General features: G+C 40.8%; 1 protein-coding gene across 3 annotated transcripts; it reads right to left on the bottom strand.

Moving 5' to 3' along the window:
• Window positions 1-23,789: 23,789 nt before the first annotated feature.
• On the bottom strand, window positions 23,790-74,554 carry BBX (BBX high mobility group box domain containing). Of its 3 annotated transcripts, XM_075194909.1 has the most exons (16): window positions 74,481-74,554; window positions 74,074-74,235; window positions 67,951-68,193; window positions 61,421-61,616; window positions 50,577-50,686; window positions 49,011-49,091; window positions 48,263-48,343; window positions 47,795-47,875; window positions 47,215-47,295; window positions 41,736-42,537; window positions 40,141-40,270; window positions 37,812-37,960; window positions 35,547-35,636; window positions 33,164-33,355; window positions 31,456-31,645; window positions 23,790-29,446 (listed from the first exon to the last, which is right to left on the bottom strand). In XM_075194909.1, the coding sequence occupies exons 2-16, from the start codon at window positions 74,224-74,226 to the stop codon at window positions 29,362-29,364; spliced, it is 2,664 nt and encodes an 887-aa protein (XP_075051010.1). In that variant the 5' UTR covers window positions 74,227-74,235; window positions 74,481-74,554; the 3' UTR covers window positions 23,790-29,361. The 3 variants fall into 3 exon arrangements, with proteins under 3 accessions (XP_075051010.1, XP_075051009.1, XP_075051011.1); XM_075194908.1 differs by lacking the exon at window positions 74,481-74,554 and having other exon boundaries at window positions 74,074-74,467; XM_075194910.1 differs by lacking the exons at window positions 49,011-49,091; window positions 74,481-74,554 and having other exon boundaries at window positions 74,074-74,467.
• Window positions 74,555-138,634: the final 64,080 nt, after the last annotated feature.

The following is a 138,634-nucleotide window of genomic DNA, read 5'->3' as shown; positions in this document are numbered from 1 at the left end:
CCAAACAGCAATTCAGTGCCAGTACCCCCTCTCAGCTACTGACACCAACATGCCTCTCAGACAAATACAAAAGTGGAAGCTGCTCAAATCAATTTATAGGCCATAACAGGTGCTTGAAAGGGTGGGGTTATCCTGCAAGGAACATACACACAACATTTTTTCCCCCAGCACACTGCTATAGCCAGCAACAGATCTGCCATTTCTACTGTAGATAAAAATGCAAAAGTCTTTGTTGCACACATTTGCAAATGTATGTTTAAGCCATCCGCCACGCCAAGGCGCTTTTGCTAATAGGATGGTCCTACTCTAAACAATGAGAGTCCCATATATTTGGGCCATACATATGTGTTTTTAAATTGAGAGCCAACTTACCAAAGAGGTACCCCAGAAGCCCCCAAACAGCAATTCAGTGCCAGTACCCCCTCTCAGCTACTGACACCAACATGCCTCTCAGACAAATACAAAAGTGGAAGCTGCTCAAATCAATTTATAGGCCATAACAGGTGCTTGAAAGGGTGGGGTTATCCTGCAAGGAACATGCACACAACATTTTTTCCCCCAGCACACTGCTATAGCCAGCAACAAATCTGCCATTTCTACTGTAGATAAAAATGCAAAAGTCTTTGTTGCACACATTTGCAAATGTATGTTTAAGCCATCCGCCACGCCAAGGCGCTTTTGCTAATAGGATGGTCCTACTCTAAACAATGAGAGTCCCATATATTTGGGCCATACATATGTGTTTTTAAATTGAGAGCCAACTTACCAAAGAGGTACCCCAGAAGCCTCCAAACAGCAATTCAGTGCCAGTACCCCCTCTCAGCTACTGACACCAACATGCCTCTCAGACAAATACAAAAGTGGAAGCTGCTCAAATCAATTTATAGGCCATAACAGGTGCTTGAAAGGGTGGGGTTATCCTGCAAGGAACATACACACAACATTTTTTCCCCCAGCACACTGCTATAGCCAGCAACAAATCTGCCATTTCTACTGTAGATAAAAATGCAAAAGTCTTTGTTGCATACATTTGCAAATGTATGTTTAAGCCATCCGCCACGCCAAGGCGCTTTTGCTAATAGGATGGTCCTACTCTAAACAATGAGAGTCCCATATATTTGGGCCATACTTTTGTATTACTCTGTGCAATGATCTTATATGGACCAATAAACTTACTTCCCAACTTAGCAGATGGTACCTTCATCCTTAAATGTCTAGTTGACAACCATACTTCATCACCAATATTAAAAGTTGGAGCAGCCCTTCGTGATCTGTCAGCATTACGTTTATATCTTTCTTGAGCAGTTTTCAATGTCTCTTTTAATAATTCAAGATTACTTTGCATAAGAATCAGTCTATCTTACACAGCAGGAATTTGAGAGTCACAAGGTAGATTGGGACAAATATTTGGATGATATCCTAGATTAGCATAGAAAGGGCTAAATCTTGTAGATGAATGTTGAGAATTATTGTATGCAAACTCAGCCATGGGGAGGATATCAACCCAATCATCCTGTAGGTGACAAATATAACATCTGAGGTATTGCTCAAGTGTTTGGTTTGTTCGCTCTGTTTGTCCATTTGACTGTGGATGAAATGCAGTGGACAAGTTCACCACAATGCCAAGGGATTTGCAAAACTGTTTCCAAAATCGTGATGTAAATTGAACGCCTCGGTCTGACACCACATCATTAGGAACGCCATGCAAACGAAAAGCTTCTTTTATAAGTAAGTTGGCTGTTTCTTTTGCTGTAGGAGTACCCTGGCAGGGTATAAAGTGAGCCATCTTTGTCAGTCTCTCAATTACCACAAAGATCGTGGTCATATTCTTAGATCTCGGAAGTTCTACAATAAAGTCCATGAAAATGGAATCCCATGGACGTGTAGGTATTGGCAAAGGTTGTAGTAGTCCAAAAGAAGAAGCACAAGGAGTCTTAAATCTGGCACACGTTGTACAAGAGGATACATATTTTGCTACATCTTCCTTATAGTTGGGCCACCAGAATGAACGGCTTAACAGTTCTTGAGTTTTCTGAAGTCCTTTATGGCCTGCTAATTTAGAGTCATGGAATAGTTGCATGACCTTTAACCGTGCTTTTTCTGGAACGTATAGTTGATGTGCCATATGCCAGACTCTGTTGTCATAAGGTAATGTAACATTTTTTGGAGGATTCATGAGGGTAGAATCCGTATCATATCCATTCTTGATCTCTGTTAATAACTCAGTTGTACAAATAACCCCCAAAAAATTTGAATCAGGAATTATTGTTTGAACAGGCTTTACCTGTTGAGGATTCTCCGCATAGGCTCTTGAGAGGGCATCAGCTTTTCCATTCTTTGATCCAGGTCTATAGGAAATTAGGTAATCAAAACGGCTTAAAAAGAGAGCCCATCGAACTTGTCGGGGACAGGGTTGGACTGGCCCAGCGGGCTACCGGTAAAATCACCGGTAGGCCCGGATACCTTACGGCCACACCCCATTTTCCAAGTGGGTGGAGCTGCCCCTGGGGACCTGTTGTCCGCACTAGGCAGCCTGCTGTCCTCCCCGGCGTCACCGCTACTTCAAATGTGATCCCAGCTGCGATCATGTGACCCACCCCCTCCCCCTGTCAGCTGACTGCCTGGAGCATCAGAAGGAGAGAGGCTGCCGGGAGCATCGAGGAGCAGGGAGGCTGCTAAAATCAACTTATTGTAAGTAGCTTCCAGCCACTTGTATGTTTGTTTGTTTGTATGTATGTATGTCTCTGTCTGTCTGTCTATATGTGTGTGTGTGTGTGTGTATATTATATACATACACACACACACACACATTATTAATGTTTTTACACAATAATTTTGTATTGCCATTTGTTTATAATAACAATAAATGATAGTGATTAAAAGGAAATACATTGTTAATTAAAGTTGAACTGGTGATTCACAGGCATTATTTGTTGCAACGCTGGCAAAAAAAAATGATTAAGCACCCCCTATCATAGGTAACCAGCACTTTTAAATGTAAATGTAAAGATTGAGATTTAAACACACTCAGAAACTGTCATATAATAAACCTGTTCCTTGGGCTAACAAATCTGCTGTAATAGAAGGTTCAGCTTTGAAATAAACATCTAGAAATGCAAATAGAGAATATGCAATATGTTTCACTTGTAAATTTACAAGTACCTTACATGAATCTGCACATTGAGATTTTTTATAGTAAATAATATATATATATGAATTGGGCGGCACTATTGCAGGCATAATTTGAATTGGGGACACTATAGCGTGGCATTTGTGAATTTTTGGTACTACTGTGTGGCATAACATGGCACTCCTGTGTGGCATAATATTGTTTGGGGGCACTCCTGTGTGGCATAGGGGGGCTGATTATACTAAACTATAGGGAGGAGGGCTGCACAGAAAACACTATAGGGAGGGGGTGATGGGACCTTTAATTTAATGCTAAGGTGTTTTGGGTCTATAATTGAATGTGGGGCTGAGTGTGTGGGGGAGTGCTATCTATTAAATGTGAATATTATTTAATGCTGGGAATGGTTGTGGGAAATGGATGTATTAAATGTAAATGCTATTAATTTATTGCAGGCGCTGTTTGGAGGGAGGGTATCAGGGTTATTTATTAAATGTGAATACTATTTTATGTTGGGGCTGGAGGAAGGCCTATGTATTAATTGTGGGTCCTATTTATTTAATGCCGGGGCTGGTTGGAATTTTCTAAATGTACCAATTATTTTTTCCAAATAGGGCCCTCAACATTCCAGGATCCAGACAAGCCACAACTAAAGAAACCAGCAGCCACAGGTGGTAAAAGTCACAAGAACAGGTAGGACAGTCTGTCAAATGATCTAAATCTAGTACAGGCTTGGCTAACCTGTGGTACTCCAGGTGTTGTGAAACCCAGCATACCCTTCCAGCAATAAGCTGCTATATATTGGCAAAGCTTGTAGTTTCACAACACCTGGAGTGCCACAGGTTAGCCAATTGTGGTCTAGTGGGACAATCCTGATTTTTGGTGACTGTTCTGCCCAATCTAAGGGGCAGGTCAAGACTGTGTATTCTTTATACACACACTGCATTCTTTATATATTGCACTAAGGTGCTAGCTGTCCTTCGTGGACTGACCACTCCCCCTCTAGTGTCTGGCCCGCCTCTATGATCACTGACCACACCCCCTTTGGTGGGCCCCTAGTGTTGCATTCCCCGGTGGGCCTGTCATGCCCCAGTCCGACACTGGTCGGGGAGATAATCTTTTTACTGATTTAAGGAATTCCAAATTCCGATGATCGGTGAGGACCAGGGCCGGATTTACCGCTAGGCAACCTAGGCACCTGCCTAGGGCCTAGCGGCTCTCGGGGGGGAACAGCTGGGGGGGACAGGAGCAATTAAAAAAAAAAATATGCAATCGTGCTCGGACCGCAGGATTTTCGGCAAATCCGCCGACAATTGAATATGCCCCATAATGTCCAGATTTACCACAATACAAACAGAGATTTTCTTGTCGTCGTTGATCTCTTCTTTCAATAGAAATCTGTTTACGAATGGTATCTATTTGCATTGGCTCAGACTCCTCAATTTGTTGTGTTGCAGGAGTTCCAGAGTAATTTGATATTGCTGGTTCTGGATAATTAGGAGGAGTCCACATGGAGCCCCATCTATCTTGTTTCCTCTTCATTTGACGAGCATCAATACGAATACAATGTTTAACAAAGGCTTCAAATTCAGTGGGTGCATCAGCTCTAGATAATTCATCTTTAATGAACTCAGATAACCCCTTTCGATAAACAGACAGCTTAGTTGCCGAATTCCAATCTGTGTCCAAGATCCATCTTCGGAAATCAGAGGTGTATTCAGCCACTGAACATCTTCCCTGACGCATTTTTAATAAAACTGACTCAGCAGTAGCACTTCAATTTGGGTCATCAAATATCTGATCCATTGCATCCATAAAATTAGAAAGATTTTGTAATGTTGGACTTTTTGCTTCTATCAAAGGAGAAGCCCATGCCAAGGCATCATCTTTCAACAATAAAAGAATACAACGTACTTTTTCTACATCACTCAAAAAGCAAGTAGGATGTAAATCAAAATGCATATTACATTGATTAATAAAACCTCTGTATTTTTTACGATCACCTGAGAATCGAGCCAGAGGTAGTGGGAGTGTGGGCTGATGTACTGCAGCTGAAGGTGCTACAGCATTAACTTCTTGAAGCTGCATCTGTAGTTCTGTAATAACTCCATTTTGTAGTGCTATTTGATCTTTGAGTTCATGAACATTTATTTGCAACTCAGTTACCGGTTGGTTTTGCAGTTGAAAATTATTTGTACACTGGGTCTCAAGTTCTTGAAATTTTGCATGAAATTCCTGTAGTTGTCTTGAAGCAGAATGCATGTGGAAACTCAGATCTGAAAGTCGCTGTAAAGCAGATGGTTCTGGCCCGGCGGGGTTTTTGGCACGAGTATCCTGTCACACTTCTGGTATCACAAACAGAGCCCAATAGCCAGGTATTTCTGAATTCAACAGGATTTATTTTGGTATATAAATAAATCTCCAGTGTCCAACAAATAAAGTCCAAAGTCACAAGAGGATAAAGGTCTGGTGGAAGCATCAAGTACTTGTAGTCCAAATCACAAGGAAGCAAGGTTCTGTAGAAGCATCTGGTTCAGATACAAACACAATACTTGTGCAAAGGCTTCATAACAGGAAGTGCCTTTTCTAGGCCCAAACAGGAAAAGGGATCCAAGATGGAATCTTCATGAGACAGTCCCGGGCCATCTTGGATAAGAGCTATTGTAAGGGCAAGTTCATAAAAGAGATCCAAGATGGAAACTTCATGAGGCAATCACAGCCATCTTGAATGAGGGCAAATCTAAGGGCAAGTACATAACACGCACCTTTGTTCATTTGGAGCCCCAGATCAAAGAAATAAAATATCTATTAATATTACACTTTAAACTGGAGATACACCTGGGAATGCTTTTGTGTGTAGAGAAACTTGGCTGAACTATCATTCTTATCAAATTAATCCTGCTCATCACCATGAGGAGGAGGTTTCCGCTAGGAGGGACTCCTATATTCAAGGATTTCCATGATGGCCAGAGGCGAACGCAGGATTTAGAAGGGGGGGTTTCCGCCCCCCCGGGGAAAAAAAAAATAGAGAGAGAGAGAGAGCTGCTGCGCCATTTCAGCGAGTCTGAATTCTACAGCAGCCGCGGTGCTGTCAAGAAGCATCCGCGGCAGTGCTGTATTATACTACAATGCAGCACTGCCGCGGACGCTTCTTTGACAGCGCCGCGGCTGCTGTGGAGTACCGTTGGTTCCCGGAGGGGAGGGATTTTTGGGGAACCAGAAACCCCCCCTGCGTGCGCCACTGATGGCATCAATATTACGTTTAACATAATCAGAAGGATTCTCAGTCACCCAAATATTTGAACTTAGTAGACCATAAGAGGGAGTGGCAGGTAGTGAAATCCTGAGGTAGTGACCAGGATAAGGGGAATACCATGGATTTGCTCATTTATTTTAAGACCTGAGAATTTGCCAAACCAGTCAACTGTTTCAAGGAGGCATACAACAAACAAGTATGGGTCTTCTAAGAGAACCAGCAGGTCATCTGCCTATAGTGCTATACTGTCCACAGCCTTTCCCATTCCGAGTCCCCTAATATAAAGGGTGTGCACAGATAAGGCAAGCCAGGGGCCCTATGGCCAATGCAAAAATGGCAGGAGACAAGAGGCAGCCCTATTGAGTTCCTCTCCCAAGACCAAACATGGAAGTTCTATAGCCATTGGCACAGATCCTGGCAGCTGTCGCAGAATATAGCAACTGCACCAAGCAAAGAAACCCAGTTCCTATGCCAAAGCTGGACATGACATGCCATAGGTACTCCCATGCAATGGAGGTAAAGGCCATCAAAAGACACAACCAACGCCCTCTCCCCTGCCATGCGGGCCACCTGAAGATGTGTATACAGCCATCTAACATTGAAAAGAGTGGACTAACCTTGTTATGTCTAACAGAAAGGATTTTCGCTAACATCTTAGTATCAGTGGTGATTAAGGAAATGGGGCGATAGGAGTCTGGACAAAGAGCATCTTTACCATGCTTAAGGATGTGAATGACAAGGGCTTCTGACATAGAGAGAGGGAGTGACCCATGCTCAAACAAATGGGAATAGGTCTCCAAGAGCTTAGGCACAAATAATTTTCTGTATTTGTATACACTTCTATGGGAATGCCATCTATGACCAAGGCTTTTTTGTTCGAGAATGATGAAATGGCAGCATCTATCTTCTCCACCATAATAGCAGAATCCAACAATGCAACAGAATCCAGTGACAGCTGGGCAACTGAATTAGTCTGCCAGCTGGGAAGGAATGTAAGAGGCTTGCGTGATGCACAATTGTTTATAATAATCAAAAAACACCCAAGAAATGTTTTCACCTACATAGTGTTTACTATTACTGGTATCTAGGTTGACAGGGATTGTCCTAGTGGAAAGTTCATTTCTGGCTAAACATGCCTAATAGCTACCCCACATGTTAGCCTGGAAGTATTGATTATGTTTGAAAAATAGGAATGTTTGGGCATTCTTATCAAATAAATGATTGGACCACTTTGACTTGGCATGAAGCCGCTTTAATCTATCATCTTTTGAATGGGAGGCAATGTACAGTTATGGCCAAAAGTTTTGAGAATGACACATATATTATTTTTCACAAAGTCTGCTGCTTCAGTTTTTATGACGGCAATTTGCATATACTCCACAATGTTATGAAGAGTGATCAGATGAATTACAATTAATTTCAAAGTCCCTCTTTGCCCTCTTTGACAATTAACTTTATCCCAAAAACAACATTTCCACTGCATTTCAGCCATGCCACAAAAGGACCAGCTGACATCAGGTTAGTGATTTTCTTGTTAACACAGGTGAGCGTGTTGGCGAGGACGAGGTTGAAGATCACTCTGTCATGCTGATTGAGTTAGAATAACTGACTGGAAGCTTTAAAAGGAGAGTGGTGCTTAAAATCATTGTTCTTCCTTTGTTAACCATGGTTATCTGCAAGGAAACATTTGCAGTCATCATTGCTTTGCACAAAAAGGGCTTCACAGGCAAGAATATTGCAGCTAGTAAGATTGCACCTATTAAAGTAATTTTGTCGTTTTCAACTAAGCATTGCATAGGTGATTGTATTGTGTTTCTAACGCACAAAGTGATTTATTTTAGCACATGTAAATAGTCAACAATTCAATACATTATTATATTATGATACAGTACAGTACAGTACAGCCAATACCAAAAGATAAATACATACCGCTTGCGCTACGCTGCGCTAACCACGGGCCCAGTGGACAGTAATTCACCCTTTGAATACTGTGATCAGTGAAGACTGAGGCTGGTGGGGGTGCAGCTATGATTATATATACAGTACAGTGTTACAGAGTGAACAATAGAGATGTAGCTTGTTTCTATAGGTCCAGACGTTGGGTGGGTCCATGGTAAACAGGTCATAGGCTGATTCAATCTATGGAATCCAAAGCTGGGGGTCGTCTCTCCAGAAGATGTGAGCATTTCATAGCCAGCATCATACAAAGGTTTATTCCTTAATATCAATAACTAAAGTATGCAATGTGCGATCTCTTCGCCGCCGGGTTTTAATATGATACTAGACATGCCACCTTTCCTATTATCTGAACCATATATATCACTGAAGTGCACATATAATCAATTATATAAACTAATAATAAACCAAATACTATCTGCTCATAAATTACTGTGTAATGGATCCAATATGAATATGAATTACATAAATTACTAAGTGTTGTAATGTGAGTGTGTACGTGCGTATTTTACCATGCGATTGCCGTATGCCACGTGTAGCGTGGAATACTGAGTGCAATCGGCTAATAAAACAATATCAACCAATATACTTTCGTTCATCCAATTATACGACTTCGACACACCTAAATCAACCAGTTATCTATTGATCATCAAAAACTTGAAGAAGAGAAGTTCAATAGTTGTGAAGAAAGCTTTAGGCAGCCCAAGAGCATCCAGCAAGCACCAGGACTGTCTCCTAAAGTTGATTCAGCGGCGGGATTGGGACACTACCAGTGCAGAGCTTGCTCAGGAATGGCAGCAGGCAGGTGTGCATCTGCACGCACAGTGAGGCAAAGACTTTTGGAGGATGGCCTGGTGTCAAGAAGGCCAGCAAAGAAGCCACTTCTCTCCAGGAAAAACATCAGGGACAAACTGATATTCTGCAAAAAGTACAGGGATTGGACTGCTGAGGACTGGGGGTAAAGTCATTTTCTCTGATGAATCCCCTTTCAGATTTTTTTTGGGCATCTGGAAAAATGCTTGCCCAGAGAAGGCAAGGTGAGCACTACCATCAGTTCTGTGTCATGCCAACAGTAAAGCATCCTGAGACCATTCATGTGTGGGTTCTAGTGAAGTGAACCACTCTTGGCTCCAGCTGAAGTGCCTAGTGGCCCCTGGGTCCATATACCAGCAGTCCTTCTTGTGGCGGTCTGCAAAATACAATGGCGACTCATTTAGTTCGGGACTCTTCTTCTGTGAACTACTCGAATCCTTCAGCCTGTATACAGAGGCATTTTCACATACGAGGTACATGTACTTGGGCTTTTTGGACTTGGTACCTTTCGTGAACAAAGCAGAACACTCAGCATTTGTCTTAACAGGAATTCCTACTTGGAACTGCAGCAGCTTGGACCTCATCATTTCTGTCGTCATATTCGTATCATTTGGCTCTAATGCTATCACCAAGAAATCGAACTCTGCATCAGATTTTACAGCATTGTCATTGCAACTTCCTCATCATCCACTTGTGCTCCCACAGATGTCAATTGCTGGGCTATTGACAGCATTTTGTCAATGTACTCATTCATGTCCTTGCAGGTGTAGTACCTATTATCGGTACGGACTACCTCGACACAGAACTGAATGACATGAGGATTCTGAATGAAGACTATACCGACCTGTGACCATCGCCGCCTTAAGGCAAGTCGCGTTTCCTGATGACGTCATTTTCTCAAGCTGGCAAGACAGGGAGTCGTGATGTGAAGTCTTCTGCATTCCGGTAAGTAGCTTTTTTCACAGGTCAGTGTAGTCTTCATTCGGAATCCTCATGTCGATCTGTTCTGTGTCGGGAAACTGACTAACACCGGTCCTTGCAGCCATTTAACTTTGTCCCATAGAGTGTACGCTTCAAGTTTATTCTCCTCATCAGACCTTTGTCCTCATACACCATTTGCAGGGCTGTTCACATATCTTGTGCTGACACTTTCCCATTGATGATGGAATACACATGCTGTTCCACAGCCAAGCCGATGGTCCCCATGGCTCTATCCACTTCATCAGCGTGTGGACCTGCTCCTGGATCAACTGTTAACTTCCACAAACTTTTCAGCTTGAGATGCATTTCCATGGTGAATTTCCATGTTGCATAATTCTCATTTAGTTTTGCAAAGCTCATACTGGCCCATGTACCGTGCTTTATTTCCTTGGATTAAAAAACAAAAGACTTTTCTGAAGAATAGCTGTGTATATCTGCTACCATTCTTTCATTTAGCGTTTTTATCCAACGCGTGGTAATGGGCCCATAACCTATTGCCAGACCCTTTTGATGTCAGAAAGGTGTCAGCAGTGTTGGATAAGGATGTTAGTCCACACAGCATTAAACTTAACTAAGTTATTGTTTTTGTTTGAGATATAACAGTGATGCAGGTACACCCAGTATTAATGGCAGCAGCAGTTGTAACAGTTATAGAATGTAGACAGGGTCATTGGGTCATACAGCAGGATTATAGGGTCATACAGCAGCAGGATGCTGATGTCCTTAATCACCTCCCCCACACCAGCCAGCACTAAAGGCCTAACAGAATCAGTGTGAGAGAGAGACAGAATACAGAATGCACTTCTATCCAACAAGCGGGTCCGTGGACTGCTGCTACAATGGCTAAAGTACTTCAAGATAGATTGTTAGTGAAATAGGACAGATTTGAGGGAGAAATTACCTCACAGTGTGGATGTGGGATAGAGAGGTTAGGGGGAATATACCACATTATCTAAGGAAATAGCAGTATGACTGAGTGACACAGGATCTGTGTGAGTGAACCATGAGACTAGGAGCATATAGGAAGCAAACATGTGAAGTGAGTGATGTTACTGCTGCAAAGGAGGGTTGAGCAAGGCTGAGAGAACAATAGCAAGGAAGTTTCAGAACCCATACTTAATGTTAACCCCGTAGTAGAATTGTATGTTGCGACTGAGAGTGAACCAGATGCAGTGACAGTGCAGAGTGAGTGATGTTATCACCACAGAGGAGGGGTGAGTGAAACACTGCTAAGAGAGAATGGATGTGCGCTGAGGTACCACTTTAAAATGAGTGCCTGCTTATCATAACCAAGTCACCTCTTTAAGTACTGTGCAGGAGGAGTAAGGAGAAGTATGATCTGTAAGTGAAAGCTGTCAACCAAATAACAACTGTGCAGCAGGAGACAGGAGATGTATACAATTAATTTATTATCTGCAAATCAAATATGGTGCTGGAGGACAAGGATTGTAAATAAAGAATTTCTATTTTGCAATATAGAGACAGTCTAGTGCCCAACTTACTGTGACATTCATATACATAGTACAGACCATAATTTTCTTCTCGGACAGTATAGAATGATAATTTTACCTTTAATAAACAGAACATAAATTACCCAGACATAGCTCTTGTTAGCATTGGATCTGGACTACCTATCTCCCTTAGCTTGTGGCCTTCTGCCTTTCATACCTCCCAACTTTTTCAGCATGGGAATTGGGATCAAGTAATTGTGCTGCCGCAAAGTGATAAGAAGGGGGCCTGGGCACATGATGATGGGGTGTACCACTTCTCCTCCAGGCATGTCCAGTGCTCCTGAAGTGCTGGGCTGCACCCAGCCCCTTTCCTCTCCACTAAAACTAACTTTAAATGTTGCACACACCTGTCACTGGTATGCACAACATTGACGATGCATTTGTCAGTGGGACTAGTAGTAGTCTAGTTTACAAGTCCTTCCCCTCTCCCCACTTGTGTTATCCCTGCTTCACTCTAGTCTGATTACCTAGTTGCATCTATTCTGTTTATACTCTCATTTGACTCCATTAACCCTCGCTTGTCTTTTTCAGTTTGACACTTTGAAATATCTGTGCCCACTCCAGACTCTTGACACTCGCCTTTCTGACTATTCTCCGGTTGTCTGTCCCTTCCATTGGTTACTATAGCCTCATCATGTCTATAAGTTATAAGACTCCACTGCAAAAGACCCCTAGGTCTATTTACGTTGGTTCCTGTTCTGGGATTCCATTCTCCTATAGTTCCTGATCAACTATCCCCTGCTGATCATTACACTTAAAGTTATTATGAATTCACATAACATTTTGCTCAGATTCATTTTATTCTCTGTAAATCAGTGTTTTCCATGTTGATACAGTTGCTGTACTTGTGTTTGTACGCCACCTTCTGGTTTATAATTTTAACAGTAGGAGCAGTGTATAAAATGATAAATTTAACAAAAAAAAGTAACTACCAGGAGACTTGGAAAAATCTGTTCTAGTGCTCACGTGCCCATTGTAAGTGCTTTTGACGGTGGACAGGGGTTAGCATGGGCTGTGACACCTTTCTATCATAGCCAGCATTAACTTTTTCAGCAATTTGTGTTGCAGTAGCTCTTCTGTGGAATTAGCCTTCGCTCCACACGCACATCAATGAGCCTTGGGCACCCATGACGCTGGTTCACCGGTTGTTCTTACATGGACTACTTTTGGTAGGTAGTAACCACTACATACCGGAAACACCCCACAAGACCTGCCACTTTGGAGATGCTCTGATGCAGTTGTCTAGCCATCACGATTTGGCCTGGTCAAAGTCACTCAGATCCTTACGCTTGCCCATTTTTCCAGCTTCCAACACATCAACTTCAAGAACTGACTGTTCCCTTGCTACCTAATCCCACACCTTGACAGGTGCCATTGTAACGAAATAATCAATGTTATTCACTTTACTTGCAGTGGTTTTAATCTTGTGGCTGATCAATGTAGTATTATTATTATTATTATTATTGTAGATTTGTAAGGTGCCACAGTGCTCCACAGCGCCAAACAGTAGGGAAAAGAGTACATACATAAAACATAGACGTACAAGGTAGACAAAATAAATGCATACATGAAAACAAGAGCAATGAAGGATACTGCTCATTAGAGAGCTTACATTCTAAATGAAAGAGTGCACAGCTGAAACAAGAGGAGCAAACATGGTTCAGATTGAAGATTGGAAGCGTTGTGAGAGTTCATTAGTGGGAATAGTGTTATCAGAGATAAGGTCACCTTTAAGATAGAGATAGGTTTTCAAAGAGCATCTACAGATTTGAAGACTGTGGGAAAGTCTGATTGAGCGTGGTAGGGAATTCCATAAGTGGGGAATAGCACGGGAGAAATCTTGTAGGCCGGTGTGAGAACTGGTTACCAGAGACGAGATGCAGGTCAGAGGTCGATCTAAGAGATGTATGCAGGGGTAGTGTTGTTGAGGTCTTTGTAGATTATTGTAATTTGAATTTGATTCTAGAGGACACAGGGAGCCAGTGTAAGGATTTGCAAAGTGGTGCAGCAGATATAAAGCAGCGAGAGAGAAAGATCAGTCTTGCAGCAACATTTAAGATGGATTGAAGTGTGGATACATGGGTATGGGGAATGGCAGATAGCAGGAAGTTGCAGTAGTGAATATGGGAGATAAGCATGGATAACAGTTTGGGTAGCATATTTAGTAAGAAAAGGGCGTATTCTGGCAATGTTGTTAAGGTGGAATTGACAGGAGAGTGTAAAGCGAAAAGTGGAGTCAATTGTGAAACCAAGGCAGTGGGTTTGGGAGACTAAGAAAATTGTGGTATTTTTTACAGTGAGGAAGATATGAGGGCAGGTGGTGACTCTGGCAGGAGGGAAGATAATAAGCTCTGTTTTGGACATGTTGAGCTTTAGGTAGCATTGAGACATTCATGTGGAGATAGCAGAAAGACAGTTGGTTACACGAGATAGTACAGAAGGAGAGACGTCAGGGGAAGATATATAGATTTGGGTGACATCAGCGGTATTGGAGGCTGAATGAGCGAATTAGTGCCCCAAGAGAAGAGTTGTATAATGAAAAACGTAAAGTGCTAAGAACAGAGCCTTGTGAGACCCCAACAGATCGTGGGAGTAGACGGGAGGATGTGCCAGAGCTAGAAACACTAAAGGAGCAGTTCAGGATGTGAACCAAGAAAGAACTGTGTCATAAAGACCGATGAAGTGAAGGGCATGTAGGAGAAGAGGGTGATCAACAGTGTCAAAAACAGCAGAGAGGTCCAGAAGAATGAGTATGGAGAAATGACCCCGAGACTTTGCAGTAAGTAGATCATTGATCACTTTTGTGAGAGCAGTTTCAGTGGAAGTTTGGGGGCGGAATCCTGATTGCAGAGAGTCAAGAATGGAGAGGAGAGAATGTGAGACAGGCATTTGTACAGTAATCGCTCAAGTAGTCTGGGGGCAAAAGGTAGAAGAGAAATAGGGTGGTAGGTGAAGAGAGAGGCTGGATCGAGAGATGGTTTCTTTAGTATTGGTGAGATGTTTAAAGTAGGATGGAATTGTGCCAGTGGTGAGAGACCGGTTGAAGAGGTGTGATAGAGGTGGGCCTACAGTGGAGGAGAGGGAGCGGAGAAGTTAAGAGGGAATGGGGTCGAGGGTACAAGTTGTAGGGCGAGATGAAGAGATGAGTGCAGAGACTTTGTCTTCAATTACTGAAGTGAATTAATTAAGGGTGGATTGGGGAGTATAGGTAAAAGTGGGTATATTGGGTTGAATTTGGAATGAAGAAAATATCTTATCAAATGGGGTCTGTTTTGTCTTTGAAATAGGTGGCAAAATCATTGGCTGTGAGGGAGGAAGGTGGAGGAGGTGCAGGTGAGCAGAGAAGGGAGTTGAAGGTTGCAAAGAGGCGACATGGGTTAGAATACAGAGTAAATTTATAGTGGAGAAGATCAGGATACGAATGAGGTTTCACCCCAGTGGCGCTCTGCAGTGCAGGAGCACTTTTGTGCTCCTGCTCCTGTTTGGTGTGCCATGGTTGGCGTTTGGATCATTGGAGACTATATGCAGTAGGTGGAGCTGTATTATCTAGGGCTGAAGTTAGAGTTTTGCTATAGAAAGAGCCAGCCTAATTAGGACAGAAAAGAGAAAAAAGAAAACAGAAAACCAGAGCTGAAGGGGGCTCAATATACTGAAATAAAATAAAGTTAGTGAAAGGTAAAGACAATAATCCAATTTGATTTAATAAAACAGAACATAAAAAATACAAAACTCAGAGAAAATAGTTGTTTTAGTGAAAATGAGAAGTGGATTGGGTTAAGAGTACTTAGGTTTCATTGTGTACGTGTGGATTTGGGTGCAGGGGGGGGCATGATGTAATGTGAGGCTATTAAACATACATATATTACATATACACTTATCAGAATTTGTGCTTCATATACTGCAGAACTTAAGAGTAATTAAATTAGGTCTTTAGAAGGTTATCTGTGTACATAAGTGTCACGAATGCTCAGCATGTCTCAGATACAGCAATCTGAAACAGCTGGCTGTGACTGGAGTTACATTAGTCACTTACCAATGAATACACATTTTCTGCCACCACAAAGGATTTACTATGGAGTCCTTACGTTCACCAAAACCACTTATTAATCTTACACACTTTGATAGGTTAAATACAATATACACAGTCATACATAAATATGAAGGATAATGGTCTGTAATAATAGTGAAATCCCATCCATACTGGTAGGACTGTAGGTTTTGAAGTGCCCATACAATGGCTAGGCACTCTCGTTCAATTGTAGCAGCATAAGCCACCTCTCGGGGGAGTAGTTTCCTACTTAGGAACATGATAGGGTGTTCCTCCACTGCGCTGAGGACGGCTCCTAATCCATAATTAGACGTGTCGGTCTGTACTATAAACCTCCGTTTGAAATCTGGGCCCAGTCCCCTGTAGCACAGGGGACTGGGCCAGAGCTGTAATTCACAATCCTCTGGTCCAAATAACCACGTGATAATTTCATTTTTGTTAAGTCCGTCAGATGTTTGGCTATGATGTTATAATGGGGTACGAAGTAATATCCCATCGTACCCACGAAATAAATGACCTGCTTTTTCATTGTAGGGGTTGGCCACAGCGATAGCCTCAACCTTGCTTGGCTCTGGGCGGAGGATACCTCCCCCTACACGGTGCCCCAAGTACTGTAGTTCACGCATGCCAAGCTGGCACTTCTCTTGCTTGATAGTCAGACCTGCCCCATTGATTCACCCTAACATGCAATTCAGATGGATCTGGTGCTTCTCCCAGGTCTGGCTGAACACCGCAATGTCATCCAGGTAGGCAACTGCATGTCCCGCCTGGCCCTCTAGCAGGTCATTGACCAGGCGCTGGAAGGACGCAGGAGCATTTTTTCATTCCAAAGGGGATGCCCAAAAACTCAAACAGTGTGATAAATGCGGACCGCTCACAGGCCTCAGGTGACAATGGGACCTGCTAGTACCATCTACTGAGATCCATGATGGTGATGTAGCGTGCCTGGGCAAGCTGATCTAGTAGTTCATCTATCCTAGGGTGAGCATCAAACATTGTGACATCATTCAACCTCCTTTAGTCTACACAGAACCAGGTGCCCCCATATTTCTTTTGGACCAGTACCACTGGGGCAGCCCAAGAACTGTGAGACTTTTGAATTACCCCTAGCTGCAACATCTCATAAATTTCCATTTTAATGGCTTCCAGCACTTCTAGGGAAGTACAATATGCTGTCTGTCTGAGGGGGATCTGGTTGCATATGTTTACATGATGTGTGACCAAGTATGTTTTTCTAGGTTCCCCTGTGAAACGGGACCAATAGGGCCGTACCATGTCAGCTACCTGTTCTAGCTGATAGTCAGACAGCTCTTCACTGCATTGGGCGTCTGCTAGGGGACCGACCCCCCCCCCCCCTCTTTAGCAGAAGCTACTAAACCCACCAAGGGGTCAGGTTCCTGAGGACTCTCAGGCAAGCTACACACAGCTAATACACAAGCTTTCCTTATCTCAGGAAAGGGGGTCTGTAAAGGGACAGGGTTAGAATGCAACACAACAATTCACCATATTGTCATCAGACACATCTATCATTGCAGGAGCTGGAGGAAGGGGGGTTAGAGAGACTGATTCAGGGTCAGTGTTACTTTCTGGCAGCCCCTTCCCTCCCACTCAAGGGTCAATTCTGAGGACCTGACGGCCTGCACTGCTTGCTGGCATGCCAACACTGACACTTCAGACAGTTTACACATTTTCCCTGTCACATCCTGGGTACCTGGTAACAAACACGGGTACTCTCAGCATTCTAACACAGTAACATGGCTAGCATTCACATAATTACACACTGCAGGTTCAATAGAACAAAACCTTTTCCCTGTCACATCCTGATACTTGGGGAAAAACGTGGGTACTCTCAGCTGAGTCCACATCATCATCAGTGGAGCCATACTGAGACAGTATCCTACATAAATCAGTCCCAAGTAACACATTTGCAGGAACATTGTCACCTGTCCCTACCTCATGACAAGAGGTCAGTGGAAAAAAAGGTTTAGATTCTACCACAGTAACACGTGTGACATTCACACCATTACACATCTCCAAATTATTAGAAGTTTCCAAATTATCCCTGATTACATCAGGATCTTCGCATAAATCCACATAATTGCAAGAGTAAATACTGGCACCTATCTGCTTCTCACCCTCACATTTCTCTATCACATTACATTAGACATTACAGAATGCAAAATGATCACAGGTCATTTTAGGTTCTTCGCAGAGTGACATTTTTTTTCTCTTGTTCATCTTCAAGACAGGATTGGCTGACCCTCCCCCTCACTGCTGATAAACTGGGATCAGTGTGTTGCTCTGCTTTGAAAGTGTCACTTCTGAGCTGGTCAGTGTGGCAGACAGAAGGAGGTTGCCTTTTCTCACTCAGGTCACTATTTGAGTCTGCAGCAAATATGGAGGGAGGGGAATTACTTTCTAGAGAGCTTCCCTCTGCATTTGCAGGGGTTAATGCACAGCTTATCTGTGCTGGTCTTTGGGTCACTACTGCGAAGACATTGGATACATTTTCACACTTCGGGTCACCTTCAGAACTGGGCAGATGTAAGTGAAAAATAACAATTATACATAATCATCACAAGAATAATCCATTTTGTTGAAAGAAACCATATGAATTTTATGACACCCTACTGTACAATTCAATTAAGGCAGAACAGTTAATGAGCATATATTTTTGGCGCATCAAAAACCCTATCTCTGGAGCTATCATGGAGATTGAGAAAAGTCGGTATAAATATGCTGTATCTATTGGGATGTAGTTGAAAAGTCGACAGTGAAAATATCTAGTCATAAGGTCAATAGTTATAAGGTCAACAGTCATACACACATGTTCAAAAGGCCAACACCGTTAAAATGTTGACATGTAAAACGTGTACAGGGTTGTAAAGTGGACAGTCAAAATGTCGACAACAATCACTAGATTTAAAATGGTGATTCATGAAAAAAACCAATACAAAAACGGCTTTATTTCAAGTACAGATAAATCCCCATGTTATAAAGATATATGATTTCTGCCACTAAGAGCCCATTTTGCAGGGGGCAGGATAGCAGACCGGACAAAGACCTGGAGACTGAAGCAGGAAAAAGTAAATCGATGAAGTAGTGAGGTAGCGGTCATTGGCAGAGCGTGGTGGGGGGGCAATTATAGAGGAGGTTGGTGAAGTATGGGGGGGAATTGAGAGATTTGAATTTGGTGGGCGAGTTTAAATTTAATTCTGTAGGCCAAAGGGAGCCATTATAGCGACTAGCAGAAAGTTACAGCAGAGATAGAGGGGCGGGAAAGAAAAATAACACAGGCTGCAGCATTTAGGATAGACGTAAGAGGGGCAAGGTAAGTCAGGTAGGCCAGAGAAAGGGATGTTACAGAAAGCAAGGCGAGAGATTACAAGTGAATGAATAAGAGTTTTGCTGGCTTCCGTGGTGAGAAAAAACGGAATTTTGGATATACTCTGGAGGATTTTGAAAGGGACAGAATGTGAGGTTTTAAGAGTAGGAGGAATCGAGGATAACCCCAACAAATCGGACTTGAGGGACAGAAAAGAGGGTATTATTATTAACAGAAGGAGAGAGGGGAGGTGAAAAAGTCCTGTCAGGGGGAAGACAATTAGTTTAGTCTTGGAATTATGAGTGTAAGAAACTGCTGGAACATCCACGATGAGAAGGCTGAGAGACAGCAGGAGAAACAAGACATAAGGGAAGGTGAGAGGCCAGGGGATGAAAGGTAGATGTGGGTATTATCAACATAGTTGTGGTGCTGGAGGCCAAATGACCAGATGAGGTAAGTGAGGAGGTGTAGCGGGAGAAGAGCAGGGTGCCCAGAATGGATCCTTGGGGAACTCCGACAGCTAATGGAAGAGGGGGGTTGTGGAGTCATGTGTAGAGACTGAAAAGTTGGTGAAGTAAGAGGAAAACCAGGACAAGACAGTGTTTGAGTCCTAAGGATTTGAGAGTTTGCAAAAGGAGGGAGTAGTCGAAGGCAGCAGAGAGGTCGCAAAGGATAAGAATGGAGACGTGTCCTTTAGATTTAGCAAAGAGAAGGTTATTAGTGATCTTAGCGAGGGCAGTTTTGGTGGAGTGGAGGGAGTGAAAACCGGACTGGAGTAGGTCAAGGAGTGAGTGAGAAGAAAGAAGAGTAGTGAGACAGTTATATAAAACCCATTCAAGGAGTTTGCAGGCAAAAGGAAGTAGGGAAATAGGCCGATTATTAGAGAGAGGCAGGGTCAAGGTATGTTTTGTTGTACAGGGGAGACAAGAGAATGTTTAAAGGATTAGGGGAAGGTTTCTGAGAAGAGGGATAGATTGAGGAGGTGGGAACAGGCCTCAAGAGAGGGAGCGGAGGGTATGGGTTGGGGTTATGTGGGCAGTTGGAGGGGGTGAGGAGAAGTGAAGGATGCAGACTTCATCTGCAGATACTGGAGTGAAGGAACAGAAGCAGGGTGGGCTAGGAAGTGGGGGTGATAGTGTGGAGAAAGGGATGGAGATAGCATTCACAGAGGAAGGTGGGACAAAGTTGGTAGGAAGGTTGAAGAGGGTGAGGCAAGCAGGGACTGATGGGAGGAGATGTCATAAAATATTGATTTGATTTTGGAGATAAAGTGAGTAGCAAAGTCAATAGAGAGCTATGAGGGAAGTAGTAGTGGGGGAGGGGAGAGGAGGGAGTTGAATGTAGCAAAAATGCGATGGGTGTTGGGAGGAAATGAGAACTTTAAAGAAGGATTATATAAAAAATGATAGGGCATTACTGTAAGAGGCAAGTATGAACTTGAAGTGAAAGAGGCTAACATGAGAGAGGGACTTTCTCTAGAACCGTTCTGCATTTTTGAAGATAGCGGTTAAGTTTGGGGTGCCATGGTTGAGGCGGCGATCGACAAAACTTGATGGTGATAGCCTGGGCAACAGAGTCAAGTGCAGTGGTAAATGTGTGATTATAGAAGGAAACTGCCTCATTGGGTCAAGAAAGAGTGGTGATGGGGGAATTGAGTGAGACCAAGTAGGAGAAATGTGTTAGGATCAATGGTGCCAAGATTATGCCTGGTAAGAGTAACTTTAGGGGCTGAGGAAAGGGAGTGGTGGAAAAATGCTAAAAGCGAATAAATGGTGGTCAGAGAGGGGATGGTGAATTGTTGAGGTCAGAGACAGTACCGAGGTGTGAGATAAGATAAAGTAGTGAGGGAGAGGAGGTCCATTGAGAGAGAAAAAGGGAGGAGAGGGAGTGAAGTTTGGAAGCAGCAGGGTCTGAGGGATTGTCTATAGGGACACTAGGGATATTAAAGTCCCCCAAGATGAGGTCGGGAAGGTCAGAGGAGAGAAAGTGAGGGAGCCAGGTGACGAAGTGATCAAGGAATTGAGAGGTGGGACCAGGAAGACGGTGGATAACGGCAAAACGGAAGTGGCTGGGTGGAAGAGGTGGATGGAGTGTACCTCAACGGAGGAGAAAGAGAGAGGGGGTTCAGGGGGAAAAAACCCAGAAAGAGCAGTAAAGAAGTATACCAGCACCATCACCTTGCCGGTCTCTGGGTCTGGGTGTGTGGGACAAGAACAAGCACCTGAAAGAGAGAGTATCAGGAGAGCTAGTGTCTTCAGGGGAGAGCCAGATTTCAGTGATGGCTATAAGGTTGAAAGATCTAAAGATAAAGAGATCATGGATAGAGGCCAATTTGTTACAGACTGACCTGGCATTCCAGAGACCAAAGGATAGAGTAAGAGATGGAAGAGGAGATGATGATGAGGTTGCAGGACTGCAAGGGTGTGTACGATTTTGAGCAAGGGGCACGACAGGGATAGAGGGTTGAAATTGGATGAGAAACAGAATAAGGAGGGGACCTATCAGTGGGAGGAGTTGCAAGATAAGGAAGAAGTGATGCAAGGGAATACATTTTCAGGTGGGGGGGGGGGTAGGTTAGAACAGAAGAAAGCAGAGAGAAGAGCAGCAAACGGGACTAAACGGAAAGGGGGGGGTGAAGGGGAAATGGAAGAAAGGGAAATATGGGGGAGGGGGAGTGATTCAAATCAGGGGCAGAGGAGAGGAGAGGAGGGGAGGAGAGGAGAGGAGAAGAGGAGAGGGATAGAGAGTAGTATAAGAAGGGAGAGAGGAGAGGGGAGAATATAGGAAGGCTGGACAAGGGAAAAAGAGGGAAAAGGTCAGAAGAGAGAGGACTAATTCTTAATGCTAGAGATAAGCATAAAATATACAATTGAAAGTATAACATACCACCGTATACAATCACATTTCAACCACTGTTCCCTGGCTAGCTCTTGGTTGATGACATACATGACAAGAACCCACATGGATTTTACAGCAACAGCTCTTAAAAATGTAAACACAGGTGTAGTGCAACAGATTTCACAGTAAGTTGGGTGCCATAACATCTCTATCACAAAATAAAACTCGCTATTTTCACTCCTCTTCCCTCCAGCACAATTCTTGGGTTGCAAACAATGAAGAACATATATACTGCTCCTTGACTCCACCAGCACAATTCTTAAAGTGGTAACAAATGTGTTTAAGAAAAGTCTTCTGTTAGCTCCTCCTCATTATGTTACTTCTAAACCTTGGCCTGAAAGGTGCACAGTGCAGTACATGAAACTTACAGCAGTATACAATACACAGACAGTGGGGACAAATATACTGCATTTGCACTATTGAGATGGTTTATAAGTGCATTTTGATATTATTTACTATAAAAGTACCATTTAACAGAGGCTTAGAGCAATGTTCTCTCGCTTATAATATATATATATATATATATATACACACACACACACACACACACATACATATAAATACACACACACGTATACATTCACACATATAGTTTTCACATATACCTATTATGATATTGTTCAAATATAAGTAATGCACTAAGACAATACTAACGTTAACACTGTTAAATAAAAATACTGAAATTAACCCTTTTTTCACTAGTTCCTTTCTTATTCTAACACTGCTATTCTTTATGTTGTTTTTAATTTCCAACAATTCTACCTATTTTCCCATTCTGCTTATTATTAAAGACATTTTATATTAGTCATTCTATCATCCAATAATTCAAGCATTAGTTATTATTATTATAATTTATTTGTTAGACGCCACAAGGTATCCGCAGCGCCGCACACAGTACTAACAGTAGAGTTATATCAGTCAGACAAAAGTGAATAGGTAATTTTTACAGTTTATCAGTGTATTTTTTATGAGTGCTTGGCTTGAGGAAAGCCAGGGCATTTTTCATTCCAATTTTGTAGATTTTACATATCAAGTTAAGGAAAACCTTGAGTCTGTATCAAGCATTGCAGATAATAGATCTCATACTTGAATGTATACACAGGAATATTTAAAAACCAACAACACTAACCAAACAAAAAAACCCTTTCAGATTCCCTTGTCTGTTTACTCCCACCATTTATTTGAATGTAATTGAGGTCATGTGTGAAGCACAAAACTGCCACTCCCCAGTGCGAAAGCAGCTGTGCACCTAGAGTTGCTCCACCCAGATATTTAAAGTAGATGATGGCCAGGGGCAGCAGTTTGCACGTAACGAGTTGGAACAAGTGAAGGCCTTCCTACCGAACTACAGAGTCAGTGCATCGATGTGCCCCATTTTAAGGAGTGCAGTAAGATTATTGCAATGAGGCAAAGTGATTCATTTCCACTCTACAAAATGACTAGTTTTGCAGCAGCTGATTGTCTTGTTCTATTCTTTTACTGGGGCTCTGTAAGCACTTCCATGTTGCCATAATGGCATCCCTGATGTGACCTAAGGCGTGTTATATATGGAGAGTATATTTTATTGAAGAGAGTGGTACTAAAGTCGTAGCACAGTGTACCTCTTCTGGATTTTCTTACTATCCACACACCTGGGCACACCTGTATGAGAGCAGGGGGTAGATGTGCACCTTGAAGTGTGCCAAGTGAACCACCCTGGTTACATCCGTGCAACTCCAAAATGAGAATGGATGCAAGACAGAGGCAAGCGTATCCGATAGGCTAATTTACACCTCTCAAGGTGCATATCTGATAGATGACTCTGATCTTTCTCAAATAGAAAAGTGTTTCAGTCAGAATTTTGTATTCAATAGATGAAAACATAAAAAAACAAGTGAAACCAGACTCTAGAAACATTTAATAGAAGGTTCTCAAAGCAGTCAGAAGTCAAATATAAGTAAAAGAGGTAGCTGGATTACATAAAGTTCGTAACTAGTCAGAAGAGTACAGTAAAGTAAATAGGAAGAGAAAAAAAAAACACATATGCAATCTTCATTTGTGAACCAAATATATTGTTATTAGTTGCATAATTAAGAAAAGTGTTGTTGGTTGGACTGACAATAATCTGTAGTTCCAGCGTAGTGGCTGAAAGTTTGGTGTGAAAGAGAAGTGACAACTGCTGTTTGAAATGGACATACATTTGAAGCGTTGTGTTCTGCTTAAATAATATAACTACTTTGTTTATTAGAAATACTATTAAATTATCTAAATTTAAAAAGCTGAGTCACATTTTGAGTTGTGATTAACTGAAATAAAGTAACCATATAAGTTTCTTCTACCCAGTAGTTTCTTGGAGATTGGCCATTTATTATTAGCTAGCATTTGCTACAGTGAGAAACAAGCCCTTAACTGTTTGTCTAAAATGACTTATTTATATCTTCTTATATTCCCTGAAAGTGTTTTAAGGCAGACCTGTCACTAGGTCCTATGATGTTAATTTTTGCCTTATTACGTAAAGTCTAGGGTCTTGATCGCCTGGGAGAGAGCATTTTAATAGGCGCACTATGCTTTTCCTGGGCAGCCTGCACAGTACAAGATGTTAGGTATGCAGGAAGCCAGCCTGGAAGCATACAAAGTGCAGATGACTCAAAAAGCAACTTGAGCTGTCAGAATGGAGGGCTCCTTCTAGGGCCTCCTTCCTCTATATCTCGCAGCTTCCAGTTGTACCTCAGTCGCAATTACAAGAGCATGCTCTTACTGTACTTGGCCTACACTTTCCCAGCCCTATTTTTCCCTGTTCCTTCTCTCTAAACGTAAGAATTCGTAAGTGTAAGATGTGACATAATTTGCATATGGACGTATGTATATGCATTTTGGTGCACATGATCAGTATGGAAATTTTAAGCAAAAAAACCCCCCAAAAAACAGATGTTATGTCCAACTCTACATGAGCACCAATATAGAAGAGTGCAAAAGCTGCACAAAGCAACAATTCCCTCTGCAAGGTTAACATACTTCCCACCATGAGTACATAAAATCAAGCATTATATAATAAAATATAATAGATTTTACCACAACATACATAGAACCAACCCAAATAAAACAAGTTGCAGGTTTGTTATACAGTTATTTAGACATTTTATTACCAGCTCAAATATTTTACGTTTTAAGAAATCTACACAGAGCTTGACTGGGAACAAAATAAGATCATCACAGCTGTAAAAAACATTAGTTAATTGTTATTTAATAAATATAAATTCAATTTTGGAGCATAGCATTGGGATGGGTACATTGTCAAAACACAAAATGTTTAATTGCAGCAAATAAGTTGAATGCGTTTGGTCTCGTAAATGGAATTAGAACCTACTTTTGGATTAGAACCTGATTCTACAAATCTTTTGGGAATCTCTGGAACACTGTGTTTTATGGCACAACCCACTGCACAAAACATTACAAAGTTAAAAGCAAACATAATAAGCAGAACATTATTGGAACACTGTATATTTTATAAAAATCTATGCTGCCATTTCTTGTATTCTTTTTACTTAATCACAAGGTTCTAACAGTACAGCTTATTTACAGGTTCAAATCCAGAAATGAAAGATGACTGCAACATGTATGCGCAGAAAAAAATATGTTTTTAACTTGTTAAAGCAAACTAAGGTAATATCACAACAATGCAGATAGGTTTTCTATTTTGGTTTTCAAAGATTTATAAGGTGCAAACATTTCCCAAGAGACATTTTAATTACAGTTCTTGATGACATTGCTGTGAAGATGATCATATGAACATTATGGCATAATTGTGGTTTCTGTACACCTGCCTGGTGTATTTCAGTTCCTACAGAGCAAGGACTTCGTACCCAGGATGAGAAGACACTAAGATGATGCCTTGGTGCTTTGTGGGTAGATGAGAGGTGCAAGGGAGTCTCAGTAATGGGAATCCTACAGTCCCAGGCCAGCTCTGGGTCAAAGTGTGAAACTGGGATATGCTCTGTGTGTATAAACATACAAAGCAGGAAATGTTGGTGTGAAATGTTATGAATTTGTGCTAATAATTGTTACCTGATTATACCAATGCTTTGCCTAACAGATTCAGTGCATTAGCAAATAGAACTACTGAAAATCACTTATTCAAAGCCATCAATGGCAAATATCTCAAAAACTAACTAAAGCTTTGCAGGATTTCTGCTACTCTTAGTGCCTAGCAGCTTAAAAATTAAGCATTATCTACAAAAGTTTCAGAAACAGTCACTACACTACTCTAAGGGAAAGCCACTTAGGTTTAGTAACTCAATAATTCACATATAAAAGAAGGATCAGTTTATTTCCTTTTAAAAAGGTACCATAGTCATAGAGAAATATCTAAGAGCAGTATTGAAATATTATCTGGGACAATCCGACAAAAATAGATATATCTACGGAAATTCTGGAAAGGAATACACTTGTACCATTGTTAAGGTGCATGGCCAGACAATAATTGTACACTAATAGAATATGGGCTTTGAGCCAATTAGAATTCAAGAAGTGCCAAACCTCAAATAGTGACACACTCATCTAACACGTAGTGCTAAATATTAGTGTGGGTGCTATGTGGTTTTCAAATTTTCTTACGTTTTAGCGCAAATAATAGTTTCCCCCCAAAATAGCCTTTTTTAAAAAAAAAAAAAAAAAAAAGAAATAAAATCTATATCTCCGCACTATTGCATCAGCTGGAAGAATACTGGCTGACGAAAATATTTACACAAGTATAACCAGTTACAACACTTTTAAATAGTTTGTCTAAATATAGGTATCTGGTAGATAATAGACCAAGTGTATATACACTGTATAACTTATACGACAACCTGCTTTCACTGTATTCATTAACTTCAACATTTGAAATGTCAGCTTATAGCAGTGACATTCTTCCTTATAAATGACAAGTCATAAATGCTAAGTGATTACAGAATTTCACTTATCACATCTCACTTTATGAACATTCCAAATGTGTATACTTGAGGTTCCACTAAAAACAGATGAAAGAAGAGAACAACATTTTACAAAAGAGAAACAAGAGTTTAACAATCAGTTTGTGGAATATAGTGGCAGGACCAAAAGGCCCAGTATAACAAGGATTATTTTTTTCTGACCTTATGACTTAAAGCTAATTATGTAATTATTACAAAAAAAGGCAGAGCTATTTATTGCTGCAATAGTACCCCAAATTCTATGGATGAGATTCATGAAATGATGGTAGAACTAAGACAAGACAAGACAACACTCCATTTAAACCAGTAAACAGATCAGTACAAAGGCTTTTGCTACATCATATGTAGCCAGTGGTAAAATATAAATTCAATTAGTTCTTCATAACTTTATCTAGAGTATAGGTAAGATAATTTTAACATTGTGGATTAATCATTTTATACCTAGATTTCCAAAATGTAAATTTATCTCAATGTTACATGCATATTTTGCGCCAAGCACAGTATAAATAAGTAATCACCATCCTTCATAGAATGGTTTTCTATTTTATAACCTATGCAGAGGAACCATTAAGGTTAGGGTGAGGTGGGCCAAAGTGGTCTGGAAATCTCTCCATTGTAACAAAAAATACAGTAAATGTCTTCATTAAATGGAAGGTATTCACATGTTATAAAAGTATAGCCTCACAAAGCCCTGAAAATAAATAAATTAATCTCATTAATCCGTGTGGGTATCAATAATCTATACATCCCAAAACAATTGGTTTCTAGCATAGACACTACCAGATAAGTAAATACGTATATCCAACCTACATACAGCTGCTTGAGCTCATCAACTCATCAAAGTGCATTGCTCACACCAGTACAAGTTGCTCAGATCAACCAAATAAGTCATTATTCCTTAACCTGCACTGACTGGAGCTAATAATCTTGAAGCAGCCACATCTGAGTAACATGATGTGAATACCTTATGTTCTAAGGCGGACTTTTACAGTATATTCTAACCTAAAATTAAAATGATTGTGTGATTATTTACTTATAAAAATAGCCTTCTACAAAGTAAGCCATATAAAAAATGAATAATGTAAATGGGAGCAAACAAAATTACAAAATCAAATATTGACCTCCTTATGAATTTTGACGTGGGCGCACGCGCAGTGCTAGTGCATAGTTAATGTTTTGTTTCCCTGGAGTAACCGAGAGAGTAACTATTCCTGATCTGGATGCATCAGTCAATAAACTTAAAAACAGTTTCAATCAACAGCATTGCTGTTTTAAAAAGATGGCAGCTATGTAACGTCACATCCTAAATACCTGTAAATAATGACAATCAAATTATTGGCTAACTCTATTGTAGCGTTAACAAGAACGTGTCAGTTTTAATATGTTTCTAAACAAAAGATTTCAAGTGAAACTGTAGCTTAAAGTGCTCCTATGTAAAACAGTATTTGGCAATATCCATATATAAACATATATATAACTTTTTCCATGATATTAAAACGTGGGAGTATGATTTGGATTTCTTCAGCACTTTGACATATGTTTACAGGTAGAGGTGTGCTTATCAGTCTGCTCAATTACATACTGTGCAATGAAAAAAATAATGTTTGTTTTTTTTTTCTGTTAAAACATGGAAACTTTTACATCTATAACGGTGGTGGTATAAATTGCTCTTTCACATAGGAACACTTTATATTTATTTTTAAATAAAAAAAAAATAAAAAATTTTTTTTTACCATATCGATAGAGCTAATCTAGATCTATTAAGGCTTACGACTGGGTAAAACATGCATATCAGAAACTGTTTGTTATAACAGAGAACCATTATTTCATCTGCTGTCTGTACAATAACATTCCTCCTTGAGTTGAAGTGTAGTAGTCAGTGGCATTTAGAACGCCTGTGTTTATGGCACTTGGCATGCTGCTTAGGGTATCAAGCAGGATCTGTATTCTATGAAAATTATGGAAGTGCAGAAGACAAGGGTGGTGGAGGAAAAGACACACAATAACCCTAACAATGGTACACCTGAGCCTACAATTTCGGTCTTCCAGGAACATCTTTTAAACTCAGTTTCAATATAAATGTAAGCATAAACTATTTTATAAACCATTTTTGGAACGTAAATCTTAATTTATAAAAAGGATATCTATTAACTAGTGCAGTGCATCAGTATTTTTTCTTTTATAATAATCATAATATGAAACTAGCATCACACTCTGCTTCAAAGAGCTTTTCTATTGAGACACAGTACAGATGGCATCTTCTTTCACGCTTCATCCCAATTTTAGCCTCAGTACAAAACGTGATTATCATGCCATATCTTTCCATTAGTAGGCCAAGAACAAGTCGAGCTCTAAAAGGACAAAGCCCAAGCTTTTAGCTTCAAGTGAAACTAATTTTTGCCCACATAATCCTTTATTTCAAGGATAAATTTTGCCTTGCTACGTAAAGCTCAAGGCTTAGATTTAAATATGTAGTTAAAGGTCATAAAGTGAATCTTCATTGGTCAGCGCAGGAAATGAGCACAGCTGCCTGGGGCACTTCTTTCTTCTGGCCATCTCTTGAATGGGAGGACCTAGGACTCCTGGAGAAACAAAACATGTTTTGTATTCTTATTTTTAATAGACAAGAGATATTTTCTCTCACTGTGCAATATATATATATATATATATATATATATATATATATATATATATATATATATATTCATACATACATACACACACACACACACATATATATATATACATACATACATACATACACAAAACACACACACGGTCTCTCTCTATACCCATTTTTTATTTTTTCATGTTCAGTGGCCGCTTTATTAGGTGCACATTTTTAGCACTGGATAGAACCCTCCTGTGTCAGAGCCATCAAGGAGCTGGGAACATTCCTTAGAGATTCTGGCCCATGTTGACCTGATAACATCATGAAGTTGCTGCAAATCTCCTGTTCCGTCACATCCCAAAGGTGCTCCATTGGATAAGGATCTGATGACTGTGGAGGCCATTGCAGTACACTGAACTCAACTCAGTCATGTTGGTAGAACTAGCCTGAGATGATATGCTTTGTGACACAGTGCATTATTCTGCTGGAAGAAGCCATTTGAAGTTGCTTATACTGTGGCCATAAAGGGATGCACATGTGAGCAATAATATTCCGGTAGTCTGTTTAAAGTATAATCAATTAGTATTAAGGGGCCTAATATGTGCCAATAAAACATTCCGGATACAATTACACTACCAGCACCAGCCTGCACCATTGCATTGATGGATTAAAATTCAGACCCTACCCATCTGTAAATCAAAGCAGAAATCGAGAATCGTCAGACCAGTCAATGTTTTTCCAATCTTCAACTGTCCAGTTTTGGTGAGCCTGTGCCCACAGTATCCTGAGTTTCCATTTCTTAGCTGACAGGAGTGGAACTTAGTGGTCTTCTGCTGTTGTAGCCCATACACTTCAAGGTTCGATGTTCTGTGTGTTTTTTTGTTTTGGGCACTATTATTTGTAAACTCTGGAGACTGTAGTACGTGAAAATCCAGGGAGCTCAGCAAACCACCCGTCTGGCACCAACAATCATTCCACGGTCAAAGTAATTTAGGTCACATTTCTGCCCTGTTTTGCTGTTTGGTCTGACAACAACTAAAGCTCTTGACCATGTATGCATGCTCGTGTGAATTGAGTGGCTGCCACACGATTGGCTGATTAGATATATTCATTAATAAGCAGGTGTACCTAATAAAATGGCCATTGAGTGTACATACAAATAAATAAATAAATACAAACATACTTGCCCAAGTACAGGAACAATGCTAAGCAATCCAGCACAACACTATTTATATCTATCTATCTATATATATATATATATACACACACACACACACACACACACACACATACTTTTGCACTTTTCTGAACTTGTAAGTTATAGTGGATGTACCCAAGTAGCGTAGAGCGGCCTTTCATAACTTGTTATATAAATGAAACTGCAAATCACAGCAAATGCTTACCAAGTACCCTTGTGTCTGTCACGGTATACCAATTATCTCCTAAAATGTATCCATTTATTCAAAGCTCCCACTATTGTACACAAATGTGCAGAAGACAGCCCCTTTTGTCTTTATTTTAAAACTCTTCTAATTTGTGTTAGTATAAGTTTAATTCTTCATTAATACATTGAACTGTTAATTTAAGATACATATGAAAAAAGGTGGATACCCTAGCTAAACTGCTTGAATGAATGTGATTATCTGGAAGGCTCAGAGGCAGTCGAGTAGGACGCCACCTTATTGGATGTGAATGTCATGTATTGGTTCATATCCACTCATTTGATGCCATCCTCTGCCAGACAGACCAAGCTGCTGCTGAGCCTTTCAGTCTATTGCCATGAATAATGCACTAATGGACTGTCCATCCCATTTAACAGACAGAAGTACTCCTTGAATCTGGATACAAGGGTGCATGTTCCAGAATTTGAGAAACCTTGATTTACACAAAACAAAGATAAAAAGGCAGCTCAGCATTCTACAAGCCCATAATAAATAAGCATTCTTTTTAGCTGTGTTAATCTGTAAAGACATATCTAACCTGTGAACATTTTCCATTGCTGCTACCTCGGCCAGAGCAGCCAGACTAAAAAAAGCAGACACAGCCGGCATGTCTTGGGTAATACTGCAATTCTGATCAACGCCAGATTCTTCAGAGATTGTTAGTTCTGCTCTGCAAGTTCCCTCCATACCGCAGCTGTTCTGATAACTATTTGGGGGAATGTTTCCATCTGTAAAGAAACAAAAAAGACACATAAGATTTCATTGTGTACCTATCATTATAGAGCTTCAACATACTGTGCAAGACATATTTAAACGTTGATATTGATGTACACATTAGAAAGATTTGCAAATCTAGGATTTTATTTATCATTTTGTTATTTTGTGACTCCTCCTTAAAATTATAAAAGGATTTAAGTACTATAGGGTGTTTCCACCTTTAGATGACTTCAGTTTATTGCCTTCTACATGCTCTCTCCTGTGATTTCAGCTGCACTTTTCAGCAATATATTTACATCATGAGTCAGAGTAGTTTCTTTCATTGCTATTAGCTGCATATGGATATAACTTTATTCAATGCAAAAACCAGAAGAACTGGGTTGTATCTCAGGGCAAAATAAACAAGTCTGCCAAATGATATTAAAGTAAAAATTAGAAGGCGGCATGCACATGCCAATAAATTAAAGTCATGTAGAAGTGCCCACTTAAAAGGCGAGCACTAGAATTGGTGACAAAAATCTACAACCCACAATAAATCAGAAAATATGTTAAAGAATATGTATTTTAATTCTAGTTCACGGACACAGCATATTAAAATGAACTTCTCTTTTCCAACATTTGTTTTCAATATCTGAAAGTAGTTCTTTCTGCAAGAAAAGCTGGGCACATCCACAATCACTACGATCCTTGTGTATGAGAGCTGAGCAACAGGAACACTGACCAATTTGGTTACTTTGGTAGATGCCCAAACTAAATGAGATCTGGCCATTTGGTACACTGAGCATCCAGATCACTTCTCTAGGCCCACTATTATGGTGAGAAGATGACCACACACTGGCTGATTTACCAAATATCTTGATGACCCTACTGCTTTTATTATTATTAATTATATAGCGCAAATTATATTGTATAGCGCTGTACAGAGAATATGAAGTCCTTTAATCCGATCCCTACCCCACTGGAGAACACACAGTCTAGGGTCCATTTGACCGTCAATTAATCTACCAGCATGTTTTGTGTGGAAGGAAACCCACGCAAACACGGGGAGAACATATAAACTCAGAACAAACAGGGCCCTGATAAAATTATCAATTGGAATTGCAGTAATTTTTTGTCCATACGTACAGCAATATTGGACCAACTGTGATATCACAGTGTGTGTGTCCAGCATTAAATGGCATGCTATGATATAGAAAGGTTTAGATTACTTATTAGTTCTTTTTTCCCAACCTGTGAGTACAATATTTGCAACACAGAGCAGCAGCAAACTTTCATGCCAACTTGAATAATGTGCACATTATTTGCTTAATTCTACAGACGAAAAAGTCTAGTCCAGGATCTTCAAAAACTTACATTTGGAGTACATTATAATCTGGATCTTCAAAATGTCAACATGTAATATCTACACAGGTAAGGTACAATTCCTCTATTTTCGGATTGTGTTAGAAATTTTCTTTTTACTACAGTAATTTTGGATGTGACAGATATTTTAAAACTTTTTTTTTTTTTAAAGTAAACTTCATTCTTACCTAAAAGCTGACCTACTGAAAGAGGCTGACAATCCATAGATCTAACTAGGTGCGTAATTTTAGTTTTTCTTGCTTTTCTCTTCTGACTTCCAACCAAAGGTTCATGAATCGCTGTAGGTTCTGGAATGTGAGGTACAGAACTGGAGCCGTCCCTCGGTGAACTATCACTTGTGGTGTTGTCTTCTATTATGGCTAGAAGACAACATATAATCCGCATTATCCTCTATAAAATATAAGTGACAGTAATATATGGATAATGCACAATTTACTGTAAAATACAAGGAGATTAAAAGCCACAGAGGAGATTTGAGACCATATAAAAGCACAAAGCTGCAAGACGAGGAAACTCCGTGATGACTTCTAATATACTTTTTATTTTACGATAAGGAGGTAAATGATTCCTTATCATAGTGGCTTGTGTAAAGTGATCCTCATAGCCCGTTGTGTTTTACCTGCACTGATAGTTATGCATTCCATTATAGAAGACTTCCAAAAGGAATCATGTGATGCAAGTGGCCATTCAACACAGTACCAAGTCTGGTCCAGCACTTCTATTTACTGCTTTCTTAGAAGCTATTAACGTCACTCCTTGTAGCTAGGCCTTCCTTCCTTATAAATCACATTAGGGGGTATGTTTACCACCATAACGTTATTTAAACTAAGTATAGAACGTAACTTCATTTAGTAACCTGTTACTGAAAGATTTTCTGTCTTTCTTCATGAAAAGGTTTGACAAATTGTATGTGGGCTGTTTGGTGTCAGATGATGTTCAGTGTAAACAAAGGTGAAGCTATGCATTCGGTGTGAATCCTAAATAATGTATACACAGCAATTCCTTTATGGTGAGGGACCTATGAGATATAGCGGACCACAGAACATCCAACATCATACCCAATAGTACATTCAAAGATAAGATGTATTAAGAAAAATCCTCTCTCTATATAATACACCAAGTTCTGTTAATATATGTATAAACTCAATTAAATAATATCTATATAAATAGGTGAGTTGATGTCATGAAAAGCGTTCATTAGGAATATTTGTGCATTATAAGGAATATTTGAGCACTATAAGGAATAACACACACCCTACTGTAAATTATTATGGATTTTAGACATAACCTCTGATTTCTGTGAACTGTATAAAAGCTCTTTACCTTCAGCCTCTTGCTTTCATATAGTCACATTGGTAATCATAATTACACTTATATACTGGATAGTGCACTATATACTGCAAATAATTTGTATAAATATTTAAGTATATCTCTTTTCAGATGTTTTCATTATCAGAAATCCACAGAGGACAAAAGGATAAAAATGCCTTTGTCTTAAAGAGGCTCCCCACAAAATTACACGGGCGTCTCTCCTGCATGTTAGTACTATTAGAACCAAGTGCACTGGATCTTGTAGAGGCAAATGTATTAGCTTATGTTGAATCTGTTAGAGATGGCAAAAGGACAGATCCATCAGGTTCTTATATTAAAAATAAGAATAGAAAAAAAAAAAAAAAAGATTTGAAAAATATATATATATGTGTATAAAAAATATATACAGTTTGCATTCAGAGTCTTATAATGCAAACAAATGTAAAAGAAACTACAAAGTATAGGTATTGTTATACTCCTAGAAATGTTACAAAAAGCAGAATCTTGAAAAAATAACTTGACAATAACAATGGTGGGAATTTGATGTTATTTGCCAATATATAATGGGACTATGCGGATACCACAAAATGCAGCAATGCAATGTATGGAACTCCAGCAAACGACTAAGGGCCTGATTTTGAGTTAGGAAAGCAAAGAAAAGGAGCAAATTTGCACGTTGGCAGTACCATGTAGCATTAGGGGGGGGAGGTAAATCAAGTCTTTGGGGCATATTCAATTCCGATCCCGATCCGCGGGATCTCGCCGAAACGGCCGCGAACCTAATCCGCGGTACCGCAATAACGTGGATTTTCATTCGCAGCCCATAGGGCTGCGTACGAAAATCCGCGTTATTGCGGTACCGTATTACCGGCAGTACTGCGCATTTTCCCCGGTAACGCGCGTTACCGCGGATCGGATCTGAATATGCCCCCTTGTGTGTTACATGAAAAAACAACCAGTATTTTCCTTGCATGCAAAAATATAAGTGAATTTATACTCCTTGCATTGTAACATGTTTTTTCCAGGTGTAAATATGCTTCTTGTTTTTGCTCTTCTCCTAACTCAAAATCAGGCCCTGAGTGAGTAACTATTCTAAAAAAAAAAAAAAAAAGTAGCATTCCCAGTAAAAAACAAACATCCGGTTTAACAATCAACAATGAGATTTTTTTTTTATAACTAAAAAATTACAGATATAAAAAGTGTAACATTGACTGTAAATTTCATTAGAAATTGAAATACCTTTATCGGATATGCTTTGCTTTTCCTTTTTAGTTTTGTATTTGCTTACAATTTTGTGAAACAGGTTCTTCTTCTGTGACTGTAAAGGACCTGTCATAAGATAACAGAAGATCACATATTAATCACAAATATTTTACCATCCTCTCTTTAATGGAAAGGAGCCAGGTATGACTTATGTTTCACCACCAATACTAATACAGGTATTTTGGTTTTGTGTGCCCTTATTTTGAATTAATAATACAAACTATAAACTTAAAAGGAGCTAAGCACCATAAATAATGCATATTAAAACACATTATTACATTTTGACATAAATCATAGAGGTAATATAATTGTGAGATTTTGTAAAAAACAAAAACAAAAAAACAAACAGTATAACAAACTTACAGAGAAATTGTCCTAATTGGGAAAAAAAAAAAAAAAAAAAGCAAAAGCGTTGTTTTCATAGTGTCTGGTACATTATATGTACAAGAGAAATAAAATTAGTGTGCTGTGCTGTTTCCCCAGCACTGCACGAGATATAGCAGGACAGAGGACCACCCAACACACCCTCCCTCTACCCTGATCAATGCCTGAGTCAAGATGGCGGCGACTAGCTGGGAATTTATAGGATCCGAGTATCGCGAGATCTGACAGCGGGATTATGACTCAGAGCCTCGGTTTCAGTTTTGCAATTGGCGGGAATACCCGGATCTGTCTCGGATCCGGCTCGGATCGGCAACGTTCGGGTGGCCTCGGATTTCAGATATCCGAGCCCGCTCATCTCTAAAAATTAGCGATTTTTTTATGCTCCCTCAGCCCAAGAGGCAATATAGAGCATTGGCCTGCCTTCTGAGCTATGCTATTATAATTATAAATTATAAAGCTATTATAATTCCCTTTCCTCAAGTGTGCTCGTGGTGCTGTGTAGCTGAAGGAAGGCCGGTGTGAACATAGTGCACACAGTACAAACTGCGTAGTGGAACTAGTCCACCAAAATCTTGTGTTGTAGAGCCTAATAAGGGCAAACCACCATGGTCAAGTACACATAGGTAGAAACCATCTTTTTTTGAAAACAAGGTAACGCCTTGTCCCTATGGGACATGAGATACAGAGACTGGTGCGACAGATCCTGCAGCTGCGACAACAGGTAGGAGAAAGATATCTTCCCGATATACTATATATACACACTAATAAAACCCTAACCTAACTAATAAACTACTTAATGTACATGTGTATAAAAATAAAATAGAATAAGATATTTAATATCATATTTTATTTATATTATATGAATATCTAGTATTATTATTATAAAATCAATATATAAATCAAAAGTTTGGATCCAGAATATGTATTATGTGCATTGTAAAACACATACACTCAAAATTAAATTAGAAAGGTCCAATAAACCCTCTAGAAATCACATTATGTACATAATCTTCAGCCAAAAGTCTATGTCAAAATAATGCGATTTATTTTAGGAAAACTGCTCACAGAAAAATCTGCATTATTGAAAAGAATCATAACAATCACAGATAACTAAACTTGAAATGCTCAACCTTGCATCTATATTTTGTATTCTGCTGAGCTATTGTTCTTGTGAACATCATCATCCACCCAAATATTTTCAGCTCTGAAAACCTCTTAAAACATTTAATATACAGATGTAGACTGTGTCAAATTGCCTTCTAGATCTGGGGGATTTAGATAACATTTCTCATGCAGCCACTTTAAGGAAACACATCACATTATGTCAAGTCTGTTTACCAAAGAACAATATTGACATTCTCCGCAATAGATTTTTGTGCCACCACATAGCAGATCAGAAAATTATATGTGAACCACACCCGCAAACACTCACCCATGTACTGTGCTTTGTGAATTAAGTTACTATGTTTGCATCCTAGATTCAGTTAATGAATCAGTAATGTCTGATGTCTGAGTGGAGGTAACCATCAGTCATTTGCTAATTATTTATTAATCGGTAGCATCTATAGTTCAATGTAAACGGTGTTTCTCACTGCAACCTCATAAATTTACAATGACTTAACGGGAAACCATGTGGTTAGCCATGGTATTGCAAGTTAAACGAATACATGGTTAGTTGTTTAAAAGTTAAGGCAACTCCTTTAGAAATCATACTTTATGGGCTATGCAATGGTGGCAGAATCACCCAGCTTTAAAAGATAATTTGGGAGTGCTTTTGGCCCTTCAATATATGCATCAGCAAATTATATAAAAAAACAAGCAAACACTATAATGAACACAATAATGATGGGTCTCTACTTTTGTTTGCTTTCTGTTGCTCAGCTTGTCCATTGCTCATCTTTCTTTTCTTTCTCTGAAGTGAAGCGTTTTTCCGGTCAAATGTAACTGGACTGTACTGAGGAAGGCTATTGAATTTCTTCTCAAATTCTTCTTCCAGCTTTGCCAAGCTGCAATCCAAAAACAGACAAAAATAATATTAACAAAATATTAAATTCCTTATGGCTATAGCTGCAGAATTGCAAGTGACTAAAAAAAATGGTAGAGCTGCCACGGATTCTGAATAAGGAGATTGCAGCCTGGGGAGCCGCCCCAGTCTCCACTTACATTGAAGTGGAGCGACACAGAGATCTTCCCGAAACCATCCCGGGAAAGACGAGGCAAGTCCCTTAGAAAAAAGAATAAACACACCTCTCTACACTAAGACCTGCCTTGTTCATCTGGAGAGACAGGAAAAAGACACGAGGGAAGGAGGAGCCATGTTGTATACCTCAGGAGTCGTTTCCTTTTACGGTCTCTGTTCAGCTAAGCAAGGAGTTAATCCATTTTGAGGGTTGCCAGGGAGCCAGAGGAGGGAAAAGTTACTTTTTATAGCAAAATGAATGTTAGGGAATTCTATTCTATTCATAGTAATATTAATTAGCTCTTAACTCTAGAGTTATATGTTGTGTGTAAGGACAAAGGGAAGTAATCACTGTGGATCTGAGCAATGTTTATGGATTAATCATTAATACGACTGATACAGCATCCTTGTACTAATTCACCCATCCTCTTACAAACATTGCTATACAGACAGATGTTTAAAGGAATTCTAACTGTTGATGCCAGGGAACCTATTCAACTTAATTTTACATTATCCAAACTATTCAGGGTAGAGAATCTGAACATATTCTACAAAGTGATTGCAAGACTCTGCTCAATGTGAATTTGTGAAATGGAACTGCTCAATGTGGTTGTGTATGCAACAATACAATGCAAAATTCCCCATTTATGGATCATATATACCTAGCACGTGTCAGGATCTATTATGTAGTCTATGTCCAAATTGGAAGCAGAGTACATTTACAGATTGAAAACTTTGGCACCATTAGGACTTAAGACTTTGATATAAAGATGCTTTTATACATATTTACATTTTAATTTTTAATAGTTTAAAAGAAAAATATCATTTTATTTTATTACAATCTGGCTTTTTAATTGTATTTATGCACACTAACCTAATATGATAGAGGAGAATTATAACTCTTTTTTCAACTGTTTTAGTATAGCAATTAAGCAATTTTAAAGTTTTTGGAAATATCAATAAAGTTGTTTGAATTTTAAAACTATAAAAAGGAGGCAAAAGATAGATGACATCTATCCTTGACAAAGTCCAAAAGGATGAAACGCGTCGGGTACAGGCTACACTGAGGGCGATTTTTGACCCATTCAGGCTTCCGTACGAACAGGAAGTAGTTTGTGATCCACCTGTGTTCCAGAAACCTCCGGACAGAGGAGGACGCACCGAGTGAACGAACACTCAGGGAAAGTATAGGGTAAGAATTCCTTCGTTTCCACTGCCGAGTGCCTAGCACCTTACAAAAACACTCTCACATCAAAGTAGCATAAACATGTTTCAATTGTGTGTCTTTTGGTTTATTATTTATGTGTGCATAGATCAAACAATACTGATATAGTGTCCCATGCGCTTATTATTTGAAACTACTTGGTGTATAGAATACACTTTTTTAATTCAAGCAGCAGGGATACACTTAAAGGAGAAGCACAGATATTTTAAGTTATACATAATAGACTCATTACTGGGCACAAAAATAACTAAAAACAAATCATTAAACCATGGGACGGTCCCTGAAAATTAGCAGCAGCTGGCTAATGTGGTTATTATAGTCATAGTAACATAGTTGATGAGGTTGATAAAAAGACACCAGTCCATCAAGTTCAACCTATTTTGGATCTCCTGCGATCCTGCACTTATATTTGAAATTGATCCAGAGTAAGCAACCGCCAATCTGTTTCATTTGTGAAAATGCCCCAGACCCAATATTGAAGTCCTATTTTTACCCTATATCCACTACTATCCTTCATTTTAATTAACGGTCGTATCCCTGGATACACTTTTCCGCTAAAAACTTGTCTAACCCTTAAACATATCTATTGAATCTGCCATCACAACTTTCCCTAGTCAGATGAGGCAAGATATCCAAAAGCACAATACATTCTAAAGAGTATGCATCCCTGCCCAGCGAACTGTAATTGTAATCGTCTGTGTTTGTCAGTAAAGCTTTCAAATAAGTTATACTAAGGTTAAGGGTTTTTTATTTGTTAACTAAAACATCTGCAGTTCATGTACCCAACAGTTCCTTCCTCCTTCGGTTTTATTTTCTTCAGTTTCTTATTTCCACTTTGATTAAAGGCCCAATTGTCATCATTCCAACAGCCCTCATGATCAGATGAGCCACCTTTCCCTGGATTTCTTTTACCTAAAAATCAATGAAATTGAAAAGTGATTAAAACTTAACCTATATATTCACAGCATATTATTTATATCATCTATATTCCAGAAGACGACTTCAATGCCGATACTATAGGACATCTATATATATATATCTATATCTATATGTGTATATAACACACACAGACATGATCATGTACAAAGTCCAAAACAGCTGATGAGCATCACAGAATACTCTTTGGTTGTGCTGTGCTCCTCAATATACACAGCTATGCCGAAATTTACACCAAAGCTCATAGGAAGCTAGATGGAAGAGATTGCACCAGCCAGAGGACATTACTAGATTTGTGGAGAAAGATTATTGAAATGAGATTAGAGGATAGCAACAAAACATAATCAACATTTATTTATATAGCGCCAGCAAATTCGGTAGTGCTTTACAATTGGAACACTTCACAATGAGCCTTTCATAGAATTTGAGGGCTCAGGGGAAACATAGATGAACTGACAGAGCCACAGAGTCGCAAGTGTATTAGCAAGATACAATTATGGATCCCGGGATCTTGTGTCGTAAGGGGAAGTCTTGTTCACTCTAAATGCCAAAAAGTCTAGGTTTATTGATTCCCAGACTTCTATGAGCTTCAGAAAATCACCAGCATGAGGAGACCATTCTACTGGGTTAGGCATAGTCAAGTCAGGTAATCTGAAACCCAGTTCTCAGATTTTTTTCACCCATCACACAATGCTCGATACCTCCCTCATTGCCTGGGGACCAAAGCTGCCCCCTTATATGTTTAGATATGCTACTGTGGTTGCACTGTCCATCAGGAGATTTTTCTGGAGGGTATTGACTAAGGGCTACATAGCTCCTCAGATGGAACAGAGGAGGCACACAAGTAATTTAGTATGGCATTTTGCACAGATGTAGCTATCTACAACCAAAGGTTTTGTCCCCATTCTTCTTCTGGATTGCTGCACCAATATTTAGCTATGCTAGCTAGGTATTTTGGACATTGAGGACTGTACACAGGTTGTGGAAAAAAAATATAAAAAAAAAATGCAGAGGATGGCTTTGACACTGAACATGTCCTCTGCAATAAACAGAGAAACTCACATGTACAGGTGGTTCTACACTATTCAATTGGGAGTATGCAGGCGGTATTCTCTGGCAACCCTCAACCTAGCTAAACTCTTGTTAGTTGTGTGTTACTCCTGGCAGGGTGCCATCATTAATCTTTCCCACTGTTTCCTGTGAAAAATGGATTGCACCGCATTGCTTTCCATAAGACTCCCCTGGACCTCAGACTCCCAGAAAACAAAGAGAGCAGGAAGCAGCCACCTCCTTCAGATGCAGTGCTGGTACAGCTGTTCACCAAGGACAGGTAAGTTATCCAATGACACTCTAAAAACCTGGAGGACTTTAAAACAGTAAGGAGTACACAGCTTTAATAGAAAAATAAATAAATTTGAGTGTACAAGCACATATTGCTTACCTCTGTCAACATTGGCTCGCAAAGTTGTCAACATTCCTTCAGAGACCAGAGTTTTATAAAGAGCCCCTTTACAGGCCCTCTCGGACTTCCTTGACCCACATGCCTCAATCTTTTTATTAGTGTCAAAATCCTCAGTTTTCAGCATTTCTGGCAAAAACAACATAGGGACATCTTCCGTAGGAGATAGTGGCTCTTCTTTTAGGTCTTCCTGTAATTCAGTAAGTGACTCCATGGCAGGTGTCGCAGTTATGGGCTCTGGTTCAAACAATTCTTTGGTTGTCTCTGCAGAGTTATCTTTCTGTACTCTTCTTTCTTTAGATTTTGTCTTTTTCTTTGTTGGCTTAAAGTCTGAGGCGTTATGTTTTGGACTAGCAGCAGAGCTTACTTTTTTGCTTGGGGAAACCGAAGGCATTTCGACACTCCAGTCTCCTTTTGCTACAGCTTCTATAGTGTACATGACACTTTCAATATCGGACTCTGACGACTGTCTTTTTTTACAGCTCTTCTTTGGAGACTCTTTCTCAGCAGCTTCATGGTCAGTTTTACTTTTCTTCTTTTTCTTTTTTATTTTGTCCTGTTTAAGGAGTCCATCAAAGTGTGCATCCAAATCCTCTGGGGAAGGTGACCTGTATGTTTTAATTTTAACATTGCTAAATCCTTCCACTTTGCAAACATTAGAACATTCTTTCTCGCTACTATCAATCATATCTTCATCCGCCTCCTCCACATTCAGAGCTTTCAGTTTCTCTGGATCTATATTTCCTGAAATTGCTATTTTCACGGCTTCTGAGGCCACACACATCTACAAAGAAATGGACAACGTGAGACAAAATCTACTGAAGCAACTCTAAGAGCAGCAATGCTATGACTATATTTTAAATAAGCACAACATGATTCTAAATATTGCAAAATGGTTTACAGATGAAACAAGCTCAAATAGTCCACTAATGTCATGTGATTCTGTTCATCTTTCTCATGCTGTGGCTTTAAGCAAATACATTACATAGAGTTAAAAAATTACGCTATTGGTTTCTCAAAGCATAATATTGAATTTCTCTGCAAACACCAGTTGGCACCTTGACAGAATCATACTACACATGTCATATAAATGAAAAGTATCCAGCACATGTGTACTGTGCTTTCTGAATCAAATCACTATGTTCACATTTGGGCTTAAACGTTTAAATTGACGGCATGTCGATCAGCTGAACTAACGGTCAGTGAATTGTAGGGAAAAAACCCCCCAAAGAAATACATACTAGGCACAATAATAGAGAACTGCAAGTGATTACTTCCGCTAAAACCACAGATGCTGCACTGTAAGAAAAACAAAAAAAAAATATAAAAATGCAGCACCCCTGACTAGGGCTCGTAAAGGTAAAACAGCTGCATGGGTATGGGGGCAAGATGCCACTACCACATTTTACTACTAGGTGCTAGTACTAGTACTTTAAGCTCTTATAACCAAATAATCCAAAAGATGTGCTGTAATATTTAAGACAGCACTAGTGGCTTTAGCAGAAGCCATTTACAAAGAGCAACCCTAATTAAAATAAATACATTTGTGGAATATTGAGCCAAAGCGTTAGAAAGAAAAGTACCCGTTTTTTGCTTTTAGCACATAGAAAGCTGTGACTTCCTTCACTTTGGCCCAGCACCCCACCAATTTATTCACAGGTTTTTAAATAGTGCATAGTTTAGTTAGGGTAATAACATAATTATTTATGACCTGTAGGCATATGCAACAGAGAGGTATTGACCCTGTTATAGACAATAACTGTTAGTGTAGGTACCCATCTAAGGGAGGTCACCTTTCTGTGGTATATGAAGTAGAAATTAGTCCAAATTTTTATCAAATTGTCATCTATTGTATAAGATTACAGCATCCAATACAGAAAATGGGATTTTAAGGCATGCTTTAAATCCCTTTATCTGAATCCAATGGGGGACACTAACACTGGGGTATACAGTACTGTGACATTGGGCACTTTCAAATATACTGGAAAACTCAAACTCCTCCCCCTTTTTAAAGATTAGCTCCTTCATAACCTTAGTACTTTATTAACAAAGCCCCAAAGGACAGAACCAGGAGTACAGAACAAGAGGAAGAGGACGTTCTCCAACGAGAACCAGAATCCTAACAAGGATAACAGTGTAAGAACAAAGAACCATAACAGAAACAGAGCATAAATGAAGGGAGTACAGTGTCCCCCACTTGATTCATAGAAAAGGATTTAACGCAAGTACAAAAACATACATCCATAGGGGACACCTCATAGAGAGGGTACACTCAGAAATTGTCGTACACACCTTACGTGCAATACAAGCATTTCTGGACACAAAGTATTAAAACAGTAGAAATTTGTAAAGGTGAGCACCAAAATCCAGGTGGCCGCCTGGCCCAGCTGCTTAGCAGACGCCCTGTGCCAAGAGGCACCAATCTAGTGAAATACATTACACTTACATTTTCAGGGACAAGCTGTCTTGTCACAATACAAGTCTGGCAAATTACTGAAGTAATCCACTGGCAATGGTTTGATTAGATGCTGACCAGTCTTTCATAGAATCATACTGTATCGTACCAACATATCATCTATTCTGTGTAAATCCCTGTTCTTGTGGAAGACGAGAAACGGGTATATATAGGACAAAGTCCCCAGTTCCGAAACTCTTCTGACTGAAGAGATAGCCAACAGGAAAACTGTAATGAATTTCAACTACACCAAACCAATGGGCTCAAAAGGAGAATGGTGCAACGCAGCAGATTTGGATCCCACTGAGCCACTTGAGGGGTATATGGAGGCTGCATATGCTTCACCCCATGCATAAAGGTCTGCACTTCAGGTTAAAAAGCCAGTTTGCTCTGGAGGGCTAAAACCTGGACCGTCAAACAGATTTAACTCCCCCTTACAAACCATAATGCAGGAATTGCAGCAACCAGTTCAGACTGAAAGAAGAGATAGGAAACCCTTTCAATTCATACCAAGAGATGTATATTTTCCAGATCGTGTGAAAACTCCATATCAGAAAAATCCTTGGTCTTAAGAATCATGGCTTCAACAGCCACACCATTAAAGTTAGCCAAGGTAAACTCTAGTGGAGGAAGGGGCCCTGACTGAACAGGTCTGGTCTCAGAGGTAGGCGACACCAGGCACTCTGCCATACTTAGGATGTCTGTATAGGATGTTTGTATACCATGAGAATTATTGGAACACCCAGTCTACCTCTACAGGAGTGAGCAGATATAGAAGTTGGAAGGTTCAACTGACATTAGAAATATCTTGGAGCAGAAGCATTCCACCACTTGGATCAACAGATGCTATCTTATCAACGTGTGGTTGACCCGACCTGACCACCAGAGACCCATTCCTCGGGATGCAAAGCCTGTCTGCTGACGAAGTCTACTTCCACGTTCTCTACCCCTGGCCTGATCTAAGAAGGCAATGATGTTCCTCCTAGATTGGAACATGTAAATACATTTCCTTGATGTCTATGACCACCATAAACTCGTTCCATTCTATGCAGTTGAGGAACAGCTTCAAGAACTCAATCTTGAACCTGTCTACCCTCGTCTGCATGTCCATGGATTTCAGGTTAAGAATAGGTCGGAAGGAAGCATCCGGTTTCTGGACCAGGGAATGGTTGGCGTAAAAACACAAACACTTTTGCTGTTTCGGGATGGGAATAACTACACCTGCCAAAATACTGAATAGCTTCTCTTAGGGAAAAACATTTTGCGCTGTTTCAAGGAAGATCCGCAACAAAGTATAGCCTGAGGATTTATTATGTATCTCCAGCTGACAATAACAATCATCCAAGCGTCTGATGGAATTGAATCACTGGCCCCAAAAATTAAGCAGAAGGGCTCCAACTTTGTGAGTCCCCGGGTGACAAGCCTGCCCTTCATGCTGATTGCTTTTCAGAGGACTTAGATGCCTATCTACCACTCCCAGAGACTTGAGGTTTGACCCTTGAGGGCTGACCACTTGCTTTCCCATAGGGACAAAAGGAATGAAACCTAAGACCCTAAGGCCTAGGAGCATTAACAGGAATAAATCTACTCTTTTCCCCCCTGTGGCCTGCGCAATGATTTTATCAAGTTCGGGAATGAACAGGACCACTCGAGTATGGGAGGGATTGTAGTGTCCTCTCGGACCCCAAGTCGCCTCCCAAGTTTGAAGCAGAGGCTGAAATTCTAGCCCAAATAGGCTCCAAATCAATGGCGGCTTCACCAAGATACTTGGAGTCCTCTCAGAAATGCTCCACCCAAGATAAGCAAATCCTATCTAGGTCTTTTCAACTCCATACATTCCACCAAAGTCCTTACCCATCTCTCCACAGCCTTATTAAAACAAGCTGAAGCTAAGCTGGGTCTAAGGGATGTCCCCACCACCATGTAAATGCTCTTGAGGGTGGCTTCAATTTTCCTATCCCTTAAGGTAGCAATATTCGGAATCGGAATTATGGTAGCTTTGCATATGTAAGCTATTGGGCAAAGATGTGGTTCAGGCCGACTCCACCATCTCAGTCACCGCCCTCTATACCACAATGTTCAAGTGCCCCCATGGAGAGAGAAATGCTGTTTTTTTGTTTTGTTCAAGCTTATTTTATTATTACTTTTTTTATTAGTGTTTAAATCGTTGGTGTCTAAAGTGTGGTCCTACATTCTTGTCCAGTACTATGTAAAGTCAGTGAACATGGTAATCGCATATCTCACAAAATTTGGGTGTGAGGACTAATTCAACCTCAAGATGGCACCATTTTTGGAAGAGCAGAAGTTTACACTTCAGGATAGGAAATGGCCATAGTAAGGGTGTTTTCTGTAATGTATGCAATAGGTGTGTTAATGTGCACAGCCTTGTGGGACAGTGCAGAAAAGAGATTAAATTCTGCAAAGCGTGATTACTGAAATAAGATTATGGGTTACATTTTTTGGAGTCCACGTGCCACAAAAAGGGCCGGACTTTCCAATAGTTCATTGCTGGTGGTCATTGGGTCCCATCGTTCTCTTCGGCACAGGAGTGTATTTCTAGGTGCACACCGAGTGTTATAATAAAAAGCTCACATGTAATAAAGAAAGTCCCATAGATGAGGCTAAATACGCTAATAGAACAATGGAAATTATATTTTGTTAATATTATTTATTAGTAAACATTGGTAGGAGGCTGGACTTTAATGTGACATTTACACTTTTGCACAGTGCGTCTCTTCAGATTCTCCCCCTGTCTGGACACAGAGGCGCACTTAATAGTCTGCGGGCGGGGTCTCCAAGAGTGGAGAGGAGGTGTGCACTGGATGGATAATCCAGACTCATCACTGCAAAACCAAGGTGTTTTCTGTTGTGTATCAGAGTACTGTATATGTTTCGAATTGTTACGGTTTTGTCTCTGGACCAATATTATTATTTTAGAACTAAAGACAGAATCACTACAGCATTCACTTCTAAGAAAGAGGTTCTGTTAAACATTACAGTTGTTACCTCTGCAAGCTGAAACAATGCTGACGTCCCACACTGCTTAGCCGATGCAGATGAATCGGAATGTGATGAGCTTGAGGAAATCTACACTCGAAACCAAACACATCAGTCATACAATGGAAAAAGAAAATCGTGAGATGTATTTACATATAGTTATCAAAATGCAAATGATGAAGTAAATATGTCTGATAGTGTGGCACCTCTTCAGCTAGCGCCTTAAATTGTGATTTGGAATGGGTCTGCAGGCAGACTGCGTCAGATAATTGCTGTCTGTGCTCACCCAATCAACATCCCTAAAACACTGCCTGCATATCCATTTACAGTACAATCATAATTCTGGTTACTGTGCAGGTATCCAAGTTAAGCTTCTTCCAATCTCAGGAGAATAACCAAAAATATTTGATATTTCCTTTTTAAGTACCAATTAATAGCTATTTCAAAAGTAATTTGGTAATAAAGATATATTATATAGATTATCAATACTCAATAGCTGTTGTGATATCTCAGCTGTATAGGAGTTATTTAAACCTTCAGTGACTTCAATAAACATGATGGACTGTGTTTCTTTATACTATTATGTTACCTCTGCTAAATGAAAAAGGGATGATTTTCCGCAGCATTTTGGTGGTTCAGGACTGTTAATCTGCAAAGTACTTGACGATATCTATGCAGCAAACAAAAAAAATACATTATGTGTGGAGAAAACATTATTTAAGAATGTATAGAAAAACACATTTGACACATATGGAAATAAATTTTAAAAAAAAAACACAGAAAGAAAAAAGTAAATAATTACTGATCTTCAATGATCGTGTCATACACAGAGACATGGTCACTCAGTTTCCTTTTACATTCACTGTGAGGAACACTACTAAATTCTTTAATGTAGTGGAATTACATAGGCAGTGTGGGGGATACACAAGGGTATTTGCATTTTAGCCATGGTGGTCTAAGTTATCGGGGGACTTTTTTGGAAAACTAAGTCTATGCTGGAGTTATATACACATACAGACATTTTGAACAAAATGCGTTACCCTGTCTTATTTCATACCTCGGCAAACTGGAACAGTGCAGACTTCTCACATCGCTTAGCAGGTATTGGGACATCTGAATTTGAGGTGCTAGAAGAAATCTGAATATAACACACATATATACTTATCAATAACTTGTCTGTATAAAGAGGTAGTACAATAATACATTTTTACAAAAATACAACATACACTATAGGTATTTGTGATCTATACATAATTTAAAAGTAGTACTATCAATTTTAGGGCTTTTTGAGCAACATATAAAATAATGCTTTTAATATTGCTGAACAGTTTAGAGCTATAGCCTGTAATTGATGGAATTACGTGAGTTGCAATACATTTTTCACACATAAGATCCTGGTTTTGGAACATCTACATTAAGTGCGAGTGCCAAAAATTCCAGTTTATGTGCTGCTCCCTCATGAGACTAGGCAGGTTTTCACTATTTAGCTCTGCGTTGGTTTTGAGAAGATCAACTTTTATTTTTATACTTATCTGTCCACTCAAGTGATATTTTTTGGGGGGGTGGATAGGGCTTTGTTTTGGTACTATAGTTGAGAAAATATTTTCAGGACAATATTTACTCAACTATGAATTGCGTGAATTACTATTCAAACGTGACATCTGTTCCAGTTGTAATACATCTTAAAAAATGTTGCAATGAGACAGATTAAAAAAAAAAAAAAAAAAAAAAAAGGTCTTGTGAATAATATATTGCTACTAATAGGCAAGTTAATAATACATATAATATGAATAGGGGTTTCATACCTCTGCAAAATTAATGTATGCAGATTTTTTAGTGGGCTGAAATGCGTTGGGCTCTGTTAACTGAACAACGTTTGAAGACACCTGTGCATATGAAGAAATGGAATGCTATTAGAGTGAAAGCTTAGGGACAACAGAACAATAGTAATTCCTGAATCTCTACCACTTTGGATAATTTAATTATTTCTACCAATCCTGTTCACTGTTCCAGCTGTTAACCACAATATTTTGACTAAGGATGCACTGGGATGGTGAAACTTTATACACCGGAGCAGTAGTCTCTGGACAGGGATTACCACTGGGAACTGTACCAGTGGAACTGTATCCCTGTCTGCGGACAGGGATTCCACAGGGATACCAAAGGTGAAGGTGTTGGAGCGATAATCTGGGCACTGAAGTGGAAGATAACATGGAGCCATGTATTAGTACAAGTAGGGTTGCTGACTAAAAGAACAGGTGCAGAGGATCGACAAGAGGTGCTTTAAATATAGTAGGCAACGAATAGATCTCCAATGAAGGAGGGGGGAGAGAGTAAGAGAATAAGAGGATCATGGGGGGGGGTATATTTACTAAACTGCGGGCTTGAAAAAGTGGAGATGTTGCCTACAGCAACCAATCTGATTCTTGCTGTCATTTTGTAAAATGTATTAAATAAATATCTAGTATCTGATTGGTTGCCATAGGTTGCACTTTTTCAAAACACGCAGTTTAGTAAATATACCCCCGGATCTCCACATGCACAGACCCAGAGGCAATATGGTGGCTGCCAGAAGACGAGTGCAGCGCCAGGTATGTAAGCGTGCCAGACCTAGGGTAAGGAAACAGAGTCCGGCGTCTGACAGCCTGATATATTAGTAGAATGTACTATAAAGGAAAGTAAAACAATGCAGTGTGAATATAAAAGGATGTTTGGAGGTGTGTTTGTACCACATTGAGTTTTTGTCAATGCAGCTTATTCACTTTTAATAATCTGGATGCTCATTTGAATATGTGTTATAGAGAAGACACTTAAACAGATTTGCAAAACATGTATTTGTAAGTGTGTTCCAGATGAGCTCATATCAGTATTATCAATTTTACAAGCACATGTGTACATACTTTAACAAGGTGTACAGATTTATAATACAAATCTTACATAACAGAGTATGGCAAAATCATAGGGGCGTATTCAATTAGGTCCAGAGATCGAAGTTACGCTTTGGAACGGCCGGCGAAGGTACTACGTGGTACCGTATTGCCTTATGTAATGCACAGCAACCGTGATCTCTCGACCTAATTGAATATGCCCCATATTGCTAAAGCATCATTAGTGCATACGTATCTAAAATCATATAGAATACAAAAGCCAGCCACCTATTATCTATTAACATCTATAGAATGTATCTCAAACACTTTGGCTCCTGCTGTTGCTGTCCAGCAATGTATTCGTAAATTAAAATATTTAAACGTCAATATTTTGAAATTCAACAGATATACTGAGGAAAACCTATGTATACATCCAAATGCAGCATACCATCTGTTTAATTTACTTGTATACCATAAATGCTGTAATTAACAGTGAATACTAACCTCGGTCACCGGATTTTCTACTTGTGCAGACATAGCTTGATCCCTGTGCGCAGTCAAGGCATGTTCACCAGCAAGAAGCAGCATACTAAGTCCTCCCATTTGTGTCGGATCTTGTGAATAAAAAAAACGTCAAGATAAGAAATTAAGGAAAAGTTAAATATTAATATTTAAATACCAGAGTGATGATAAATGGTTTATAGTTTTTCTACACTTTTTGCACCGTAATGTCACTGAAGTATTTAAACAGTTGGTTTAATATTGTCTGCTATTAAACATATAAAAACTCAGGCAGTGTATGCCTCCCCCTCATAATGATTTTCTACAGTCCATCTCGCAAAAGAGGCACCAGCCCTGCACTAGTCAGTCAGGGGCTGGTGTCCACTATGCCATCGGGATCCCATGCTTGTGGTCTCCATTTTAGTGGACGCCAGTGCTGGGGTATATTTACTAAACTGCATGTTTGAAAAAGTGGAGACCAATCAGATTCTAGTTATTATTTATTTAGTACATTCTACAAAATGACAGCTAGAATCTGATTGGTTGCTATAGGCAACATCTCCACTTTTTCAAACCCGCAGTTTAGTAAAAATATACCCCTTAGACTCTCTAGTGCAGTGGTTTGTTGAAAAATTTGGGGGGAGATAAAACACTGCTAATGTAATTTTTTATTATACTTTATACAGATTCCATACAAACTGCATGGCTATAGAAAGAAGTCCTCAGGCCAAACCTTTTGGATAGAATCAGCGGTAAAATAATTTGTGTCAGTTCCGATAGGCACATTGATCAAACAAGAAACAGTTTGCGCTATCTTGTCTATCACAACTAGGTCTAAGAAATGTGAATCTCCCTGCATTTGTGCAAACCGCCTATACTATAAAAAGACAGACGTTTTCACAATGAGGCACTCTCCGAGTTATATCTCTTATATAGAGGAAGTTTCTTTACAATTTAAAAAATATTAACCTTATTACATTGTATTAAGTTCTAGGATATCAAAAAATATTCACTAAATCAACCCACAGCAAAATATTAAAAGATATGTGAAAGGAAAAACATTGCATCCTTCTCCTTAAATATATTTCAAAAAAACATATTATTTCTATTAGTTTCTCACATAACATTCATGTCATTGTTCTATCCTTCCTATTATCAAACTTCTTACATCAATTCTTTCACTTTCATGTAACTATAACTGAAAGTGTAACATAGTAAAGAGACAAAGTACATGTGAGAAATGCGATTGAATTACAAACTGTATCACTGCACTCCTCTAATAGAATAATCATATATAACTTTATCTCTCGTGTCTCAGTTAGAAGGGAAAATAGGGATAACAGTGTACTTATAATCACAGATTCATAATATAGCCATTTTCATGGTATTGTAAATAAGAGTGTTCAAGAGCTTGTTGACTTTTAAAAACGAAACTCCTTATAAAACATGAAAATGAAAAGTGTTTTATTCCTGGGGTGTCAGTGTCATTTAGCAACATATACCTCTGAACTTTTTCTTAATGGTAGTCGCTTTATAGTATTATTATTATAATTATAATTTACCCTTATGCTGCATTTGGTTTATGTTTTATTTTAAAATATTGTATTAAACAACAATCCTAATTTCACGTATTCATCAGTTTATATTTGCACCTTGGGAATTCCAATATTATTATTACCATTTGTTCTTGGGAGGCTTTCTGGAATTCACCTCTCACATTTTCCTTAGTGGCAGCATATATATCAACTATATTTAGAGATGCGCTGATCACTCGACCCATTTGTTACTCTTAGGGGTATATTTACTAAAGTGTGGTTTGAAAAACTGGAGATGTTGTCTATAGCAACCAATCAGATTCTAGTTTTCATTTATTTAGTATATTCTACAAAATGAAAGCTAGAATCTGATTGGTTGCTATAGCCAACTTTTCCACTTTTTCAAACCCGCCGTTTCATAAATATACCCCTTAATCTGTGAGGAGTCACACATACACAAACACAATTACAGTTCTAAAAAGAGACCTTATCGGGTCTCCGATGTAGACAGATGGTTTCTTCCACATATAATTTTTATTAAGGACAACACGTAGTGTTTAAATTCAATAAATCTTACAAACTTTGTTTTATATGCTGCAACATATAATTATTTACATAAACCTTACAGACTAAACATTATCCTAATTTGTCCTTGTCCACAATTTAATTGACAGGTCTTACTAATAGACTAGTTTTTTTTTGGCTTAGAGATTGAGAAGGTGATATGGGCTCAAAGCTGCCATAAAATGTGATTACCTGGATGATGCAAAACAATATACATCAAAACAACGCTTTATTCAACTAAAATTCTTGACATGCAATAATATTACTGTTAATAATTTCACAAAGTTATAAAAGTGGGTATCCAGTCAGGTCCATAAATATTGGGACATCGACACAATTCTCATATTTTGGGCTCTATACACCACCACCACAATGGATTTGAAATGAAACAAACAAGATGTGCTTTAACTGCAGACTTTCAGCTTTAATTTGAAGGTATTTACATCCAAATCAGGTGAACAGTGTAGGTATTACAACGGTTTCTATATGTGCCTCCCACTTTCTAATGGACCAAAAAATAATGAGACAATCGACTCCAAAGCTATTTCATGGACATGTGTGGGCTATTCCCTCGTTATTTCATCATCACTTAGGCAGGTAAAAGGTCTGGAGTTGATTCTAGGTGTGACATTTGCATTTGGAATCTGTTGCTGTCGAATCTCAATATGAGATCCAAAGAGCTGTCACCATCAGTAAAGCAAGCCATCATTAGGCTGAAAAATCAAAACAAACCCATCAGAGAGTTAGCAAAAACATTAGGTGTGGCCAAATAAACTGTTTGGAACATTCTTAAAAAGAAAGAACGCAGCGGAGAGCTCAGCAACACCAAAAGACCCGGAAGACCACGGAAAACAACTGTGGTGGATGACAGAAGAATTTTTTTTCCTGGTGAAGAAAAACTCCTTCACAACAGTAGGCCAAATCAAGAACCCTCTCCAGGAGGTAGGTGTATATGTGTCAGTCAACAATCAAGAGAAGACTTCACAAGAGTGAATATAGAGGGTTCACCACAAGATGTAAACCATTTGTGAGCCACAAAAACAGGAAGACCAGATTAGAGTTTGGCAAACAACATCTAAAAAAGTCATTACAGTTCTGAACAACATCCTATGGACAGATGAGACAAAGATCAACTTGTACTAGAGTGATGGGAAGAGAAGAGTATGGAAAAGGAAAGGAACTGCTCATGATCCAAAACATACCACCTCATCAGTGAAGCATGGTGGTGGTAGTGTCATGGGGTGGGCATGTATGGCTGCCAATGGAACTGGTTCCCTTGTATTTATTGATGATGTGACTGCTGAGAAAAGCAGCAGGATGAATTCTGAAGTGTTTTCGGCAATATTATCTGCTTATATTCAGTCAAATGCTTCAGAACTCATTGGACGGCGCTTCACAGTGCAGATGGACAATGACCCAAAGCATACTGCAAAAGCAACCAAAGAGCTTTTTAAGGCTAACAAGTGGAATGTTATGCAATGGCCAAGTCAATCACCTGACCTGAATCCGATTGAGCATGCATTTCACTTGATGAAGACAAAACTGAAGGGAAAATGCCCCAAGAACAAGCAGGAACTGAAGACATTTGCAGTAGAGGCCTGGCAGAGCATCACCAGGGATGAAACCCAGCGTCTGGTAATGTCTATGCGTTCCAGACTTCAGGCTGTAATTGACTGCAAAGGATTTGCAACAAAGTATTAAAAAGTGAAAGTTTGATGTAGGTTTGTTTAGTTTGTGCCATTACTTTTGGTTCCTTAAAAAGTGGGAGGCACATATAGAAACTGTTGTAATTTCTATACCGTTCACCTGATTTGGATGCAAATTCCCTCAAATTAAAGCTGAAAGTCTGCAGTTAAAGCACATCTTGTTTGTTTCATTCAAATCCATTGTGGCGGTGTATAGAGCCCAAAATATGAGAATTGTGTCAAATGTCCCAATATTTATGGACCCAACTATATATCTTTTTGGGAAGAACTTGAATATGTTTCAGCCTAGGGCTACAATTTCACCCAGTCCTTTCCTATTCAAACTCAGGGGCATAAGTATGGCATTCGTAAAAAGAGAATAAGGTTGTGGCAAGGAATCTGCTACATACAATTAATAAAAGCGGTCCGTTGTATCTTAGTAATTATGACCGTTTTTATGACTAAAACATGGAAAAACAAGTGGAGTCGGTGGGAGTATGTAAAAATACTAGTTTTAATATAAAACATATTGTAGTAGTGATTCGTCACTGGTGTATTTCCTTCCATGCGACAAAGAAGATGGCAGCTTCCAAATGAAAGTCGATATATCTATTGGCACAAAGGTTCATCGAGCACAAGTACATTTCGCTGATGGAAAACAAAATGCAGAGAGACAATGCAGAATGATATGCCCTTTCAAACAATAACAAAGCGTCTCTGTTTATTCCTTAATCTTGTGTTCACTTCTTGCATTATTGTCAAGAATCCACTAAAAGTGAGTGCAGTATGCATTGCAAGCTCTGTCAGTAGACATTAAAGGAACAAAATCTTTGCTTCAGCTGGTAGCAATTGATGCAGTGTAACGTTTACAGACTCTGGCACACATTGAATTTACTATTTTCCATTATAGGCTCTGCCCAAAGCGAACAAATTAAATGTATAGTTTGGAAAGCTTTAATGCATCTTATTGCAGGAACACTAAACCTAAACTACAAGATAATTTAATATGGCCTAAAAGAAAAGGCTGAAATATAACTATAGATTAATCTATGACTTGCCACTGACAGTCCACTGGTAATCATAAGTAGAGATGGCTGGAATTTTACTATTAAGCAGTTTAGTGATTGATTTTAAAACCATCACATATCGCATTGCTCCAAACAGCATGATTTACTAATTAGAGGTTTGGAGTTGAAGACTTAAACCACACAAGGTTTACATCAAGCTAACGGATTTCAGTTTCAAACACTTGTGTATTTAAAAAACGCCTTTCACTTGTGCAGTTTTCTATTGGTTCTCAAAACATGGGATTGTGAGCTCAGATCATCTATAAAAAGCTTAGCACTTCCTTATTATCTTTAAAGGGCTTTGAGGAGACAGGTATTAAGAGGGAAGAGTATAGTTATGGTAGCTTGCAGTATTTGAGGTATTTCTACATTGATTTATAAGAGTTGTCCTGCTCCTTATTGAGTCATAACTATTGTTTACCCCCTTTCATAATTTGCACTGCCAGTGTTATATGATACTTGCCTACTTTCAGTAGCCGACGTCCGGGAGAGGGGTGTGACTAATGGGCGGGAGGGAGCAGGGCGTCTCGAATTGCGCCATTTTTGGCCCCGCCCCCACAAGTAAAATTACGTTTTGTAATTTTGTAATTTGGGGGGGGGGGACGGGACGACACACACACACAAAATGACGTGATTCTCTGTGAGTCGCGTCATTTTGACAAGGGAGTTCCAGGTTGCGGGAGAGATGCCAGCTCTTGCGGGAGCCTGACCCGAGTCTCACGGACTTTCCGGGAGAGTTGTTAAGTGTGTGTTATATGTGTGCGATTTGAGTGTACTAAGTTTAGTGTTTTTTTATGTTGTTTGTCTTATGTTGGTTGCAGGATATGATTATTTGATAAATCATTTTGTACGCTGCTATAAGCTAATAATATAAAAACAGGCAGCAAAGACAACTATTAGACCAACACACCAGTTTTGGGATGTCATTTGTGAGGCTGTGAATGTAGTTGGGCCATAATAGGGCTCACAGAAAGAAATTTTCACAGGAAAGAGAAGCTGCATCGGCCGCAGGAGCTATCTGTCAATAGAGCATATTGAGGGGATGAATGCTATGACAGTGACAGGACCAGCATCCGGCTGGTCAGTATAGTTATGAATTTATACATAAATACAATATATTTTTTTGCCTTTAGAAAAAATAAAAACAAATAATTAACATGATAACTGTGTCTAAACCAATGTAAACAAGCTGACAAACCCAAGTACAGGAATATGCAGTGTGTTACTTCGCATGGACATTGATAAATATCTTGATAAAATAACAGTGTTACTGTCTCAAGGCTGAATCTACAGGAGAATCAGGCAGAGAACCCCCAACAACTCCAGATAAGGATGAGGAGTTGGGGAGTGCACCTATCCATAGTCTATGAAATAAACGTGACCTAAAAACCTTACACATTTATTTCCATTTACAGAACCATCATGGCAACATTATGGCCAAAGAATACTGCAGCAAGATTTGGTAGAGCCAGGGGGAGAGGGGACAGTACTAATACTAATTCTTGTCGACGTGGAATCAGCACAACCTGCTGAGCCTGATGGGAGAGAAGTGTGGAGGCCACTAAAACCTCAACAACAGACCCTGTGACCCAAATAAACCATATTGTGGCTGATTTCAGGCATGTACAAAAAGACTTTATGCAGGGCTAAAACGGGCAAACTGTGTCAGATTAAAACCTGGTATTAAGGTATCAAAGCTAACAAACCAATGAATAGTGAATGCACTGGACAGAATAGACCGGAATTTAGCTGCAAAAACTGGAGCATTAAATGCCCTAACAGCGGTGTGGTTCCATAAATCAATGTAAATTGTGTGGGATCAGCGTTCTAATTGCACCATGATTTTTTGTCAAGACTTCCACTAATCTTTACATCTACAGACAGCAACATCAGTGTCAACTGCTACATCTTGTACATGGAGTGAATGGGATACAGGGGTAGCATAGGTTGAGGTCAAAGCATGGGGTGCCAACCACCCTCTAAAAATAAAACAAAAAAAACCCTCCTAAAATAAACAGTATATATAATTATACAGTCATGGCCAAACGTTTTGAGAATGACACAAGTATTGGTTTTCACAAAGTTTGCTACTTCAGTGTTTTTAGACCTTTCTGTCAGATGTTGCTATGGTATACTGAAGTAAAATTACAAGCATTTCACAAGTGTCAAAGGCTTTTATTGACAATTACATTAAGTTTATGCAAAGTGTCAATATTTGCAGTGAAGACCTCTGTAATTCGCCCTGGCATGCTGTCAATCAACTTCTGGGCCACATATTGACTGATGGCTGCCTATTCTTGCCTAATCAGTGCTTGGAGTTTGTCAGAATTTGTGGGTTTTTGTTTGTCCACCCGCGTCTTGAGGATTAACCACAAGTTCTCAATGGGATTAAGGTCTGGGGAGTTTCCCGGCCATGGACCCAAAATTTCAATGTTTTGAACCCCGAGCCACTTCGTTATCAATTTTGCCATATGGCAAGGTGGTCCATCATGCTGGAAAAGGCATTGTTCTTCACCAAACTGTTCTTGGATGGTTTGGGAGAAGTTACTCTTGGAGAATGTTTTAGTACCATTCTTTATTCATGGCTGTGTTGTTAGGCAAAATTGTGAGTGAGCCAAGTCCCTTGGCCGAGAAGCAACACCACACACGAATGGTCTCAGGATGCTTTACTGTTAGCATGACACAGGACTAATGGTAGCGCTCACCTTTCCCTCTCCGGACAAGCGTTTTTCCAGATGCCCCAAACAATTTGAAAGGGGATGCATCAGAGAAAATTACTTTAAGCCAGTCCTCAGCAGTCCAATCCCTGTACCTTTTGAAGAATATCATTCTGTCCCTGATGTTTTTCCTGGAGAGAACTTGCTTCTTCGCCTCACTGTGTGTGCAGATGCACTCACACCTGCCTGCTGCCATTCCTAAGCAAGCTCTGCACTGGTAGTGTCGTCATACCACAGCTGAATCAACTTTAGGAGACGGCCCTGGTGCTTGCTGGACATTCTTAGGGCCCTGAAGCCTTCTTTACAACTATTGAACCTCTCTTCTTTAAGTTCTTGGTGATCCGATAAATGGTTGATTTAGGTGCAATCTTACTAGCAGCAATATCCTTGGCTGTGAAGCCCTTTTTGTGCAAAGCAATGATGACTGCACGTGTTTCCTTGCAGATAATCATGGTTAACAGAGGAAGAACACTGATTTCAAGCACCACCTTTTAAAGCTTCTAGTCTGTTATTTTAACTCAATCAGCATGACGGAGTAATCTCTAGCCTTGTCCTTGTCAACACTCTCTCCTGTGTTAATGAGAGAATGACCGACCTGATGTCAGCTGGTCCTTTTGTGGGAGGGCTGAAATGCAGTGGAAATGTTTTTGGGATAAAGTTCATTGTCATGGCAAAGAGGAACTTTGAAACTAAGTGCAATTCATCTGATCACTCTTCATGACATTCTGGAGTATATGCAAATTGCCATCACAAAAACTGAGGCAGCAGACTTTGTGAAAAATGTGTCATTCTCAAAACTTTTGGGCATGACTGTATATTTTTATTACACAGTTCCGAACTAAAAAAATGTTCACACCTCTTACATTTGAAGTATTGATGATTTCTTTGTTCTCTCACCTGGCCTCACAAATGTGTATTATTCATAATCACCTTGGTAAGTACTACAAATGGCTCTCCTCACAAGTGTTGTCCCCATCATAAATTATTTCTAAATGCCACCTTATCTATGAAATAGTATTGCCCTCTTGAAATAATGTTAAAATAATATAGCCCTTCTAATGACAAAATATTGCACTCTAAATATGTTACATTAATTTTGTCCCCTTTAATATAATCATAAATTATTTTTGCCAACATTAGATCATTATTAATCTTGCACCCATATTCAATCAGTAATGACTGCACTCATAACTAAGAGTGCCTCTTTTTACATTCGGTTCTAAACTCAATCATGGGAGGCTTCCTTCTCACCTATAAGAGCCATCTCTAAAAACTGCTCAATTATTCTGGCGGTTTAATGTTCTTAAATCACATTGTTTTTATATTTGTCATTTGCAAACACCGGCATGGCGATTTGAAACCCTGCAATTTTAAAACATGCTACTTTATGTGCATGCTTTAGTACATTTCCCCCACGGTTTTAGTTTCTGCCAGATCCAATTAGAAAACCTCTTGTTGGGCAACACACTGTACTATGATTAGCCAGCTTGAGTTAAAGAAAACAACAAAAAACTGTAAACAAGTTCATAATTTTGCTTCTTTTCAACACTTCCTTTGGTGCCTTATTTCTATGCTAAGTTTGTATCCTCTTTTGTTGCCTACTTTTTCTTCTGTGTTGTATTTACAAAAAAAGGAAAGGAATTTTCTTGTACAGTAGAGAAATACATATAAAACCTTGTGATATAATATTAAATACAGAAAAATCAATTTTACATGTGAGAACTTCATTCATGACACATGTATATCCAGGAGCAAACAAATAATATCCAATAATAATTAAAAAAGAATTCTACAGGCGTTTTCTGGTTAATTGATCTCTGATGAGCAGCTGCAGACTTGAGAGAAGTAACTGGAAGTTATATAGAAGCTACACTAATTAATTCTGCTTCGCTCAGTACTGGTATTTTGTTTTTATTCCTGTTATTCCACGGATAACGTCCATAGGTGTAAATATCAACTTGACAATTTTAGTCATTATATGAATACAGCACTGAAAAAAAAAAAAGAGACACCAAATTGTACACAAATTAAGAAAACATATTTGAAAAATTCCTGGGGGCTAGAAACAACATTTTATTTCATTTCAAATACCTATAGTTTCAAGGTAATTATATCTCCCATGTATATATTTGTACTTTACAAATTAAAAAATGTCAGAAAACCACTATGGTTCATCGCATAAAATCACACTGATGTCACAAATCAGCAAACAAGTGTCTGCCAAGTTGTTTATATATCATTTAGATAATAGCCCAGTGGTTCCCAAACTTTTGAAGTTCGCGGCACCCTTAGAGAGGCTCCATAATTATTTCAAGGCACCCCTCCAAAATAATTACCGAACAGTCCTTTTTTAGAGGTAGTTGGGTCAAAAAAAATGTAATAAGTATTTAGGTCAGGACAGAAATACTTATTTAGTTATATGCAAAAATGCCCCTCTGCATCCAGACACTCTGCCCCCTCTGCCCTCTCACGCTGTCCCCCTCCTCTGCCCTCTGCCACGCTGTCCCCCTCCTCTGCCCACTGCCATGCTGCCCCCCTCCTCTGCCACGCTGCCCCCCTCCTCTGCCACGCTGCCCCCCTCCTCTGCCACAGGGGTGCCGCGGGCCAGCCAGAGAATTTTTGTTTTGTTGCGTTTACTCTCTGGCTGGCCCGCGGCACCCGTGTGACAGCACAGCGGCACACAGTTTGGGAACCGCTGTAATAGCCTGTTGATTCATTTGCCCCAATCAACAATGATAAGGCTCATCCCTCTTGTCATCTGCCACATGCACCTGTCTTTTCTCTATACTTTCTGTAAAACGCCACTGTCATTAGAGAGGTGCTACCAGGAAAGAGGCTGGAAATGTCAAACAGCACAGCTACGCTATTCAGTGTAAAAGGCACTTTCAAAACAGGATGAACATTCTGGTTTAACTTAAAACGTATCTATTGCCTTAAAGTTCCATCTCAACAAGTAGACTCTCTAATGCCAAATGACCAGTTGTGATCCCACTGTAATCATACTCAGAACTGTGGAAAGGCTCTAACTGCCCCGGCCTAGAGTGGCCCTCTGCTCATTATACACATGCATTTTTACATGAATAATCATTATTTACATATTTGCCAACAAACTATATAAATAGAATATTCACTAGACTAGATAGAATAATCAATTGTTCTATGTCAATATTCAAATAGGGGGAATTCAATTCCCCCCGAATAACCGTCGCATTATAGATATTACCATTAGATGGCCAGCAGTTTAATAACGGTTTCATTTTGGTAACAAGATCGGCTCACCTGCTATGCCAAAATTCAGTGTCATTTCTTCTCCCTTTGACACTTTCTTGGGGCTTGGAATTTCATTAACGGATTCTGGAGGGAAGGCCCAAAGCTTTTTTCTGGTTGTTACAGTAGGAGAAGGGGCTTTCACAGGTTTATTTGTTGTTGGGCACCATTTATAACCAGGGTGTGCTTTCATAAATGCATCTTTGTACTTGAAAGAGAAAAAAAAAGAAAGGATTCAACATTATTTGCATTACACAGATGAGGTGCATGAAGGTTACAAAAATAGCACAAAATAGCAGAATAGGTAGACACTATAATAACGTAATGAAAACTATACTTATGATCAACAGCTTACAAACAAAGTCTAAAAACAACATGCACAACACTGCATTGATATACACAGGAATAACGATATTACATGAAAATGATGCTCTAGGATGGTATTTCCTACTGAAGAATAGAAACTTCTGTGAAGTCTATTTTTAGGTCATTTTGCTTATATGCAAACTATTACAATAGGGTGGCCAGCATCAACTGAAGGACAGGATAAGCAGGCATAACCACCAACACTAGACTAACAAACAGATCATTTAAACATTTATATTAAGACTTCCATGCATCACCTAAAACACAGCCCAGCTTATATTCAACACAAGGCATGTATCTGTTTTTAGAACATACAAGCTTTGACCTTGTCTAAGAAATAAATGCTATTATTAATCTGGGTCACACTATTGCATTTTACTTCAGATGCAATTTCTGTAACGATTTCACAAACGACTGAAAGTCCCGATGATCATGTAGATTTATGTGCACACACCTACACAATTTACCTTCAGATCTGTGATCTTCACCTCACAATCATCTGCTGAAAAGATCGTGACTCAACAGATATCTGCCTATACTGCTGATCTGAGTGTATACACACTTCTACATTTGCCCAACATCGTTCCAACACTGATCATGATTTTTAGGAAGCTTATAAATACCAAATTAACACGTGATGTGCTCTTGTAAGATAAAACATGATCGTGCATACACACTTTTGCAGTATCTGACCAAACGTTCATTTATCGTGTGATCTGCATGATAATTGTATCAGAGTGTACCTAGCTTTCCACGGTATATCTCTTCAGACACCAGAGGGCTACTGCAGATATTTTAGGGAACAAATACAGTTTATTCCCTGATAAAGTCATTCATTGACTTGGTTTGCATCACACAAAGAAACTTTGCAAGGCTTGCCATCAAACCATGCATAAGATATGTATGAGCACATTAGATTTGTGCATAAGATACATGTTCCGCACTAAGCCATAACAATTTCACATTTGTTTTTTTAATTTGACATATTCACTTCCCTTTCATTATATGCAGCTAAATTCAAGTTACTTACAAAGAGGAAATGGTTGGGGAAAACAGCGTCGTTTAAGTACACAGAAAATACAATGATGCTGTCCACAAATCTTGGCCCTTCACTATGCTAACCGTTCGAGTTTCTGTTTCAGCTTTAATAAAAACAAAAGTCTCCGCCTGCAAAATACAACTTGCATGTCACAGCACCATCTAGTGGCTAGATTAGTTAAACACCCACATAAATATACCTCTGTATATTACAGGATGATCAAACCCATTATCCATACTTGAATGTACCAATAATTGAAAACACTTTCTACTCTATAACTCTAGAAAAGATGTACTGTACAACACCCAGCAACGTGAAAAGACCATAACACAATGGGCCTGATTCATTAAGGAAAGTTAAGTAAAAAATTGAGTAAGTAGTCTCAAAACCATGTTACAATGCAAGGGGTGCAAATTAGTTTTCTATTTTGCACATAAGTTAAATACTTGATAGCTTATTTGTACACTGAAATTCAAAGTTGATATTTGTGTGCTACATGAAAAAACAGTCAGTAACTCAATTTTTTTACTTAACTTTCCTTAATGAATCAGGCCCAATAAGTGCATTTTAAATGATCATGTCTGATACACAGAACAAAACCACATTTAGAGATTTAAATCTTGCATAGTACAAGAATATAAATGAGCAGTTGGTCACTAATCAAGTAAATAAAAAAATAGTCAACATGGACAAGATTCCAGGAATAAGTCTAGAAATGACAGGCAACTTGCAACAAGCATATTTTGCTATGTTCATACTATGGCAATATTATGATGTACGGTAAATTATATGACAATTTCAGCTTTAAGCAAACTACAGCTTTAGGTGATATAGTTAAGAAAAAGCCACCAAGTTAAACTTATTGAGGCATATTCAATTAGCTTTCCGGTTCGCGGTAACGCGCGTTACTGCGAAACATGTGCAGTATTGCTGGTAATACGGTACCGCAATAACGCGGATTTTCGTACGCAACCCTATTGGCTGCGAATGAAAATCCACGTTATTGCGGTACCGTGGATTGACTTTGCGGGCCGTTCCGGCGCGATCCCGCGAACCGGAAAGCTAATTGAATATGCCCCATTATGTCACACTCTGAGGGTAATAAATTGACAACTAGAGAACCACAGGCTGCCGATGGAAGACAATAAAAACAACACCCATTACTGCAATAATTAGAAACTGGCACTTTTTAGTTGTGGAGTTTGCAGTATGCATCACTTAGAGAGCACAGAAAAGCTGCACACACACTATATGCAAAAGCTATGACTTGGCTTGAGTCAGGTCACATACAGATCTATACTCAATCCTGGGCGACTCTTCATTTAGCTCCTCTGCCTGGATAGCGCTCAGGTGTATGTGTGTGTGTGTGTGTGTGTGTGTGTGTGTGTGTGTGTGTGTGTGTGTATGTGTATATGTGTGTATGTATATATATATATATATATATATATATATATATATATATATATATATATATATATATATTTTTTTTTATTTTTTATTTTTTCATATCAAGACTTCTGAATTTCCTCTTCAACCATTGCATGTATATGTACATATACATATAACATTTGGAGGTTAGTATACTTGCCTGAACAGCGAGTTCAGATAAGCACACGTTGTGATTCCCCATTGTAAGGGTTTTAAATGTGTTTTAAAATAAACTTGTTTTAAGGTTTTACACATGTGCAGGCTGCATCATTGCCTACAATATTTTTTTTCATATATGTGTATTTGGATCCTTAGAAGCAAGAACCTTGGATACAAATACACTTGTAAAGATTTTTATTCTGGTATGTACAATATTTGATTGATCAACTTAATTGCTACACTAGAGTGTGTCCTTATCCTCTTCCTTTTTTCTCTCTATAATTTATGTAAATCATCATCATCATCATTTACTTCTGAGGCGCCACAGATTCTGCAGTGAAAACAAATCAGCAATACACAAACAGAACATAATACAAATACATACTGGATTAAGAGAACAAAACAATAGCAGAAGACAAAACTTTGAACATAAACATTTAAAAGCGGACAAAGAGGCAAGGATGGGAGAAGGAAGGTGAAAGCTAGCATTCTAGAAGGGCAAGGACAAAATAGAGACAATGGGGGTCAGAAACAAGTAGAATGGATGTTGGAGACGAGACTGGTCAGGCTGGGCAGGGAGTTCTAAAGGTGGGGAGCAGCGCAGGATAAGTCCTGCAGGTGGGAGTGTGAGGAGATTATAGGAGAGGCAAAAGTCATTGGCAAAACAGCTTGGTTGAGTAAGATTTCTTGACAAGGTCAGGGATTTAGGAGGGGGAGGCATTAAAGAGGGGTCTATAGGTGAAGATAACCAGCTTGAATTGTATTCTGGACTGAATGGGAGCCAATGGAGGGCGCAAAACTACAGGACAGACTGCAGAAGGGGCAGACAAGGGTAGGTTGGAGAGAAGGAAATTGCAATAACCAAGTGGGGAAACGATAACAGCGGTCTTTGTAATCCAGGGAGAGGAAAAAGCGGAACACTGCAATGTTGTGCGATACATTGGATGTGGGGAGGGAAGTTGGGGGTTGAGTCAGTGATAACCCCAAGACAGTGGGCATGGTTAAACAGGGATATGTGTCACATTATCAGGAGAAAAGGATGTGTCAGAAAAATGACAATCTCATATATATCCCCTTGACCTACAATAAGCCCCCAGGGACTTACAGTAAGATTATTCCATTCATTCACTATCCTAGAAGTATAATTTAGTTATCACCAACTTATATCCACTCTATATCTGACTCACCCCCGCCTACTCTACACTCATTTATTCATCTCAATACTATTACCGTTCCTTTTCTTACCCTTATCTCTATTCTTCATTCTTTATTTTCACGTCCCAGATAATCCACCTATATCCACCTTATGTTTTGTTCCCCATTCCATTATACTATAGCCATACTTTACTCCATTCTCCTTAACATCAAAAAGGTTTTATCTTCAGCTCTGCATACACCTTGCACCTCACTCTCTAGTCCATTCTTACCATGGCTCTCTTATCCACTGCTCCTAGACTTTACTTTTCATTACTTTTCTTTCAACTTTACCATCCCATATAAACTTTTCTGCACTACAGTCAACATTGCTAAGTTTTATGCAGCCCTCCCAGTCCCCTCCCATCTTGCTACTTATCTACATTTCAATCCCCCCTATGATAACCACATAGACTACTGGCAGAAGCTCTACATCACCAATGCGATCCATGTACAAGACAAAACAAGTTAGATGTATGAGCTTCATTTCATATAGAGTCATGTTTCACACACTTATTTTTCAGCTCGCTCTATTGCAGTTGTAAATGTGCATATAAAAAATATATATACACATTCAGCAAACACAAACATATCTTGAATAACTGTCATATACTTTCACAGAAAATGTGTATATGTGATGCAAAATTAAAAGATGACCTCACAAACGTCCAACTATTATTCCAGTCCATCAATATTTGCCCTACCATTCCTAGACTGTATGAATTTTGTAAATAGGTCGTTTGTGCCCATATTCAGTCACAGAATACTACCAGGCAATTCAAGATCTGTATAATGGGGGGGAAAAAAACCCAAGAAGTATTTGATTGTTTCCAGACCCTGTAACTATATTATATGGTAAACATATTTGGCCACTCCTGTTAATTACTGAAATGAGGCATTTCAATCAGACCCGTTTCCAGAGGTGTATAAAATCAACCACCTAGCCTTGCAGTCTCCATTTGCAAACATTTGTTGTACAAAATGGGTCGTTCTGAAGAGCTCAGTGACTTCAAGCATGGTACTGTGATAGGATGCCACCTTTGCAATAAGACGGTTCATGAAATTTCAACCCAGCTGGATATTCTACGGTCAACTGTAAGTGATAATTTAAAAAGTGGAAGCGTTTAGGAAGAACAGCAACTCAGCCACGAAGCAGAAGAGCACATAACATCAGAGGTGGGTCAACAACTGCTAAGGCGCATAGTGCGCAAGAGTTGTAAATGCTCTGCCGATTCCATAGCTGAAGTGTTCTGAACTTCCACTGGCATTAATATAAGACCAAAAACTGTGCAGTGGGAGCTTAATGGAATGGGTTTCCATGGCCGAGTAGATGCATATGCAAGCCTCACATCACCAATACCAATGCCAAGCATCAGATGGAGTGGTGTAAAGCACACCGATACTGGACTGAAGAGCAGAGGAAATGTGTTCTGTGGAGTGACCAATCACGCTTCTCTGTTTGGCAGTCAGATGAGCAAGTCGGGGTTTGGCGGATGCCGGGAGAATGTTACCTGCCTGACTGCACTATGCCAACTGTGAAGTTTGGTGGAGAAGAGATAATGGTATGGGGCTGTTTTTCAGGGTTTGGGTTAGGCCCCTTATCTCCAGTGAAGGGCCATCTTAAAGCTTCAGCATACCAAGTCATTTTGGACAATGCTTCCAACTTTTTGTCAACAATTTGAAGAAGACCCTTTTCTATTCCAACATGACTGTGCCCCAGTGCATAAAGCAAGGACTACAAAGACAAGGTTTGTGGAGTTAAGTGTGGAAGAACTTGACTGGCCTGCACAGAGCCCTGATCTCTACCCCATGAACTGGAACGGAGATTACGAGCCAGTCCTGTTCGTCCAACATCAGTGCCCGACCTCATAAATGCTCTACAGAATGAATGGGAACAAATTCCCACTGAAACATTCCAACATCTTGTGGAAAGCCTTCCAAGAATAATGGAAGTTGTTATTGCTGCAAAAGGGGGACCAACTCCATATTAAAGTATATGAATTTGAATACAATGTCATTACAATCCCTGTTGGTGTAATGGTCAAGTGACAGAATATTTTTGTCCATAAATTGTATGTTAGCAATCCTTATTGCCAAACAACAAAAATATAAATTGAGTATCACAAATATTCTATAACTCAACAGATCAGAACACCAAAACAATTAACTTGCATTGCAAAGACATGAAAACATGGTCTATGCTCCCAGAGACATACTTTGGTTGTGGTTTAAGGTCAATCCACATTGTATTGTAAGTTTTGACTTAGTTAATGCACAACAACAATTCAGTAAAACACCATTGATCAAAATGGATTCACAATGCTTACATATATTTGTGTATGAAACATCAACACACCTCTTTTGCCATGTCAGTGTACTTCTGCTTCTCATTCGGATCCAGATAAGCCCACCAATCCGCCAATATCTTTGTTGCACCACGGTTATCCAGACGAGGATGCTCTTGGCGTACAAGCGAGCGATGACGTTTGCAGAATAAAAGGAAAGCATTCATCGGTCGACGAGCTCTCTGCTCAGGTGATTCATTATCTTCTGCTTCATCAACATCATGTTCTAGGCCATCAGCATCAATAAGAGGGACCTTCAACAGAGGATTAATTATATTTTACCAAATGTTCTATATGTGGATGAACTTATGCAATTATTCATATTTAACAAGAAGATAATATCAATAATGTTTGCCAATAAACGTGAAAAGTTATTCTTATTCAATACTATACATAGGGGCATATTCAATTGTTTGAATGTCCGCGGTGTTATAACTATTACTGTTATTACGGTAACAGTAAGCTGGATTTCAGCTCGCGGCTCAGGGAGCTGCGAGCTGAAATCCAGCGAGAAAGCTACCGTAATAATGGTATTTACACGCACTATTACCGTAATAACGGTAATAGTGCGCGCGCGGCGAGATTTTTGCCGTTTTCGCCAACAATTGAATATGCCCCATAAATGTGAAGTGTAAATATATGTTATCATTTCACAACTATTTGTGGTTTTAGGTTATCTGTACATTTGTAACATCAGATCCTCCATTTTTTTTATTATTATTAAATTACCACGCATATAATGTATATCAACTATATGAAAAAGGAGTAAACATTTTTCTAATGTAAGTATAGGAAATGCAAGAATTTTACCAAGTCTGTCCATGTTCCTATAATTACAAAGTGGACATAGATGATCAGCAGGTAATGGCTGCACCAAATTTTACATTTTAAAGACTGTCAAACACTGGCCTCTTAACCTAATCTATGCTTTTAAATTGTTAAATTAGATACGACAACCGTGACTAAATATAAAGTAGAGAAACGGGTTTTGTAAAACGGGAATTAGAGGTTTGTTGAATTTAAAACATTATACCAAACAGTTGCTCCACTTTGTTTTCACATCCATACATATATTATTAACATTTTAATACATACTGCAATAGCAGTTCACTTAAACACAATTGACGGATTCAACACAAAAGAGTGTATGACAAAAGCACACAAAACATCTACAATTTGAATTGAGTTCTCAAGAGTCTTTAGCACCTAATAGATATGTTTCTTGCTATGATCCGGACTCTCATTTAAAAGAGATTTATTTAAATCCACTGTCATTGCAGTTATTTAAATCCTCTACCCCGCTTGTCTGTTTTTTTTTTGCTTTTTTTGTTTTGTTTTTTTTAAATCACACTGGTTATTAAAAGGAATTTTTGATAATCCCTCCACACACATTAAATGCAGAATGGGTGAAGCTGGACACAGCAATGTACAAAGAAATTATTTCTGACTAGCTGGCACATGATAGTATGTCATGGACACATTCTTTTAGCACAATCAAGACAAGGTTTCCAAGAGATTCTTGTGTAATACCACTCACAAGTACAAGCGTAGATGTAAGGAAGTGTTACTCGGTAACAATTGTAGAATTTATAAAATTCAAGCATTAAAAAAAATAATTACTACATGTGATAATGTAACTAAATATTAAAAGTATTTCTGGAAACATGTTTGTGTTGTGATGCTACTAAGATAGAGGGTTTGAGTGTCATTAAACTAGAATTTGTAATGCCAGATCTAGAGTATTATAGTCTAGTTATTCAGCAAACTTGTTCCACAGAAGTTGTAGAGAAGGACCACAATGCCGTTTAGCTTTGTTTTACGTAACTAAACATTAAAATGTATTTCAGTATTTATTAATACTATGTTGTTTAGTTCTGACACTCTATTTTAATATATAGAGCTGTTCATGGGTCTGATTAAATTTATATACAGCAACAGATTAAAAAGAGGGGTATCACAACATACTAATCATACTGCTAAACTGACAGTGCCAGAACTTTTCATGGATAGAATGCAGGTTATGGACATAATAAATACTTGCATCCCATCATAGTACACACTGTCCCTCAAGACACACCCACCAATTACATAGTCATGCAAGTGAAGCTTCTTGTGATTCACAGACCAGACCTCATTTTCCACATTTTACCAAGCAGTACATACCTTCCTGCTGCCCAGTAACTGCTCCTCCAGTTGTCTATTCTTGCACTGCACACCAACCCTGTCTCTCACTTATTATATTCTCCAGCAGATCCTCTGATCCTCGTTCTCTCCAGTCATAAAATACTCCAACTCAACCGATTACACTCTATACCACAAACATTCTCTCATTTACTATGCCTTTCCCACACAAAAATTATTTTTCCACACCTACGATCCTGCCATGTCCAACACTCACAGTTTCTCCAACTGCCCACTGTGTACTCCTCTCACTCCAGTGGTTTATCCTCCTGTTGAATACTCTACACACTTTAGTCACTATGTGCTCCAGCCTCCAATACACACCTCCAGGTAGGCTCTCCTACCCCAAACTTCTATTGAGCCTCTCCAATCCCACCTTAATATTGCACTCTGCCCCATACATGCCCAGCATTGAACTCCAATTACCCCAACAACACCTGCTTGCTGGCTCTTTATCCTGTTACAGATACAATCTATCTCCAGGATGTGACTTGATAACACCCTCTGCAGTAAACATTATCTGTTGGTGTATGTGCTAGAATAGAGCTTTCATTTTGTAGAATGCACTCAACAAATGATAATTAGAATCCGATTGGTTGCTATAGTCAACATTTCTACTGTTTCAAACCCGCAGTTTAGTAAATATACCCCTAAGAAGGTAATCAGATGTTCAAAGGCACAAGCTGAAGAGAAAATGGCCCAGTCAGTAGGTAAAGGGGGCAAAAAGTTGTTTAGGTATATAAATGAAAAGGGAAAAACAAAAGGAGGAATAATAAGACTAAAAACAGAGTGAGAATTTTGTTGAGGGAGATAAGGAAATAGCAGTTCATCTTAATAATTATTTATGCTCAGAGTTCACTACAGAGAGAGCGGTGAAGAGGCCACAGTTAAGTTGCAAGTATATTCATAAAAAATGAGGTAGATACAAGTACATTTACAGAGGAGAAGGTACTAACAGAACTCTCAACACTGAACGTGGATAAATCAATTGGGCAAGATGGGATACATCCAAGGACACTAAAAGAGCTTAAAAGAATGCTAGTAACACCATTAACAGAATTATTTAAACAGTCACTAGCTACAGAAGTAATGCCAGAGGACTGGAAGAGAGCGAATGTAGTCCCACTGCACAAAAGTGGAAGCAAGGAAAAGGCAAACAACTACAGACCAGTGAACCTTACATCAGTAATAGGGAAATTGATTGAAATACTCTCAAAGAAAAGAGGTGTAGAATATCTCAAATCCAGTAACTTACAAGATACAAAACAGTATGGATTTATTGGTGGGGGGATCATGTCAAACAAACCTTATTAACATTTTTGACTGGGTGACTTTAGTAAGGCTTTTGTCCCACATTCCACACTGTTAAGTAAACTGAAAAGCTTGGGATTGGATCCTAAAATTGATGAATGGAGAAGATCTTAGTTGCAGGATATAAAACAGTTATAGTAAATGGAGTGCATTCACAGGATGGTAAGGTTACCAGTGGAGTGCCCAAGGATCTGTATTTGGACCAATGCTTTTTAATATCTTCATTGGTGACCTTGCAAATGGTATTGAATGGGAAAGAATGCCTTTTTGCAGATGACACGGAGATTTGCAACAGGGTAAACACATCAGGAGGGGTAAAACAAATGATCGATGGTCTAGGTAGACTAGATGAATGGTCAAGAGAGTGGCAACTACGACTTAATGCCAAAAAATGCAAATTCATGCACTTGGGTCTCAAAAACCCAAAGTATTAATGGCACTATAATGGAAACTACTGAGGAGAAAAGGGATCTAGAAGTCACTATTTCACCTGACTTAAAGGCAGGTAAGCAATGCAACAAAACAATGAGAAAGACATGTCAGATGCTTGGTTGCACAGGGAGATGAATCAGAAGCAGAAAGAAAGAAGTAATAATGCTACTGTATAGGTCATTGGTACGGCCTCATCTAGAATACTGTGTACAATTCTGTAGGCCATATCGCCAGAAGGATATAAATACATGAGACTGTACAAAGAAGGGCAATTAAAATTGTGCATGGCCTACAGCACAAAACTTACCTGGAAAGACTAAAAGATTTTAATATGTATAGTTTGGAGCAGGGAAGGAAAAAGGGGGACATGATAGAAGCTTTCAAATATATAAATGGTTTTGGGTACAAAATAGAAACATTCTTCAAAGGAATAGAAGAATAAGAACATGAGGACAAGCACTGAAACTGAAGGGAAGTAGGTTCGGAGGAAATATGAGGAAAAACCACTTCACAGAAAGGGTAGTGGATAAGTGTAATAGCCTCGCATCTGAGGTGGTAGAGGCTAATACAGTAGAGCAATTTAAACATGCTTGGGATAGACATATGGATATCCTTACAAAGAATAAATAATCAAATAGGGCTTGAGGTTACCATAGGTTAAAAAATAGGCAGACAAGATGGGCCAAAAGGTTTTTTTCTGTTGTCAAATTCTATGTTTCATGAACATTATTTACAATATCATTTCACCATTGCATGCACACCAAGTATTCACTTTACCCTTTAACTAGTAAATTCTTATGGACCATGCCACTCAAGTATATATTCTGCCACTGTACCAGAATATATATTTTTATTCTTTTCTTTCAGTGGCATTTGTTCCAAGTTGGTAGGCCTTCATTTTGTATGGGATGTGCTATGGCAGTGTTTGTGTGATCGTCTGTGACAGAATGTTGTGTGTCTCACTGGCTGTGCTACAGTATGTCACCTTGTGCACTTTTATATTAAGTATAATGTGAGTATGAGTGTAGGAATAGAACTTCATGCAAGGTTAATAGTGACAATGTTTGTACAGGCATATGGCAGTGCGAACATGTCCGTGACTGCTTCCCATTCTCAATACTAATGCCACCAACTCCACTGCTGTGACTCTCTATGCTAACTCCACTTTAAACAAAAATAAATCCTCACATATTATTATTATGTTTATTTATATAGCACCAATCATGTTATGCAGCTCTGTACATATACTGAGTCGAAATTCACATCAGCTCATGCCCCTTTTGGAGCTTACAATCTAAATAATGATATTTACTCTTTCTGGTCAGGCCCAGATGATAATGAAAAAATCTCAGGATAAAAAATGCATTATGGTTTTACTTTGTGACCAAATACATCTCATGTCAAACTAACCCTAGGTGGTAATAATGGTAAGGACTATAAAATATATAAATACCATGAAGCATTTCAGGATGCAGTTGGGGAGAAATGCTTTTTTCCCTGTATTATTTAAGCAAATGACTACAGAGATGGATTTCTCCATTCAAGAGGTGCATCACAAGAAGCAGCAGTAAAAAAAAAAAAAAGACAGTAAAAGTATTATTTATGCATTTAAAAACAAAAAGATTCCCCCATCACTCCTCACGTCTTTTATAATGATGTGTAGATGAACATAGGGCACAAGGAGGCAGAAATGGGGGTGGGAGGAGCTTAGAGGACTTGCTCTGGCTACTGAGCCACCTGAAACTAGCCCTGCCATTCAGGGTAGGGAGGAGATGTTTAGCAATTATTTGTTATAATTTATTTGGTAAATCTGTGCAATAATAGATTGTAGCCTAATGTCAGATTTTAGAATGTATATCTAAATGGCTGATTTTTAAAGTTAAAAAACAGATTGTTTTTATCTTATAAGTATCAGGCATTGATATAATGTAACAAAGTATACATTTAGAGATTATAACTATTGCACTTAACAGGGAATGTGAATGTGTCTAACTACTTACCTTTAGGAGTCATTTGATAGCACTTAAACTTTTGGGGCAAAAAGTGTGAATCTGACGAGGATGCAAATGTCATGTTGTTCAGGCAGAAAAATATAGACGATTTTAATTTATAACATCGCTGCATGGGGGCGGTATGTTACGCTCTCACATCCCTGCACTGCACGATCTTTAGTCAAGTCGTGCATGAAGGAGCTATGCACTACTACTAACCTTATCAATATCCTCTTCCTCCTCCTCTTCTTCTGAAAAGTCCAGAATTTTGTTTGCAAGCAGCGGATGCCACTGGAGGCACTTTCTCTTTGGTCGTTTTCCAGTCCCTTCTCCGTCAGTTGAGTGATCTTTATTTCTAGTGCTGCCTTTCATTACTGTAACCTGAATGACACAATACATCAGTTAGACCATCATAGCGGCCCAGGAAAACTAATTAAAACACATCGTCAGAAAGTCTGCACTGAAAACAAACAATGGATATTTGCTTTAAAATGCGATCTGCAGTCATGAAGAACATTCCTGTGGACAGTGTCCACTGTTTCTTTCCACAACTACTGTCAAGAGGGCAGCGCTTTTCTCAGCCGGTACTCAACGGGACTGAGTACCAGCACCTCTCCGGGACTCACCGTGCTCACCGCGCATGCCCCGGCAGATCTCGCGTCTCCAGTTAACACTGATGACGCGAGAGTTGCCGACGCATGTCTTGTTCGCTGCAGGGGGGACCGAGAGTTGGGAGACCTGTCCGATTTGCCCGCGGCACATGCGCCGTCAGCACGGCGGTCCTCCATTTCGTGACGTGCATTAGCTCTCTACGATGCGGAACATAATGTGTTTATGGAAAATCCTAGTTTTAATCATAAAAATAAAGGGAATTAGTGGAGTGTAGGAGGTTAAGTTAAAGGCGGGAGAAAGGATTATAAGGGAAGTAGGAAGGTACCAGAAGAGGAAAAATAAAGGAAAACAAATAGTAGGTGGAAAATAATAGTATGTGGCATTGTGTATGTATGTATCATATATGTATGTATCATGTATGTTTTAGAAGAATTGATGAATGATATATTATCAATGTTCAGGACCAGTGCTACCACTAGGCAACCTCCCAGTGTTCCAAAGTTTGGGGTGTACCTAAAAACACTAAATGGGTGACACTCATTCAGGGCCTTAAGTAAGATATGTGCAGTATTAGTATGCAAAGTGTATCCAGTAAAAAAAAAAGTTTAATATAAACTGGGGTGTAAACCAAATAGGTCATGTTAAAAAGCATGAAGCATGCTCCCCCACCTTCCGCTGGGAAAAAAATCCAATCGAGCCCAGGTACTGCCAACCCGTGTTCCCTCTAAACTGAACAATCTGGAAATAATAGAGTTAAACCTGTATCTTACTAGGAAACATCCTGCAGATTGTGAATGCAAACCTTTCAGGTGGAGCCCTCATTAGAGTGATCTTTTAACTCTTTACTTTCCAGATTGCTCAGTTTAGAGGGAACACTGCTGCCAACCTAGGCTGGTAATGGCAAAATTAGGATGACAAAAAGTATAGGGTTTCCCCGAAATTGGTAACAGAATAGCAGGGAAACCTGCAGCTGATTAAGACACCTTATCTGCCAAGTGTATATAATGCTTAGAAGGTCTGCCCAGCACAATTCATGATGATGCATGTCTACACTCTATTCTTTTAGGAATTATATATATATATATATATATATATATATATATATATATATATATATATATATATATTTGGCTTAAAAGTACACATGTGCAGTAATACAATATGGAATTCAGAGTTCTGCATAAATTACAATGAAATTCATTCATAGCCAATAAAAACAAAACCGATCTGGATACTTCCAGTTAGGCTCTTTGCCTGTCGTTTGTGTCATGGCTCCTAGTGGAGCATGTTCTTCTGCGTGCTAAAGGGTTTTTTTTTTATCTTCTTAACCCATGAATTACAGCTAGATTATTTAATAAAAAAAGAAATCTTTTGGATTAAGACAGTGTTTTGCAAACCCAGTCCTCAGGGACCTCTAACAGTGTTTGTTTTACATATCTCTTTGATGGAGCACATGTGTATTCATTACTGACCGACACATTTTAAAAGATCCACAGGTAAAATGATTTAATTTGTGACCTAGAAAACCTGCACTGTTAGGTGTCCATGAGGACTGGGTTTGGAAAACACTGGATTAGGACATTAATAAAGATGACAATGAGCTAATGGGTCAGTATTTATAATTAAAGATTTTATTTGATGTCTGTTTTATTGACTTTTATTTCACTATGTGGAATCACTGGTTTCAGCGGGTGCTTCTAGTTTTACAAATGCTAGTATGCTCTGGCAGCCATAGGTAGGCTTGCACATATCTACAAGTGCCAGCATACCCAAGCTTTTGATGGCTGCTAAAGTTTGCTGAGATTTCTAGTGCCACATAATAAAGTACTGTTTTTTAACCTATTACGCAAACTCACACTACCTATGGAGATCAGGAAGAGCACCATTGTTATCAACAAGGAGCTGTCTTTTCCTGATGGGTGGGGAGGGTATGCAGCACAGATGGGAATCATTTGATGTTTCATCAGAAACATTGGTTAGATGGTTCCAATGTTCGATGTTTAATCCTGCAATGGTGAGGATCCAATGTTTCCTAACCATCGCTAGATTTCTCCTCTGATATTTTCCGATGCTTACCGGTGGTGGGGTTTTTGTATTTGACCTTTTAATTACACTGGTGCCTTGGACTGCTTGCTTCCTGGCTCTCTCTGTTTTCATCACAACTAAAGACAGTGACTCTAGTCTGACAAAAGACATATTGAACTGGCTGCTGCTGCATGCTGCTGTTGGGATGGTGGCTGATAGTGAAAGACACTCCGGTCAGCCAATCACCAGCAGCTCATTGGACATGGGGGCAGACTGGCTGGCAGCTATTGGTAATTGAGCAGTGAGTGACAGTGTCAGTCACTCACTGTGTTTGCTGCATGAGACAGACCCAGCGGTGTCAGTGAGTCTGGAGTAATGTCATCGGTGAGGAGCAAACTGGGTGTCTTGAGACAGAGAAAAGGGAGGCAGACTGGAGAGTTGATACAGAGTATTTGGATGAAGAGAGAAAAAATAAATAAATGAAAGGCTTAGGCTGAGAGAGTGAGATCTGGAGGAAATAAACACTTTGGTAGGAAAGCTGAGGGTGAGCACAAAACAGCTATTTGCAGATACTGCAGTGAGCACATAAAACACGTGGAGACACATCTAATTTAAAGTGCCACCTTAAGAGCAAAAATATATGAAAACAGTGTAAATTTACTGTTGTGCTTAAGATCATTGTCCTGTTCCATGACCTGATTTCAGCCAAGTTTCAGTTGTGAGACAGATAGCCACACATTTTTCTTTAAAATACTCTGCTGCTATAAAAATGCTGGACTCAATGATTGCTAAGCCATCAAGTGCTTTGCTGCACGGATGGGAATCATTTGATGTTTCATCAGAAACATTGGTTAGATGGTTCCAATGTTCGATGTTTAACCCTGCAATGGATCATAAACACCTATGAGGCTGTTTTGGTGATGCTGTGTTTGTTTTTTTACAAACATGTCTTTGTGCATTAAAACTAATTCAACCCTAAAACCCCTGCAAACCTAAGCTGTACTGTGTTTTTTCATTTTATTTTTTTAATAAGGGGCTTTTCCTGGTTACCCTTCTATGAGAGCTATACTTCTGGTGGTAGAGTTGTGAAATTTAACATTCGCTATGTTGGCAGCCTGTAGATCCCAGGATGTAGGTTTTGGGTTTTTGTCTTTTATGACTGAGTATCATATGGTCTGGCTCTTTGTTTCCCAAGGGATTAACTGCACCCAGACCACGAGAGGAAAATGTGCTCGACAGCTTTACAGAACCACCAGTACCCCACAATAAGCACTCAGGATGGTACAGTTTTTTTGATGGGACCACATATGCACTTGTCAGTTTGTTGAGAACATGGTGAAGGATGTTTCATCTGACTATATTGCTTTCTTCCAATGATCTTTAGTCCATTGTCTGCTCTTTTCACCATTGAATTTCCAAATGTACATTGCAAGATGGGATAAGCAGTTTGTGCACCTTAGCAAACTATGATATCCTGCTCTTTTGAGTTCTTGTCAGACTGTTTTTGATCAAATTGTCAGTTTTGCATTGCTTTATGAATTAATGCACAGATATCTTGATCCAGGAGTATGGGCTTATGCACACTGTTGCCTTTTGCTGATGGTGTATCTCTCTGAGATCCCTACTGACATAACCTTGGATACTGTTGCTCATGAAACATTAGCATGTTGAGCAGTCACTGAGGTCTCTTGCAGCAGACATGCTAGCCATAATTAAACTAGATAACCATGGTTGTCATGCATTTGTATACATGACTCTGACCATTTAATGGTGTTATTTTCTTAATGAATGCATTAGTCACACTTATTTAATGTCAAATATAGTATATAGTATATATTTTAGCTACTCTGGAATGCACATCCTGGGAGGGTGCAGGAGGAACCACAGTACAGGGCTGACAGCCTCTGGGATGGTACGGTGCACAGTATTTTTAGGACCTCCTCCTTATTGAGAAAGCAGCCCTGCTCTGGCCAGCCTGTATTTTTCACTGTAGCAAGGTGACCGTATGCTTTTCATGTTATAGTGCAGCATAGCTCTGGATTATGGATTTAGGTGTAGACAAATCCTGACCATTTTTAAAAATTATTTAAGTGCACAATAAGTGGGAAATTATTTGTTTTATTCCCCTCTGTTCACCATTGCTCTGAGCAAACACTTGTGTTTACAAACAGTCCCAATCGCTCTTCTAGGTGAATCAAGCCTTGAAAGGCAATTACAATGACCCATATAGAAGTAGAAGCTGAATGCACATGTCTCAAAATAGAGTTTTTAAAAAGGCGAGAAACAAAAGCAGTATAACCACTGTGAATTGGTCAGATCTAGTCAAACAATTTGTATATATTTGTTTAGATCGTGGCACAGTCTCCCCTCCCCCATAAGATGTTAGTACAATTTAATCTAATTGAAGGTAGAGTCAAGGTATTTCTGCAGTGCAATACAGACATGCATGTTCTAATAATACATTTATGGGACACATTTCAAACTGAATGAGCAAGTTCATTGATGGTGGTAACATTTATTACTTATGTGAAAATAACACTAACAGAGGGTTTCATATAAAATAAGTTTTTAGACAATGAAAAGGGTGACTTAAAGGACAACTAAGCCATAATTTATTGTTTCATAACCATAAAGGACAAAAGATAACATTGCTTTTCCACAAGTGCCCTTATTTATTTAAGAGGTTCATTAGTAAAAAACGTGTCTTGCAAAATGACAGATTTTTAAAAGTTAAACTGTGTGAGCAATTTAGAGTTGGGAACAAATGCAGCAACTGGGTAGAATATTTTCTCATGAAAAAAACCCACCCTGCATTCCTGATGGAGAAGACTGTAATGTTTTGTCATGGAATGCATACAGTATCAGGCATGCAACGTCTAAAATGTGCGTACAGTGTTGGACTGGGGCATGAAGGGCCCCCTGGGAAACTACAACGCTAGGGGCCCACCAGAGGGGGTGTGGCCAGCCATCATAGAGGCAAGACCAGATACTAGAGGGGGAGTGGTCAGTCCACGAAGGACAGCTAGCACCATAGTGTTATATATAAATAATGCAGTGTGTGTATATAAACAGTACACAGTCTTGACCTGTCCCTTAGATTGGGCAGAACAGTCACCAAAAATCGGGATTGTCCCACTAGACCAGGCTTGGCTAACCTGTGGCACTCCAGGTGTTGTGAAACTACAGGCCCCAGCATGCTTTGCCATATAGATAATGCAGTATAGTGAGGTAAATGACAGATTGGTATTTATTTAGCAATTAAAACATAATGGTGGGCTATGGTACGTGGAAGTCAATAGATGTGTAATATTTAGGCGATATATATAGCCTTGTCAAATACAGGGATCGCATAAGTCGCTCTTACGGATTTCTAATTGGGATGCGCAAGCATAACAACTGGGATACCTTGTTTATAGTTTATGGTGAAATAATGCCTCTAAAGTACATCTGAGATGTCACGGGTGCGTATTATTCGACGTGACTAAAATAGCGAGAAAGACGTAAATTGCGTTATATCCCAATAATTAATGAGATTAGTTATCAATAAGATCAAATGTATTGTATCATTATAATGACCGATCACAGGATCCTATTACAGTTCCAGTTGCATTTATGAATATATTTCAACTTATCTATTAATGTACAGATGTTTTCATACATAATCAAATAATCCCTGTACACTCTGCCTTGCCAAATTTGTAGCAGGGAAAACAGATGCAACATGTTAACAATTACAAATTAGCAATATGATCAAATTCTTTTTCTCTTTTTTTTCAATCACCAAGTGATGTACTGGTGTACAGAAGAAAAAAGCAACAAAATAAGAAGACTGATTCAAACTATTGATACCAGTTAAAGCAGAGTATAAGTATAAACCAATGTTACATGTCCCTGAGGGTAACATGTAACCCCTAAAGAGAAAATGAATTGCGAAAGTGATTTATAGAGTAAAATTAATATCCATCACCCTTAACTTGGCCTGATAAATGGGAAAAATCTTTGTTGTGCTCAAATACGTATCTACAGAATGGAGTAAGCACCTCTGTACCAATTATAGCAAAGAAATATTGGAAAATAAGTATATTGTGATTCTCCACATGTGACTGATTTTTTTTTTGTAAGCCATCATAATTATTTCCTTGGCCCTGTAGTGCAGGAATTTATCAGTAACAGACCTCGGTTTGTCCCAGACAGTGGTCTTTCTCTATTGCAGAAGTGCATGACTCATTATGTATTCCTAGGACCATAAGCAACTTGTCTATACAAAGACTGAGGCCTTTGGCTCCAGAATCTCTATAAAATAATGATTGTTCCATCCAATAGTGTTCCCACTGTCACTGTAGTGTTGTTTAGGTGTATTTATCCTTGTATTTTATTGTGGCCAAGGCCATGTCAAAAGAAAAAGAAGAGCTGGATGATTCATGGTAAGATTGAGAAGGTGTGAAAGGGCTAGATTTGCCAGTATTTAGCTTTATATTCTCTAATTTTGGTAATAACTACTTATGGATTTGCTTATATATACCCTAAACTCCCCATAAGGTAATATTTTGGGATGAAAAGTGTGACGATTATGTAGTATATCTAATGACTGTGTCACGGCTATGAATAATTATGGATCCCCAGCCTCTACTTAGATGGTGATAGAAGAGGGTGGTGGAGACAGAACACGATGGAATTTGAAGTTCTTAACTTGAGAGCATTACAGAGAACAATAACACAAACAATGATGGTAGTGTTGCAACTTAGTATATTAATAGATGGTATAACAGCAGTAGTAATAAAAAAGTATGTACAACTCAGCAGAGCTGAGCAAACAGCAGTTCATAGAAAACAGTAATAATCACAGAAGTCACTTTAGTTGGTAACCAATGGCAACAGCATGAGAAATAAGCAATATAACAGTTCAACGCTGAGATGGTAATTAGAACACTTGGATCCTACACGAAACACACAGCAGATGAAGGTGAACCATTGGTACAGCTAAAAGTCCAATGAGAGTAGTATGCAGACTTGGCTGATCCAAACAGATAATATGATTCACTTTAGCAGGTGGTTATAGGTATCACAATAGTACATATTAGCGGAACATAAAACGTTATATGCTGTCCAAGAACTTGGATATAACTGGTAACATGCAATAAGGTGTTGCCTAGAAGTAGCAGCGTGATAACGAAATCCAAACTGAGCGTGGAACGACAGGTCACAGATGATCCGGTTAACAGATAAGCATGAGTTCATCACCAATAGACAACAGCTGATAATGCACACAACTTGAGTTGAGGAAATGGCTCCCGGCTTGGCAATATATTCATATTAACAGTCCAGCAATAATAATCAGCAGAGTAATAATAGCCGTGCCAGACATAGAACCACAGATGACAAGAAAACGTGATTGTAGTTCAATATAGAATATCGCAACCTAGACAGCCGAGTAGAGTAGTACTTGAGCCAATCAATATGAGCGCAGGTGTAGCAGACAACTCACGAATAGTTCTGTGTGCAGATGAACAACGGCAAGTAACTTCAGCTTGTAGATGAACCACGAACTGGCATACAGTGGAGCCGATGGAGAGCAATGATGACAGGTAACTTCGGCAACCGATAGTATCCAGAGATAAACAGAAAGTCAGATATGCAGCCAGAACCCACAGCAGTGTGAGTAACACGAAGATCATGCAATGAGACCATGATCACGGGAGATTGAAATAGTCCTCTGGGACCAATAGGCTTCGGAAGGAGGTCCCAATCAACATAACAAGGAACACCTTTGGAAAGGTAGTGACTCTGAAGCAAAAGCAAGCACTAACATAGTTCTTAAAGGGCAAGTCACAACGCCAGCACCTAGCTATGGGACCGGCGTGTGACAGACTGATTGTTATATTCTGTTGAATGACAATAAGTATATTGTATGTAATCTGGTAATGTAATCTCAACGTGTGCTTTGCTAGATGACATGAGTTTGAATTTATGCAAGTGTCATTAATCTGTTGAAAATAGCCAGATCAGGGAGAGATAGAATCTTGGAGGAGTTTGAAGCCCCACAGTTGTAAACCGTCCTGTGAACATTCCAGAGCTCAGGACATCCCTAGCTCACTTCGCAAGACCTGTGACATTTGGGAGATCAAGTTGTCCTTATTGACAGCTAAACTCCAAAGTTTAAAATCTTCTGTCTTAGACAATAACATGTGCATTTTCATGAGGGAGCCTATACAGAATCGTCTCATTTTCCACAATTGTGTTCCCTCACACACCAGGGCGTAAATGTATCAAGGTCCGATTTTCCCGCAATTTTAGTCCCCAAGTCGCCAGATGTATTAAACTGAGATTTTTACTCTGATCTTAAAAATCGCTGGTCATCTCTTGCGATTTGCTGCGATGTCAAACACTCCTGTGTTTATCAAACTCTCCCGTGTTGTACTCATCTAGCTGCGATATTAGTATACACATCACTGTTGCACTGCCCTGTTTATAGAGCCGGAGGTCCGGCAGCTGTCAAATGTTTAAAAATAGATTAAAGGTTTTCAAACAAAAATCGTGGGGTCCCCCCGCCTGAGCACTATTAACCCTAGTACTGCCAGCCTACTGCTGGTTACATGAAAATCGGGGAAAAATTTTGCGTGGTATCCTCCTGATTTTTACATAACCAGCAATAGGCAAACCAGCCGGGGTGGGTGACACTATAGCAGGGGAACATGCGGAAGGGGTTCCCTTGCCGTAATGACAAACAAACCCCAGGCTTTTCAGCGCTGGGCTGGATTCCCTAGGGAGTGTGGTCCGCCACCCAAAAAACTAGCGGGCCCCCCCATTAGGAATAACCAGCCCAGTGCTGAAAGCACTAGGGTTTTTCCCACCGCCGTGGGTAGTAGGGTATCAACGCCGAAAATAATGTAAAATAAAACGGACGCCATTTTGTTTTGTGGAACTACAAAGTCCCAGCCAGCCCGGGCTGCCCTAAACAGTCTTGACATGCTGATGCTTGCATGACTACAAGCACTAGCATACCCATGGCAGCCAGGGCATGCTGGCACTTGGAGAACCACAAGTGCCAACATGCCCTGACACGCATAGCTGGCTGCGACCTGCATTTCCACAAAAGAAAATGTTACATAAACCACAACTAACTGTTTGCAACCACACACTTTTAAAAAAAAAAAAAAACTCCAATAAAAACAATACACACCCTCATTAATACCACATACATTTATTACAAATAAGAAAACCCCAAAATACTCACCAATCAGATTTCTTCTTCTTTCGTCAGCAGCTTTTAATCCAAAAATGTTTGAAAACCAAAGTTTTTGAAGTCCAAATAAATTTGTACCCAAAGTCCCTGCTTGAAGACAAAGTTCAGTTCTTCTGGCCAGGAGGGCCCCTTGTTGATTGCAGTCTTTTTATCTTCAACCCAGGAGGGGCCCCATATTTGTATTCCACTCCGGAACATGCTTGGTTAAAAAAATTAAAAAAAGATGAGAGATGCCGCAAAACAGCTTGTACAGTGTATAAGCTCCGATACGCAATGAACTTAGCTCAGCTGCAAGGTCTATTTATAGTATAAGGGATTTTCCCACGCTGTCATAGGGGAAAAACAAGCAACAAGGGGTCCCTCCTGGCCAAGAAGAACAGAAGACTGCAAGTAACAAGGGGGCCCTTCTGGCCAAGAAGAAGAGAAGATATTTAGAAGCAGGGACATTTGAAATTACAATTTATTTGGGACTTTTCAAGCAGGACATTTGGAATTATAATTTATTTGGGACATTTCAAGCAGGGATCATTAGAATTACAAATTGGGACATGGTTTACAAAAGCATTTTTGGATTAAAAGCTGCTGACAAAAGAAGAAATCTGATTGGTAAGTATATTGGGGTTTTCTTATTTTTAATAAAAGTATGTGGTATGAATGAGGGTTTTACTGTATTTTTTTTTTTTATTTTTTTTTAAATAAAACTATGTGGTTTTAATGATGGTATAGTAGTTTTGTAAACATTTTGTTTTGTGGAACTACAGGTCTCAGCCAGCAAAGGGTGTCAGGGCATGTTGGCACTTGTGGTTCTCCAAGTGCCAGCATGCCCTAGCTGCCAAAGGTATGCTGGTGCTTGTAGTTATACAAGCATCAGTATGCCCATACTATTTACGCGCCCGGGCTGGCTGGGACTTGCAGTTTCCCAAAACAAATTGACGTCCGTTTGTTTTTTTTGCATACTGATTTGCCGTTATTACCCCACACCCACCACCCAGGGGTGTAGGAAGGGCCCTAGTGCTATCAGCAATGGGCTGGATGTCCCTCGTTTTGTTCGGCGGACCCCACTTCCTAGGGAATCCAATCCAGCGCTGAACAGCCTGGGGTTGGTTGTTATAATGGCAGAGGGACCCTTGCCGTGTGTCCCCCTGCTATAGTGCTACCCACCCCAGGCTGGTTTGCCTAGTGCTGGTTATGTAAAAATCAGGTATACCACACGCAAATTTTTCCCCGATTTTCATGCAACCAGCAGTAGGCTGGCAGCACTAGAGTTAATAGTGGTTGGGTGGGGGGACTCTATGCTTCTTTTTTTCTTTTTGTACTTTTATCTATTTTTAAACTTTTGACAGCTGCCGGACCTCTGGCTCTATAGGCAGACAGTGTAAAAGTGATGTGTTCACTAATCACGCAGCTATGAAACACAGGAGAGTTAGCTAAATACGGGAGTGTTTGACATCGCTGCAAATCGCCAGAGGTGACCAGCGATTTTTAAGATCAGAGTAAAAATTGCAGTTTAATACATCTGACGACTTGGGGACTAAAATCGCAGGTTATCGCCCACGATTTGCAGAGATTTTAAAATGCTGAAAAAATCTGACCTTTTTACATTTATCCCAGGTCTTAACTAGTAGGTAGTGACTGATTTTATTTTCTATTTTATTTTCTGAAACTTATTTGTCCAAATATATTTTATGTCTTGTTATTAATTTTTATAACTAAGCCTTGGAACCATTTTTCAGATTAAATACATTTATTCTAGTGTATTATCCGTGATTCTTTGTGAACTTAAGCCCAGGGAGGTTCATGCTACTCATGCTACATGTGTATATGATTTAAGTGTGAAACTTTAATAAGTGGTCTGGTGAACATAAAGACACCATAATAAATCCTTCATGGTGGCAGAAAAAGTGTATTCATTGCCAAGTGACTAAGGTGACACCAGTCACGGCCAGCTGTTCACATTGCTGTATCTGGGACAGGCTGGACGTTCATGACAACAAGCTATAAGTAGTGTTACACATACATTACAGGCAGCTGTACATAAAGGGCTCATGTAGATTTGGAGGTACAATAATAAAGGTAATGTTATCTGCGGTCTAACCTTCCTTTAGGTCTTGTATACAAAAATGCTCAGGAACTGCTTAGCTTAGATGTCCAAACTCAAACAATGATACAATGATCTAAAAAACTTTAAGGTGCTACACATTTGCATATACAAATAACTTGGAATTTAAATGTCCATTTGTTGTAATGTCTGGGGAATCCACTGAAGTAGGTAATCTGTTGTGATAGGTAGAATGCTACCTGAGTTTGAATACAGTGTTAGAGTTGCTCAGTCTTTCATCTGCCCTTCCAACTTGAGGTCTTAAAATATTAATAGTTCAGGATATAACTTGAAAAAGCAGAAAAACATGCTACTTGTCCACACTTTGGTACATATATGGGTTCTGCAGCTTTTCCACTTGTTCCCAGAGCTTTATTATCTCTAAAGAAGCTAATGAATGAGGATAAATATCTTACCCAAGACGCTGATGACTTGTATCTTGAGGAACGATTATACTCACACTCGAATTCTTGATTTGAGAGGCTGTTGCTCCACATGTCTTCCTTATGTACTGTAGTATATGTGGGTAAGCATGTAGTTGTAAATGAATCTGAGAGTTAATTAACGGCAATGAAATCTATTTATCGACAAACACTATAATACAGACACGGTTAAAATAACATATATACATATGCAGAACGTAGTGATCGCTCTGTAACAAACCACTCATTAGATGCAGGATTCCTAGCTATGCTTTCCACTGTGGAAAGCAGTACTTGGCGGGTATCGGCTGCCATGTATTCTGAGTGTTATAGTGAGGCGAATCCAAGCCGTTTCAGCCTTCTTCAGGGATTTTGGTGCAAGTGATTTTGAGGTATGTTTATTTTTTTGCATAAAATACTAATTTCCATACATACACACCAAAAATACATATGTATATGTCCGTGTGCAGATTTTGTTGCATCTTACACTTCCGACTCCTGATATCTGGAGAATCTGATAAGGGAAAGCATAGACCGACTACAGTAAGGGCATGTTTATGCAATTACGACTGAAGAAGACCAGAGGGTAAATGTATCAAGCTGCGATTTTTTTCAGTGGTTTAAAATCACCGCAAATCGCAAGAGATAACCGGCGACTTTAAGTGCAAAATTGACATATTTATTAACTTATGATTTTGACTTTCCAAAATCCAATCTCTGGCGATTTGAAAACACCTATTTTTCCCATGTTATAGTCAAACTAATCGAGATTAAACACAAACTCGCTTGCGTTTCAACAGAAATTGAAAGTTGCCCGAGATTGAACAGAAATAGAAGCATGTTGTTTGAGCTATCTGGTTAATGTTAATATAACAGGAGGCACAATGGAAGTTTAAAGAAAGCATGTTTTTTGTTGCAGAGGGGCAAAAATGATAATTAATTTTTCGATGGGTGACAAACTATTTTATGAATAATTTAGTGGGCTACATTTAATGAATGATTATATGTAAGGGTTTTTTTTCTTCATTTTATTATATTACAGTGGCTTAATATTTAATCACCAGTGGAGCAATATTTATATTTTTGTGATGTGGCAACACTTAATATTTCCTGATGGAGACACCATTAAAAGTACATACTTTTGGCACTACAAGTGTCAGCATGCAAATGAGCACTTGTAGTGTCACAAGTATGTAGTTTAAATGGTGTCCCCATCAGGTAATATTAACACCATGAGAAAAAAAATTGCACCCATCATGTGTAGGTGTTGAATTTGCTCTTGGTAAGGGACATATTTCAAAGATAAGTGTATATCAAAATAAGATGCATCTCAAGGGGAAGGGTTGCTTAATGTGCATCTAATGCCCCTTACTATACTATAATGTATTTGCACCTGAATGCCCCTTAACTGCCTCTTGAAGTGCAAGAGCCTGCAGGTTTTAGATATACGCATCTTAAAATAATGGTGCAATTTGGGCATATGGGCAGTGCAACATATTTTGCAATATTTACAAAATTACAACATTCTGAAGCATTTACATCCAACTCTATATTAAACAAATGCAAATAGGTAGATGCATACAGATGTTGCACAGAAATGCCAGCCACCAGTGCCTGTTTTTGTCAGAGGATGGTAATGAAGATGACAGATGACTAAGAATAACCACGGGCACTTTACTCACCAGCAGCTACAATAGTTATTCTGCTACTTTAAGTATCAACTGTTTCCCACACCTCTTTTTTATTGTAAAAATGTGTCCAGGCCCATCTTTACCTTCTGTTCCACTTCATTGCAATTGATTTTTTTGAGTCATGATCCCCTCAATGTACATTAATATGTAATTTGTTGGTGCTTTATAACTAAAAGATAATAATAATGTAGCACATACTGTAGACTGAATAAAAAACATTACAGAAATGTGCACTAATTTATTTGTAAAATAAGTTATTACCCGCAAGCTAATTTATAATCATTTTTGGCCCTCTAAAACATAAATCATGCTTGTGATATTAACATTGCACAGCAGTGTAACAGTGTTGTGTGCTTGGCAATCTCTGTGTGGATGGCTGGTGCAATGAGACAATGATGGTGACAGTCATTTGATTTTTTTTTTTTTTTTAAAGATTTTATTTTTGCCAGGGTCAACCAAAAGTAACATTCTATACAGCACTGTGTTAAAAAAAAAACATCTGAAAAATACATATGCAATAAAACATACAGCGTCTTGTTAGAAAAGAGTATTAATGAGCATGTTGACCCAATTTTTTCAAGAAAGCAACTATTTTAGAAAGAGAAATAAGACTGAGAAGAGTAAAGGGGTGGGGGGGGAGTGGCGGCGTGGCGGGCCACCTAAGAGTAAGATGGAGGAAAGAGTGTGGTGGAATATGGGAGAAGAAAAAGAAAAAGAAGAGATGGGAGAGAAGGAACAGGGAAGGGAAGAAAGGATCCAGATGGAGTGATGCTGTAGAATCACATGACAAAAGGGGTTTGGATTTGGAAGTATGAGGTCCACGGCGCCCAAACCTTAGTGAATGACTTAGAGGTATTACGGATTATGCATGTCATGTATTCCATCTGATAAACGTACCAGATCCTACTGATAATCGTCTGTAAAGTTGGAGCATTGGGCTGCTTCCAGTCCGTAGCAATCTGGCATAGGGCAGCGGAGATTATGTGGCGAAACATTTTCATTTGATGTTTAGTGGCCGATGGAATCCCGAGAGGGAGAAGGAAAAACCTGGGAGAAAACGGGATGTCAATCTGCAGTAGCTGTGAGGCGAAGTCCCGAAGTTCCGTCCAAAATGGGGCAAGTCTGGGACACTGCCACCAGATATGGAGGAAGGACCCCTCTGCGCCACAACCTCTCCAACATGTGCTAGATGAATCTGGGAAGATTTTTTGTAATTTGGTTGGAACCAAATACCAGCGATAAAGAAGTTTATAAGCATTTTCTTTTAATTTAACACAAATTGAACTGGAGGCTGTGTTAGTTCTAATTTCCTCCCAGTCTTCATTGTCTAGCGTTTCCCCCAGGTCTCTCTCCCAACCCCTCTCATGAGAATCTCGGTTGTTCGAATCAGGGACTTTAAGTTCCCAGTATAGTAAGGAAATGAGACCTTTGGTAGAAGATCGCCGGAGTGAAAGCGCTTCGAAAAAGGTCAACGGTCTACGACCTAGAGTTAATTTGTTGGTAGAATGAAAATTTCTTACTTGTAGGTATTGGAAGAAATATGTGTTTGGAGTATTAAGTTTTGTTTTTAAATCATCAAATGAAGGAAATGAAGCGTCTTTGGTGATATCATTGAGATAGCGTATGTCTTTTCGTTTCCAGTGTTCAAAGGATGAAGTTATACACCCTGGTGGAAATTTGGGGTTATCAAAAAGTGGGATGACCGGGCTGGGAGTAGGAGCAAGGTTAAATTTCACATTTGCTCGATCCCAGATAGATAACGAGTGGGCTACAATCGGGTGATGAGAAACGGATCGTGGACGACTGGTGCGAGGGAGCCACAGGAGAGAGGATGAGGAAGAGATACCCAAGCTTTCTGCTTCGATCGAGACCCAGACCCTGGAGGAACTAGGAGAATTCCATAACACACATTGGGCAAGTTGCGCTGCTAAATAATACTGCCTAAAATTGGGTACCCCTAAGCCACCACCCCGTGCCGACCTCTGCAGGACAAGAAGGCAGACTCTTGGGCGTTTTTTGCCCCATATAAATTGCGATGTGTAGTGCTGTAAAAATTTGAAAACGTATGGGGGAATGCGTATTGGCAAGGCTTGATAAAGATATAGTAGTCTAGGCAAGATGTTCATTTTAACTGAATTGATACGTCCTATCCATGAAATAAAGTGCTGGTTCCAAGCTTCAAGATCAGATTTAATCTGGGAGAGTAATTTTGGGTAATTGGCTTGAAAAAGTTGATTGTATTGCTTAGTGACGTGAATGCCTAAATATTTAATCTTTTTTTTATGCCATTTGAAGGGGAATTGAAGAGAGAGGGAAGATCTAGTTTTGCCTGTTAGAAAAAAATCAAGAATTTCTGTTTTTTGAGGATTTATTTTGTATCCTGAAATGATGCTGTACATGTTGATATCTGCAAGGAGGGGGGGCAGAGAGACTGCAGGGTCCGAGAGAGTCAGGAGAACATCGTCTGCATACAATGATATTTTGTGTTCAGATTTCCCTGTTTTAATTCCTTGAATAGCCTTATTAGATCGTATCTTTGCAGCTAAGGGTTCAATTAGAAGGGCAAAAATTAAAGGTGAGAGGGGGCAACCTTGCCTTGTTCCGTTGGAGATTGAAAAGGGGGAGGATGAGACCCCATTGGCCACCACCGTTGCCCTGGGTGATTGGTATAAAGCTAGTAGCCCATCTAAAAATTTACCAGAGAAGCCCATTGACCTCAAGACCCTAGACATAAAAGGCCAAGAAATTCGGTCAAATGCTTTTTCGGCATCTAGCGCCATAATCAGAGATGGACATTTAGTGGTATTAATAGAGTGTACGAGGTCAATAGCGCGTCTAGTGTTGTCTATAGCTTGGCGGCCTGGTATAAACCCAACCTGATCTGGATGGATCAGGGAAGGAAGAAGGACATTCAACCGATTAGCTAAAATTTTGGCATATATCTTGAGATCTACATTCAGTAGTGATATTGGTCTATAGCTGGAACACAAGGTGGGGTCTTTCTCTGGTTTTGGTATAACAACGATGGTGGCCAAGGTCGTCGCCTCGTTAAACGGGGAGCCTGTTAATACTTTATTAAAAAAATCTGTCATGTGAGGGGCAAGATCTTTAGCAAATTTTTTGTAATATTGTGGGGTGAGTCCGTCGGGGCCCGGGGCAGAGGATGATTTCATCATCTTGATCGCCGAAACTGTTTCTGCCTGAGTAATATCAGCGTTCAAGAAGGCGAGGTCACCATCTGTAAGATGCGGTAATGAAAGAGATGATATAAAGGATGTAATCTTCTCGTCAAGAGAGTCCGCAGAGGATGGGGCCCTGGGAAGATTATATAGTGCTTTATAATAATCGTGAAATTCTTGGGCGATTTGCACAGGGTCATACAACGGCTGAGAGTTAGAAGTTTTTTTAAGTTTTGTGATCATTCCTTTAGCTTTCCTCTGTCGAAGTTTGTTAGCGAGTATAGAATCTGCTTTATCAGTCTTATCATAGTATTGCTGATTTAATTTTTTAAGTGTGTTTGCTGCTCTGCGAGAGAGGATTGTATTCAGTTGGCCTCTGATTGCAGAGATTTGTGTTAGAAGAGACGTAGATGGGTGTAGTTTATGCTGGGTGAGCAATAAGGCTAATTTTTTTTCAAGGGATATTATTTCTTGAGAGGCCAATTTTTTAGCTGCGGAAGTCTTACTTATCATTTTGCCTCGGATGATAGCCTTATGAGCTTCCCAAATAATTCCTGGGGCGATCTCTTCTGAGAGATTCAGTTCAAAGTATTCTTTAATTGCTTCCTTAATCTCTTGATGGACAGAGTGGGACAACAACAAAGAGTCATCCAGACGCCATCGACGCGGTTGTGGGGCTAATTTTATTAAGTCAAGAGTGATATCTACTCCTGCATGATCTGTCCAACTGAGAGGGGTAATTCCTGCATTTAATATCGTATGAGTGAGAGAATGGGAAACAAAAATCATATCTATGCGAGAATAGCTGCCATGAGGGGCTGAATAATGTGTGAAGTCTTTTGCATCCGCATTTTTAAGTCGCCAAGTGTCATGTAAAGCTAAATTGTGTAGACCTGACAGCAAGGATTGAGAGTCTCTTAATGAGGTGGGAGAAGGTTTCTGGTTGGAGGGGCCAGAGGATCTGTCTAGTGTTGGATGTAAAATGGTATTGAAGTCCCCAGCAAGAATTATATGGCCCTGTGCAAGGCGCCCAACATGACTAAATACTTCAGAAAAAAAAGAACTCTGACCCTGATTGGGTGCGTACAGAGAAATTAGTGTAATCTGCTCAGAGCGGAGTGTACCAATCAAAATCAAATACCGACCGTCTGGGTCTGAATATGATTTAGTTAGGAGAAAGGGAACCCTATTGTGTATTAAAATTGCCACCCCACGCTTCTTGCAGTCCGCAGAGGCAAAAAACGTTTGAGTATAAAGCTTACTTTGTAGACGAGTGTGTTGTCCCGTGAGGTGGGTCTCTTGAAGGAAGATCACATCAGCTCCCTCTCTCCTGCAGGCCCCCAAGACCACCGCCCGTTTAGTAGGTGAGTTCAGACCGTTGACATTGATCGAGAGTATCTTAAGCGCCATGGGTGCAAGAGGAAGCATAATTCCTACATAGTTTTAGTAAAAACATTACTTGAGTGAGTAAAAAAGAAAAAAGATTTTCAGTCCATCTGGAGCCTTGGGGGAAGGATGGGGGAAAGGGAGGGATGCCACAGGTAAGAGGAAGGTAAAAAGAAGAAAGAGAAAGGGGCCTAATTAGGCCAATACCCTCAGAGAGGAGAGCCCCGTATAGGGCTATCAATAAAATCAAATAATGAAGAAAAAACATTGTAATACAAGTAAGGGTGCTTGTGGGGGGTGGTTAGTTTAGTGGGATACAGATAGGCCATGAAAGGGGCCAGGAATAGCTATTTAGTATAATAGATTGAGATATTCTGAGCAAAGTTGGAGTGGATAAGTGACCAGAGGAAGGGGTGTTGGGAGAAAGGGGGGGAGAGGGGGCAAAAATAGTAGAAGGGAAGGAGGGGTAGTAAAGGTTGGGGGTGGGACGGGGACAAAGGGGAAAGTGTGGAGTGGGAGGAGGGAAGTAAGGGAAAAAGGAGGATATGAAGAAGAGGGATGGGGAGAAGGGAGAATCATGGACGTAGAGCTAAAAGGGAGGGGGAGGAGTGAGTGGAGAAATTAGACTAAACAATATGAACACTTATGTAATATAGAAATTGTAACAACAGCATCAAGTATAACAGGTAACATCTGACCAAGTCACACATACCAAAACTTGTTTACATTTTAACTCCCATAAGGGGATATTATTTAAAGCGCAAAAATACTAGGAGTACATGACAAAAGGCAGTTTGGTTATTAGGTGCCTGTAGTGATCACAAGGCAAACAAGAGCTAGGTATTAGACGTTAGTCCAAGAAAAGGTGTGAATAATGTAATGAACATTTGTGGGTTACCAATCAATCTGGATCGATGGAGGGTCTTGTCGATCGACGGCTCACCGTTGTCCAGGTAGGAGGCGGTGCTAAATCTTTTGCAGGTCTTGAGGAATTATTGCGTGCTGTGGATGAGGTTGAGTCCGGAAGAATTTCTAGCTTGGAGAGGATGTCTTGTCCTTGGTCAAGCGATTTGGCATATAGGACGGAGTTCCCAGCGAATACTTGCAATTGGAATGGAAATCCCCATCGGTAACGGAAATTGTGTTGACGTAGTATTCTTGTAACTGGTTGCAGATCTCTACGTTTCTGGATAGTAGACGGGGCTAGATCTTGGAATATCTGGAGGTGCATTTCTTGAAAGTCAATCGAATCTGAGAGTCTAGTTGCATTAAGTAATTTTTCTTTCGTTTGATAATAATGAAGGCGGACTATAATGTCTCGCGGTCTTTGATCAGCTGTTGGTTTGGCTCTGAGAGCCCGGTGTGCTCGATCCATCAGAATTTCACTATCTGTTAGGCCTGGAAGTAGGTGTTTGAAAAGGCTGGAGAGGAAGTCAGGCAGAGAAGAGTTTGTAACAGATTCTGGTACATGGCGAATCCTCAGATTATTTCGCCGTGATCTGTTCTCTTGGTCTTCTTGTTTCTCTTTCACCGAGTCCACCTCAGTACGAAGCAAGGCTAATTCACGTTCGAATGTCGTCTGAGCACGGCACATGTCATCAGTTTTCGATTCAAGAGTATCAGTTCTAGTGCCGAGGGCTGCTATTTCTGATTTGAATTCAACAATAGCTTTCTTAAGTTCCTGTTGGAAAGTAAGTTTTATATCATTCGCTAGGTTAGTAATAGCTGCTTGAACTGTGGGATCTATATCCGAGTCACAAGGAGAGTTGGGACTTGAGGTGCTAGATTGATCTGTTGGAGGTGAAGAAGCTGTCCCTTTCTTAGAGGCAGCAGTAAAGATGGGAGCTGTCCCGGTCTGTTTTTTGTTTTTCGTAGACATCTTGAATGCGTCTTTTTTTTAGTTATGTTTTATTTTTATGTATATTTTTTTTTTGTTTGTTTTTTTTTGTTGTTGTTTTTTTTTTTTTTTGCTTGTTTGTTTGTTTTCTCCCTGTTTTATGGCTTTTTTTTTTTTTTTTTTTTTTTTTTTTAGATCATTTCTCCAGAAATGGAATAGATAAGAGGGGAGAGGGTGTGAGGGGGAGGTATAGAGTGAGAACTGGTCACATAGACATAGATAGCAAATACTCTTTTCAGCTCATCCCGGCCTCCGAGGCGGACGAATCCCTTTGGGGTTTACATTTGTTTATTTGCTTTTTGGAAGCGTGGTTCAACACATCAGTGTGCCACTAGGAACAACTATTTAATCAGCAGAAAGGGTATATTAGAATATTAGAAAGAGGTAAATTCAATAAATGACCACAAGATGGCAGCAAAGTTACATATAGAAAATGAAGCAATCTGATCTGTGCAATCTGTTAGGTCTGAAACCGGCAACAGCTGCAAAGAGCTCAATGATGAGGGATACTCACTATCAGTTGATTTCACAGCAAAATCTATTGGTCAGAGGAAGTCCCAGGTAGAACTCAGGTGTATGCTGCTCTAAGAAGAGGCAATGGGCTCCAGAGGATCCTGCCAGCAGAGAGAAGCTGCGGGTGGACGGAGATACACTCCGATGCAGGGGCTGGACTCAGCAGCATGCAGCGCAATGAAGGCAGAGATCCAGGACAGAAAGTTCCGAGATCGCCGACAGGCAGGTTTCCTCACCACGGACCCAGTCAGGTAAGTTGATTATGGAGTGGTGCCTCCGGGAGCGCTAAAGAGGTGGTCTGGGATACTGCAGGCACTCGGATCTATCGGGATCCCACCAGGTTCCGCGGCCAGTTGGCACAAATAGAGTTCCCAGGGGGATCTGTGCCACCAAGTTGTCGCAGCGGGTCAGATGTTCCCTTCAGTTGTGCCTCCGCTGTCAGGGTTCTTTTATTTAATGTTGGGACTGCCGACGGCGGGGGAAGTTCTTCAGCTCCCGTAGGAGATAGAGGGGTCGCCTCCAGATAGGTTTTATCCCAGGTGGATGTGGGCTCTGGACTTTTTCTCTCCCCTAGAAATCCGGTGCCTGGGTCCCGCAGCGACGGGATTTCTCCCCGAGATTTGGCGGGAAAACAGGCCCGAAATCAGAAACAGAGTCAGCTCGTTGTAGATGGGGCAAACAGAGCTGACCGTGGGTACACGTAGTCCCGGTCACTACCTCAAGCTGTTGTGGTCACAATCAGGCTGTGAGGGGTCCAAATCAGCAATTTAGGGATAGTTGAGTACGGAGCTCGAGTGAAACACGTCTAGCTACAATGGCGTCCAGGCCACGCCCCCCCCCAGTCATTTGATTTTTAAAAGGGAAAATATGATTCTATTTACTTATATTTTCTATGGTAAATTGACTTTTGCATTAATTAATAACAGTGTCAACATTATTCTCTCTTGAATATGACACTTCATTCCATAATTATATTGTGTACGAATAGGGTAATGTGACCTTAGTATTCGCTAGTAACACTGTCAAACCATATTTCAACACTATGCCTATAGTTTTTTATGCTATCCTGGTGTGTAAGTATACTAAATATATATACTAAATTATATACACTGGATATAGAATTACTCGGGACTGTGGATGTATGTTTCCACCATAGTAATTCAATATCCAGTATATATAAATCACAAAAAAAAATAAAGTCTAGTAAAAATATCCTAGCATAGTAGCATGCCATAACAAACACTAACATGGCATGCTAGGAGATGTAGTACTGCAGCTGCTGATTTCTTTGTATATTGGAAATAAAATTACTATGGACTTTGCATGACTCCTGTTTTCACCATGCATCCACAATCCATAGTAATTTTATATATAACATGCTACCAGGGGGCTAGTCACACTGATCAGCCTGCATACTTCGCCAAGCTTCTCAAGCAGTGGGTGGTTTTCTACATCATCGCATTCTTCATTTACTTTCAATTGTATTGTAATGTATGCACACCATGTACAGTTGGACATACTTTTGTGTGTGATATATACGCATTTCCATTTTTGTGCACCTTACACTTTTTACACCAAAGAGGCAGAACAAAGCGTAGACCAAATACAGTAAGAAGATGGTTTACATAATTGCGACTCAAGTAGACATGGATGCAGACACAGACATGCCAGTTAGCTAGTGTATCTCTTGTAGGGCTGATGAAATGATACACAATGATAATGATCATGACAATTAGCAGCAATACCTAACAATTATATTATTTAAAGTTGCTTTATATTTGTGTTTGTATTGATATATGTGACATATAGTGGGAATATCGTGCTAACACAGTCTGTCCTCAGTGGGCCAATTGAACAACCGTGGCCCACTCTGTTATTAAATGCCGCCCAGTGGCCAGATGTGTTATTGCTGTGGTGTCCGGCGAAGGGGGGGGGGGAGGCAGCTCACAGGAAATGTGAAACAGCTGTGGACCCTGTGACATCGAAAAAGAGTGGAAGGGGTTAAAAAGAGGAGGATCAGGACCTTATCTAAAATCAGGATGGGCTCTCTCCCTGTTTGCTAACTATTGTTCTAGCAACTCTGCAACACAGTCTGAATGGCACCACCACCGCAGGTGGGAGACCACTGATGTCATGCTCTACTTCCACCCCTGTTACCACCCAAACTCTTCACACCACCAATCACAAGAGGACAATGAGCAGAGGGTTGACCCAGGTAGGTGGCTAGGATCGGGTGTCTTGTGAGAAGGGACAAAAAGGATCTGTCTGGGGGAGGGGGGCGGTTGTTGGAATCTTGAGACAGCAAGGACTTGGCCTGTTGGAGAGTAGCCGTATTCTTGCAGGGCCAGAAAGGAATGCTTGAAGCAGGAGCTTCTTGACACAGATCGGGGAATGTACCTCTAGGATTGATCCTGTTACCACTCCATCACGAGACACTCACAGATTCTGGGGAATTGTTGAGCCTACATTGGTAGGGAGACTAATACCCAGGGTCCCACCAAGCTGATGCAGAGTTGGCCAAGTGGCTGGGATCAGCAAAATACACCGACCCACCTTACAGATCAGAAACCCTGGCCCACTTGGATTGTCAGCTGTGGATTTTATTACCAGGAGTTTGTGCCCGCTAGGACTCTATGCTTTGAGGTAACCTGCTGGGCACTTTGTTGGGGAATTTTTACTTGCACTGGTGATTTTCTGACACCTGATATATTTGGTGGGGGAACAAGTTTCTCCTTGGGGAGCACTGTTGTATTTTACTAAGTGTGTGCACTTTGTTTAATAAAAGGGATTATTATTTCTTTCCTGTCTCCTTACCTGTGTGACCTCTGAACCTAGAGGACCGGGAAGGGTAAGGGTAAAAAAGATAGAATTTTATATCATGTTCTAATTTTTATGTACTGTTGACACGATGAGCTTATGTCTGATGGTGTCCCTCATATATATTAAGTAATAGAAGCTGTCCGACTGAGTCTCTTCTTCTGTTTGAATGTATTGTGATTAATTTGTGCCCGAAGGGAAGCCCTCAAACTTAGAAGAGTCTGAACAATGAACTACATATCTACCTCAATTAATGCTCTATATATACGCCTTAGATGTTTGAAAAAAATCAAGTATTATAGGAAGTTCACGGTCGCAATTATATATTTTATGTAACAGGACTTTAGATATGATGATTAATTAGCTTGCGGATGTGTTGAGTTAGGGCCGGACTGGGACTAAAAATCAGCCCTGGCATTTAAAGTACACAGGCCCACCTCAGTTCCAGTAGGAAAGAAAAAGGCGTGAACACATTGTGTTGTGGGTGTGGCCAACATAGGCATTGATACATACATTGTAATAAAACATTACATTTATCACACCCTCACAGCCACATCACGCCATCCCCGCAGACACATTATAACACCCCCAGCCCACTGTGCTTCTATGCTTCTGGTGCTGCTGACATCCATCAGGGTGGTAACTTCCTGTAGAGTAAGCAGGGAAGCTCTTAGTCTCACGAGACTGCCAAATCTTGTGAGACTTGGAGCTCCTCGGCTTGCTTTGCAGGCTGTGTCCAATTCAGGGACTGGGAGCAGCTATCCTCTCCCTCCTGCTAAACAGAGCTAGATTAACGCTCGGGGGGCCTGGGGTATTTAAGACAAGGGGTCCCTATTATGTAATATGGTTATCCTTCTAGACAAATGTTAGACAAATAAATACTGTGGGCACTACTGTTAGTTGCACGCAGCTCTACCTTCACAAGCAGTAAAGTGTGAAGTGGGACATACCTCCCAACTGTCCTTGTAGTCGGACCAAATCTCACTAAACGAGACAGTCACCAAAATTCAGGACTTCCCCACCAGATTCACAACAGTTGGCAGACTGTCCTGCTCTCTCCTGCCTGTTCTTGTCACTTTCACCACCTGTGACTGCTGGTGTCTTTAGTTGCTGCTTGTCTGGATCCTGGAATGTTGGAGGCTCTATTTGGAAAAGAAATGGGTACATGTAATTTAGAAAACGTCAACCATCACTAGTGTTTAATCAATACCACCCATGTTTTATAATTAGGCCTCCCTCCAGCCTCAACATTAAAATACTAGTATTCACATTTAATAAATAAACCTATTTCCCTCCTGCCAAACAACCCCAACAATAAATTAAATAGTATTTATATTTAAAAAATATACCTATATCCCGCAACCATCACTGCTATTAAATAATTCATATTCACATTTAATAAATAGACGTTATTTTTTTCCAAAACAGCCCCACTTTCAACTAATAGCCCCCAAACCACACCAGCATCAAATTAAAGTTCCCATCACCCCTTCTTAAATTGCTAGGCCCCAATACTAAATTAAAGTGACCCACATCACCCCAGAAACAAAATAGCACCAATTAAATAATTAGCCCCCACCTAAACTCCACCATTAAATTAATAGCCTACTTCCCACATTATATTAACACTCTCCCCCTTCCCTCATGTCTGAGTATGTGTCCCCAATTGATATTCAGCACCATAGAGCCCACAAATCATATTATGTCATACAGTTGTGCCCCTAAATGATATTATACCACAATACTGCCTCCAGTTGATATTATGCCACAAAAGGGACCCCAAATCATATTATACCATACAGTAGTGCCCCCAAATCATATGCCCCAATAATGCCCCCAAATCATATTATGTCACAGAGTGAACATATTAACACCACTAAATTTACATTTGCGTAAGTTTATATAAATATTCATTAGGAATAATTATGGATTATACAGCATCCTTTCTCTTCTCTCCCCCCCCCTGTGTGGCATCCTTTCTCTTCTCCTCTCCCCTTCCCCAGTGTGGCATCCTTTCTCTTCTCCCAATCCCATGTGGCATCCTTTCTCTTCCCCATGTGTGGCATCCCTTTTCTTCTCCCCCCCGTGTGCCATCCTTCCTCTTCCCCCCCTCCGTGTGCCATCCTTTCTCCCCCCTGTGTGGCATCCTTTCCCCCTCCATGTGGCATCCTTTCTCCCCCCCATGTGGCAACCTTTCCTTCCCCCCTTGTGTGGCATCCTTTCTCTTCTCACCCCCCTGTGGAATCCTTTCTCTTCTCCCACCCCCCTGGGGAATCCTTTCTCTTCTCCGCCCCCCTGTGTGGCATCCTTTCTCTTCTCCCCTTCCCCCCGTGTGGTATCCTTTCTCTTCCCACCCCCCGTGTGGCATTCTTTCCCCCTCCCCCATGTGGCATCCTTTCTCTCCCCAAATGGGTTATCCTTTCCTTCCCCCCTGTGTGGCATCCTTTCTCTTCTCACCCCCCTGTGGAATCCTTTCTCTTCTCCCAACCCCCAGGGGAATCCCTTCTCTCCCCCCCCCCCCTGTGTGGCATTATTTCTCTTCTCCCCGTTTTCTGTGTTGCATCCCCCACCCGCCCGTTTTCTGTGTGGCATCCTCCCCATTTTGGTGTACTTACCTTCTCATCTTCTTTTTTCTTCTTGTTTCTGTCTTCTGCCTTCTTCTCATATCCTCTCCTCTGACAGCTTGTATCTATCACCATCATCAATTTATTTATATAGCGCCACTAATTCCGCAGTGCTGTACAGAGAACTCAGTCACATCAGTCGCTGCCCCATTGGAGCTTATAATCTAAATCCTCTAACATTTACACACACAGATTGAGAGAAACTAAGGGCAATTTAATAGCAGCCAATTAACCTACCAGTATTTGTTTGGAGTGTCTATGCATGTTTTGTTCATTAAAGATCTTGGTTATAACTAATGATGTTTGGACAAGTGCCAGACAAAAGGCTATATAACTGTATGTAAGATTTTAATGTCTATTTCTATGCTTGTATGAACTAGACATCCATGTGTACACACAATAAAGGAGGATTTGTTTTTTATGTGACTGCATTCTGAAGTATTATTTCCATATCAGTATGTAATTACATCTTATACTGAAAACTTTTTCATTTAGTAATAACTGTTCAGACATGTATATGCCACTTCATTACATTACTTTATTGTCTAAAAACAGGGTAATGCAGCTTAAGCATTGACCACTAACACTGTTGAGTCAAATCTCTGCTAACTATATGTGCGCCTTAGATATATGTGGCATAAATGCTTCCATTTTAAAGCCAGACACAATTTGACATGTGTCTCACTGATCATAGGCACATTAATGGGATTTTTCTTGCATTTTTCCTACATGTGTGTGGGGCACAAGTGCGTTTAGCTCTACATTAGTCTCCAGCTCTTCTCCTAATTAGCAGCCTACTTAATAGTCACACCTTTACCACCTGTGATTATAATTGGATAGACATGTTATTTATTTTTGATAATTTTCATATTAACTGTATTACTTTTCTTTTGTATGCCAAGTATATATTAATAAATTAAAATACATACACTATTTCTACTAATGTAAGATTCTAGCACTCTTTTTCTGCTTTCTTTGTTTCTACATGATATGTGAGGTTTACATACGCCTCTAAAGACAGCAGTGGAATATAACAGTGCCAAGCATTTAAATATTACACCTGTGTATTTTCTGTGGTCTTTGTGCCCAGCTCATTCACAGGTTGTAATATACTTTATTATTGTGTCCATACCTCTATTCACCAGAGGTGCTGCTATTGTGCTTTTCCTTTGTTAGTACTAGGGGTTAACCTGTTTCATTTATTATCTCCTGCACCTGGGTGTTCCCTACTTATACCTGCCTATCTCTCCTGTGCTGTTTTGCTGCCTTCCTCTTTGGTTTGTCTCCTGATTCTCTTGTGCTCTTGGACTTTACATCTCTACTCCGGATCCCTTCTCATCTAACCATTTCTCCTGTATCTGCAGTCTTCCTTGCAACCAGTATCCAGTCATCTCAGATATTCCTGTGCAATTTCAGCATTACTTAGTTCGTACTATTTATCTGCATTTTGATCAATAAACACCTATATTCTTTATCACATCCTGGCTTCCATAGCTGTTACTTACTTTGAAGTGTAACAAAAAGGAGCTGAAACCAGAGTCTGGCCTCCAGAAGCAATCGAAGCTTCTAAAATTCTGAAATCAGCCTTTTCTACTGCGCCCATTCTCAGGCAACCAGATCCCACTTTACCCTTCTTTGTGGAAGTTGATGCCTCAGCTGTATGGGTAGGAGCGATACTCTCCCAGTTCTCCTCTTCAGGGAAAAAGTCTCACCCGTGTGCCTTTTTTTCCTGTAAGTTTCTGCCAGTGGAGAAAAACTATGCCATCGGATAAGGAACTCCTAGCCATGAAATTAGCACTCTCGGAGTCGAGGTATCTTCTGGAGGGTTCCTAGTTTCCTGTTAACATCATTACCGATCATAAGAACTTGCTTTACCTTCAATCATCCCAATGTCTATATCCTTGATAGGCATGGTGGTCTCTCTTTTTCTCCAGGCTTAGCCCATACATTACTTTCTGACCTGGGGCCTGATTCATTAAGGATCTTAACTTAAGAAACTTCTTATTTAAGTCTCCTGGACAAAACCATTTTACAATGCAAGGGGTGCAAATTAGTATTCTGTTTTGCACATAAGTTAAATACTGACTGTTTTTTCATGTAGCACACAAATACTTGATAGTTTATTTGTACACTGAAATTTAAAGTTGATATTTGTGTGCTACCTGAATACGCTCGGAGATGGGGAATCAGATTGAGCTGCGTTTGATAACGAGCATGCCCCGTCTGAGTGTACTTCTCCTTTAGATAGCGTGGAGGCAAAGCTCGACCTCTGAGCTTTGAAAAAGGGGAGCTGAGGAGCCGGTTTAGAAGATAAAATCTTTTTAGGACTGTAAGAGAAATATTTTCTCTTACAGCCTCTCCCAGGCAGTGTAATTAGAATTTCCAAAGGGTCGATGAGGCCGGGTCAGTGCTAGACGGGTATAGAATCGGACTAATTAGACATAGAGTTTCATGTACAGTGGAAATATTTCTTTACAGCGGAGAGCCTTTTGAATATGCAGGTGTGGGCTATAGTTTCATTATACCTAATGTCCATTAAGAGATGGGAATGGAGCTGTGTTTTCACAGCCATAGAGGCTGTTGATGCAGAATTCAGACCTCCCTAATAGCCAGGAGAAGTTATTCCAGTTGTAACTTTAGTTAGAAAGTTCCCGCACAACCATAGTTGCTGGCTACAATGAGTAGGTCTTGAGCTTAGGAGGCTGCTGTATACCCCGGAGTCAAAGGCAGTTGTCTTGCACAGTAGTGTATAGGTATTGTTCCACCCACATGTACAGTCAATGAGATATAGCAATGTGATTGTAATTTATCTCTTCTGCAAGAGGGGAAGATATGACAGTAGGGAAGGGGCTCCCTTTTACAGACCCCATCTTATGCTGGCAGGGGCTGTTCAGTGTCACCCTTGTATGTTGGTGGCAAGGGAGTCATCTGCTTACCTACAGTATATTTACTTGCAGCTTAGGGGAGAGTCACCTCCGGGTCCTAGGACATGTGCACGAGGAGACACACCGGCTTCTCTGTCAATGCTCTGGGCACAGAGACAGACTGCCTGGGCTCCACCACAATGACCGACTGCTAGCTGGTGATCTTCAGCTCTCCCTTCAGGGCAGCAGCGCAGACCAAACTACAGTCTTGGAGGTCCCTAGAAGACAGCATGGAGCGGAGCCCAGAGGCAGTGAAGAGCAGGGAGCCGGAAGTGCGGGTGTAATGTCGGGCCGGGGCTTCTGGTTTTTGCCAGCGGTAAGTAATGTGCTCGTCCGTGGTCCTGGCTTAAAGGGCAGAACTGATGAATAGGGGAGCCCAGCGCCTCAAGAAACAGGTAGGAAACCAGGGGGAGCCGGCAAATGGTGAGTTCAGCCAGGGGAGTTAGGCTACGAACCCGAGGGTCAGATATAAAAGTAACGCTCCGGACGTTTTTATGTACAGATGTCGTCAGGGAGGCAGTCACAGTGACTGCCTCCCTGACGACATCTGTACATAAAAACGTCCGGAGCGTTACTTTCTGTATGCTCTGGTGTGAGAGAGGATATAGGTGGGTGATCAGGGTGTGGGTCACCAGGCATCAGGCCCAAATGTGGTCCGAGCGATGTAGGGCAGGTACAGAGAGAATTTTAACTCCCAGATGTGCAGGAGAGTGTAGCTCTGCTGATATTCGTGTTCATAAATCGACTAAATGGCTGCAAAAAATCGTTGGCCACCGATGAGTAATCAGTTGATGGAGAGCTGAGGTAAGACACTTCTGGCCAGTATGGCAGTCAAGCCACGCCCCATATTTAATTTATTTCATTATGGGGTCACTAATATTTTTTTCAGCATTTGGCACTATTTTGCCTTTTGTTATGGGGGCAACACATGTAGTGCACACTTGTGTCATTATTATATATAGCGCCAATTATATTAAACAAGACTATACAAAGAATATGCAATCATTCCCTGCCAATTGGAGCTTACTTTCTAAATTCCCTACCACACAATCACACACACACACTAGGGTCCAGTTTGCCAGAAGCCAATTAGCCTACCATTATATTTTTGGACAGTGGGAAGAAACTGGAACACTTGGAAATGCCACTTATAGACACTAATAGAATAAAATCACATGGAACAAATTGTCATGAAAAATAGCTTCTACTAATTAAAAAGTATTTGAAGACCGCATCTCTCATGACCTGGGGGCTACTCTTTTAATCTGAATAGATACAGTGATGTTTATTTACGCAGCCGTTTACTGTACAAAAATGTATGCTTCAGCTTCTGCTTTAAATGGGTAAAAAGTGGCTTGCGTGTATTATTTCAAATGTTACCTTGCTTTAATACAGATGCCATTTGATGGAATGCTACCTGATCTGCATTGGTGAATTCCTCCCCTTACCCACAGAATGAATTGTGTGGATAGGTTAACCTATGTAGGTTCTGTTTTGCTGAGAAGATGTATTTTTGAATAGTTCTACAGTGTCTACCATTAGCAGTTCTTGTGGGAGTGTACTCCACGGTTTCACTGTTTTAAAAGTAATAAACCTTTATAAAGGTGAAGATCCATTCTCATATCTTCTAACTGCAAGGAGTGACCTCATGTAAGCTGCATAGACCTAACACTTTACAGATTGTCATAGAATTTACTATGTGGACCATTAATATATTTTTACAGTAAACATATGGACGCCATATAGTCTCTCATGTCAATAAATCTAGCTTCAACAGTTTGTCTTCAATATCCCTTTATCTATACCCTCTCTGGTTCAAAGACATCCTTGTTGATGGCAAAATCTAACTGCATATTAATGGTTGGGCCTCACAAGTTATTTATAAAGGGGAAAAACTGTACCTTTCCACACATTTTTGCACCTTTAATAGAAGATAATACCCTGCCTTGGCATTTTATGTTGTGAGAGAGAGTTTTCTTGTGCAGATTTTCTTCACCAGAATTAATATTTGTGCACAATGTTTGACTGAGATCACTCAGTTTACCAAGGATACTGATTCTCAATTTTAACCTTACAATATGTTTTAATATTTTTATCTCATGTACCTATCTCATGGTATAACTGAAATTAAGTCATCATCTGATATTGTAAGCTACAATTATATTGTTTAATCTCATGGCAGTACACAGGAGTGCACCCTCTGGTACTTGCTTTCATCAAAATATCTTTTTACATATATGTAAGAATGTAATGTATATAATAATATTTTATATATTGATAATTATGGATTCCCTTGTTGCACTACTTCATGTAGTAAGAATGTATGTATGTATGTACACAGTTGACAGAAAAACAGAAACACCAATATAAAATTACTTAATAGGACACTGGGCTACAACCTACGGCCAATACAGCCTGTATGTACAGTGGCATAGAGTCTACCATTGTGTGACATTGTGCAGGAGGGATTCAGCACCATTCTTAAGCAACAAAGTCACTCAATTGACATCTGCTTAATGGTAGTGGAGAATGCTCTCCATTGGGTGAACAAATGTGCTCTGTGCATGCGAGCATTGTCATTCTGGAAGACACCACTCCTATTAGCAAAAAATTGATACAACATGGGGTGAACATGGTCACTCAGTGATTAACATTTAATTTGTTTACTATGGAAATGACTGCGCCCACACCATGGGAGGAAAACATACCCTACAAACTATGTAACTACCAGAACTCTTCACTTTTGGAAACAAATACTCAGGTACAGTTCTCTAGGTTAGTGCCTCTTGTCCACGCATCTATTTAGTCGAGAACATAGTAAGGATGATTCATACGACAAATCACTTTCCCCTACTGCTTGCTAGTCCATTGTCTTGGTTCCACTGGACTCACAACTGTGCATTGCCAGATGTGATAAGTGGTTTATACACTAAAACCTGACTATGATAGCATTCTTATCAGACCATTTGCACAGTTTGCATGCTTGTCTTTCGAATGAATGCACGGCTTTCATGATCTTGGAGTTTGTGTTTCCACACATTGTTTCTCTCTGCTAATGTTTTTCCCTCGAAGTTAGATGCAGACACCTCTTTAGACACCATTACTCATGAAAAATTAGCAAGCTGAGGTGTCTTGATCACTTAGCTCCTCTTACGGAACATCTATGGAAATAATGTTCACTTTGCGGCTTGAAGATATGTTCTGTATGAACAAAAAATATACGATTGCAGACATCAGAAGTATTTTTCTTAGTATCAACCCACAAACCATACACATTTTTTGGGGAATATCAATATTTCTGGTTGTCCTAACTACAAAAAGTCTATCTCAGATATATGCTGTTCAGTACGAGTTATTCTCTTAATCCTATAGAATTGGGAATGAGAAGGGAACTTGTTAATATTGGAAGGTGGCTATTGGAAAATTGTTATTACATTTTTTTCATCAGTAAGGTTAATATAGTTTTCTGACAGGCCAATAAATCTGGATCCCCAATATATAAAATAACATGTTATTCATGTTGAAACGATGTGAACCCCATATGCATAGGCAACACGTACTTTCGTTCTATGTCTTTTACTGTGTTTGTTGTGTGTGTGATAAACAGTTGGTAGGATTTATGGAACTGAAACAGTTGGATTGCAAAAGTTTTACAAAGCATAGTGACATCTGTCATGACTCCAAAATAAACCAAAATAAAAAAAATAAAAAGATTTTTAAGAAGTCACATTTTAAATGCAGCAAAAGGTAATTGTTTCATCTTGAAAACTTGCTCATCAGTTTTTTTTTAAATAATTATCATCCTATTTACATAATCATATAATAATTAATTTAATGACTAAGGGCCTGATTCATTAGATCGGATCTGCCGGTTTTTACGGATATGCGAAAATCTTCTCTGCGCATGCCCAGAAAAGGGAGATAAGAAGTACAATCTGTTGTGTAAACTGAGATTTTCTTAAGTTAAGATGAAAATCCTTCTTAACTGCTCATTAAGAAGTTTTCTGACCACTTAAGAAAAAAGGGTTGGGAATGGGAGGAGAATCGGCGGAGATCCGAAATCAGTTAAGAAGAGTAGGCGTTATTTGTACTGACTTAAGAAAAGTAGGTGTTCCGTCCGTATTAGTTTGAAAGTGACCCAAAAAATCTGTGAGTTTTATCTTAACTCCTCGCTGAAATTTAAGGAAGCTCACAGTCATGTTTAAATCCAAACAGCTACAGCAGCAGCACTGATTATCAACAATAAAATGTTCTAAAAAAACTGTTCATTTAAATGCTCACAACAAAATATGCACAACATACATCTTAATACACTTCACTTTTTTTTTTGAAAATTTAATTTAGATTTATCTCAAACATTAAACATTGTGTACATTTGTTTAAAAATCAACGTCTTTTAAATTTCAACCACCATTGTAATAAATCGCACTGTAAGGTGGCTGATGTGTCAAGTTAGTTGTTTATATTTGTTAAAAACAGCTTATATTTGTTAAAAACAGATAACAATACGCTAGTAATAATATAAAAGCATAACAGCTTAAATTATGAAAATTGTATGGACTTTATTATTATTATTATTAATTTTTATTTATAGGGCGCCACTAGGTGTCCTTAGCGCCGCACAGGGACAAACGAGATTACAATACGAGGTGAGACAGCACAGTACAGTAAACAATAATCACAGTAACTCAGTGAGCTCAAAGCACCGCTAGAGGGGCGGAGGAGGGGAGAGGGGAAGGTCCGCCAACGACGGAGTCCAAGAGGGAAGGCACGGATGACAGGGAGACCCCTAGAGGGGAGAGGAGGGAGCGAGAGGGGACGCGGGAAAGAGGGTTCTCAAGGAGGAGGGCTAAGTAGCTGGAGAGCAGAGTTAACAGTGGTGAAGACAGGAGGAGAGAATACCCTGCTCAAAGGAGCGTACAATCTAAGGGGTGGGGTAGACAGACAGAGAGACACGGGGGAGAGATGGAGGAACGGAGCATAAGGATAAGGGGGGAGGAAGAGGCAGAAGAAAAGGTAGGAAGTTAAGTGGGAGACTGGAAGGCTTTAAGAAAAAGGTGGGTTTTTAAAGCCCGTTTGAAACTGGACAGATTAGGGGAGGTTCTGATGGAGGGAGGGAGTTTGTTCCAGTGGAGGGGGGCAGCACGGGCGAAGTCTTGGATACGCGCGTGGGAGGAGGTGATCAGGGGGGAAGAGAGGCGACGGTCATTGGCAGAACGGAGAGGGTGGGATGGAGCATGAATAGAGAGGAGGGTGGAGATGTAGGGTGCAGTGGAGTTGGCGAGGGCCTTGTATGTAAGAGTGAGGAGCTTGAACAGGATTCTGTAGGGGAAGGGGAGCCAGTGAAGGGATTGGTAGAGGGGGGAGACAGAAGAGGAGCGGTGACAAAGGAAGATGAGCCTAGCGGCTGCATTAAGTACAGATCGAAGGGGAGCGAGATGAGAGTGGGGAAGGCCAGTAAGGAGGAGGTTGCAGTAGTCCAAGCGGGAGATGATCAGAAAGTGAATAAGACATTTGGTGGCATCTTGGGAGAGGAAGGGCCGGATACGAGCGATGTTGCGCAGCTGGAAGCGGCAGGATTTAGCAAGAGAGAGAATGTGGGGGCCAAAGGAGAGAGAGTAGTCGAGGATGACACAGAGGCAGCGAAGTTGGGGGACAGGGGAGATAGAGGTGTTGTCGACAGTGATAGAGAGGTCAGAAGGGGGCGAGGTGTGAGGGGGAGGAAAGACTATGAGTTCAGTTTTGGCGAGGTTAAGTTTGAGGAATCAAGAGGACATCCAGAAGGAGATGGCAGAGAGGCAGGCGGACACCCTAGAGAGGAGAGAGGGAGAGAGATCAGGAGAGGAGAGGTAAAGTTGAGTGTCATCAGCGTAGAGGTGGTACTTAAACCAATGGACTTAAACCAATCGTACGCTTACGTAAAGGACACATCGGAAATCCACACAAACATGGGAAGGATATATAAACTCCAGAGAGATAATGGCATTCGTGAGGATTCAAACCCAGATTTCCACTGTTAAAAGGTGGATTGTCTAACCACTACACCAGTGGATTCCAAACTTTTTCATTTCAAGGCATCCTTAGGGTCTCCAAAATTTTTTCAAGGCACCCCTAAGCCAAAATAATTACCAATTAGTCCCCTGCCTTGCTTACAACTGGCCCTGGCCGAGGCACCCCTGTGAGATCTCCAAGGCACCCCAGGGAGCCTATGTGCACAGTTTGGGAACCACTGCACTACACCAAACGTGCAAGTGGAAACAATATGTGCATGAAATAGACTAGAAGGAAAAGCTGAGCATCAACGTCTCTCATTACAAACAGTTTCACTTTAATAATTTTAATTAATGTAACAATCAATCAATTATATTATTATCAATTCTACAAAGAAATATTGGAGCCCTAAATCCTTGGTAGATGCACAGTTTACATTTTTGGATATGGAAATTCCCAACACATCACATGCATTACTGCCAACATGAAGGTTTAAGGATAAGCAATAAAGAATTACACACACACATCCAATCCCTTGCTTAAGCCTGTCGCTTTCAACTGCGCAACATTGCCCGCATCCGACCCTTCCTCTCACAAGACGCCACCAAAACTATCATCCATGCACTCATCATCTCCCGCCTTGACTACTGCAACCTTCTACTCACTGGCCTCCCCCTCTCTCATCTTGCCCCCCTCCAATCTGTACTCAATGCGGCTGCTAGACTCATCTTTCTCTCACGCCGCTCCTCCTCTGCCTCCCCTCTCTACCATGCCTTACACTGGCTCCCTTTCCCCTACAGAATCCTCTTTAAACTCCTTACTACCACTTACAAAGCTCTCTCCCAGTCTACTGCCCCCTACATCTCTAACCTCCTCACCATCCACACTCCTGCCCGCTCCCTGTGCTCGGCAAACGACCGTCGCCTCTCCTCCACTCTAATTACCTCTTCCCACTCCAGAATCCAAGACTTGTCCCGAGCTGCCCCCCTGCACTAGAATGACCTCCCTCGCTCCATCCGTCTCGCACCCAATCTATGCTCCTTCAAACGGGCACTCAAAACTCACCTGTTCCTGATAGCCTTCCAACCATCCACTTAACCCCTCATCTACTTCTCTAGTTCTCTAGTTCTCTAGTTCATCTAGTTCTCCCCCCTCTCCCCTGCCCCTTTTTCTCCCTTGTATCACTGCCTCCCTTCGTGCCTTTTTATCCACCTTCCCTTAGGATGTAAGCTCGCATGAGCAGGGCCCTTCTCCTTCCCTGTCTCCATACCGAATCTTCTGCTCCATATTTACTCCATATGTCTGGCCGGAGTTTCTTAAGCATTGGTACTCTGTGTTTATTGTTCTGTAATGTTTCACCCTGTATGGTCTACTGTTTGTACTATGTAAGGCGCTGCGGAAACCTTGTGGCGCCCAACAAATAAATGATAATAATAATAATAATAATTCTCTTGTTCTCCATCACAAAAAATGTGTCATAGGAAATTTAAAAATGTAAATAAAAGTGGATGCGGATGTAACGGCTAATAATTCGCAATCATAAATATGTACGATACTCTAAAACCAAATACTAGCGTACTCTTCTATAAGTGACACATTGAAGTAAGTGCACAGTAACATGGGGATATACAAAGTCAACACAGATACAGGAATGATTCTGGATTTGAACTCATGACTCTGCTATTGGCAGTTTATTTCTCTAACCAGTAAGGCATACTTCAAATTGAAACAAACATACAATACAACACAGGCATGCTAAAGTGTTAATGACCATAATTAAATGAACAGTTGCACACACCTTCTTGATAACAGACATAAAGGATCATATTTTGTTTTACAAAAATTAAATTAAGAAAGTCTATGCTAATGCATATCACAATAATTCGCAATCAGAAATAAATGCAAACATTTTTAAATCAGTATAAAAGAAAACAACAGATTTTCATAACCAGCTTTGCGCAGACCCAGCATCAGATCTCATCAACTGATACCTCAGTGGGTATATACACCTGCATATACTTGTCTCATTACAATCCACTATAAAAGACTGCTTCATGCACACTTGATGTTGGTTAGGGTTCTATAGTGTGCTTTTCTGCTGTGGATTTGTATAGTGGTCTTTTATTTGTATTGAGAGTTATGTTTTAGTTTACTCTTTTATAGACACTTTAAATGTTTGTGTTAGTAAGATATTTTATGTTACACAATAACAGTGCATCTCTATTTTCATACGTAATCAGCATTTTAATGTGGGTGTTTGTCTTCTAAATTTAAACCTAATTTTTGTTGGGTTTTTTTGGGGGCGGGGGGTGTTGTGAAGCTTTTCAATATAATATCTATTAATATAATTCTTATGTGGTTTTTGAAATTTTCCATGTTGCATGTTTATCTAACATATCCCCAGCCCTCCAGAAACTGGAGGCAGGACATTTTAGGTTCAACATTGATTTGCAAGGTAGAATTTTTTTCAAATATGGTTTATATCACACTTTTTGAATTCTCTGACATCATAAACAAACAGTTGTATTGTCATGAAAGTAAAGGCCTGTTTCAATTTTTATAAACAAATACAAATGCAGGCACCAGATAGTTTAGACTTAAACAAAAGTGTACCTTTGAATTCTGCAAAATTTAAATTGTGCTGTAAGGCCAGCCTCTGCTCCTGCTGAGATTATCATATGTGACTTTTATAACCATAGCAAAAATAATTATGAAGCTTGATTGGTAGAGTTTTGTTTAAAATAGACCAAACTAAAGACAAGGATGCCTCCTTGCCAAATGTTGTCTGGGATGGGATAAAAATATTTTTACATGCAAGAGGTGTTTTTTTGGTCTTATTTCCTGGCATGACAATGAGCTTATCATGGGTATGAGTTGGTACCACTAGTAGCTGCCTTAGTTGGACAGAGGTTGTCATCCTCCTCATTATCTTGTTAAAGTACAACACATTCATTTTCTGATCCACGATTATAGCCCTCAACCTGTTGCACATTAGCAAGTTCCAAAGTAGTATCCTCAATGTCTAAGTCTAAATCATTACTACTCATCCTCATATTTCAAAATGGTTGAACAACAGCAGCAGAACCACTACTAGCAAAAAGTGGACATGGTCGGAGATTTTTCTTGTGGGTATATATAATTTTAACTATTTTAATTTTTTTAGAAAAATTGACACATTCGTCAGCATCAGTAACCTTTCCCCTAATCCTTACATCAAGAGCTGATGTTTTCTTTGAGATTCACAAACAGTGTTTGGATTTTGAATACACTTTATTAAACTTTCTTCCCACTGTTAGGAGCTGCTGCAGCACTGTCTCCTCCGTAGGTTTGTGTCCCGGAAGTAAAGTCTTGGCTGTTGTTATGACATATGGGACTTTACTACCGGGACACGAACCACTGGAGGAGACAGCGATGCAGCAGCTCCTGTCATGACGGCCAGGACTTTACTTCCGGTTCCTTCATCCCAGCCTTCAGCTAGGCAACGGTCGGGACGCTTATTCATTCATTCTGCGCTGCATCACGGCAGGTTTGCACATCCGGGCGCATGTACATCAGGCCCTCATTTATTAAGCAGCCTCCTGGGATTAATTATTGCACATGAACTTCTTGTTTCCTGGTTGGCTAGTTTGACTATTTAAGGCAGGAAGGGCTTAGCCTCTTTGCCGGTTAAAGCTGCACGTTTTGCTGACCAGCTTTGTTCCTGTGGATTCTTTGCATTACTGACCTGACTTCTGTAGTGATCTTTGAGTTATTTGTAGACCCTACTTGATTGCTGATTGTCTCTGACCTCTGCTGGTCTTTTGATTACTCATGTTTGCAACCTGCCCCAATCTCTGGCCTGTTGGATTCGGACCCACAACCTTTGGACTATCTTTGATATCTACCTCCTGTTCTCTGGTTAGCCTCCATCTTGCGCTACAGTTACTCTTGATAAATGTTTACTACTCTAAAGTGAAGCTCTGGGGTGCCGCCAAACATAATCGGTTCTATGGGAAAAAGCGGTTGCTATAGGGGTAGACCTCTAACCTAATACTATTCTAAAAGTTTTTCTAAGTAGTGGTCAGCATAGCACCCACACACCCTTTTTCCTAGTAGAGGTTAAAAAAACTACCACTGCTACCTCTACAGGTACTGGGATGCTCCTGATCTGTAGCTTGATTCATGATTGACATGAGAAGTAAAGCTACTTGAAGTTCTAACTACTTGTAGTTGCCAGCACACCAGGTGAATGCCCAATGAGATAGGAAAATGAAGGAATGTTTCCTTACAAGTGTTCTGATACTGCTCCACATTATCAAAGTCAAAAAGCACCCTGTTATTTGGCAACTTAATAGTAAATATGTCAGTGATTCTGCCCCTCACACAATTGCCAGCACAAACACTTGGATTTTATAAGCAAGAAATATTTTTTTGGTGTGTCAATCAGCACCCTGTTTTTTGGCAGCTAAATAGTTCGGATATCAGTGATACTGCCCTTCACACAGTTTTGTTGAGTTCAGAATTCGAAGTGAGCGTGTATATGGTGGCATGCCATAGCGCCACTTCTTCTACTGCCTTCATTGTAAAACTATCAAATTTCATTCACTTACATTCCTAGTAAATTTTTCGTACCACCACTTCTAAATCTACACTTTTACCACTGGTCATTGAGATTGAAACACTTCATATTTTAAGAGCAAGAAATATTTTTACTTAATGGAGGTGTGCTTTTCTGTCGTTTAAAAAGATGTTAAAAGTCATAGACTAGCAGAGGTGATAGTTATCCAATCAGTTGTGGTTGGGTAATCCATGGCTGGGGATATCTTTCTTGACATGATAATACAGATTATTTCAAAGTGTTCTAAACTTAAATTTAACCTCTTCAGGGACAAATGTATAATTTTAGAGATATGTAATACAAAAACATTTTTTAAATATATTTTATTGAAAATATAATACATTTCAAGTTAAGATTTTTTTTTATATATATATATATATAAGCGGCAAAAAGCAAATGTGTATGTTGGTCTTTAGTGGTTGTTAAGTATGAAATGATTCCATACATTCTGGACACACTGAATCTTTGCATTTTCTACAAATGTAATGAATGCATCTGGTACAGTTTTTGTTGTGGCATTGTGGAGAATTTTTAAGATTTTTTTTTTTGTTGGATAATGTCCAACTCCATCCAATCTTATTTCAGGCACAAACTTCTGCCAACTTTTTGCATTTTTTGGTAGTGTTTCTATGTTAATGTTAAAAGGCCTTCCACTATTTTTGGTGTTTTCACCCATTTGAATTAATGTTGCTACAATTCCTGCTTCGAATTCTAGTAATCTCATGTTTGAAATCTATTTTTGAAAAGGATCCATGCATTTACTATGGAAACATTAAGAAAATGGCAGGCAATCCTATGGTAACATTTTTGATATTTGATTAAATGTAGGTAGTTAGAAATCATCCTAGCATACATATCTACTTCCCCCATAAACTTGTTATATTTGTTGACAGCATTTTCTGTAGATGTGGTTGCTGAAATTGATCCTTTACCACATATCGCTAAAGTTTTAGAGATGATGAGCTTGGTGTCAGTATCTTTAGCACTGTTTCATATAATGGTACTCTGACAGGATGGACCTCGTATGCCACCCTGTAGTGTTGCTGGGGACCGGCTGGGCTTGCCTTACCACTATCCTCTTTCTTTATCCCAACTTTGCCCTTCTAAACACAGTAAGAGGGTCTCTGCTGCCACCACTAGGCTCCTTCAACAGCACCTAGAACCGCTTCCATCTAGGTAAATCTTGCTGCTAGTGCACCCCCTTGCTGGGCACCTGGGTTGGTACACCTGACCTCTTTCTTTAGATCAGGGTTGCTGTGGATGTTTCCCCCTGGCCTCTTACGATAGCCAGAGCTGCAGGGTAGCTGGGAGAGCATGGTTATTAGATTATTATTATATGAGTGCTAACCTCAGATAGCCAGATAATAGATGAGATTTGTCTAATCTGTAGGTCACAGGAATTACAGCAGGTAAGTAGGCATCAAAGCAGTATATTGAAGCAGTGATGATTTATAAGCTCAAGTAGACCTTACAAGGACTGTTACATGCTATTTTGAGGTACTAACAATCTTCCACAAGTTACAGATGCAATGATACAAAACATGGTCAAACAATGCTCTTTTTGTACAGTTTTTGACTCATATATTGGTAGGGGATAAACCAGCCCCCTTTTCCAACCAGTCACCAAAAAGTCAGAGACAGCACATTCAAAGATTAACTATCTATTATTTCCTAAATCACTTGCTGTTTGCCTTATTCAGACAAGTTCTAAGATTCAGGATGAAAAAGCACACAGGAAAGAAAGGTAACAGCCCTATGCTGTGTATTCAGGCTAAACACGTGTTGGTCACTCACATGAACAGAATTAATTTACTCAAACAGTTGCAGAAACAAATTTCCTCCAAAATCTCATAATAAATCAATACATTGCCATTATGAAAATAAATGCATTTACACACCACAGCACTCATAGATTTTATATATATATATATATATATATATATATATATATATACACATTAATAAACATTCCATTTAATACATTTATACATCCCCTAGTAGGATGTAAAACCCCCTACTGGGGTTTAATCCCTCTGGCGTCAGGTATCAACCCTCCTGGAACCGGAGCGCATTTCAAGATAGACCCAGCCATTGTCCCCCCCCAGTCCATGCAGGCCATCAGCGGGCCATTTTCCAATGATTTGGCTCCTGGTCCCGCAGCCTTTTGGGGTTACCGGGGGGTGACCCAGGGGGATCCGGGTCTTCCTGTCGAGACATTCCATTTGCATTGCTATGGGCCTTCCCTTGCTTTTGGACAACATAAAATTCATAAACCTGAAGTGCAATGCTCCACCACAACAGTCTGCCATTCTCCGCTGAGGTGTGTTGTAACCACTTTAATGGGTTATGGTCAGTCACCACTGTGAAATGTTGTCCATACAGTACTTGTGTTTGGGACAAAATGTCTGTAGTACCCTACGGTCCCTAACAAGGCCAGTACTGTCTTTGGGTTGTTGGTAGTGGCGAGTCTCGGATTGCCTCTACGTTAGCTGGTTCTGGCTTAATCCTACCACTCCCCACACAATGCCCCAGTTACTGTACCTCTGACATCCCCATTTGACATTTGTCTGCCCTGATGGTCAAACCTGCCCACTGAATTTTCTCCAACACCTGCTCTACATGGTTCAGATCATCCTTCCAGGACTTAATAAAAATGGCAATGTCATCCAAGTAAGCCTGAGGAAAGCTTTGACATCCTTCGAGCAGGTAATCAACCACTCGCTGGAAAGTGGCTGGCGTGTTCTTCATCCCAAATGGCATGGAGTTAAACTCAAACAGGCCAAATGGGGTAATGACCACTGACCGATCCTAAGCCTCTGTAGTCAGTTGTATCTGCCAATACCCCTTACTCAAAGGTTGAAATAGGCTTTCCTCCAGCTAACTCATCTAACAGAGCGTCAATTTGGAGCAGGGGATAGGCCTCAGATAGGTTCACCTCTTTGATCTACGGTAATCTGTGATTTAAGAATAAATCACATGACCTTTTAAAAAACAGCGATGTTACTCATACCTATCTTGTCTTTGAGAAACGAAATGAGTCAGATGGTGAGGATTAAGAGGAGATTGTCATCTGATGTCGTAATATCATCACTATCTTCATAGAGCTCTTTCAGGCTTTCCTATCTGCAGTAGCCAGCAACAGACTATTGGGATTTATTACCAGCATTCTTGTTCAAGCAACTCATTCAGCGTATGCAATACCTCTTATGTAGCTTTCCTGTGGGAGGACAACAATGAATCCTCTGCATTACGGGTGTGAAGCCTAATCGGACCAGCCCGAACACAGAGTGGCATTTCACACTGTTCATCATGCAATGATTTGTGCCTATTACGGTATGACAAGATTTGTTTTCTTATCTCACTAAGCTATTTGTGAGTCTACGGGTGCAAAGCCTATTTTGATTGACCCAAACATAGAGTGATATTTAATGCTACTCATCACTCAATGACTTGTGTCCTTTACGGTATGATAAGATCCGTTTTCTATCCTTCTGAGCTATTTGTGATGTTTTGAATACCGATACACCACTATCCCAGGACATATAATATCTACTACTGATGAGAGTCATTCATGTACATTACTCAACAATAAGCATTATTATTATTGCTCTAAACATCACTTACAAGTTTTTTTTTTATGGTGACAGACACCAATCAGCTTCTGCTGATGATTCCCCTATACTACAGGTTTTAAACCGAATTGGACATTCTCAATGCCAAGTGATTATTTATGCTGCTCTTCATAAAATTCCTATCTATCAGGATACCAATTGTAGCACATAACATTTGATTTCACATTTGTAATTGATTTTGGATTCCAGGTTCCAATGGTCAATACCATTCTGTCTCATATTTTTGGATACTATTGCAATATATTTAGTTGATTTCACAGTTTGTCACGTTTATATATGCCCATTATACATCATTTGTGATTTATTATTTTTTATTTATGACTGGTCTTTTTTGGTGTCATTTGTTGTTTATTTCTCTGAATGATTTATGTTTTCATTTAATTTATATTAAAATTGGATATGCCATTTTCAATCAGCAGTTAGTAGTTTATATATTATATATTTTAATTAGCGCTGTCAGTTGCTTTTCTCTCACCTACCATTTTGCCTAAGAACACAGCCATTAATAAACAATGGTACCAAAACATCCTCCAAGAGCAACTTCTCCCAACCATCCAAGAACAGTTTGGTGACGAACAATGCCTTTTGCAGCATGATGGAGCACCTTGCCATAAGGCAAAAGTGATAACTAGGTGGCTCTGGGATTAAAACATCGAAATTTTGGATCCATGGCCAGGAAACTCACCAGACCTTAATCCCATTGAGAACTTGTGGTCAATTCTCAAGAGGCAGGTGGACAAACAAAAATCTACAAATTCTGACAAACTCCAAGCATTGATTAGGCAACAATGGGCAGCCATCAGTCAGTATGTGGCCCAGAAGTTGATTAAGAGCAAAAAACTTTTGCCCATGACTGTACTAGAAAGAAAACAAATATGAAACAGGTTGTTTTAACTATATGTGTCACACACAGTGTAGGCAGTCATTATTTGGATGTCTCCACCTCCACTGTGCCCATTGATCAGCTATGCTGATATACCAGTAGCAATGCTAATTACAATGCCAGCGTGGGTAGGTGTCCTATTATAGCAGAGGAAGCAATAATTTGGGTTCTGTTCTCCCTTAACCCACTCAAAGGCCCCCATGGTCAACACAACAGACTCAGAGTGGCCTGTGGTGTCGCCTGCAGGACCATGGTGCCTAATGTTTGGACTCTGGAGAAGAGCAGGAGTGAAGGCTTCTCTCTGAAGTGTTGTGCACCATGACACAAATTGTGACATCACTTTGACTGGATGCCACTTCCCCATCTCCTCAAGGTCTCGCTGTACATAAATCAACAGCCTGGTGCTGGAGACAACATTTTTTCCACTGTCTATTAAAAATACAGCATTTTTTTATTTATTGTAGTATCACTGATGATTATAAGAATTAGTTCAAATGTACTATAGAAAATATAATAATATGATGGTTTAATTAGTTAAGGGTCTCCTAAATCTTGCAGCTGGTGACTTTGTTGATTCCTCTAGTAGTTTTAAGGACAGATGCTACAAGTAAACAATAAAACTGTCAAAGTGCGGGGTATAGGTAAAGTAGTACCTGTTTTTATTCCATTGCACCTTTCTAATTAGGTGCACCCTTCACATAAGTCACACTGATAAACAGGTGCATTGTTAGGGAATCCTTGTACCCTTTGCTTTGACCCTCCCCCTTTTGGTGTGTTTGGAAATCAAGCATTTAGAAAATCCTTATAAAAATCTTGCGTTTGCTACATTTGCTTGCATTTCTACCGGATCTTTTGCTAAAGTTGAAAACACAAAAAATGCCATTTCTCAGGGTTAAATGTCTGTTTGTGTTACTACTCCACCTTACATAAATGCTTATAGGGCATGGGCATACATCAATTCCTTAGACTAGTAATACTACTGTAGTAATGTTGATCAGCTTAAATAGCATAATAATATTTGCAAGTCATATCTTTAATTTTAAATAGATAAGTAAAGTTAAAACTGTTTAAAAAGCATGGCAGAACCATCCAGATCAAGCCAGGGCCAGTGCTAGGGTCCTTGGCGCCCTAGGCACAATTTCAAAATCGCCCCCCCCCCAACCCTGGCGCAATATCAAAACCCGCCCCCCGCCCAAGGCATAATTTCAAAATCCGCGGCCCCCCCCCGTCTTTCCTTACCTTAAACTTGGCTCCATAAGGCTGCTCCTCTTTGCCGGGTCCCGTCCCTCACTGACACTGTCGGGCCGTGATGATGATCACACCTGACAGTCAGTGAAAGGAGGGGAAGTGGAGGAAACGGAGGCACTCTGCGCCCCATCAGCTGTTGGAGGGAAGGGCGTCGGCGATCCATAGCCCCTCCCCCTCCCTGTGGATCTATCTGAAGCTGTGTGGCGGCCGCGGAAGGTATGTGCTCAGCGGTCGCCGCACAGTATTAAAGTACAATACACTCTGCATTTTTCTTCTGTGGCGCTCACCAGAGCCCGGCGCCCTAGGCAACTGCCTAACGTTGCCTAATGGGAGCGCCTGGCCTGGATCAAGCATAACTTTGTCATCAGTAGGCCAGTCTAACATATAGGATATTCCATGTTCAGTATCTAACAACCAAATTGTAACCCTGGTGAAAAGTTTGTATGCAAAACTATGCTTTTAATTTTTCACTTGACAGTATTAACAACAACATGAACATCATTCTATAAGTGGTGCCTTCTCCAATGTGGCTAGAGATAGATATTGCATTTGAAGTAGTTATTGCGATTATGCACAAATGGTGATTTCCCTGTTGGCTAAATTTTCAATGTAGACTTAGACAAGTCATAGGGGGAATTCAATACTCTGTGATGTGCCGTGAAGTGTCTCTGTAATAGCTGTGAAGGCACTCCGCAGCAATGCATCATAAAGGTGCACAAGAAAATCTGTAATGTTTGGGTACCGTAGTACTCGAAAATTAGCACAGCTGGAGATCACAGTAATGTTCGGTGTCTCATCATGAGGAATTAAATCCCCCCCCATACTGTTGTTGTTATTATCCTGTGTACAATACAACAACTGATTCCTTGTTCCCCTTGTGTGTCCATCTGTTCTCATTTACAAAAAAACTGAACTTAGCCATCAGTATTCTATCAGATTTAAGTTAGGCGGGGGGTGGACAAAAGCATCCTGGGCCTTTTATGGATAAGTAAGGCAGTGCTTGACCCCTGACACAGGGTACATGCAGTGGGACAGCAGAATGAAGGATCGAGCATATACATTATTATTTGTCTGTTGCATCCTGCCATCTCATTGCTTTTCCAAATACATTTGGTGTACGTAGCAATATACATAGAATATTTTTTTTTTAAATTATTCACATCAGTCCCTGTCCCAGGGTCTGATGGACAATCATCTACTTTGGTAGCTCTTTCCAGATGTTATACATGTAATATAAATAGAGCTGTTCTGGTGAACCTTTAAATTTTAGAACCAAATTTTATTTTTGTTATTATTATTTTTCTTTTATTTTTATTTATTTTTTTTAAATTATTTTTTATTTTTTTATTTTCTTTATTTGTATTTTATTTTATTTTATTTCTATCAAAATCTATCAAAAGTTTCTATCAACAATTTGGACCTTTTTTATATAGGTGGCGAAGAGCAGGGCAGCCGTCTAAAACCAACATAAACCAATAAGGTGGAAGATCGTCTCCTTTCCACAACCCAGGTAAAAACCTTATCTATTGGCCGGTAGACTATAAATTAACTCAATACCCTCTGGATTCAAACTGGTTAAACCCTTTCAAGGCAAAACCTGATACTCCTTACTAGAGCATCAACGAGTCTGATAACGACGAGGGAACCAAGGCTACATCGCCAACACTTAAGTACCGTATGTTTAACAGCCATCTGACTGCCATGCTCTCCCACCACAGCCATGTGTTCTATGGACCGAGCGGCCCGCCACCTAAAGAAAAAACTAACCCCTTCAACTCCGAAAAAATACTCTCTATAAACAAAACCGTTCCTTCTGCCGACAAATGAACCCCATCCGCTCTAAACAGATGCCTCTTGTCCACCGTTAACCCGGGATGACTAATAACTACCCCTTGCATGCTTTTAACATTCTGCCTCGCATATCCATTTATCTTTTTAACCACCCTTATCAATGTGGCCGGGGGAATAGATGACCTCCAGGACAAACGAGGTATTATGTCCGACCAACAAACCTTCATTGTAGGCCATCAGGCATGTATTTCCGCAAGACCTTCACGAATGTCTATGATTAGATCCAGGGATTTACCCCTACCCACGTCATTACCTCCCAGATGAATCACCACTATATTGGGGGTACCGTGATCCTCCATTTCTTTACACAACGTGGGAATCAACTCCGCCCATACCATGCCCCTTTTGCCCAACCACCTGATGTCAACTGGGTGCTTGAAACCGAACCGCCTATCCGCTAATCTGTGTTTCGCTGCCCAAAAAATAAACGAATGCCCCACGACCCATATTCGCGTCATCATCACCGTGGAACCTAGGACAAATTAAAAAGTCTCATCAGATCATACCCATATCTAAGAACCATAATAGCTACCAACAAAACGTGTTCTAATCTGCTGTCCACTTGCTGGAAATAGCCCTTCCCTACTAGAGGGGCCACCCCCATTCAAGTGAAGTATTTGCCACGGAAAAAAAATCTCTTTCATTAGCTACACATTTATACCCCATATGAGGGCCACCTGTTCAAATTTGTATTAATTTTATTTTTCTTTATTTTTATTTTATTTCTCAAAACTAATTTATTCTAATTCTTAAACAAAATGAAAAGGAAAATTGGTAACCCACATGAAGGTAAAAACCCCTTATAACCCTGGGAGGCACACACACTAATCAGGCCTTGCCAAGGAAACAAGGGGAGAAAATCCCTTCACACCTCCGTTCAACACAGCGAGCAGCATAGCCCTGAGTCACCAAGTGATAGAGGAGAAAAAGATAAGATGAAAGCGATAGAGAATACTGAAAGACTTGAGGAGATGCAAGACTGCGTAATGAGAGCCCTTTTAAGGCTCATTGTAAGGCCGGATGTATTTCTTATAGGCCTGCGACTTCCATCTCCCTAGCGCTTGAATCTCGGGGACAGATGCACCTCCAACTGCCGCGGCAGTGGCAGCCCCTATCCTGAAAGAATGGGTACCATAGTCTACAGGATTCAGACCTATTTCCCCTAGAGCCCGTTTCAACAAGGCGTTAAACTGAAATTTAGTTAAAGGGGTCCTATCCATATGAGTTAACCACACACCCTCCCCCGTGGGCCGGAGACTAGCAAATTTATTGGCCAACATGACTGGGCATATAGATGCTCCCTGCCGCTCTGTAATTGCTAACCAATGACCTCGGCCTAACTGATCTGTTTTTGACTTAACTATCTTACAGCGAATCACACTAGGTTGTAAAATCACATTTCTAGACAGCAAAGCCCCCCCTATGTCATTCTTAGATCTGGCTACTAGCTCGCTAATTCTGAAAGCACCATGATACGCTACTGAGAAAGCTAACCCAAACAGCAAAGCCTCATAATCATCCATAGCTAGATTCTGCAAAACCTTGATCAACCTAGCTAAAATTTGGCCGTCAATAGGCCGGCGAGTGTCATTCTTCATCGGCTATATTCTAGACCAACCCTTCAAAGCCTTTGATATAATAAATGACTTTGTGGGATCCTGTGTACCATTTAGTCTAGCCATGAATGAGATACCGGCTAACAGAGACCCCATTCTCGATTTAGACACCCCTTCGTTATACTGATTCCACATAAAGCCCGTAATAGAGGGAATCTGACCTGAAATGCTGCTGTTGAAAGATGCCTGGTAACCCAACCAACGTTCCCATGCCCCTTGATAACACCTTCTAGTTGCAGGAGCCAAGGACGCCTCCGCTAGCCACCTTATCCCTATCGTATCATCTGGCAAACACAAGGGGGACACTGTAAGCCGGTTACACGGGCATGTGGGGCCAGAGACCTAAAACGTTGCCAGTCAAAGCGAGAAAGAGAGTCTGCTATCTGGTTATCCATGCCAGGAACGTGTCGTGCACGAAAACTACTATCAAACTCTAGGCATCTCAACACCAAAACTCGCAACAAGTTGATCGCCGGGCGTGATGAAGCGCTCTGCTTGTTAATAGCCTGGACCACACCCAGGTTGTCACACCAAAATACCACACTCTTACCGCGCAACCGATCAGACCACAACTCTAACGCCACGACTATGGGGAACAACTCTAACGCTAACAAGTTCCGGACCAACCCCTCAGCCTCCCATGACTGCGGCCAAGGCGCAGCGCACCACTCTCCCTGGAAAAAAGCACCAAAACCTTTCGAGCCTGATGCATCTGTATGTAAGTCCAAAGATGTACTGGATACTGAGGGTGCTGGCCATACTCGTATACCGTTGAAAACTGCCAGAAACCGTCTCCATACAACCAAATCCTCCCTAATTTCTTCTGACGTACTTGGGAATGGGGACTGCGGAAACCCGACGTTGCTAGTTGCAATTTCCTACAAAATAGGTATCACTCGGCAAGCAAAATTGAAGGAGCCTAACAGAGATTGAACTTTCCGTAAGGAGCAGGACGGGGCCGACATAATTTCTTCAATCAGGGACTGTAATTTAACAACTTTATCAGAGGGTAAACAACAACAACCTTCTATTGTGTCAATTTCTATGCCTAAAAAAGCCAAGCATGTGGCTGGGCCCTCTGTTTTGTCTGCAGCTACTGGTACGCCCATCACCCGGAATAGCGCTTGCGCCGCATACAAAATGTCCTTACAACAAGGGGAATTGGCTGGGCCTACAAACAAGAAGTCATCCAGGTAATGCGCTATGCTGCGGTGTCCCGTCCCCGCCCCGACACACCAGTGGAGGAAGGAGCTGAAAGCCTCAAAATGCGCATGAAACCGAACAACCCATTGGCAGGCATCGATCCACATAGTACTCATTCCGATTTTTAAACCCCATAAATTTAAAGGACTCGGGATGCAAAGGGAGGAGGCAAAAAGCGGATTCTATGTCCAATTTAGCCATCATCGCTCCCTTGCCAAACTCCCTAACTATGGTTAACGCATCATCAAAGGACTGGTACACCACTGAGCTGAGTGTAGGGTCAATCGCATCATTAACCGAGTTGCCTGCTGGGTGAGACAAATGCTGAATTAATCTAAATTTCCCCGGGGTCTTTTTTGGTACTATCCCGACCAGGGAAATGACTAGATCCTGAATGGGGGGGGATGAAAAAGGGCCCACCATGCGTCCCAGGCCTATCCCCTTACCAACCTTCTCTGCCAGAATGTCAGGATGTAAATACGCGGAACGAAGGTTCCTGGCGGCGGTCCCCGCCACCCCACTGTCAATGGGGAGGCGGAAACCGAGGCGAAAACCTCTCTAAGGAAAGAGGCCTGGGCCGCATCCGGGTAAAGCGCCAGCCACCTACAAAGGATTGGGAATATGATGGGAGAATCCGCCTTAGATAGCACCCCCTGCCCCTCCCCGTCCCCTACCGACGCCAACGGTGCCCCTAGGGCAGTCTTTGAGGGGATGGTTTCCTCTACAATTGGAGCAGGCGTGTCTGTATCGGCATGCCTCCCCCCTCCCACATGAGGAGTTATTAAAGGCAAAGCACCGATTCCTTGAGGACAGGGGAGCACCACATCTCCCCCCATACTGAAACCTAGTTAGCTGCGGAGGGCCGTACCCCATGTGCACCCCTCCCATTTGGGCTCTATTTAATCTCATCCAGATTTCCACATCCTTATAGGCCAGGGGCATATAACGTTGGCCATGCCCCTTCTCCCGGAAAAGCTTATCATACAACCTCCAGGTACCAGGGCGTTCATAACTATGCATTTCGTTAATCAAATGGAGATATTTCCAAACGTCTATAATTGCATCTGGTCTCGTTTTCCAAATAACAAGCCGAAAAAACACAATACCCCGTTAGCCAGTTAGAAAAATTTCTATACGCATCTTCTCCAACTCCCCCTCTAGCACACGCAGCCGCCAACTCTTTCTGTGTATCTGCTGTCAGTTCAAATATGTCAACGTAATAACCCCTCTTTATCTTATGTCTCATGCTGCGTCTAATCCCTATTGACAATGCCGTGTTCTCACATTTCACTAACGGGCCTCCTGTCGATGCGGGGGGCGTAGTGTCTAAACCATCCCTGCTCTTCCTCTTAGCTCCCCCAAAGTGTGTGTTTAGAATTTTAATTAGCTTTCGCTGACCCTGCCTAGGGGAAGATGAACATGACTCCGCACTGGTGGTAGAAATGCTAGAATCAGACAGGTATGTATTGCAAACAGTGGAACCTTCATACTCACCACCCGTTCCCTGCGCCTCCTGTAGCCCTGCTCCTGGTCTGCCCTCGTCCTCCGCGCTGCACTGCTGCGACCCTTGCTGTACTGCCAGCCGCTCCGCCTCCTCTTCCTGCTGCAGCCGAGACGCTGTCCCGTCCATGTCCGTCTGAACTGCCGTTGAGGACGACTGCACCTGAGAAACTGGATGAGAGGATACGTTAGCATGTGGTGCGGACCGATTACACACAAGCAAGGGTGGTGCGCCCAGGAGGCGACCCTGAAAACCTGGTAGAGGGGGGGCCCCCTGCCTCCTAGCACCCTGTTGGTAAAACCCGGGGGGGTTCGGGTCCATGCCAGAACCGGAGGAAATATTATCAAAGGAAGGCCTAGGGAAAGAATGCCGGTATTGACCCGACAACGAAGGGTAAGGGGCCGACCAACTATCGCCTACTTCTACCACCGGTACATAACCCCTAGGGGGGTAAGGTAATGACCAAGGTCGGGGGGAGCTGTCTGACATGTGCTGACTGGAGGGATACGGCTGGAACCGCCAGCTCTCAGCTGAATTGTAGGAGACCTGAGGACGGATGGTTTGAGAATATGTAGCCAAAGGCCGCTGGTGGGCTGACACCATGCCCCTAGTCGCCCGCTCCGGAGCCCGCGCTCTCCTCGGACGGCTCGGGGCAGACCCGCGAGATAACCTCGAGGCCCCCGAGTCACATGCTCTCTGCCCACCACGCTGCCCCGCCCCTCGCCCGGACCTGCCGGACGGCCCGGGAACTGGAGATGGAGCTCGGGGGGGGGGGGGAGGGGAGCGGAAACAAAGGGGGCATCCAGAGGGGAATCAGCGGCGACTGCCGCGCGGTGAGGGGGGGGGGGCGGAGAAAACCTGGCTGGGATGGACCGGGAACGTCTGGGCCGGGAGTCAGACATGTTGAAAAGAAAAGGGTACAGGGGGGGTTAGACAAAATGGAAAAGAGGGAAGAGAATATAAGCAGCAGAAGGAGAATAAAGGGAGTGGATACTGAAGGAGGGAGAAAACACAAGAAAAAGAAACAGCACACAGACAATTTGCAATAAAAGTGATACTAAGCCTGCTGCTGCTCTCTATCCGGATCCAGGAAACAGAAAGCTCTCTCCTCCTCCGCTGCTGGATATATTCTTTCCACGACCACTCCTACCTCATCCCAATTGGCTGATTCAATTACAGACTTAACCCATTAATGGTAAGTAACATTGTCAGCTCACAACACTGAGTTCAATTCCCGACCATGGTTTTATCTGTGAGGAGTTTGTATGTTCTCCCAGTGTTTGCGTGGTTTTCCTCACACACTCCAAAAATATACTGGTAAGTTAATTGGTTGATAACAAATTGACCCTAGTGTGTATGTTAGGGAATTTAGACTGTAATCCCCAATGGGGCAGGGACTGATGTGAGTGAGTTATCTGTACAGCGCTACGTAATTAGTGGCGCTATATAAATTAATGGTAATGATGATGAATAATGGAAATATGCATTCAAAATTTGAGTCTTGATTTTTGTTTTGTTGCATGTTTTTGTTTTTGTTTTGTTGCATGTTCCTCAGCAGCTGGGTATGAATTGGCCATGCATTTTTGAAGTGGTCACCACAACAATCAGTAGTCTCACTGGTCACCTCTATTCCTCATGTGTATTATACGCATTTAGCTTGCAGTGAACAAATGTATAAGCGCAGAAAAATGTGCAAAGTGTAAATGAACCCTAATTGAAGGTAAAAAAAAAATGTTTGAATGTACAAATAAGTGTATTAGACAACAAAATAATATAAACAAATTCTAGTGTGCATTAAATGTTACTTTGGCCTTAATTAGTGAAAGCAAGTCAATTTTATTACTGAAATGCTCATATTGGAACTGAAAATGCTGTTTTCTAACACTAGATGTCAGCCTAAGACTATGGAAGTACAAAGTAATTCCTGAGCTGTTGGGAATGGGCCAGAGAAAAGAAAAAAAATCAACTCTAGTACATCACAAACTGTAGGCAAAATAATGCAATATTTTAGCTTCACTATTGGTGAGGACATTTGTATTTTTTCATGAGATCTAAACATTCAGATTCAATTCAAGGCCAGCATTTGATGCCTAAAAATATTCCTATGTTAAAAAAACTTTATGTTACTAGAAAATGTATTCTATTTTTTAAACATTTAAAGTACAATATAAATGTCACTCACCGGACCGTGAGTGCCTCTTCCCGGACATTTAGGAACCGTGGCCGTCCACCATCCTGAGGGTCTGCGCATGCGCAGCCCTTTTCTATACTTCAGTGTATACCCCTTTAACTTAATTGGCAGATCAGGCAACCTCCCTATATTAAGCACCTGTGGTCACTACCACGTTGCCTGATCTTGGAGTCTCATTCCTCATGAGTCTCTGAAGGTGTTCCTGCATTACTTGTGTATTCAGTGCTGCTGATTCCTGTGGTTTCCTAACCACTACTACTACTGTGGTTCCATACCACTTCTACCATCAACTGTATCATCATGACTGTTTGCTGATTCCTATCCGCTGCCTCCGTGCACTACAGTCTTCTACACCACTTCATCGTTATTTTATATCTAAGTGACTGTTTACTCATTGCTATCCGCTGCCTCCGTGCCCTCCAGCTTATACCTCACTCACCTGCTTCTCATCAAGTCTGTTTGCTGGTTTCTATCCGCTGCCTCCGTGCACTACAGTCTCCTGCTTGCAACTCGCCTGTGTTCAACATCGTGACTGCCAGCTGACTACTATCCGCTGCCTCTGTGCACTACAGTCTCCTGCTTGCAACTCGCCTGTGTTCAGCATCGTGACTGCCAGCTGACTACTATCCGCTGCCTCTGTGCACTACAGTCTCCTGCTTGCAACTCGCCTGTGTTCAACATCGTGACTGCCAGCTGATTACTATCCGCTGCCTCCGTGCACTACACTCTCATCTCATCTTTGCTGTGTCTTCCTCGAGACTGCCGCTTTTCATTACCATCTGCTACGCTTCGTGATCTACAGCTCCTGCCCTGCGCTGCACTCCTGTTTCCCATCGCTGTTGGTTCCTGTGGTTGCTACTGGTTACCTCCGTGTGCCGCTGAGTCCTGCCGCTGTGGTCAGCGCTATCGTCCATCTCCTGCTGATCCACTCTCCACGCCTTCACGTGTTCCACTGGCCTCTACCCTCCTGTCAGCATTGGATTTGTATCTCTTCTACTACCCTCTGCTGGATCATCTCCATTCTCCTGGGTTTCCTATGAGTCCAGTTCCACGTGTTGCTGACTCCTGTGGATTCGTGTCCCTGTCGGTCTACTCACCTGTGCGCTGCACCTGCTAGACCGCTGCTTCTCCTATCCAGGGACTTCCTATCCAGTCGGCCTCCAGCCGCTCAGGTACCGCTGCAATCCCATCTGACTGCTACTACTGAACCACGGTATGCATACTTCTCATTGACTGTGCTGTGTATTGCATATCTTGCTGGACTGTGTTTGGTTCTCTCTGGAGTCTGCTATCCGCTGAGTCTATTGTCATCATTGACTGTGTTATCATTGTGCTGGACTACTTCAAGAGACTTTCTAGATTGCAGACCTGATCAGTCATTTACATATATATATACCTATATTGTGCATATTACTGTGGATCGTGTATAAGGTGCCTGTGTATATCCTGTGTTGCAGTCTTCCCCCGTGCACCTCCTCACATATATATGCAGTGGTACAACTTGCTGATGTCAGACCACTGATCCCTGTTTCCGGTATCACCTGTTCCATTATCCTCTCACATAGCAGTGGTACAACTTGCTACCGCAGACCACTGACTACCTGGATACCTCCACTTGGATTCCATTCCTTCACTCAGACAGCGGTACAACTTGCTACCCGCAGACCGCTGACTCTCATCACCTCCTTGTCTCTGTTGGACATTCCTCCTCACTATAGCAGTGGTACAACTTGCTATCGCAGACCACTGACTACCTTCACGTGTCCTTGTCCATACAGTTCCTTGTGTATCATTACCTCATTATTACCAGTGTTGCTAGTCATAGACTTTCCTGAGCATCTCATCGGTCATCATTTCATGTTCCGTGATCACCCAGCTACCAGAGTACCCTATTACCATCTACATTGCTCTGGTAAGCCTACCATCTGGTGATCCCTGGGTAAAGACTCCTAGTGCCCGTGACAGTAAGATCAGGCCATGACAGACCCAGATGTGGAACCTACCGCCAAAGAGATGCTGCAACATCTGGTTAGCCGTGTGGAGCAACAGGATGCCCGCCAACAGCTGTTACTTCAGTGTTATCAGTCATTAACCTCCCAAGGAACATCTGGACAGACTGTGACAGCTACTACTGAAGCTCCTGTGCCTTCCTCCGTTTCCCCATTGCCATCCCAGGTGTCTATAGCTTCCACGCTTCACCTGCCTACTCCGTCAAAGTACGATGGAGACCCCAAAACTTGTAGGGGTTTCCTTAACCAATGTTCAGTCCATTTTGAGCTCCAACCTCAAAATTTTTCTACCCATCGTTCCAGAGTGGCCTATCTTATCTCTTTGTTTTCAGGACAAGCCCTGGCTTGGGCCTCCCCTCTGTGGGAGAGGAACGATCCAATATTACAAGATAGTGCCAAATTCATTTCTACATTCCGAAGTGTGTTCGATGAACCAGGTCGTGTGACCTCCGCTGCTTCCAGCATCCTCCGTCTGCGACAAGGATCTCATACTGTAGGCCAGTACGTCATTCAATTTAGGATTTTAGCCTCTGAACTTCAGTGGAACACTGAAGCCCTAGTTGCCGCCTTCTGGCAGGGGCTTTCCGATAAAATTAAAGATGCACTGACTACTCAAGAGCTTCCTTCGTCACTTGAAGATTTGATCTCTCTATGCCATCGTGTTGATATGAGATTTCGTGAAAGAGAGGCTGAGAAAACGACTTCTGCTAAAGCACCTTTTCGCTCTAACCCTCAATTTCGTCCAGTGTCACCCGCTGTGATTCCCATGGAGATTGGACGTTCCAAGTTATCTTCTGAGGAGAGGAGACGAAGAGTCAAGAATAGACTCTGTATCTATTGTGCTGATTCCACTCATGTCCTCAGCTCCTGCCCTAAGAGATCGGGAAATGCCAGGCCCTAACTAGTTCTGGAGAGGTGAAGTTAGGGTCCCTGGAGTCCTCTCCATCGTCTATGAAATCTAAAGTCTGCGCTTTTGATGTGACTATTTCCTTTGCTACCAAGACCTTTGAGTCACAGGCATTGATTGATTCCGGAGCAGCAGGAAATTTTATTTCCAAATCGTTAGTTAATCAATGGTCTCTACCAATGATTACCTTAAAAACTCCCATTACTGTGACGGCTATCGATGGATCACGTCTCATCAACGGTCTCATCACCCAGAGTACGTCTCCAGTAACCCTTCAGATTGGTGCTCTGCATCATGAAGAGATATCGTTTTTAATTCTTCCTGTTACGACAAGTCCGATTGTCCTAGGCCTTCCATGGCTTCAGTGTCACTCTCCCCAGATTGACTGGCGCACCCCTCAAGTCACGTCTTGGGGGCCTGAATGTCACCATCATTGCCTTTCCCAAGTCATTCCTCTCAAGGTACAGCAAGCTTCCATTTCAGCTATTTCACCGGGACTCCCTCCTCAATATGCTTCATTTACCGATGTTTTTGATAAAGCTCAGTCTGAACGTCTTCCTCCTCATCGTTCTTGGGATTGTCCGATTGATCTTCTTCCTGGCAAGACTCCTCCCAGAGGCCGGGTCTATCCACTCTCGTTACCTGAAACTCAAGCTACATCTGAATATATACGGGAGAACCTCCAGCGTGGGTTCATTCGACCTTCCACCTCGCCCGCTGGAGCTGGGTTCTTCTTTGTCAAAAAGAAGGATGGATCATTACGCCCTTGTATAGATTTTCGTGGACTCAATGCCATTACTATCAAGAACCGGTATCCCATTCCGTTGATCACTGAGCTATTTGACCGCATCAAGGGAGCCCGTATTTTTACCAAGTTGGATCTTCGTGGTGCTTACAATTTAATCAGAATCCGTTCCGGTGACGAATGGAAGACGGCGTTTAACACCAGAGACGGGCATTACGAATATCTGGTAATGCCTTTCGGGCTATGTAATGCCCCCGCTGTTTTTCAGGGCTTCATTAATGAGATTTTTCGGGACTTATTATATGTATGTGTCGTCGTCTACCTGGACGACATATTGATTTTTTCACAGGACCTGCCTTCTCACCACCAACATGTGGCAGAAGTCCTCTCCAGGCTACGGAAAAATTCATTGTTCTGTAAATTAGAAAAATGTTCATTCGAATTACCCCAGATTCCATTCTTGGGGTATATTGTTTCCGGAGTTGGTCTGAAGATGGATCCTGACAAAGTAAATGCTGTACTACATTGGCCCCAGCCAACTACTCTTCGTGCCATCCAGCGTTTTTTAGGTTTTGCCAATTACTATAGACGCTTCATTCAAGATTTTTCTTCCATTGCATCTCCTATTGTGGCCCTGACTCGTAAAGGGGCTAATCCTAAGCAATGGTCTACTGAGGCTATTCAAGCCTTTCAAACATTAAAAGAGTCCTTCTCTTCGGCTCCAATCCTTCGTCAGCCTGATGTGACACTCCCTTTTTTCCTAGAAGTAGATGCCTCTAATGTGGGCTTAGGAGCTATTCTCTCCCAACGCTCGGAACAGCAAAAATTCCACCCTTGTGCCTTCTATTCTCGGGGTCTCCTACCCGCAGAGAAGAATTATACCATCGGAGACAAGGAATTACTGGCTATCAAAGCCGCATTAGAGGAATGGAGATACTTGTTAGAGGGAGCTCGCCATCCGGTGACGATCTTCACGGATCATAAGAACTTGTCATATCTCCAGTCTGCCCAATGCTTGAACCCTCGTCAAGCAAGATGGTCTCTTTTCTTTTCCCGTTTTGATTTAATAATTACCTTCAAACCAGCTGCCAAGAACAAAAAAGCTGATGCCTTATCTAGAGCCTTTGCTACGTCCTCTGATATAGAAGAGGTTTCCAACCATACCATTCTAGACCCCAAATGTATCTCACTGGCTGCTTCATCCACCAAAACGCTACCATTTGGGAAGACCCTCGTGCCTTCTACTCTAAGGAGGAAAATCCTTTCGTGGTTCCATGCCTCTCGTTTTTCTGGACACGCCGGTGAACACAAGACTTTTGAGATCCTCTCTCGAAGTTACTGGTGGCCTTCAATGAGGAGAGACGTCAAAGAGTTCATTGCTTCCTGTGAATTATGTTCGCAATTCAAATCCTCCCGCAGAACCCCAGCAGGGTTGCTGCGACCACTACCCATTCCGTCCAAACCATGGACCCATATTAGTATGGATTTCGTTACTGACTTACCACCTAGTAAGAACCATAACACTATTTGGGTGGTAGTGGACAGATTTTCGAAGATGGCTCATTTCATCCCTCTGTCTGGTTTGCCTTCCTCGTCTATCCTGGCTGAACATTTCATTAAAGAGATCTTCCGTATCCATGGATGTCCATCTGAGATTGTGTCTGATAGAGGAGTACAATTCGTGTCCAGATTCTGGCGAGCCCTTTGTAAAACCTTGGGCATACGATTAGCACTCTCATCTTCTTACCATCCACAATCCAATGGACAAACCGAACGTGTCAATCAAGATCTTGAGACTTTTATAAGGATATTTTCATCAGCCAATCAAGACAACTGGGTAGAGTTACTCCCTTGGGCGGAATTCGCCCATAACAATATGTACCATGAGTCATCATCCAAAACTCCATTCTTTGTGGTCTACGGTCACCATCCGTCTTTTCCGGAATTTCCTGCCCTCCCGCCCACCCAAGTTCCTGCGGTGGAGACTGTTTGTCAGACCTTTAAAAATATCTGGTCTCAGGTTAGAACCTGTTTAAAGAAGACATCTGTCAAATATAAATCTTTCGCTGATAAGAAGAGGCGGGCTATTCCACCACTAAAAATTGGAGATCGTGTCTGGTTATCCACAAAAAATATTCGTTTGAAGGTTCCATCCATGAAATTCGCCCCTCGTTTTATTGGTCCATATAGGATCATTCAAGTTATCAATCCAGTATGTGTGAAACTCCTTCTTCCTAAGAGTCTTCGGATTTCTAATGCCTTCCATGTATCTTTGCTCAAACCTCTTATTATCAACCGTTTTTCAACTCCTCCCTCAGCTCCGCAGCCAGTTCAAGTCCATCAGGAGGAGGATTTTGAGATTACCGAGGTACTAGATGCAAAAATTTCGCGAGGAGTCCTCCACTTCCTCGTTCATTGGAAGGGCTTTGGTCCTGAGGAGCGCTCTTGGATCAAAGCTGAAGATCTTAATGCTCCTGCCCTTTTGAAGAAGTTTTACTCCAAAAATCCGGACAAGCCCGGTTCCAGGCGTTCTGTGCCCACCTTTAAAAGGGGGGGTACTGTCACTCACCGGACCGTGAGTGCCTCTTCCCGGACATTTAGGAACCGTGGCCGTCCACCATCCTGAGGGTCTGCGCATGCGCAGCCCTTTTCTATACTTCAGTGTATACCCCTTTAACTTAATTGGCAGATCAGGCAACCTCCCTATATTAAGCACCTGTGGTCACTACCACGTTGCCTGATCTTGGAGTCTCATTCCTCATGAGTCTCTGAAGGTGTTCCTGCATTACTTGTGTATTCAGTGCTGCTGATTCCTGTGGTTTCCTAACCACTACTACTACTGTGGTTCCATACCACTTCTACCATCAACTGTATCATCATGACTGTTTGCTGATTCCTATCCGCTGCCTCCGTGCACTACAGTCTTCTACACCACTTCATCGTTATTTTATATCTAAGTGACTGTTTACTCATTGCTATCCGCTGCCTCCGTGCCCTCCAGCTTATACCTCACTCACCTGCTTCTCATCAAGTCTGTTTGCTGGTTTCTATCCGCTGCCTCCGTGCACTACAGTCTCCTGCTTGCAACTCGCCTGTGTTCAACATCGTGACTGCCAGCTGACTACTATCCGCTGCCTCTGTGCACTACAGTCTCCTGCTTGCAACTCGCCTGTGTTCAGCATCGTGACTGCCAGCTGACTACTATCCGCTGCCTCTGTGCACTACAGTCTCCTGCTTGCAACTCGCCTGTGTTCAACATCGTGACTGCCAGCTGATTACTATCCGCTGCCTCCGTGCACTACACTCTCATCTCATCTTTGCTGTGTCTTCCTCGAGACTGCCGCTTTTCATTACCATCTGCTACGCTTCGTGATCTACAGCTCCTGCCCTGCGCTGCACTCCTGTTTCCCATCGCTGTTGGTTCCTGTGGTTGCTACTGGTTACCTCCGTGTGCCGCTGAGTCCTGCCGCTGTGGTCAGCGCTATCGTCCATCTCCTGCTGATCCACTCTCCACGCCTTCACGTGTTCCACTGGCCTCTACCCTCCTGTCAGCATTGGATTTGTATCTCTTCTACTACCCTCTGCTGGATCATCTCCATTCTCCTGGGTTTCCTATGAGTCCAGTTCCACGTGTTGCTGACTCCTGTGGATTCGTGTCCCTGTCGGTCTACTCACCTGTGCGCTGCACCTGCTAGACCGCTGCTTCTCCTATCCAGGGACTTCCTATCCAGTCGGCCTCCAGCCGCTCAGGTACCGCTGCAATCCCATCTGACTGCTACTACTGAACCACGGTATGCATACTTCTCATTGACTGTGCTGTGTATTGCATATCTTGCTGGACTGTGTTTGGTTCTCTCTGGAGTCTGCTATCCGCTGAGTCTATTGTCATCATTGACTGTGTTATCATTGTGCTGGACTACTTCAAGAGACTTTCTAGATTGCAGACCTGATCAGTCATTTACATATATATATACCTATATTGTGCATATTACTGTGGATCGTGTATAAGGTGCCTGTGTATATCCTGTGTTGCAGTCTTCCCCCGTGCACCTCCTCACATATATATGCAGTGGTACAACTTGCTGATGTCAGACCACTGATCCCTGTTTCCGGTATCACCTGTTCCATTATCCTCTCACATAGCAGTGGTACAACTTGCTACCGCAGACCACTGACTACCTGGATACCTCCACTTGGATTCCATTCCTTCACTCAGACAGCGGTACAACTTGCTACCCGCAGACCGCTGACTCTCATCACCTCCTTGTCTCTGTTGGACATTCCTCCTCACTATAGCAGTGGTACAACTTGCTATCGCAGACCACTGACTACCTTCACGTGTCCTTGTCCATACAGTTCCTTGTGTATCATTACCTCATTATTACCAGTGTTGCTAGTCATAGACTTTCCTGAGCATCTCATCGGTCATCATTTCATGTTCCGTGATCACCCAGCTACCAGAGTACCCTATTACCATCTACATTGCTCTGGTAAGCCTACCATCTGGTGATCCCTGGGTAAAGACTCCTAGTGCCCGTGACAATAAATAAATGAGCATATATTTTAAGCAGACTTCTGTACACAGCACATATTCCTGAAAATATTGTAAAGTATTAAGACATGGTATATGTTTATTTTGTTACAGGCCAGACGTCAGGGATTGGCTGACCAGGTGCATAGCCACATGAAGGGAGGAACACCGGGGCCCCATGCCCTGCCTATTGGATGATCCGCTTCAAGCTTTTGCCCTGGAGCTCTCTAAGAGGCTTTCACAACCTGCGCAGGTTCAGTGTGTTGACACTGGTCATGCAGCATTTAGGTAAAGAAAAGGGCAGTACATGTGTGCCAAGGGACATCATCCTGAGCGAAGACCATGCGAGACTGAGGACACACCCTTCACTGTATCTCTCTCACTCTATAAAACAGTGTAATGGTCCGGAAGTTCAATGCAAAGTCTATCAAAAATGTTGGGGGCTAGGCTATCTTCTAATAAAAACGTGAACACCCTTATTTGCACCTCTCTCCTCTGTGCTGGATAAAGCATAATGGTTATCATGAATTGTAGGTACAAATCTGCAAACTACTCCTCCTGCATAAATCATCACAGTTGCAATAATCGCTTCACTACAACTCTTGAACACAACAGTTATAGCAATACAATGATGGTCACACAACATGTCCGGTCACAACAACTCACACCTAGAATCACACCATGGACTGGATCTCTTGCACAACATCCCTTCAATATCCAAGGGACCTTCCTCCATAAGGGCACACCATCCCCTACACCAGGGACCCTCTTTCCCAGTTACCACATAGTTGCTATCAACACTTCTCTTTCTATAGGGCTTTCTCTAGGCAGATATAAATGTAATCAATATCCAGGGATTCTGCCACTTTCATGCATCTCATGTTCCAGGGGCTCTCATACACGACCATGCTGGAACTGTCCACACTCTCCCCACTGTAGAAGACTATCAGACTGCTGGTGATTTAAAATATGTCCCTCATTCAGGATACCGTTGTACTCAGCTCAGCCATGCTGCCTACTTGCCCCAACCCCCCTTTCCTTGGGGGCACTTCTCAGAAGGCTCTTTAAATAGGGTCTTCCATTCCCCTTTTTGTGGGTACTCTTCTGTATTAATCTGTGCAGGGGTCCTCTTACTTTGTGCAGGAGTCCTCTTTAACAATTGCTTCTACAGCGACCCCCTATACTATATGAGGGAACTTTACAGGGGTATTTAGATGGGGTCTACTCCTCTCTGATGACTATCTTTGCAGATATGGAGCTCTTAGTTGCTGAGAGCTCCCCCTCTTCTTCACAGACTGTCCTCGCATCCTACGGGTCCTGATGCACACATTCTCTTTCAGACGGGAAACCTGAGTCTTAAAAGACTCGGATAGCCACATGATGGCCCAGTCAGTGGGTTCAGGTACTTTTACACCACGGTGCTGATCAGGTCCCCTCATGCTCCAACTCTAGTGAGGCCAACTCCTCCCACCTTCAGTTGACCTCCCAGTGACCTTACGTTTCATCACTGGGAGGGAGGTAGGTGTTACATGTGTCTAGTTGTTTCAAGAGTGAAGGTGGGTTTAGCTGTAAAAATGGCACTTGTTAAATAATGAGCAACCAGGGGGAGCATGCAACTACCTTAATCTGCCCCTATATTCAAATATTGCATTTATTAAAAACTGGATGACTACAGGATAAAACTGTTTATCTTCGCACATTAGCTTGATGAAATCCTCAGTACTGTGACTTGTGATATTTCTCTTTCGGGGAGATTTTGCACTATCATGTTTGGATACATGTTAAATAGATATTCCATTTATGATATAATTGTTCTGACTGCCTCTTTAATATATTCCTTGTAATGCTCTCTTGTGACTTATGACATTATGCTCTCAATTTTAGACCTTAGGGCCCAATGTCTCATGTGCCCCATGTCCCCAAAATTCTTAATTCAGCTCTGACCAGGAGTTATAGAGAAAAGCAGGAGAGAGAAAACTGTGTCAGTTCTGGTGAATATGAAACCCCTGCATGGAATAAAAGAAGTATTCCACTATCTCTCCCCCTTACTTTCCAGACTCTATCTCTGTTTATTTAATGTGCTTTTCTGTGTTATATAGCTAACATTAGAGATGTATATTTATGGCTGAAGAAGTTAAAGAACTTAGGTAGCTCAAGGTGTCCTACAACAGAATGTGGGTTTATGTTTACAGTTATTTGAGTGGCATGTCAATTATAGGCATGGTTTTATACCGACACTATAATTTAGAAACTATTTTTATATCAGAAATAAACATAGGCATGCACACCACCCTTCATTAGGGTATGCACCCAGGAAATATTAAAGGCGTCCATCAATCCTTAACCCCTCATACTCCATCATTAGCCCTTTATCTTCGGTCATTAACCCCTCATCCGCGATGATTAATCTTCATTCATTATCATCATTCTCCATAAACCCTATT

This window comes from Mixophyes fleayi, chromosome 2 (genome assembly GCF_038048845.1).
Source record: "Mixophyes fleayi isolate aMixFle1 chromosome 2, aMixFle1.hap1, whole genome shotgun sequence".
In the NCBI taxonomy this organism is placed as follows: Eukaryota; Metazoa; Chordata; class Amphibia; order Anura; family Limnodynastidae; genus Mixophyes; species Mixophyes fleayi.
This window is presented reverse-complemented; position numbering and strand designations above follow the sequence as displayed.

What these genes read in the sequence shown, in the direction of transcription:
- BBX (XM_075194908.1), bottom strand. Translation starts at nt 74,253, where the DNA reads ATGTATTGTGTCATTCAGGTTACAGTAATGAAAGGCAGCACTAGAAAT. An exon ending in ACACTGACATGGCAAAAGAG is followed by an intron (nt 61,617 to 67,950) that starts GTGTGTTGATGT and finishes TTCTCTTTCAAG; the next exon opens with TACAAAGATGCATTTATGAA. An exon ending in CACTGTTCCAGTTTGCCGAG is followed by an intron (nt 47,876 to 48,262) that starts GTATGAAATAAG and finishes TTTGCTGCATAG; the next exon opens with ATATCGTCAAGTACTTTGCA.